Source organism: Cervus canadensis, chromosome 5 (genome assembly GCF_019320065.1).
Source record: "Cervus canadensis isolate Bull #8, Minnesota chromosome 5, ASM1932006v1, whole genome shotgun sequence".
Lineage (NCBI taxonomy): Eukaryota > Metazoa > Chordata > Mammalia > Artiodactyla > Cervidae > Cervus > Cervus canadensis.
Genome location: NC_057390.1, coordinates 93758970 through 93880607, shown reverse-complemented (window position 1 = coordinate 93880607; position 121638 = coordinate 93758970). Strand labels below are relative to the sequence as shown.

Below are 121638 nucleotides of genomic sequence, written 5' to 3'. Positions count from 1 at the left end.
CTGCAGATGGTTCTCCCAGGTGCTGAGAAGCTGGGAGTCCCGAAGACCAATGAGTTAAATGAGAGTCTTAGAAATGGCTTAGACCCTCTACTTTGAGCACTAATGAGGGAGAATTCTCTCTGGAGCCCTTGAAGCTGTAACCACCACCTGTTCTGGCAGATCAGCAGCAGGAACACTCATTGGGCATTTCTCCCTGGGCCAGATTACTGTGCTGAGAGAGTCAACCCTCAGGAGCGGGGAGGAGTTCCTATTAGTTCTCCTTGACAGATGAAGCAACTGAGGTGCAAAGAGGGATGTGGCTGAGGGCACAAAGCCAGAAAATGATGGCGTGAAGATGTGAATGGAGCTTGGTGAGACTTCGGGCTTCCATGTTTATATCCTATACTGCACCAGCTATTGTAATCTGCATACTTTTAATGCACATGAAATAAAATGCTAGCCCCTTCTGATAGGGTTTTTGTTGGGCATACAGCAGGTGCTCAATAAATGCTGATTGTGTTGAACTGCACAATGGCTTTATTATGCAGCACTTGAGCCAAGCCATTATATTTAGTCATGAAGTCTGCTCCGAGTCTGGCCCTGTGGATTCATTCATTCTTCTACAACTTTTTTTAAATGTTTACTTATGTGTTTGGCTGTGCCAGGTCGCAGTTGTGGCACATGGGGTCTTCAATCTCCGTCGCAGGTGTGATCTTTTTTGTTTTAGTTGCTGCATTCAGGATCTTTAGTTGTGGCATGTGGGGTCTAGTTCCCTGACCAGGGATCAAGCCTGGGCTCCTGAATTGGGAGCTTGGAGTCTTAGCCACTGACCACCAAGGAAGTCCCTCTTCAACAGGTATTGATCAGGTACTTGATGCCAGACCTCAAGCAAGACATAAGGGGATGAAGAGGTTAACAAGATGCAGGAGTTGAACCCTCCTAGAATTCGGATCACAGGGGAGAGAAAGACAAGAAAGTAGTACAGGTGGATGAAGAAGCCAAGACACGTAACTGTGTTGGGCAAGGTCACTGCTGAAGCCAGCTAGGCCAGGATGGGGGCCCACATAGTGCCCTTCTCTGTGTGACTGGGGGCTGGGCACCAAGATTTCCCAGGGGCTTTGGGGCACCAGTGGTCCAGGCATCTGTGCTTGCATTGCCCCATCTTACAATGAGGAGCTCTCCATAAGCCTGGAACAAGGCAGATACTCTTGTGTACTGAGGATCAAGGGCACAGTTCTGTTGCTAGACTGCCCAGTGTTCAAATCCCACCCCAACCACTGTCTAACCCAGTGACCTTGGACAAGTCATTTCACCTACCTGGCCCTCAGTTTCTGCATCTGCAAAAAGGGGATAAGACTATTAACTACCTCATAGGATTATATGAGGAGGATTCAATGATGTAATAATTCAGAGAAAATATGAGAACAGTGCCTGAAACAGTGAATAATTAGAGCCACGATTATTGTGATTATAACCATCATTACCACGGTACTGTCTGAAGAAACTTCAACCTCATGAAGGTAGCAAAGGATGTCACCTCTCTTTTTTAAAATTTATTTTATTCATTTAGCAGTGCCAGGCCTTAGTTGTGGTATGAGAGATCTTTAGTTGCAGCATATGAACTATAAGTTGCAGCATGTGGGATCTAGTTCCCCGAGAAGGGATCGAACCTGGACCCCCTGCATTGGGAATGCGGAGTCTTAGCCACTCAGCCAACAGGGAAGTTCTGGGCTGTCACCTCTTGGTGGGAAGGTTAAAGGATTGTAGACACACCAGGATTTGTCCAGGAGAGACAGAGCTAGGTCTGGAGGCATGGATTGAGGGCCAACTCTATCCCTGGATGGCTCAGCTTGTGAGAATCTCAGGCCCCAGTGAGCCCTAGATTGTCCAGTTATTCCCCATGTGGACAGAGAGCTTTAAGGGTGTACCTGACAATCAAGAAAGGCCTCTTGGGCTTCTCTGGTGGCTCAGTGGTAAAGAATCAGCCTGCCAGGGCAGGAGACATGGGTTCGATCCTGGAAGATCCCACATGCTGCAGAGCAACTAAGCCAGTGTGCTCAACTATTGAGCCTGTGCTCTAGAGCCCAGGAGCCACAACTCCTGAAGCCCACGAACCCTAGAATGTGTGTTCTACAGCGAGAGAAGTCACTGCAATGAGAAGCCCGAGGATCACAACTAGAGAGGAGCCCCTGCTTGCTGCAACTGCAGAAAAGCCTGCACAGAAACAAGGACTGAGAATAGCCAAAAATAAATAAATAAAAATTTTTAAAAGGAGTTAAAAAAAAGAAAGGCCTCCTGAGAAGGTAATGTTTGAATGGAGCGGCAAAGACTGGACAGGAATCAGCCTGGTGATGAGTGCGAGGAGAGGGGAGATTGTGAGGGAGATTTGGTTCCTCTGGGGACAGAAGGTCACCACTGTGGCTGAAGCTGGTAAGTAGGGGGTGGGGGCTGGGCGAGCCTGTTACACACTCAGTCCTGTCCGGCAGAGATGGCCACACTCAGATCCCACGTAGGCGGGGTCCTGCCCCAGGTCACTCTGAAGGGTAGGAGCAGCAACAAGGGCCTGCCCACCCTGCCACTCCTTACCTCTGCTCTCTGTTCCCCTCAGCTCACTTAGTAGCAGGTAAAGGCACAGGTGGATGACAGCTTCTTGCCTAGAGACTCCATGGACAGAGGAGCCTGGCAGGCTACAGTCCATGAGGTCACAAGAGTCAGACATGACTTAGCAACACCACCACCACCATAATAATCACACTATATGATATCATAATGAGAAGAGACAGATTCCTGGAGCAAATAGGTCTGGACATAGTGTCACCTGAGTATAAGTCTATTTCATGGTGAAGGTGCATCTCAACGTGGAGGCAAGAATGAGGCCTCCAGGTGATGCTACATCCTCAGACCTCATTTGGGATGCAGAGATGAGGCCTCTCTTCTCCCTCTGAACATACTTCACTGGGGGGCTTTGCTTGCAAGGGATTGATTTAAAGGAATTAACACGAGGGACTCCCCTGGCAGTACAGTGATTAAGAATCAGTGCTTCCACTGGAGCGGGTCTGGGAACTTAGATCCCATATGCCCTGATGTTCAGCGAAAAAAAAAAAAAAGCAATTAACATGAGTCTAGCCCCAAACAATGTCCTCAGAGCATTCTTCGATCTCCAGGGAGGCAGCACAAGGTCCCATACATTCCAAAAAATGTCCACATCCTCCTCATGAAAAAGTCATCCAAACGGATCATAGCAAATTATTTTTTTAAAAGGAAAGTGAATCTTCACCCCCATGAACCCACTATACACATTTATTCTTTCCAAAAACCGGGATCACAATGTGCATGCAGTTTTGTAACCTGCTGAGTTCATGTCATACCATATGTGTTTAAATATCTTTTGAAGACATAATTTCTGAAGGCTATGTGCTATTCCTTAAGAGGCAGACACTATGATTTATTTAGCTATTCTCTAAAGTTGATTATTTCCTGGACCACTATTATAGATGTTTCTATGCAACTGGTGGCTTTTAAAAAGACTTGTTTCTGATTATTTTCTTGGGCTAGATTCCTACAAGTGGGGTTACCAGGTCAAGGGGCTGAACACGTTCAAGAGTCTTGATAGATAATTTGCAGATTACTTTCCAGAAAGATGAACCAACACAAGAAGCCAGTGCTGGCATCCCTATTTTCACCAAAATGAGCATTAGTTTCAGGTTTATATATATATTTTTCAACTGTGGTGTTGGAGAAGACCCCTGAGAGTCCCTTGGATGGCAAGGAGATCCAAACAGCCCATCCTAAAGGAAATCAGCCCTAAATATTCATTGGAAGGACTGATGCTGAAGCTGAAACTCCAATCCTTTGGCTACCTGATGCGAAGAACTGACTCATTTGAAAAGACCCTGATGCTGGGAAAGATTGAAGGCAGGAGGAGAAGGGGACAACAGAGGATGAGATGGTTGGATGGCATCACCGACTCAATGGACACGAGTCTGAGTAAACTCTGGGGGTTGGTGATGGACAGGGAGGCCTGGCCATGCTGCAGTCCATGGAGTCCCAAAGAGTCAGACAGGACTGAGCAACTGAACTGAACTATATATATTTTTAATTTTGGCAATTTGCTAAGCTCGCCCTGTGAGAGATGCCAGTGCGAAACATTATGTAATAACACACACACATACACACCCGGGAGGGGGCACTCATTTTACAGAGGAAGAAACAGGCTTAGAGAGGACTCCCGCGTCTGCCAGGGTCGCTTAGCCAGGAGGCAGAGGAGCCCCAATTCAATGCTGGCCAGCGCCGAGATCTGCTTGGTTGGGAAAACGGGGGATCTCGATCCGTGTCCGAATCTGGGCAGATGTGATGCCGTCACACACTTCGCTGTTGCTTCCTGCCCTTCAGCTATAAAAAACCAGGCTCTGCTTCAAAGCCCGCAGCGCCCAGCCGCCCTTCCACCCGTAGGCGGGACATCCCCTTAGTCCCACCCACGTCCAGCCCAGTTGGCGCCTAAATCCAGGCCGAGTTTAGGCACCTGTGAGGCCGCCCCAGGGGCTGTAGTAGCGCGGGTCCCTAGCTAGCTTTAGGGCAGCGCTGGCCACGTGATTGCGATGACTGGTTGACCCTCGGGTCTCCGCTGGGCCGACCTCGGGCCCTTGCGCCACCGCGTGAGTTGCGCGGCACACCGTCGGCGCCGGATACAAAGCGAGCGCGTTGCCCTGGGCTGTTACAGCCGTGGTCCGCTTTGCGTTACGGAAAAGGGAAAAGGGATCGCTCCCGAGTAACCGCACACTGTTTGTGACCCAGTGTAGGGACCGAGGAGCGAGGCACCGGGACACCGGACAAAGGCAAAATTAAAGGGTCCTTGAAAGCAGGACGATGAGCGCCGTTTTTTAAATCTTTGAACTCTGCCCTCCTCCCCGGCTCCGCCGCCAAACCCGAGTAAATACGAAAAAACACTTTCAAACCGAGCCCCCACCCCCACCCCTCCCCGGCCCCACCACCTCTTCTAGGGCAAATTCTTGTGCCGGGGGCGTCCCCTCGCTGGGTCTCGGTCCCCGAATGTACAGCGGGCGGCTCCTCACCCCCTCCCACCCCCAGCCCCACGCGGGGCCCCCGGGATCGCGGGACAGTGGGGTCCTCGGGGAAGTCGGTTGGGGACGGTCCTCCTCAAAGCCCCCCGCCAAGTCCCTGCCAGACTACAGACCCCCTTCTGGGAGACAGACGGACCTGGGGCTCAGAGCCGCCCCTTCCTGATGCGGAGGATGCGGAGCGGAGGGTCTGCTAGGTGCCCGGCGCCCGCTAGCAGCCGGGAACCACTCCCGCCGCCGGCCGCGTTGCCGGGTGAGCAGTCTCCCCCCACCCCCACCCCCACCCCGCACCGCCGTCCCCGCAGCGTGACCTGGACCTCCCGTCCTCCAGGGGGCGCTGCCCGGTCCCGGCCCGCAGACCGACCTTCCGAGTGGACAGGCCGGGGCGGAGCCGCCGGGAGACTGGGACCCACGAAGCCGCGAGCCGGAGCGGCCCGGCCCGGCCCACCCCGCCCCGCCGGTGAGGGCTACGAGACGGCGGAGGGGGTGAGGGGAGGTGGCAGTGAGGTTACCCGGGCGGGGACGAAGTGCGCGGGTCGGGCACGGCTCGGGGGGACGGCCGAGGACCCAGGGGCCACTCGAATGGAGACTGCGGGCTTCGTGGGCAGGTGGGGACACCGCATTTGGATGTGATGCTGGATCTGTCCGTAGAGGAAGAGGCTGGTGGAATGTTGGCGGGGGGGCGGTTAGAGTGGAAGGAAGCCTTCCTCCTACTTTGTTCGCGGAAGACAGTCAAAGGTTGCAGCGGGGTGGGGGTGGGGGTGATGTTATTGACAGAACGCGCGCACCCGGGACGGGGTGGGAGCATCAGAGGGGTGTGAGTGGCCGGGGGTTTGGCTTGTTCGGCAGGTGATTGGCCTAAAGAAAGGCCGAAGGGCGGGGTGGGAGGTGTATCAGTGTTAGGCGCCGCTCCTGGAGGGACCGGAGCGGAGAGAATGGAGAGACGGAGGGCGGGATTGGGCGTTTGGAGGAGGAACTGTTGGGAAGATTTGGAGGCAGTTGGCGGGAGGGTGGTTAAACCTCGAGGCTGGTGGGATTGGAGGGATATTGAAGGGACGGAGCGCACGCGTGGCGCGCTCTGGGCCGGACCGGGAGAGTAGCCTTGAAGCTCAGTCGGCAGCGCGCGAGAGCCGCGGGCTGGGGCTGGGCGACCGGGATCCCTCCGGCCTGACTCCCTCCCTTCTCGCAGCCACCATGTTCAACCAGCAGCAGCCGTTCCAGCAGCTCCAGCAGCAGCCGTTGCTGCAGCTCCAGCAGCTGCTCCAGCAGTCCCCACCGCAGGCCCCACTGCCCATGACCGTCAGCAGGTGAGCTCCCCACTGGAGGGCAGGGTGACTCTGGCCCGTGCCTTGGAGTCGCCCCCTTCCAGCCCTTTCGCCCAGGGGCAGTCCTGTCTGAGCCCTGGAGGTCATCAGTTCCCACCCCAAGGGGATCCTCTGCAGTAGAGAGGGGAAGAGAAGGGAGGGGAGTGGGGTCAGAGAAGAGGGAGGGTCTGCCTCTCCCCATAACCCTTTGACCCCGCTCTCAACACACAGGGGGCTCCCCCCGCAGCAGCCACAGCAGCAGCTCCTGACTCTCCAGGGGACCAGCCCCACCTCCCTCCTCAACGGCTCTGTGCTGCAAAGAGCTTTGCTTCTGCAACAGTTACAAGGTATGGCTGCAGGCCCACTGAGTCTCACCCGAGTTGCACAGCGACTCTGAGAGGGGGCTACTGTCAATATCCCAGTTTATAGATGAGGACACTGAGGCTCGGGGGAGGTGGAAGTCCCTAGGTTGCTCAGCTGAATGCAGGTCTGTCTGATCACAGAGGTGGGCCCTTGGCTGTGGTGCTAGCTCTGTGGGCACTACTCAGCAGATATTTTGCTGACACTGAGAGATTTGATGATATGATGGATGGAAAGATCTATTTTGACCACCCTCCTTTGCATCCTGTTTGACAGATGAGGACACTGAGGTCCAGAGAAAGGAAGTCATTTGCCCTGGGTCACACAGCATCAGCAGTGGCTGAGCTAGATGGGGGCCTGGGCCTCCTGACCCCTGGATCTCTGAGTGGGTGTCTCTAGCCCTCTGCATTAAGCCTGTGCCCTCACCTGGGTTTCTCCACATGGAGAGCAGTCTTTCAGCTTTTCTTTCCATGATGCTGCTCCCAATACTTCAGCCACTCTGGGAGGAGGCAGGGGTCTAGAGACATGGAGCCAGCTCTTCTTCAGACCTAGCCCCTCCCACAGGGTAGCTGTGACATGCTGACTGGTCCTTCAGGGCTGAGCACTGTGCTGAGCCCCGTACAAATCCAGTTTCTTGACTCTGCTGACAACCCTAAGGGGAGAAACACTCATGGCCCCATTTTACAGATGAAGAAACTGAGGCCTAGGTGTTCATTAGAGGTCTTACTACAGAGCTTTGTTCTGAGACCCCAGGCTATCCTGACTCCCAGCAGGGTATGCAGCCAGGTCAGAAGATGTGATGTTGTCACTCTTCAGCCCTCGCATGGCCACATGGGTGTGGACGATCCTGGGAGCCGGCTTATAAATTATAGAGGGATGGATAGAGGGATAAGACCACATACAGGAACCCACAATGTTTACATACTTTTTTTCACTCTTTTCTTTCTCATTTTATAAGTCATGCTCTTCAAAGAAGAGCGAAAGAAATATTTTAAAAAGAGGACAAGAAAATCCAAACCATATGTAGACTCACTTCTAGAGAAAAAGAACACCCATTAAAGTGTTGGTATATTTCCTCCCTTTTTTTTTTTTTTTTTAGGCACAGACTTGGGGATTTATATATGATTGTGATTACTGATATATATGAAAGGCTGTATTTTGTTTCTTTTGCACTGAGCAGAATGGCATGTTCATTTACCATATGATTTGACAGTCTCGATAAAGATTATTTTCAACAGCTGTTTAATATTCCCCTGGAGGTGTGCGCCCTTATGTCCTTAAACTTTCTCAGCTGTTTCCTTCTATCTCTTTTCTTTTTTTTCCTTTTCTTTCTCCTTTTTGCTGCTTTAGATAATGGGATGAATATCATGTTTGAGAATATTTTCTTAGAATGGATTCCCCAAAGTAGAATGACTGGGTCAGGGAGGATGGGTGTTTTATGGTTCTTGATAAGTATTGCCAAATTGCTTTCCCAAAGGACTGGACCAGTTTGCAATGCCACCAGCCACGTATGACAGTGCCGGTCTCAACATGCCCACGGCAACACTGGGTATTATGCTCTTTTCTAATATATATGTATACATACATCTAGTCTAATTTGCTTGGCAAAAAGGCTATATCACTAATGCTTTAGTTTACATTTCTTGGAGTGCTTTTAGTTTACATTTCTTAGTGTGCTTGAACATTTTATATGTGTCTGCTGAATGTTCGTAATTCATTTTGTGACTTGTCCATGTCCTTTGTCCATTTCTCTTTTAGAGTGTGCCATCTTTTATCTCACTGTTTAAGAGCTGGCTGGCGTTCTCTCTGCACATATGTGTATATGTATTTAAGTTAATGTTCACAAAATGCTTAGTAAATACCAGGCACACTTGTATATTTCACTGAATCCTCATAAAACATTGTGAGTCAAGCACTATTACTATTCCCATTTTACAGATGAGGGAACTGAGGCTAAGACAGGGAAGCTTATTTGCTCAGGGTCACAGAACTTGTACTGTAGAGCCTGCATTTGAACCATTTCTCCCAGCACATCTGACCCATACATGCCTGTAACCCCTGTGTTTCCCATCTCAGCACTGGGGTAAGGATTTAAACTGTCCTTTATTGGATCAGATACTTCCCCAGTGCTCTGAGTCAGATGAAGTGCCTGCCCTTAAGGAGTTCCCAGGGTGGTTAAGTGGTGGACAATGGGAAGCAGACAAGGAATTGTGCAGCTGGCCTGGAAACAGGGAAGCTGGGTTTCTGGGGACAGAGAGAGGGTCTGAGAAGCCCTCTCAAAGGAGAATCACCTAAAGGGAGGAATGAAGGATGACTGGAATATGCAGATGCAGAACAGTCCAAGCAGAAGGAAGAGCATGTGCAAAGGCCCAGAGGCAGGCAGAGCCAGGCTTGTTTGAGGCAGACCCATGCATGGGAGCATGTGGCTGGAGTACAGTGTGTATGTGTGTGAGAGAGAGAACTGCAAGAGAGGGAGTCGAGGGGGCCAGGGCTGGACCTTGCAGAGTGAGGAATGGGCTTCCTTCCTGAGCATCAGGAAGCTATGGAAGGGTTCAGCAGGGGGAGGGGCAAAGTCAAAATGTGGTTTTTAGAAGGATCACAGTACAGAGACTGTGGCTGAAATTCACATGTGGGATGAAGCGGCTTTGGAAGGAAGAGGGGTGATAGGAGTGGAGATCTGAAGGGGAGTCAGGCTAGACTGCGAAGAAGGGTAAGAGTCAGGGTTAAGAGAAATGGTGTTGGCTCACATGGGGGAGGGTAAAGAGAGAGGGGAGTCAAGGGGACCCCCAGAATCCTACCCGGGAGCCAGCGAGTGGACAGCAGTGCCGCTCCCAGAGATCCTGGACAAGCCACCCCTTCACTTTGTGTCTGTTTTATCATCAGTAGAGAGGATAATAGTTACCCTGATGGTGGCTGGGTGGTGTGACTAAGGCTGTTTTTATAGCAAGTGCCCGGTCACCAAAAGACATTTCCTTTTTTTTTTTAGACATTTCCTTGTAAAAAAATATTTATTTATGTATTTGGCAGCACCAAGTCTTAGTTGTGGCCTGTGGGATCTAGTTCCCTGACCAGAGATCGAACACAGGCCCCCTGCATTGGGAACATGGAGTCTTAGCCCTTGGACTTCCAGGGAGGTCCCCTAGGAGAGTTTTGATGACAGGTAGCTGGTGTTGGTAGGAGAGTTATCTTGTTATTCCAGGGACCAATCATCTTGCTGGTTCTCCCTTTGGGTCCTGTGCTGAATCTTTTATATACCTGAAAGTGTACCCTAAAGCACGTCTAAGGGTGAGCAGAGTTTCTGGGGGTGCCCAAGCCACTGAGTAGGGAGGCATTTGAGGAGGGAAAAGGGCCCCTTCCCTCACAAGCTGGAGCAGAAAACCAGCCCGAAAGTCCCCTCCCACCAGTGCTTCAGGGGGGACTGGGCCTTTGGCTCTAATCTCTTCCCCTCCAGCTGCTCTTGGGTGGGAAGGATCCCCTTTGAAGTTATCCGTGATCCCCAAGCATCATGGGGGCACTGACCCCTGACCCTAACCTTTACCACCCTACCACAGTTGTAATCCCCCTTCTGCCCTCTTTTCACCCACAGGTAACCTCCGTGGCTACAACCTGGCAACCCCCAACCTGACACCCCCCAGCCTCACACCCCCACAGCTGGCCACCCCAAATCTCCAGCAATTCTTTCCTCAGGCCACTCGGCAGTCCCTGCTGGGCCCTCCTCCCGTCGGGGTCCCCATCAACCCCTCCCAGCTCAACCTTTCAGGGCGAACCCCTCAGAAACAGGCCCGGACCTCCTCTGTGACCCCCAATCGCAAGGTGAGTGGTGTCTGGGTGCAGAGCAGGTGTGGATTGGAGAGGACATATCTGGGGACCCACCAGTAGTACCCCCTCCAGCTCACATTGGCCTTGGGGCTGATCATCGCCCTCTCTGTCCCTCAATTTCCTTATCAATGAAATGATAGGGGGGGAGAGTTAGACTTGTCTAGTGTTTCTAAAGCTTTAAATATTTCTGAACCCCAAAGTGATTTTTGCTATATCTGAACACCACTCGAACTATTTATTCCCTTTTTATTTACAATTTCTATTATTTACTAATACTGTTTGCTAACAATTCTCTCTTTTTGAAAAGACTGAGGTGTAATTGACATATAATACTGTATTCACTGTAGGTATATTTTACCAACTTTCTTTAAATCAGCACTGCCCGGTGGAAATTAAATGTGAGCCACATATGTAATTTAAAGTTTTCTGGTAATCACAGTAACAAAGTAAAAAGAAATAGGAAAAATTAATTTTACTAACATATTGTATTTAACCTACTGTATTAAAAATTATCATTTCAACATGTAATCAATATAAAAAATGAACAAGGTATTTTATATTCTTTTGAGAGTTTTTTAAAAAAATACTAATTCTTTAAAATTGGTATATATTTTATGCTTACATCTTGACTCAGCTTGCCACAATTCCAGTGCTGGAAAGTCAGGCATATGTACCTACTAGCTACTGTTTGGGGTAGTATAGCTTTAAATGAACACTGCTTTTCTGTTACATTTATTTAAAAAAGAAACAATCACTATCTGAAATTTAAAAAAAAAAAAAAAAGCAACACAGTAACAGTAACTCTGAATTAATCCCCAAGCATAGAAGTAAAAGAAAAGTGATTGGGATAAAACAATGTTGTAAAATCCTAAACTCTACCCTGTTGCCAGCTCAGTTTCTGAGCCTTTAATGAGCGCTCCCTGATTTGAGCAGGAAGAACCAGAGAGGTTTTCAAAGGAAATAATATGCTTCCTATGTCTGTCCTGTCCCCGGATGTCCAGACAGCTCCTCACACACACCACACTCCTGAGAGCATCCCAGTTGGGAGAGGGGGCAGCATCCACCTTTTCTGGCTCTGACACCACCCACATCCAGAGGTGAGGCATTTCCCTCCAGAGAGGGGTCACAGCCTCTGACCTTCCAGTTGGGCCTGTCCTAACATGGTCCTGTCAACTGTTTCCCTCCTTGCTCCCATTTTACATATGGGAAGACTGAGGCTCAGAGAGAAGGGTGGAGATTGTCCTGGGCTGCACAGCTGTCCAGGCAGACCCAGAGTCTGGCCCTCCTGACTCTCAGACCAGTGCCTGTGTCATGCAGGGTGAGAGCTGGGTAGTTTGCGAAGGGCGTGGAGCGCTGATGTGGTGCATGTTTCCACTCACCGCTGGTCCCTTGGGCTTAGTAGGAGTGAGGGAAGCAGCAGGTGGACCCCTGGGGCTCCCTGGGGTACCCTGGAGCCATTTGGAACTGTGTTCACTTAGCGGATGTCTGTTAATGCCCGGCAGAGAACTCTCTGGGGCAGAGAAGGCATCTGGCCCGGCTCTCCTGGAGATCCTGGGCTGGGGAGGAGGGTGGTAGTGATGATGAGACCTTAATATACATAATTCTCCAGCTGATGAATGATGGCCGTGGGAAATGCTGCAAAAAGGAAGTCCAAGGCCCCGGGGAACCTGTACTATGGGTTAGGAGGGCTTCCTGCAAGAAGCGCCTCTGAGGCTCTGGGAGAAGACCCAGAGCTTTGGGGAGCCAAAGAGGCCAGCGTGGACACAGAGAGGAGAGGGAGAATGAGAGCTGAGGCTGGAGGGACAGGCCTGAGGTAGGGTCCAGACTGTGCAGGGGCGTGGGGAGGGGAGTTAGTTTCAGGCCTGGGGTAAGGAAGGAATAGTCCAGGGCTACGGGAAGTCATGGGAGGGTCTCAGCCTGAAAGAGACAAGAGACATGATCAGGTCTGCATTTGAGAAGGGTCCCTCTGGCTGCTTCGTGAAGAGGGTGAGGAATCAGGGGGCCGCATCATGGAGAAAGTATTGCATCGCCCAAACCTGCGTTTACTTAACAGGCTGGCAGCTAGATGGAACCCCTGGATGTGATTCCTGGGGTGTTTAGGGTCTTCCCTTGGCAGCTCTGGGGCCAGGCTCCTTCATCCCCTGGAGCCTACATGTTGGAGCTGCTCTTGGGCAAGGGCGTGATGGCAGATATCAGAAATGGTTTCTGAAAGGAAGTAGGATTCTTCTTCTCAGACAATGCCTGTGGAGGACAAGTCAGACCCCCCAGAGGGGTCTGAAGAAGCCGCAGAGCTCCGAACAGACACACCTGAAGGTGAGGGAGAGAGGGAAGCTGCTGGCCCTTTGGAGGGGCATGGGCTGGGGGGAGGTGGGTGTGGGGGGCAGTCATGGAGGCAGATCTGGGAGGCAGGGTTCTTGCAGGGGGCGGGGGGAGTTGTGAGCCCAGGCCCCACCTCCTGGAACTGGGAGCTCATACGTGCTCCACCTGGCGTGGCAGTCTCTCACCTGCCCTCCATCCCAGACCAAGAACCTCCCCAATGCCCAGATGACATCGCTAAGGAGAAACGCACTTCAGCACTTGAGCCTGAGTCTTGTGAAGCCTCTGAGCCACCAGCTAAAAAGTCAAAGAGGTAACTGAGGCTGAAAACCTGCCTGGTACCCAGGTGTTCTATACCCTCATTCCTGCAAAGGCAAAGGGTAGGGGGAGGTGGGGTGAGATCCTTCAAGGGAACAAGGCAAGGACCTTGGTTTCTGGCGTGGGGGGAGGTCAAACCTAATTTTGCATCTTACCTGGGAAGGCCCTTGGCCAAATGGACTCTGGCTTCTTCACTGTGGCTGGGCCACAGTGAGGTGAGGGGGCCAGTGTGGAGGGGTAAAAATGTGTGCCTGGAACCTCAGAGTGTGGCCAGAGGGTAGGCAGGCTTCCAGGGCCTTGAATACAAACTAGTAGGCTGTGGGAGGTGGGAGCAAGGGATCAGTTTGCTTAGGGGAAGCTGGGGCCCGGAGAGCCGAAGGGCTTGCCCAGACCCCAGCTTGTACATGGCAGAGCCAGGACTGGAGCCTAGGTCAGGGCCTTTGTTGGGATCCTGTGGGGCCAGTTGGCGGACATGAATGTGATCTTCTGACCCTTCCCAGCTCAGAGGAGCCCGCAGAGAAGGGGCCCCCAGGGCAGCTGCAGGCAGAGGTCCAGCTGCAGACCCGGATGATGGCACCCAAGCAGACACAGACACCCGAGCTGCTGCCTGAGCCCCTGGAAGCCCGAGTGCAGCCACGATTTCAGCCCCGGGTCCTGCAGATCGCAGCCCAGGTGCAGCCACAGACCCAGCCGCAGACGCTCCCCGTAAATGTCCAGGTGCAGCCAAAGCTGCAGAAGCAGGCACAAACGCAGACCTCTCCAGAGCACTTAGCCCCGCAGCAGGTGCAGCGGCAGCCGCAGAAGGAGGCAGAGCCACGGAGACAGGCGCAGCTGCAGGCACAGCCGCAGCCCCCCAGGCACGTGCAGCCACTGCTACAGAAGCAGGCACAGACGCAGACATACCCAGAGGTCCAGACGGAAGCACAGCCGAGGCTCCAGCCGCTGGAGCAGCCACCCAAGCAACCCCCGGTGCGGTTCCCGGTGCAGCCCCCGGAACCGACCCAGGGACGGCCTCAGACTCAGCCACAGGCGTCGGTGCCAGCGTCGGAGAAAGCCCCAGTTCTGGTTTCCTCCACAGCGCCGGAAACTTTGCCTGACACAGTAGAAGCTGGAGCAGGTAAGTGAGCACTGACTCCCAGCTGGCCCGGTGATGGGACTTGCTCTGCTGGGACCCTGCTCCTCCCCCAGCCCTGTCCAGCCCTGACTGGGTGCTGCCTGGGACCGAGGGCTGGGCCTGGATCCAGGATTCCAGTCTATGTGCACTGGACGCTTCAAGGTCCTGGCTGTGGGCGGAGAAAGTGACTCTCAGGCCTGCATCCCTCAGGGCCCAAGTGGGAGATGGGCCCTGGGAAATGGAGCACATCTGTCATTTCAGGCCCAGAGGAGGCCCCGCCAGAGCCAGTTGGCGCCCAGGTCAGCGTGGAGGAGAGCCAGGAGGAGTTGACTGGTGGCCTGGATGTGGCAGAATGTGAAAAAAGAGCGAGAGAGATGCTGGGGGTGGGTAGAGATGCTGATGAGGACCACACGGTGCGCCCAGTGGTGGGAGGGCCTCTTTCTGCCCCAGCCATGCCCCCCCTACCCGGGACCCCCTTGTGTTTCCCCTCCTATGAAATGTGACGGCAGCCCTCCTCCTGGGTTTGTGGGCAGACCAGATTGGGTTTGACAGCGTTCATCAGCTCTCATGTGGGCCTTTACGTGCCTTTGCTCTGACAATCTGGAGGCACTTTTGGTGATAAGGGTCCATTCCAGCTTGCTCACCCCAAAACTAGAGCTCTCAGAGCCCCACATGGCTTACATTGCTCCAGCGGAGACAGCGTGGTGTGGAAGCCTGCATCTGGGGCCTGGGGCCCAGTCCTGCCTTCTACTCTGTGTGCTAAGTTGCTTCAGTCCTGTCCAACTCTTTGTGACCCTATGGACTGTAGCCCACCAGGCTCCTTTGTCCATGGGATTCTCCAGATAAGAATGCTGGAGTGGGTAGCCATGTCTTCCTCCAGGGGATCTTCTCGATGCAGGGACTGAACCTGCGTCTCTTATGTCTCCTGCATTGGCAAGCGGGTTCTTTATCCCTGGCGCCACCTGGGGAGCCTTATGGTATAACTGTGGCCAAGCCCCCTTCCCTTCCTTGCATCTGTCACAGAAGGCAGTGGGAACTGAGGGGGACCTGGGTTTTTGAATACTGACTACAGTGCTGCCTGGTTGAGCAAGCCTGGGTGATCACCTAATGGCTCAGAGCCTCAGTTTTCCCGCCTGTAAAATGGGCTGTCAGGAGTGCTCCTAGAAGTTCAGCACAGGGCTGACCCACCATAAGTGCTCAGCTGGTGGTAGCTCTGTTCATGCTCCCCGTGCAGGTGTGGGGGGCTGGGGGCTCCCTGAAGGTCACCATCCTGCAGAGCAGCGACAGCCGGGCCTTTAGCACCGTACCCCTCACACCTGCGCCCCGGGCTGGCGACTCTACCTCTGCCACCCCTGCGGTGGCCAGCACACCCTCTAAGCAGGCCCTTCAGTTCTTCTGCTACATCTGCAAGGCCAGCTGCAGTAGCCAGCAGGTACGCGCCGGTGGGTGGGTGGGAGATCTCGTGGGTGGGTGGAGGGTTTGGGGTCTGTATGTGATACCCAGCCTGCCTTTCCTGCCTCTGTGTTCACTTGGGCCCCCAAGCCCCACCTCCGGCAGCTGTACCTTTGCTCACAAAACATCTCTGGACCAGCCAAGGGGGCAGGATTTCAGAGTCGGGTGGACCTGGTGCAAATCAGCCCTGACCGGCTATGTGGGTTTTGGAAGGTGAATTCTACCTTCCAAACTGAGGCATTGGTGCCTCAGTTTCTGCATGCATCAGAAGAAACATTTAGAACCCACCTCTAGAAAAAGAAAAACTACCTCCCAGGGAGGTTCTGGGGATTCAACAACTTGACATTGAAGTCATGAGTCCCTGGGCTGGCCCAGAGAGAGTGCAGCCTTAATAACAGCATCACACTGGTATGATTACTGTCTCTATTGTTAGCGCCACCCCTCTGTGCCTGGCCTGAGCAGAGCCACGGGGACCTGGAATTTGATCAGACTGCTCCTCACCTCCAAGGTGCTCATGGTCTCCAGCAGGAGCAGAGGCTCTGGCTGGCGTGTGCTCACTCTGGGCCTCAGTTTACCATCTTTCTCTGGCCCATACAGGGTTGTAAGAGAAAGGTCCTCCCAGAGGCGGTGGGGTGGCCAGGAAGCCCAGGTTGGAGGCCTCCTCTAGCCCCAGTGTTCAGGGGCTCACTGCTCACACCCCTTTCTCGCTCCCACCTGCTGCAGGACTTCCAGGAGCACATGTCGGGAGCCCAGCACCAGCAGCGGCTCGGCGAGATCCAGCACATGAGCCAAGCCTACCTGCTTTCCCTGCTGCCTGTGCCCCGGGATGTCCTGGAGAGAGAGGACGAGTGAGTGGGGGGTCCCAGAGGCTCTGGACGGGGCAGGGGAGGTGGTCTCACAAGCCAGCCTAGGCGGAGGGGGGCCCCTGATCTACCATCCACAAGGTCTTAAGGGATTATGATTGCCCTCTCCCAAATACTTCTTCACTGTGTGGCCTTGGCCCTCAGTTTTCCTTATCTGTAAAATGGCCTGGCGAGGGGTGTACGGCAGGAACTCATGAACTAGACAGCCTCTCTGTTTTTAAAAGAAAATTTTTATTTATTTATTTTTGGCTGTGCTAGGTCTTTGTTACTGAGTGCAGGCTTTCTCTAATTGTAGCAAGTGGGGCTACTCTCTAGTTGTGGAGTACAGGCTTCTCGTTGCGGTGGCTTCTCAAGCTTTGCAGAGCACAGATTTCCTAAAGCATGCCAGCTTCAGTAGTTGTGGCTCATGGACTTGGTTGCCCCATGGTATGTGGGATCTTAGTTCCTGGATCAGAGATTGAATCTGTGTCCCCTGCATTGGCAGGCAGATTCTTAACCCCTGGGCCAGCAGGGAAGCCCCTAGACGGTCTCTTAAGGCTCCATCCAGGCAGGAACAGTGTGACCCCCTATGTGGGAGGGAATTGGGTTGTGGCACAGACCCCCCACTCCCCTGGCATATGTGTTGCCTCCAACCACAGGGCCTGATGGTCAGGCAGGACATGCTCATCTAATGGCCTGAGATTAGAACTTCCCTGGGTTTCCTCCTTTCTTGGTCATGGGGGCTTGGTCCATTAGAAATGTCAGCCCTCCAGAGTCTGGGACTGGCTCTTGGGATGCTCAGTGGGCAACCACTGAGGCCTGCAGGAGCCGGGAGGCGTCAGCAATGAGAGAAACAGGACGACATTGGCTCAGTCCACTCTAGGGTACACGGGCTCTGTCTCACCAAACAGCTGCCACTCAGCTCCAGATTTCCTGGTTTCTCAGAAGCATCTAGAAACCGATTTGTATGTGATTCTCCCAATTTCATAATGTTAACAGCTAGTTCAGAATTAAAACCAGAACAGCAGACCTGGTGGTCCAGTGGGTAAGATTTCACCTCCCAATGCAGAGGGTGTGGGTTCGATCTCTGGTTGGGGAACTAAGATCCTATGTGCCTTGTGGCCAAAAAACCAAAACATAGAACAGAAGAAGTATTGTAACAAATTTAACCAAGACTTTAGAAATGATCCATATCCGCCCCCCCAAAAAAAGTCTTAAAAAAATAAGAAACGAGTCCTGTGGAGGCCAAATCAGATCCTTTCCCTGGTCAGATAGCTCTGAGTCAGTGGTCAGGGGCTCTGCCATGAGGATTTACAGAGAGTCACAGTTTGCAGCTCCCCTGGGTGGGGTGAGGGGACAGGAAGGGCCCTTGGGTGGCCTCTGCTTGCATTCCCTGAGTGACGGGGAGCTCTCTTCAAAGGCTGTGTCTCTGTTAGCTGGTTCTCAGTTCGAGAGGAATTTCCCTGTGGCTTTATAGGATGGTCTCCACCCTTAAGCCTCCCCTGGCTTGCTGACCTAGGAGTTACACTTGGGCCAAATTAGCATAAAGCCAGGAGAAAGGTGATTCACAGAGATGTTCCTTGCAGAGTTCATGCAGTGGTGAAAAAATTTACTTGGAAATGATATAAAATATCCCAAACTAGGGACTTAGATCCGTTCTTCCACTTGGTGGAAGAACTAATAATATATAGGGCAACGGCAGGGAATTGCTGACAGTGTGGAAACATATGCATGATGCAATGTCAGGACCAAACAGGATCCAAAATTGCATTTGCAGAATGAGTTTGACTATATAAAAATAGATCTTGCGACAGAATGCAGGGCTGTAGCCCAAGCTGTAAACAAGCTTCAGGTGGAGAAGATTCGCCACACTGCGTCCTGACACTGCTGGATCCTGACTCAGCCCCGCCCAGAATGCGGCAGTCCTTGTCTTTGGGCTGTCTGTCCTTCCCTCACAGTCAGGAGCTCTGGACTGATCCCCTGCCAAACCCCAGGGATGCTGGGGTGAGGTCCTGGCCTCCCAGAGCTCACAGTCCAGTGAGGGCAGAGAGGGAATCAGATCCTCCCAATCCATTGTGGACAATGCTATGGCAGTTGCACTTTGGGGGTCCCAGAGCGGGGCCTGACTTACTGGCATGGAGACAGGTCCTGGAATTGGGGAAGGGCTCAGACAAGCTCTGGGAAAGGCAGGGCGTCCAAACTGGAGGGTAAAGAGGAGTTCTCAAGGCCAGGTATTTTCCGCTCTGTCACCTGTCCTGGTGGCCTCCTGGTGTCCCCAGTGCTTCTAAATCTCATCCCTCCCCCCAAGTTTTCTCTCTTATACTTAAGCATTCTTCTAGACGAACCCTAGAATCCGTTTGTTAAGTTTCCAAAAAAACCGATTCTGTTGGACTCGCATCCACTTGTGGAGCGTCCGGAAGAGCGGCTGTCTCTCCAACAAGAATGGGGTGTCACGCTGTGCTTGTTTTGATTGTCATCAGGGAGCCTCCCCCCAGGCGCTGGTGCCACACCTGCCAGCTCTACTACGTGGGGGACCTGATCCAGCACCGCAGGACGCAGGACCACAAGGTATGGGCCCAGCGCTGGCTGCAAAGGCACCCCAGGTGTGGTCTCCAAGTCCGGGGCTGGGGAGGAGGGAGCCCAGGTTGGAAGCAGAAAGTGAACGTCAGTCTTTGTCCCTGCATGGCTGTAGCTTGTGATGAATCAGTCATGTTTCCTCTCTGGGCTTCAGGTTCCCCATCTGTCCAGTGTGGGCGAGGCACCATCTCACCCTGCATTCAGCCTCGGGGCTCATGGGGTCCTCTGGCACCTGCCCTCTCTGTCTTCTGACTGTCCTGTCTCTCTGTTACCATCCACCATCCCATCTTGTGTTTGCCTGTGTTCTGTGGAGCACAGTCTGCTGATTGCAGAGTGGCTTAACTCTAGCCCTAACCCTGACATTGGAGGTAGCACACCTGAGGCCTGCAGGTGGGAGGTGGCGTCTCGCTGGGCCCTGCCCAGCTGCACCTGGGGACGCTGCCCCCCCCACTGCCCATTGGGCCCGCCTTCCATTCCTCAGCTCGCCAAACAATCCCTGCGACCTTTCTGCACCATTTGCAACCGCTACTTCAAGACCCCCCGCAAGTTTGTGGAGCATGTGAAGTCCCAAGGCCATAAGGACAAAGCCAAGGAGGTAACCCCAGCTCCCTCAGAGGACAGGGGCCCAGAGCACTACGGAGCCTTGGCCAAGGCCACACAGCAAGTTGAGGTGTATTCCCGTCCAAATTCACAGCAGGGCCAGAGGGACTGGAGTTCTCTGGGGTGTGAGGTGGTTGGGGTGTCACATTGTGGCTGCCCAGAGCTGACCTGAGCCCTTACCCACCCCGGGAAGCTGAAGACGCTGGAGAAGGATATAGCCGGCCAAGACGAGGACCATTTCATCACGGTGGACGCTGTGGGCTGCTTTGAGGGCGATGAAGAAGAGGAGGAGGATGACGAGGAGGAAGAAGAGATCGAGGCTGAGGAGGAATTCTGCAAGCAGGTGCTTAGGGAGAGGGGGCGTGGAAAGGAGGCTGGAGGCTGGACTCCCAGACCAGGAGAGACCTTCCCCCACCTCCCAGGGGCCAGGAGACACTGTGCTGGCATTTGCAAGCACAAAGACATGCCACAATCTAGTATTATTAGGAACTATCTTTAATATGACAACGTGTAAATATGCATCATGATGACGGTAGGGTGGCAGGTGAAATATGCAAGGTCTTGAAAGCCTGCCTGAAATTTTTTCTTGTGTTGTGGAAGAGAAAGGCATCCTAGGCCAAGAGAATAGCATCACAGAGACATGGAGAGGGGAGCTACGTGGTCCATACAGGAAAGTCGGTGAAAGGTGATGATGGTGATGATGATGGTGGCGAGAGCAGTCAACTTTTTTTTAAAAAAGTACTTATTATCAAGCTCTTTACAGAGAAAGCTTGCCAGATTGCCTGATTTTTAAAATAATCTTATTTATTTATTAATTTTTGCCTGTTCTGGGTCTGCATTCCCTCACAGGCTTTGTCTAGTTGTGGCGAGCGGGGGCTACTTTCTAGTTGGGTGCGCAGGCGTCTCATTGCAGTGGCCTCTCTTGTTGCAGAGCACGGGCTCTAGAGCACTAGGGCTTCAGTAGTTGTGGCTCACAGGCTTAGCTGCTCCTTGGCATGTGGGATCTTCCTGGACCAGGGATCAAAGCCATGTCTCCTGCATTGGCAGGTGGATTCTTTATTGCTGAGCCACTAGGGAAGCTCTCAACACTTTTTTTCCTTTTTCTGCCATGCCACATGGCTTGTGGGATCTCAGTTCCCTGACCAAGGATTGAACCTGAGCCATGGCAGTGAATGCCTGGAATTCCAACCACTAGGGTACCAGGGAACTCCCGAAGTCAACATTTGTTGAGCACTTACTATATGCTAGGCATGTAACCAGGCACTTTCCTGGCAGAGTCTCACCCATTTGGATGCGAGGAAGCGAGACTCCACAGCCTGTGCTTAGAATAAATCAGCTCTGCTGTCTCCCATGAGTGAGGAGCTGGAGGAGCTTTTCAGTTTAACAGGTGTTTCCAGAGCACCTGTTCTGGGCCAGGCCCTGGTCCTGGATACCAGGAATACTGGGGACCAAGGCCTGGCCCCTGTCCTTATATAGCTTGCCAGTCACAGTCCAGGGTGGTGAGGGGGCAGCCAAAGAGGGCATGCACAGAGGGGCTGTGGATGGATGGTTGCATGCGTGGCCTCCAGCCCTAAACAAATTGGGGGTGATGCCAGCTTTGCTGCTCAGAAGTCAATAGTGGCATGACCCTATTGTTGGTTTCTCTAAGCCTCTGTTTTCTCTGCTTAGAAGTAATAGTCCCAGCTCAGACTGTAAGGAAGGGCCACAGCCTTGGGGGTGGTCATCATTTTTAGAGGCCGCATTTGTTTGCCTGGTAAGTGGTCGAGGGCACTGCCAAGCATGGCCTTGTCCAGAAGGGGCTCATGTCGAGCAGGTGATCACTTGAAACCCACCCCCCCAAGACTGTGGTCTCTGCAGCCTCTGGGAGCTGGCAGAGGCTCATGGTAAAGGCTAACCAGGGCTTGGGGTTCACCAGGGTTCACTACCCTACTCCTGCATCAACCAGCTGGGTGACCCTGGGCAAGTGAGTTAATGAGCCTGGGCCTTAGTTTCCTCACATGTGAGATGGGTGAACCATAGAAAGTTGTTAGGAGGATTCAGTGAAATGCCACGTGTGATGTGTTGGGCATGGATTATGGCCACTGTGGGAACAGGAGGGCTTCCCGGAGGAGGGGACGGACTGAGCCGCACCTGGAAAGTATAGATTGGGAAGGCCACTCTGGGGCACAGGACCAGCATGGGCAAAGGCTTAGCGGATGCCACCTGCAACGTCCTCCTGGAAATCCAGGGGCTGGCATTGAAGAGCATGGGTGGGTTCCAGGCCCTGCCTGTGTTTAGGAGGCGACTAAGGGAAGCCAGAACCAACCAGGGCCCACATTGGTGTGTTTCCAGAAGAGATCCAGAGACATATCCGTAGAGGAGTGGAAAGGCTCGGAGACCTACAGCCCGAACACCGCATACGGTAAGACCCCAGCCCTGACCCCACCTGCAGGAGCTATGGGCCTCAGGTCCCGGTCACAGTGTCCTGGCCAGGCAGCCTGTCCTGGTCTCTTTCCCCACCTGGAGGCTATTAGGGGAGGATAGGCCCATAGGTGGGGCGGGGAGGCACCAGGCTGGCGTGGGGATGTAAGCGCTTAGACCCTGCTGTCCTTCAGGGGTGGACTTCCTGGTGCCCGTGATGGGCTACGTCTGCCGCATCTGCCACAAGTTCTACCACAGCAACTCAGGGGCGCAGCTCTCCCACTGCAAGTCCTTGGCCCACTTCGAGAACCTGCAGGTGAGTCCGGCCTCCTGCCCCGCTCCGCCCTGCCCCCGGGGGTCAGACTCCGCCCAAGCTGACGGGAACAGCAGGTGGCCACCTCCTTCCTAGGCTTGGCCTCAGCCCCTGGGCACAGCCCCCAACAAGAGGCTCTACCCACAAAGGGAATCCAAGCCAGGTTGGGCCAAGGTCTTTTTGCAATTGTTCTGGAGTGGGTGGTGTTGAGGGCCGGAGGATTAGCACTAGAGGTCCAGCCCAGAGAGGTGAGCACGTCACACAGGGTCACATAGCATGTCCAACAGTCTCAGCGGGGCCGGGGAAGCAGCCTGTGGCCAGGGGCACACCAGGTGTGGAGGAAGCCTGGACCTCACCCGCACTCTCTGTGTCCAGAAGTACAAGAAGGCCAAGAAACCCAGCCCCACCACCAGGCCCATGAGCCGCCGGTGTGCCATCAACGCCCGGAATGCCCTGACCGCTCTGTTCACCTCCGGCGGCCGTGCGCCCAGCCAGCCCAGCACCCAGGACACAGCCAAAACCCCCAGCAAGGTGACGTCCACACCCCCTCGGCCCCCACTGCCCCGGCGCTCCAGACGCCTCAGAACCTGATGGAGGGAGCACCCCATGCCTGCCCCATCTCCATCCCGCTCGGCTATGCTTTTTAGGAGTCTGTGTGGAGACTTTGATATGGTTGGTATTTTTACTGAAAATCCAATAAAGGAAGGTAGTTTGGCCTGTATAGTCTCCACCAGCACTTCTGTCTGCATGGAAAGGGGAAGGGGGGCCCCCAGCCAGCTCTCAGCTGGCGCCCAGCCTCTGCAGATAGTGAGAAGACACAAGTGGAAAGCTGAAGACAGGGTCCCTCACCAAGGACTCTGGGATTATGAGGTGTTTCACCTTCTGAGCCTCAGTATTCCTCTTAAGCATGTACCCAGGCTAGGAAAATACTACCTTCAAGTAAGATCTCATTTAATCTTCACAGTATCCCCAGGAGGTAAGTCTTGTTGTTATACCCACTTTACAGACGAAGAAACTGAGGCCTAGCAAAGTCCAGTGCCTGCGGAAGGTCATACATCTGGTGACAGGCCAGGATTTGACCCCAAGCCTGAGCTCTGGACGCCCATCCTGGCCTCTGTCTAGCTGGACCTTACCAAAGTTGGTGCAGGAGCTGGGGGGTCCTCACTGCTCAGGCCCTCTGGCTCCAAGTTCATATTCATTAGCAGAGGCCCCACCCTTCTTGTCAGGAGACCTTATGATGAATCATCAGTGAGTGGAGCCCTGGCTGAGCAAGCTTTTTAGTTCTACTTCCCCATCTGGAAGGACCCTTAGAGACAGACAACCAGACCAGCCCTGTGATTGGCCAGATGGGGAGACTGAGGACCAAGACTGAGGATCAAGAGCTGGAGGGCAGAACCCAAGGCTATACAGCGTATCTTGGTCTTGGTTGTCTTGCAGAAAGGCCCTAGAGCCCAGAGAAGCTGAGCACATCACCCAGGGTCACACAGCATGGCTGATGCTGTCTCAGCTGGTCTGGGGGAGCAACCTCTGGCCAGGAGCATATCCAGTGGGGAGGAAGCCCTGACCTCACCTGCACCTCTGTGCCCAGAAATACAAGAAGGCCAAGAACCCCAGCCCCACCACCAGGCTTGTGAACCACCAGCGTGTGATCAATGCCTCCACTGCCCTGTTCACCTCTGGCGGCCACTGGGGTCCTCATCCCAGGATACAGAAGAGAGAGAAGGCACAGTGGTGTTGGAGACCCGTTTAATGTGGACATTCAAGGCCTGGGCAGAGTGGGGATCGTCCAGGAGTTGGGCAGGCAGGCATGCTGGGTGAGCCGCTGGCCTACACCTGGCTCCAGGAGGGGATGCTGGGAGGTGGGGGCTGGCCCAGGCACACCAAGGGAAGTACCAGAAAGGTGGCCTAGGCAGGCAGAACCCCCAGGAGATCTGTCGGCCAGCCCTTAAGAAGGTATCTAAGCCAGGTGGTTAGTGTTCAGGCCAGAGCCTGGCCCAGCAAGTCAGGGTTGGGGCCTGGCTGGGGGCCCCCAGAGCCTAGGGGTTGGCATCACTAGGGGTCTCCCCAAGCTGCTGCTGGAACTCAAGGCGAGTCTGCCGGTTGGATTCAAGCAGTTCCTGGAGGCGGGCATGGAGGTGGTCATTCTTCTCCTCCAGGTGGTCCAGACAGGAGTTGATCTGGTCCAACATGGAGTTGATGGCAGCGTATTCTGGAAGGAAGGGGAAAGACAGTCAAGGTCCCATATCTCCTCAGGGCTCACAGGAGCCCTCCCCACCACCACCATTGTCTGCCAGCCTATTTCAAAAAGGGCTTCGGGCAAGTCCCTACTCCTCACTGTCATGATCTGGAAAATGGGTGTATATCAAAAGAAGAAAGGCATTGGAGAAATAGCTTAGTATGCCATCTTTTTCTAGGGTTAGGGTGGTCATAGGGAGGTCAGGCAGACAGTGTCCAGCCTGGGAAGTCCTGCCAGGTGCCGAGTCTCTCTACTTCCTGCATCAACTGCCTAGAGGCCAGAGCCCATGCGCCTGAGTCAGGCAATCCAGGCCTCTGTCCCCAGGCAGACCCTACTCTCTAGCCCTGCCTGGCTCCCCCGCCCTCAGAATAAGGTTCCTGGCAGACTCCCAGGCCCTGCTCCCTCCTCTTACCCCTCTCCCCTGCCTCCTCCCTTCTTCTCTCACACCTGCCTTTGCCCACCTCAGGCCCCTTGAACCTGCTGTGGTCTCTGCCTGGAGTGTGCCGTGTCCTCCTCTGTCTTGCTTCCCTCCTCTTCTCCTGGAGGAGCCCCACCCATCCTTCAAGTGTAGCGCGGATGGCGCCCCAGCCTGGGTCAGGCCTCTATTCCTGACCCCCTTGCTCTCACAGCTCCATGGCCTTCATCTCCGGCTCGATTGCTGTGATTGTGTGCCGGTCTGTCTCTCCCACCAGACTGTGGCGAGTGCTCTGCGAGAGGGGTCCTGTGTCCACTGCTGTTTCCCCAGTACCCTCACTGTCACACAGTGAGCATTTGTTGAATGAATGGATGAATGAATGGAGCCTGACTTTCCAGCCTTCTGCCTTTTCTCAACTGACCGTGCCACCCTGAATGCTTCAACCACAACAGCTATTCAAGGACCAGTTCCAAATGCCTCTTCTTCCAAGAAGCCTTCCCTGGTCTCCATCAGAAACCATCACTCTCTCCTCCACTGACACTTCTGACCTGCCTCTCTCAGCAACACAGTGTCTCTTAGGACCCAAGGTCTGGGCCTGTGCCCACGGCGGGACCCAGTTCTGAGCCAGCCCATGACTCAGATACACTCAGCTGCCAGCTTGGGACAAAGGGGAAGTGGCTGGCGGTGTGTGGGAATGGCCAGCGTCAAAAAAGTGTGTCTAGGATAAGGGTGCAAAGGTTTCTGCCTTCTGGGGGAAGGGTACTCATTGCTCAGAGTTGTCCTAACTCACAGAGAACAGAGTCCTGGAAAGCGTCTGTTGGATCTTAGAGTCCAACTCCCTTGTGGTATAAATGGGGAAACTGAGGTCCAAGAAGGAAGAGACCTGCCAAGGGTCATGCAGCTGGTTGGTGGTGCTAGGGGGGCAGGGGCACTTGGGTTTCAGTCCCAGTTCCGCTCCATCCCAGCAAGTTACTGCACTTTTCTGGGAAAAGGGGACAAAAAGTAGGTTATTGTGAGGCATCAAATACATATATCAAGAATTCAGGGTCTGGCTACAGCAAGCACTTAGTAGATGGTCACTATTAGCAACATTTCATATTCTGGTCAAGAAACCCAAGTGGGGAGGAGGCTGGGGGAGGCGGGTGTCTCCACTCCTGGGGCTGGGCTTTGTCTGAGTCAAGTGTCAAGGGTACCTCTCAGTCCCAAGTCTTTGCCTTCCGTTGAGGACACCCTCTTCCTTTATGTCCTAAGTCCTGTCAATCTACCAACTTCCACTCAACATGACTCCTGGGAGGTCCTTCCAAATGCCCCCATCACAGCTCCCAGCACCTCACCTGGCTGCTCTTCACCAGCAGTGCCCAGGGGGAACTGGGCAGCCCACCGCTTACCCATTCACTGTACCTCTTTGTTAATAAAAATGCAGATCTTGAGTGAGGAAGTGTTCTAAAACTATTGTGGTCTTGATGGATGGGTGCACAACTCTGTGAATATCCTAAAACCCACTGAATTGTACAATTTAAATAAGTTAATTGTATAGTTTGTGAATTATTGCTCAATAAAGCTGTTACCCAAAACAGCCAAAAGCAGAGTCTATACTTAGCCCGCATTTACTAAGTCCTGACCTCCAGGTTAATACACTAATCTTTATTACACTAAAGGGACTAACCATTTACAGAACACTTGCATGCTTGGAGCCTGCTATCCATTCGTTTTCTCATTTAATCCTTATACATCTCAGTGTGGGTGGACACTAAGCCATTATTCTTATTTTACAGATGGGGAAACTGAGTCTCCAGAAGGTGATAAGGGAGCTGATCTTTCTCGCTCCTTATCCAGCCTCCTACCTCCCCCACCCGTTCCCCCTCGCAGTGCTGTGCAGGCAACAGGATGCTGGGTAAGCAAGTCACACTCGCCAGGACTCCAGACCACTACCAGCAAAGGTGGCTGCGGATGCTGACTCAGCAGGGTGGCATGCCCACCAAGATAGCCCCTTGTGCTAACCCCGGAGGGTCCACACCCAGCCTTGCCCCCTTAGGAGTCCCCATCTCCACAGGGGCTGAAAGAGGTGGCTGAAGCAGGTCCTAATCCACCGCCCCCCTCCCCCCAAAAGCGAGTGATCCCTGAAGCGGCCTCAGTTTCCTCATCTGTAAAACAGGCTCGACTGACCACAGTTCTCCAGGGCTGCGGTTTCCAGGGGCCAGCTCGCAGGTGCTCGCCCCAAATTTCAGGAAAGCGCCTGCAGCTCCGGACCCTCCCTGGGGCGGGGGATGGGAGGGCTCTGCAGTTTCTTTCCGGCCCCTATTCCTCCTCCCAGGAGGGCACCCCCGAGAAAGCAAACGTCGCTTCAGCAGCTCCCCCCACCCCACCCCACCCCACCCCGAGTCACCTGCTTCCCCGAAGCCCTCTTCCTCGCCTTCCGCGCCCGCCTCCACCGGCGTGCCCAGGTCCCCGTTGGGGCCCGACATTGCGGGCTCGGGCGCCGCAAGGGCCGCGGGATGATGGAACGCGGCGACGGTCTCGCCGACTGCCGGCGCGGGGCGGAAGGTGGAGGCGGTGAATGAAACTCCGAGCCGGAAGGGTGGAACACCGCGGTGGAAAGCGCCCGGGCGGCCGGGACCCGCCCCTAAGGCGGAGCCCGGAGGCTGGAGCTCCGCCTCCACTGTGCCCTGCCTCCAAAACCCCGCCCCCAGCCGACCGCAAGGCTCCGCCCCACAGAGCCCCTCCCACACCCTGCCTCACAGTCGAGCTCCGCCCACTTGGGCCGGTTTCCCCAGGCCCGCCCCTCTCCTGGCGGCCAAGTTGGACCATCCAGGGCGACCCCCAGGAGAAACTTAGGCAGTGGAGGCTCGGCCTTCACCTCGGGCGAGCGACCTGGCACGAGGGCAGGGCAACTGGAACCCTACTCTTCCCTAGCTAGCCGGCGCCTCCCCGTGGGCGAAATCTGAGACGCGTTTCTAAGGCCCCAATGTGTAGAGCCTACAATTTTTGCAGTAGTCATGTATGGATGTGAGAGTTGGACCATAAAGAAGGCTGAGCGCCGAAGAAGATGCTTTAGAACTGTGGTGTTGGAGAAGACTTGAGAGTCCCTTGGACAGCAAGGAGATCAAACCAGTCACTCCTAAAGGAAATCAACCTTGAATATTCATTGGAAGGACTGTTGCTGAAGCCGAAACTCCAATACTTGGGCCACCTGATGCCAAGAGCCGGCTCGTTGGAAAAGACCCTGATGCTGGGAAAGACTGAAAGCAGGAGGAGAAGGGGAAGACAGAAGACGAGATGGTTGAATGGTATCACCGACTTGATTAATATGAGTTTGAGCAAGCTCCGGGAAATGGTGAAGGACAGGGAAGCCTGGCACGCTGCAGTCTATGGGGTTGCAAAGAGTTGGACACGACTGAGCGCCTGAACAAAAACAACAATGTATAGGGACAGTATCCATTCACAGCCTCCTTGAGAGTCATAGTCAGTAGAGTGCAGCTTGTGGCTGTCAGTCAAGAAAGGCGTCGAGAAAGGGTCTGCCCAGCTGCCATGATACTTTACCCTTTTTATCAGCTTGGAAAGGGAGCCCTGCCACAAGTCATCCAGCCAGAAATTCTCTCTCCTGAGCTGGCCCCACAGGTGTGATCCTGGCCAGGGACACAGCTGAGTCAGGCTTATGTCCAGGGGAGAGGGGCTTACTTACTGGGACTCCTGTCACTGTAACTGCTCCGAGGCCTGGTTCTGGTCTCACACTGGTAGTTCCTGCCAGAAGGCCATCCTTCAGGTGGGGGTCAGGCCCAGGTGTGTTCCCTGATGATGACAACGAGGAGGGATCCTCTCTGTCCCAGAAGCTGTCTTGCTGTTTCTCCTGAGGAACGTGGAGGATGCAGTTGCGTCCCCCAGTCAGCACCACCGCTGCATTGCATGATGGCAGCCCCACCTTCTGCCTGAACCAGGTGGAGTGGAGGCGAGGCCCATGCTGAACCAGATGGGAAGGATTGTAGTGAACAATCCCTCACCCGGGTCAGCTCACCCTCCTTGACTATAAGGGGTGGGTACCTCTCCTCCCATTCCCCTACCTGCCAGGCCTCCACTTACTCCCCACCACCTGAGGCACACTCCCCAGCCCTCTCTGAAGATACTGTGCCCATGGATGGAGCAGGTGGCAGGTAGCACCTGGGCCACTCCTGGAGAGGGAAGAGTCTTGGCTTCGGAAGGGTGCTGGGAGTGTGCCTGGGGAACTGGGCACTCAGATGGGTGGACATGTGCCATCAGGGGTCCCCGAGCAAGCTCCATGCATGAGCGTTCCCAACCACCTGCTGCGTCTGTGTGGTGTGTACCCTACATGCGTTGGCATGTTTCTGGGAACCTGTATGTCTCTCTGAAGGTCTGCTGCTCCTTGTGCCAGGGTGTCCTCACCCCTTGTCTGTGGACTCACACACAGAGTGGGCCCCTGTGATCCCAGGTATGATTTCACATCTGGGAGAAAACATGTGCCTGTGTTTTTCTTTGGGTGTCCTGTGCTTGTAAGGATATGTGTGTGTGGATTGCGTCAGCATGTCCACATATGTCATCTGTGTTTCTGCCGTGTCTCTGCACACTTGTGTGCTATACACAGACGCAGGTGTTTCTGTGCCCATCAGAAGACACAGGGCTCTTCTGTCTTAGTGAAATACCGTGGTCACTGGGAGGGCCTCTCACCAGTCAGCCAAAGACAGGTGCCCAGCCCTCCTTTCTCAGCCTTGCTCACTCCTCTGCCAGGCATTCAACCCCCTCTTTCCTGGGAGACAACCCAGCCCCAGACAGTACCACCTCCCCAACCCCAGGACTCCCATCCCATCATGGGAACCAGGCAGGGGAAGCCCTCAACTTGTCCTCTTAGAAGTCAGACTCCATGGAGAACTGGGCACGACCCCCACCACGGTATTCAAGGAGTGGCCTTTCTTCTGGACCTGAGCGTGTGCCTGGGGCCTGGAGCCTGGGGCTAGAGATCTGGGCAGAGGGAGGCAGGTGGGAGGAAAGGAGAGGAGAACCCAGCCAAAGCCTCATCCCCAGGCAGTGAGTGAGGGTGGGAGGATGGGGAGCTGGATCATGCAGGTGATGAAGCCCGCTACCTGGCTGGCCCCTTCTCTACTCCCAGAAGCCAAAGCGAACCTGGACCCTGCCCACGCCACTCCTGTGGTCAAGGTTCACACACCAGACCACAGGACAATGCAGCTGCTACACCAGCTGCCATCTTCCAGCACCCACAGGGGTCCTGAGGAAGTTGAGTGTGATAGCACCTCAGCCCTCGCAGCCCCCCTCCAGCTCCCCGGCCCTGGCTGAGCCTCTGCGGTGGTGCCTGTTGCAGGTGGCCGAACGTGGAAACGAGGTGTGGCCCCTTCAGTGTTTCTGCTGGGCCAGTCACTCCTTGAAGTCAGGGTCATGTGAGGCCTGCTGCTGGCCTGGGGTGGGGGGCTAGGAAGGGTCCAGCCAAAGCTGGCTACGGGCCCTGGGGCTGCCGTCTCTTGCTGAGGACCTGAGGGGCTCCGGGAGCCATGCTGATGTGAGCCCAGCCGTTGCCTGTCCTCCGCCCAGTGGCCCAGGAGTCCAGGAGCACAGTCAAGCAGCACAGACTGGGGGCGGGGCATGTGTTTATTTAGCAGGCAAGGCGGGGCTGCATCTTCAGGGCTGCAGCCCAAGGAGCTGCTGCGGGGCAGACCCGGAGAAGGGTCTCTGGGCTCTCTCCTGTCACTGGTGTCCAGGCTGGTGGGGGCGCTAACTGGGTGCTGGGCCAGGCAAAGGCTGGCATGAGGCGGGCGGGAGCAAAGAGAGACTGGAGGCACCTGAGAGGGAGATGGGGAAGTAGAGACAGCAACTGTCCTGGGTGGGGGGGTGCATAGGTAGTTTGAGACCCCAGGCCCACTGCACCCCCCTGGCTCCCATCTGCCCCCGCTCCCCAGCCGTACTCACTGCAGGCTTACTGGTCATCGATGCACCGGTCTGTGGGGGAGAGAGTCTGTCAGAATGGGCAGGGCTGTGTCTGTGTGTGTGTGCGTGACTTCTGCCCACTGGGATGCCTGCCCTGCCCCTGGGCACCCCAGGCTCCAGCCTGGCCCAGCAACTACAGATCTGGGGGTTCCATTCAGGGCTGGGAGCAGGGGTTTGGGAGGAAGGCCTCAGGATGAGCAGCTCGGGGGCACCCCGTTCTCCAGAGCAGGCCAGCGAGGCCCTGCCACACATCCACTCGGGCACCAGGCTGCCCACCTGTTTACCTGCTGGGCCCTGGCAGTCCCCCAGCTATGGGGGGCTGCTGGCTCCCTGGGCAGCCCGGCTGGAGCCCCATGCCCAGTCCAGGCTGCCTGAAGACAAGGCCGCCTTTCAAGTCAGTGGTGAGCAGGCCTTAAAGCGAGGAGGATAGGGGCCCCAGACAAGGGGGAGGGAGGAGGAAGTGGTCCCAGATAGTGAGGGCCTGGGTCGTAGGGGGAAGGGGACCCCAGGGCCGAGAGACTGGGAGAATTTCGACCTGGGTCTGAAATCCTCATCTGTCAAGGAGGAACACTTGGGGCCCAGATCCCTGGGTGCCCCTCAGATCCCTGGGTTGGGGCAGGGTCTTCCTGAACCCAGAGTGGCTCCCAGGGAGGGGCTTCAGTGACAGAGCAGAGGGCCGAGCCCCTCTTCCGCCCCCCTCTCCCTGGGAGGCAGTGGGGAACAGCAGTGGGCCTGGATAGTCCACACTGGCCATTACCAATTGGGACGGTGAAGACGATGTGGTCATCGGTGAGGCGCAGGGACTTGGCGAAGTTGATGAAGTTCTCCTTCACTTCAGGGGTCAGCTCCTTGGTCCTCCCTGTGGTCAAGGTGGCCGGCGAGTGGCCAGCAAACACTCTATAAACATTGCTGGATGTATGAACAAGGCCTCCGACCCCTTCCTCATGGAGGGTCTGCAGAAGGGCCTCCCTCCCTCGACCCCCACAGGGGCTCGGAGCTGAACTGGCGAGGACCTGGGGGGCTGGGTGGGGGTGGGTACCCGAGGTCGCGAGGGAAGGACCCACCGTAAAGGATGGTCTTGAAGTACCCCTGTTTCTTTTGAACCTTCTTGAAGAACACTATGGCAAACTGGTTGTAGTCGGTGTTCACCACCCGCACGGTGTAGCTCCTTATCCCGGGGTAGCCTGCGGGGAAGATGGGAAGGACAGGGAGGGGTCAGCCACCCCGGCTGGGAGGAGGGAGCGGCTTTGTTCCCCACCTGTCTACACGGGCTCTCCCTGCAGAACAGCATCCGTGTGGAGGGGCGGGGAGGACTGTGCCCCTTCTAGGAGGATCCTGCCTGCCCCCACCTCCTGGAAGCCCAACCCCAGGCCCACCTCCCTCAGGACTCACTCTTAATATTGCCAAGGGTGAACTGGCCAGGACGGGAGCTTGGGACAAAAGTTCTGATCCAGTAGTCACAGCCCTCGTCCCTGTGGGCGAGAGATGGGTGAGTAAGGGCAGAGGGGACAGGGGCTTGCGCTCCTGGGGCTGGACATGTTCGGGGCCAGGGCTGCAGCTGGAGGGGCTGGGATTCTGACGCTCCTGGTCTGGCCCAGCCCAAGACAGCCCATCCCCCACCACAGCAGGAGGTCCCCTCCCCACCCAGCCCTCAGATGGGCCTCTGAGCCGACCCCTGGGTGTCCCTGCCTGGTCCTCCCTGGGCCACCTGACCCTGCTCAGATCCTCCCTCTAGCACCCACTGTCGTTTCCTCTTCAGGGCTGTCTCCCCTTGGTGGTCTTCCCTACACACTGTCCCCCACCCCATTCCTCAGGCATTTATCCCCTACTCCTATCGTCCCTCTGCTGCTTCCCCGTCTGGAAACTCTCCTGGGGGACTCACCCTCCAAGGTTCCAGTCTGCTCCATGCCAAGGACTCCTCTAGCTCCTGGGTCAACCCTGACCTGAGTTCCACCCTCTCCCCTGGTATTCTGGAGCTTATCTCCCCAAACCCATCCTCCCTCTGCTTCTTATTGCACACATGCTCCAGCCTCAGTCTCCCTGGGTGCCAGAGGGGCTGGGTGATCCTTGGCAGCCACCGTTTCTCTCTCCACCACACCCAGAGGTTCCCTGCTCAGACCCACTCCTCACCAGATCACTTCTGCACTGGTGTCTGAGGACCCTGACAGTGTGTGGCTGCCCCTCCTGCCAAGCTACTCATCAGCTCTTGCTGGGTAGCTGGATGATGACTTGCTGCTTCCTGAAGGAGTGCTTCCCTCTGACTCAGAGTCCACCAGTCCCTGCCATGGATGCTCTATGCCTCCTTCCGAGGCAGAGTGGCTCCTTCAAGGCCCAGTTCTGGAGGCTACCTCCCTGTAAACCCTCAATGAAGACCTGGGTGGGGTTCCAGGCTGGATTCGGGGACCCTCTTCCCCATCCAGGAGACCCCTGCTCTCTCTCTGTGTCTTGTTTCCTGATGCCTGTGTCCATGCCCAGCACTGTCTATCTGCACTGAAATGACCAATAAATGTTGATCTGATGAAGGAAGAGGGCTTCCCTGGTGGCTCAGTGGTAAAGAATCCACCTGCCAATGCAGGAGATGCGGGTTTGATCCCTGGACCGGGAAGATCCCCTGAAGAAGGAAATGGCAACCCACTCCAGTATTCTTGTCTCGATAATCTCATGGACAGAGGAGCCTGGAGGGCTACAGTTCAAGGGGTCGCAAAGAGCCGGGCACGACTTAGCGACTAAACAATGCAGGAAGAAATGAACAAATATTAATATCTGAATCCACTGCTGAGCAGAAGGATGAGTGACTGCCTCTCCTCTGGTCAGCCCTTGACTGTGACATGAAATCTGCCTCTAGATACTCAGGCAGCCCCTCGGGTCTCCCCCACTTTCCCCAAGGAGGTGGCAACTCTCACCTTAATAGGGTGGAGGTGACGTTGTAGCTGCCGTCTTCCTTTAGCTCGTAGTTGGAAGTGTACATCTTAAACTGGTCTTGCTCTTCCTTCTTAATTGCATTCCCCGCCACGCCTACGACGTACCACTTCCCCTGGAACTACAGGGGGGACTGTAATAGGCAGAACCCACAAACCACCCTAGGGCCCCCCTACAGCACTGTCCCTGTAGGCATCGCTGGCAGCTTGCCCCCGAGCCAGGAGCCCCTCTCACTGAGCACCAGGCCTGGGACTGGGCATTCAGTTCCTGGACTAGGAACTGAAGTAGTGGGAGCCAGTGGGAGCTGGGGGAGGCCAGGCAAGGAGGCAGCCCGGAGGATGGTAGGGATGGGGTGTCCTCCCTGGACCTCAGTTTCCTTCTCATGCAGAGGACTGAAGGTGTTCCCGTCATCCACTCACTACAGAGATGATGGGAGAGAGTGTGGACCTGGAGAAGATCTGTCCAGGTGATTCTCTTGCCAGTAAGGTCAGGGTCAATGCGGGGCCGTGGAGCCTGGCTTCCATCAGGGGGCCGGAGGGCAGGCTGAGCTGAATGAAGCCTGGGCATCCTGCCCTTGCAGGTTCGCTGAGACCCTTCACCTCCCGTCCCCTCTGCTCACACGCTTCCCTGGCCGCTCCCTGCCACTGTCCCTCCGGGGCCCTTACCTGGTCAGCCTGGAAGTTGGGCTGCAGCGGGATCTTGGACAGAGGTGGGGCCCGCAGCAGTCTGGGGGTGGAACTCCGGGCCTGGGTGTGCAGGGCCCCCAGGAGGGTGAAGCCCAGCCACAGGAGAGTTACGGACATGGTTTTGGGGCAGAAGAGGCCGGCAGTCCAGGCAGCAGCTAAAGGAGGAAGCGAGCGAGCAGGCTTTCTGGGGAGACCATATTTATGGTCCACCTGACCCGTGGCCCACCCCAGGGTGGAGTGATTCAAATTTTGCCAAATCCCGGAAGGGTGAGGCAACTGCCAACACTCCTGCTGAAATACCTGGCAAGATTCTGCCCCTTTCCTCGCTGGTCAGGATTGTGCAAGACCAGGGGCCAGGGGGTGGGGAGGGGATCTTCCCCGGAGCTCCGCAACCTCTGGCAGGGACAAGGACTCCCTCCACACCCGCTCTGTGCCCCTTCCCTTCACTCGGCTTGGCTCTGTATGTGGTTTGTGGTCCCCGATCCAGACGAGCTGTCATCTCTGGCTTCCAGGAGCCCCAGCTCAGCCCTAGCCCCAGGTGGGGTTCCAACCCCCCAGTGAAAATAGAGAATTACTCACCCTCGCAGCCCATATAGTCAAATAGGCCTGGTTCTCAGAAGGGACAAGGAAGTGTGGGGCAGCTGAGAGAATTCTGACCAGGAAGGACAGTGTGTGGTGTGAGCCCTGAGCTCTTGGAGCCCAGATCCTGCCCCCTGCCCCCCCACCCAGGGAGCCCCACACCAGGCCAGAGGCTGAAGGACACACGCCTTCCTCGAGTTGGCCTCTCCTCTCCTCCAGCCCCTAAAGGACTTGGCCCCTGCTGTGGGTCCAGTAGATGAGACCCCCAAGCTGGACACCAGAGCCCCATGTGTGGATGCTCAGCAAAACAGAGCGTAGATGCTACAGTCCAGGTGCCATGTTGGTGGGGTTGGGGGACAACACAGGGTGAGCTTCTACATTGAGTAGGGGGGCGGGGGCTGGGGCCTGAGGTCAGGCTATCCACTGGGCTGCTCCGGACACCAAGTGCTTTGAGTCACAGGGAGTCTTTTTATTTTTTTTTAAGATTTTTTTTTTTTTTAAGGTGGACCATTTTTAAAGTCTTTAAAGTCTGTACTGTAACAAACAGTCATTTGTTACAATACTGCTTCTGTTTTATGTTTTGACTTTTTGGCTGAGAGACACATGCGGCAGGTGGGATTCTAGCTCTCCAACCAGGGATTGAACCCCGCCCCACCTCTGCATTAGAAGGTGAAGATTTTTTTCTTTTTCATTTATTTCATTTTGGCCACACTGGGCCTTCTTGCTGCTCAGGGGCTTTCTCTAGTTGCGGTTAGTGGGGGCTTCTCTTTAGCTTTTTTGTCTCAGTGGCTTTCCTTGGTGCAGAGTGTGGGTTCACGGGCTTCAGAGTACAGGCTCGGTAGTTGAGGCACTTCAGCTGGGTTTAGTTGCCCTGGGGCATGTGGGATCTTCCCAGACCAGGGATGGGACCCATGTTGTCCCCTGCCTTAGCAGGCAGATTCTTAACCATGGGACCACCAGGTGAAGAAGATGAAGTCTTAACCATCGGACCACCAGGGAAGTCCCCTTGGCCTTCTCTCTGAGAGGTCATTAGGCCATGTGCAGACTCTGGCCACAGCCCAGTGGCCTGGGCCTGGAACCCCAGAAATATCTCTGCCATGGCTGATCCCAGCTTTGTCCTTGGAGGGAGGCAGTTTCCTCCCTGGTGTCCTGGCCATCCTTGGGAGGCAGTGGCGAGTCCCAGTCCCTGGGCAGAGTCACCCAAATTGCTCACCGAGAGATAAGGTCATCTGGAGGCCTGATCTGTGGCTGAAACTGAGGGTCCACTGGCCCCAAATAAGACTGACAGGGGCCTCGTTGACTCTTCCCACCTGCTGCTTGGGAACCAGCTTCCCTGGCCTTGGCTCTGGGGTGCCAGGCCCTGAGGGAAGAGGCTTTGGAGGGGTCCTGAGCTGGTGGGTGGGTTGTATCCTCCTGAGGCAGAGAGGTCCCCACAGGACCCCTGCCCCCTCAGGCCCTGCCCTCTCCAGTGGTGAAAGCACAGGAAGCAGAGATGAGCAAAGCTTCTTCAGGATATTACCACCGAAGCCCGCCCGCGCCCTCCGGAGGCACCAGAGGCCATCCCACCCCTTTCATCCTTGCTCGAGGCCCCAGGGCCTGCACCACTGCTGCTCTCTTTGACCTTAAAAGGAATCCTCGAGTCCGTTGTTGGTCAGTTGCTAAGTCTTGTCCAATTCTTTGCAATCCCAGGGACTGCAACATGTCAGGTTCCTCTGTCCTCCCTGTCTCCTAGAGTGTCCTCAAATTCATGTCCATTGAGTCTGTGGTGACTGCTAGATGTCGGGGAGGCTGATGGATGGCGCTCCAAAGAATTTAAGTCGGAGAGGGGCAATGCCTTGGATCACCAAGGAACCACTGCAAGGAATATTCTAGATTCTAAAAGTCAGGTTACTCTTAAAAAAAAAAAGGAGTGGGTCCTAAAATTAAAAAAAAAAACTAACAAATGAGACGGAGGGAGGGGTGACCTGTTCTCTTCAGTGTTTTAAGATTTCCCATTGACGTCGATAACCAATAAATGTGAAGACCTGATCTGATTGAGCAATCTCAAAAAAAAAAAAGTCAGGGTGAGAGAATTCCCTGCTGGTCCAGTGGTTAAGCTGGGCGCTTTCACTGCTGCGGGTCTGGGTTCAACCCCTAATCTGGGAACTAAGATCCCGCAAGCCAGGCAGTGTGGCAAAAAATGAAAAATAAATAAAAGTGAAGGTGGCCAATGCTCCCTGGGTATAAATTGGGGAGGGGGGTTTGGGCTGGGTCTGCACCAAGTGAAAACCAGGACCAGGAACAGGAGTGGGGACGGGCCAGTTGCCCAGCTCAGGGGCCCCTGTTTGAGTCCTGACTCCTCCAGGTGCTTGTAAATCTCTGTCCACTTATCCCGACCCCGTCAGTTTCCCCCTCTGTAAAGAGAGCTTCCCAGCAGATCCTGTGAAGCCACGTGGCCGGTGCACATACATGGGGTCACCTCTTAGTTTCTGACCAAACCCTCACGGGGCCCATCTCTCTGTGCTGGCTGTAGGCCTTTTTCAGACCTGCTGGCCTTCTCTGTCTCCCTGTCCTTATTTCTGTGTGGTCTTGGCCTTTGCTGACACCTGGTGATGGCCGTCTCATTACCCTTCATGACCTGGCTGCCACTGCCTTCTCCCCTGGCCCAGCCCTGAAGGTTGGCCCGGTCCAGGAGCCAGGGGAAAGGTGAAGTGGGTGAGGCTTGTACAGAGTCTCAGCGGTGTGCCACGGTGCCAGCCATACCTCATGGGGGCCTGAGGATGGTCGTGGCCTTGGCCAGAGCAGAGGTCAGGCCAATCCCAGTCAACAGGAGGTGGGTTTGGGGCTGTATGGAGCTGTAGGGGCGCAGGGGATCAGCCAGGGTGCTTGCTGCAGTCTGCCTCAGGAAGGGAAGGGTCCTGTGGGCTGGGGTGGGGATAAAGGTCCTGCCCACCCTCTTCGGAGTCCAGCTGGGCTTCGGGGACGGGTCAGCTCAGCACGCACACCGCCTTGCACAAGCTGCAGACCCAGGTGCTAGGAGGGTTGGGTGAGGATCGTGGTGTAGGCCTCCTGTTTAGACTTGGACCCTGGAGGCCTCATTCCTCACCCAGTCCCCTCCCTCTCAACCTGGGCCCTGGCCAAGGAGGGCATTCGCATGTCCACCTTGCCCAGAGCCGGGAGCAGTTCTTGAACTCCAGGGCTTCAGAAAGTTCTGAACTGCACGTCTGGCCCCGTGTGGGCGCCCCAGGTGCCTGCCTGACTCCCCTTGGCCTCTGTCTTGGTTTCCACTGTGGCTCTTGGGCTGGTCCTACAGGGCCACCCTCGCTGGCTTTCCCTACTGTCTCTCTAGGAGCTGCAGATGCCCTGAGTGAGGCCATGACCAGCACATAGGAGTCTCAGGGCCAAGCCCCTCCTAGGAGAAGCCAGGGCTGGACCTGCTCTGGGTCTCTTCAGCAAAGGCAGGAACTTAAAAACCATCCACACCTGCCTCTCAGTGGCAAGAGGCCAGGAGAAGCATGGCTGCTCTGAATTTGTTCTGGCAGGCAGCTCTCTCCTCTACATGCCCCTGGGAGAAGCTCCCGGGGGCTGCTGGTGTGGTCTAATCCAATCAGGAAGTCAGTCAAATGCTCTCTGACAGGTTTTGCATCTCAGGAATCCAGTCTAACCTCCTGGACTCGTTTCTGGAAGCTTGGGAGCCATGTTCCATCCAATCTGGGATGTTTGGGGCAAAAACAGCCCTCTCTCCCCGACTTGAAGGGCTGAGTGGGAGGACCCCAGGCAGGGGCCACGAGGTTCCCCAGAGCGGGGCCACACCTGGGAGCAGCTTGCAGGGAAGATGCCCCCAGGAGGCCAGTCGTAGGGACAGGAACTCTTGGGGTCCACGGATGGACCCTCCTTGGCCACTGCGGGTCTAAGGAGGAAGGACTGTTCAATGTGAGGGGCCTGCTCTTCCCGGGACTTGACTGGAGTCTCGAGATTCCAGAAGCAGCTTTCCAACCCCCATCACTCATCTCTCAGCCAGGGCTCACTGGAAGATCTCCTGGTTCCTGCCCTCTCCACGTACCAGAGACCCTAGCTGCGGCAAAGCTCAGAAAGGCAGCCCGTACTGACACCCCCCACCATATGCCCCCAGATTCCTCACTCTGGGGAAGTCCGTGGGGTCTACCAGGCAGCAGCGGCAGCAGCAGCGTGAGGTCTGGGCCCAGGTCCTTCTGCTTCCCGTCCTCGGGCGCCTGTCCCACGCATGTACCTTAGATGGGTGGTCTTGCCATTCAGTGCAGGGCCTGGACTCTCATGCGGGCGAGAGGGCCTCGATGACCACTAGAGGGCCAGCAGACTGGAGGCCACTGCTCTGAGCTTCCCTGGTGGATCAGAGGTAAAGAACCTGTCTGCAATGCAGGAGATGCAGGTTTGATCCCTGGGTCGGGAAGATGCCCTGGACGAGGGCATGGCAACCCACTCCAGTATTCTTGCCTGGGGAATCTCCATGGACAGAGAAGCCTGTTGGGCTACAGTCCATGGGGTTGCAAAGAGTCAGACAAGACTGAAGTGACTGAGCATATAGACATATTCACAGGGGACTGGGGGACTGACAGTCACTGCTCCGAGCAGTATCTGCAGGAGGCAGCAAGCATCCCACAGGTGGTGGGTGGATTCTGGGCTCCCATGGAGCTGGGCAGGGGCACCTCTGTTCATAGGCCTTGCTTGATCCTGACAGTGGACAAGATCTGCTGTTCCCAGCTCAGGACCCCTCCTGCTCATGACTCTCAGAATCATCTCAGGGGTGGGAACCCTCTGTAGAGGCATACTGGGCAGGCAGAGGATGCAGGGCACAGGTGTGGGTGCTCCCTCTGGGCACAGAGTCCCTCACGCTTCAGATGGATACTAGCCTCCCCAGGGTCAGTGCAGCCTAACTGCCCTCCTAGGAGCCAGCCTGGGTCTGTCAGAGTTGAGTGACCTATGACTCCTTGACCTCTATCCACACCCCTGGGGACCCCTGTCCTGGGACACTGTTATGAACTGAATGTTCATGTTCCCCCTGAGGTTCATGTTGAAATCCTAATACCCAGTACAATGGCATTAGGAGGGGACACCACTGGGAGGTGATTAGGTCATGAGGGTGGGGCCCTCATGAAAGGGGTTAGTGCCCTTATAAGAGACCCCAGAGAACTCCATCGCCCCTTCCACCACATGCAGACCCAGGGAGAAGACGACCATCTGCGAACCAGGAAATGGGTGGAAATGGGCCCCATCAGATACCAAATATGCTAGTGCCTTGATCTTGGACTTGCCAGACTCCAGAACCATAAGAATTAAATTTCTATTATTTTTAAGCCACATAGTCTATGGTATTATGTTACAGGCTGATTCAGCCACCTGTCCACACTGCTGGGTCTCCCTGTCCTGGGCCCCTTCTCCTTGACATCAGGGGTTTCCCAGGGAAGAGTACTGGTTCAATTCAGTCGCTCAGTCATGTCTGGCTCTTTGCAACCCCATGGATAGCAGCACGCCAGGCCTCCCTGTCTATCACCAACTCCTGGAGTTTACCCAAACTCATCTCCATTAAGTCAGTGATGCCATCCAACTATCTCATCCTCTGTCGTCCCCTTCTCCTCCCGCCTTCAATCTTTCCCAGCATCAGGGTCTTTTCCAGTGAGTCAGCTCTTCACATCAAGTGGCCAAAGTATTGGAGTTTCAGCTTCAACATCAGTCCTTCCAATGAACACCCAGGACTGATCTCCTTTAGGATGGACTGGTTGGATCTCCTTGCAGTCCAAGGGACTCTCAGGAGTCTTCTCCAACACCACAGTTCAAAAGCATCAATTCTTCCACACTCAGCTTTCCTTATAGTCCAAATCTCACATCCATACATGACTACTAGAAAAACCATAGCCTTCACTAGACAGACCTTTGTTGGCAAAGTAATGTCTCAGCTTTTTAATACGCTATCTAGGTTGGTCATAGCTTTTCTTCCAAGGAGCAAGCATCTTTTAATTTCATGACTGCAGTCCCCATCTGCAGTGATTTTGGAGCCCCCCAAAACAAAGTCTGCCACTGTTTCCACTATTTCTCCATCTATTTGCCATGAAGTGATGGAACCAGATGCCATGATCTTAGTTTTCTGAATGCTGAGCTTTAAGCCAACTTTTTCACTCTTCTCTTTCACCTTCATCAAGAGGCTCTTTAGTTCTTCTTCACTTTCTGCCATAAGGGTGTTTTCATCTGCATATCTGAGGTTATTGATATTTCTCCCGGCAATCTTGATTCCAGCTTGTGCTTCATCCAGCCCAGCATTTCTCATGATGTACTCTGCATATAAGTTAAATAAGCAGGGTGACAATATACAGCCTTGACGTACTTCTTTTCCTATTTGGACCCAGTCTGTTGTTCCATGTCCAGTTCTAACTGTTGCTTCCTGACCTGCATATGGGTTTCTCAAGAGGCAGGTCAAGAGTACTGGAGTGGTTGCCATTTCCTTCTCCAGGGGATCTTCCTGACCCAGGGATCAAACCCAGGTCTCCTGCATTGGCAGGAGGATTTACAGTCTCAGCCACCAGAGAAGCCCCTAGATAGGCTGAGAATTTCTCAAATCATTAAGTCACTACAACAAACAACCATTTATTGGCTTAAAACAACACATTCTGAAGGCCAGAAGCCCCAAATCAGAGGTTCACTGTGCTGACTTTAAGGTGTGGGCAGCCACACGCCCTCAGGAGTCTCCAGGGGACCATTCCTTGCCTCTCCAGCCCTCCTGCATGGGTGGCCTCACTACTCCCATTATCTGCTTGTCTTCTCATCGCCTTCTCCTTTGTGCATAATCTCCCTCTGTTTTTTTTTTTTTTTTTTTTAACAAAACACTTTATTGCTAAAAAAGAATACTACTATCCAAGTCTTCAGTGAGTCATAATGTTTTTGCTGTTGAAGGATTTGAAATATTTCAAAAATTACCAAAACGTGATGGAGACATGACGTAAGCAAATGCTGTTGGAAAAACGCCTACAGGCTCGCTTGATGTAGGGTTGCCAGAAGCCTTTAATTTGTAAAAAATATAAAGATAAATGCACTATGCCTGTTATTACTTTTTAAGCGAGGCCTTCTCTCCGGCAACCTATTTAAATTGCAACCACACGTTTCCCACTCAGCAAGCACTTTTTCTTCGTAGCCCTTTTATTGTTTACCATCTATTTTTGCCCAGAAGAAGGTAAACTCCAGGAGGGCAGGGATTTTTGTCTATTTGGATTTTCATTGCTCTATCCAGAGCCCTTTAACAGTGCCTAAATGTAATGTTGGCACTCAAAAATGGCTGTTGCCCCCAGTGGTCCAGTGGCTAAGACTCTGTGCTCCTGGTGTAGGGGGGCCGGGTTCTATCCCTGATCATGGAACTAGATCCCACATGCCGCAACTAACAGTTCAAATGCCACAACTGTTAATAAGAGATCCCTCATGCTGTAATGAAGGTTGAAGACCTCATGAACCACAACTAAAGGCCCGGTGCAGCCAATAAATAAATAATTTGATTTACTTTTTGGTTACACTAGGTCTTCATTGCTATGTGAAGGGGCTAATCTCTGGTTGTGGTGCTATGCTTAGCTGCCCCGGGGCATGTGGAATCTTCCCGGTCCAGGGATGGAACCAATGTCCCCTGCATTGACACGTGGATACTTAACCACTGGACCACCCAGGAAGTCCAATAAATATTTCTTTTTAATGGCCGTTGAATGAATGGAGATGCATATACCTAGGACCCTCTGGATGCTGAGAGACAGATGGTACTGCCTCTCAGTCATATTCTATATTTTAAAACCCTTGAACCTGCAACAGATATTGCAGTCACTGTCTTATTATTTGTTTGTTTGTTCAGTCACCAAGTCGTGTCTGACTCTTTGAGACTCCGTGGACTGAAGCAGTCCAGGCCTCCATGTTCCTCACCATCTCCCGGAGTTTGCCCAAGTTTGTGTCCTGCCTATAGGAGGACCTTTGGGAGATGCTAGTCCTGTGCTACCCGGGCCATGACATCCTGTGACATAACCATCCTTTACTTACCTTAAAAACAGTTATGGGACTTCCCCAGTGGTCCACTGGTCAGGACTCTGTGTTTCCACTGCAGCGGGCACAGGGTCAATTCACAGTCTGGGAACTAAGATCCCACATGCCATGGGGCACAGCCAAAAAAACCCAAAATAAAACACTGCCCTCATTCACTAAAGGGATCAAATCAGAATGTATCTGTTGAGCGGAAGACGGGACTGCTCACACAGTTGCCAAATAAAATATGAGATGCACCGAATGCCTAATTAAATTTTGATTCTGGATAAACAACAAATAATCTCTTAGCATAAGTACAACCCATGCAGTTATTAAGTGGGTGTCTTGTGTTTTTATTTGCTAAACGTGGCAATGCTATACTGGTGACCATCTTATCTGAAAATTTTTAAATTGTCTTCGCATGGCCTTTCTACAAGTTATTATCCTCCTAGAAATTGGGCAGGGAAAGAGAAGGAGGAGATAGATAAGAGAAATTAGCAAGAATGCGACTCATTCTCATGGCCTCTGCTCATCTTATGAGAACACTCATGTTGACATTTGGGCTTCCCTTATAGCTCAGTTGGTAAAGAATCTGCCTGCAGTGCAGGAGAGCTGGGTTTGACTCCTGGGTCAGGAAGATCCCCTGGAGAAGGAAATGGCAACCACTCCAGTGCTCTTGCCTGGGAAATCCCATGGACAGAGGAGCCTGGCAGGCTACAGTCCATGGGGTCACAAGAGTTGGACATGACTTAATGACTAAACCACCACCATCGCCATGATGACATTTAGGGTCACTTGGATAATCTGAAAAACTTTCATGTCAAATCCCATTTAACTAAAAATTTTGAACTGCAATATTCACTTTATTGAGGTGGTCTGGGAAAACTCCAATTTATTTAAAAAGCAAAGAAGGAAAGAAAGATGGAAAGAAGGAAGAGGCGGATCACCAGCTTAGGACACCTGTCTTCTACTATTCAAATATTGGTGAATTGTGAAAATAATTTTATTCTTTTAGAAATCTGAAAACAGAATGCAAAAGGTCATATTATGAATCAGGAATTAGGATATTGTCAATCTGCACGAAAGCAAAAAAAAGAAAAAAACAATAAAAACAAAACTGGGCCATCCCAAGCAAAAAATTGCTTGTTTGTTTGTTTCTGAAGAGTGTAACACATTTTATTTATAAACTGTAACAATCAGGCATTAGTAAGACATTAACTACTATATAGAATTTTTTAAGTAGTAATAAAGAAAAAAATATTTAACTTAGTCACATCTGCAAAGACTTTTTTCCAAATAAAGTTACATTTACATTTGCAGGAATTTAGACAAAAATACCTTTGGGGGGAGCACTTTTCAGCCTATCAGAGTCCCATGATCCATATAGACCTCTTTGCCCCACAACCCAGTCCCCACCCGTCCTGAGCCATCCACACCCCAAACTTGCTCACAAAGAAACTTGGGTTCATCTCAGTCCCTGGCAGCCTAGTCTCTGCAGCTGCAGCTGGACTGCTGAGGAGCTCCAGGACTCGGGCAGGGTTCCTGGATGCCCCGGCACGTGCTGCGGACCTGTGGCTGGAGCTTGGAAGCCCTGCCCTTCTGCCACTGTCTGTGCCTCCTGCTGCCTCCCCATGTTCCCTTTCCTGCATGGCTGAGGGTTCTCACAGGCCCCCAGGGCACACCAAGGGTTTCCTCCCAGGTGTGCTGTGTTAGGAGAGGTAGGATAGGCCCCTCTGCAGACGACCTTAAGGTCCTCCCTTCCCGATCAGAGCCCTCCCCTTTTTAATCTATGAATTATCCCTCCCAGGGGCAGGGAGGGGAAGGGGCTGTTTCCACCAGCTCCTGCCCAGTGAGGGCTATTTTGGAGAATTATTGGAGAAGGGGCAGGGCCGACTTCTGATTTTGGAGCTTGTGGACTGGAGTCGGACTACTGCCAAGAAAAGTCAAAAGGCAAGGATGGACAGGATCAGATGCTGCTGGAGAGCAGAGAAGGGGAGGCTATTGAGATGAGGCTACTGCTCCAAAGGGCAGGCAGGGAGGGGTGTCTGGTTCTCCTGTGGCCCGAGTGGACGTTGGGGAGTGCACCTTGGGGGAGGGTCCATTTGAAAAGCAAACCTGGCAAACAGCAGTCTGGATACCCTGACGGGCCCTCACTGCCAGACAACCAGATCTAGCATGAAATAGACTCTTAATGCCCTGCTGGGCTCACAATAAGTAAGGAACATTCATGGCTTTAAGGATGTGTTTTAGGATAATTAGAAAGGCTCCAACATCATGAGCAAATTGTCCAAAATAAAAATGTATGAAAGAAAGCACAGAATAAATCCAAAGAAAACAGAAGGAAGGAGAAAATAAAGTTAAGAGAAGAAGTTAATAAAATAGAAAGATACAATAGGAATATCAAAGCCAAAAAGTTGATTCTTGGAAAAGACGAATAAGGGACTTCCCTGGTGGTCCAGTGGTTAAGACTCTGCACTTCTACTGCAGGAAGCGTGGGTTCAATCCCTGACTGGGGAGCTAAGAGTCCACATGCCCCACGGCATGGCCAAAAAACCGGAAAAAGACTAATAACACAGAAATTTAGAAAAATTTCTCAAGACAGAAAGATATAAGGCACAAATAAATAGAAATAAAAGAAAGATAGAACTATAGATTCCATACAAATTATACAAGAACAGGCAAATGCTCCAGAAAATGAAATGGGAAATTTCCCAGTAAATTGTAACTTACCAAAATGGATTCAAGAAGCCGTCACAGAAATCAAATCAATTATTAACAGATCTTCCCACAAATATCAGACAAGCAATATAAACTATGCATGTTCAAAGTGCACAATTTGACAAGTTTTTAAAAACAAATTTTTTAAATAGTTTGATTTATATAAAAATTGTAAAGGGTTCTCATATACCCTGCACCTAGTTTCCCATATTATTGACCTCTTATATTGATATGATACATTTGTTACAGTTAACAAATCACCAATTCTACATTATTAACTGAAGTCCATGCTTTATTCAGACCTCCCTTGGTTTGTCTATAATGCCCTTTTTCCTGTTTCAGGATCCCACAGTACATTTAGTTGTTATGACTCCTTAGGTTTCTTTCTTCTCTGACACTCTCTCAGATTTTCCTTGGTCTTGATGACCTTGACAGGTTGGAGGAGCACTGCTCAGGTAGTGTAGAATGTCCCTCTACTGGGATTTCTCATGTGTTATCCTCATGGATAGACCAAGTTTAGGAGAGGAAGAGTACAGAGGTCAAATGCCATTTTTGCATCACATTCTGTCAAGGGTACATACTATCAACATGATTGATCACTGTTGATGCTGACCTTGGTCACCTGGCTGGGGGGTGAGTGTTGGGCTTCTCCGCTGCAGTTAGGCTTCATCCCCCTTCCCACACTGTCCTCATGGGAAGGAGTCAACCTGCCCAGCCTGCACCTAAGAAGGGCAGAGTTTTTCTCCACCTTCTTGAGGGCAGGATGTCTACACAAATTATTTGGAATTCTGCACAAGAGATTTTTCTCTTCTCCTCTATTTATTAATTCAATCATTTATATCAGAATGAGTTCATGGAATATTCATTTTATACCTTGGGTTATAATCCAATACTACTTAATTTTGTTGATCAAATTATTCCAACTTTGGCCATTGGGAGCTCTGAAGTCCTCTTGCCATACCCCACTCATTGTGGTTTTTGAGCAGTTTGTTAAGTTATGATATATATATAAATACCCCATGGAACCACTGAGGAGGGCATGGCAACCCTCTCCAGTATTCTTGCCTAGAGAATCCCATGGACAGAGGAGCCTGGTGGGCTACAGCCCATGGGGTCACAAAGAGTTGGATACAACTAAAGCGACTGAGCATGCATGGAACCACTACCACAATTAACAGTGAACGCATTCATCACCCCCCTACCACCAAAGATTCCTCATGCTCTTTCCCTCCTGCTCTTCATCACACACTCCATACTCCACCCCCAGGCACCCCTCAATCTACTTTCTGTCACCAGAGATTAGCTGGCATTTTCTAGTTGTATATAAAAGAAAGTGAAAGTGAAGTCGCTCAGTCGTGTCTGCCTCTTTGCCACCCCATGGACTGTAGCCTACCAGGCCCTTCCGTTCATGGGATTTCCCAGGCAAGGGTACTGGAGTGGGTTGCCATTTCCTTCTCCAAGGGATCTTCCCGACCCAGGAATCGAACCTGGGTCTCCCGCATTGCGGGCAGGTGCTTTGCCCTCTAAGCCACCAGGGAAGTCTAGTTGTATATAAAAGTGGAATCAAATAGCATATATACCCTATTGCCTGGCCTGTTTCATTAAGCACAATTATTTTGAAATTCATCTCTTTCCTAGGTTTTGGGTGAGATGAAGGGGCAGTGGGACACATGGGTAGAACCTACTGGGGTGGCAGAGAGGGGTAACTGGCAGTTTCAGAGCAGGTGGCAGAGCAGGGGCTTGGCAGTCATGGCGGGTAAAGAGGCTGGCAGGACTCTTGGGTTCTCCCTTAATGATGGAGGCAGGAACAGAAGAGGAGAAAATGGTTAGGTGGGAGAGATAGCAAGTTGGGTGCTTGTACCAGGATGAAGGTGGGGTTCCTGGGGGACATCCTGGCTGTCCCAGAAGCAGGGACAGGATAGGACTGCCCTGAAACTCCAGGCTGGGCATTCACGACACAGATGGTAACAGAAACCAGGGGAGCAAAGAAGTGGCCGAGGTCATATGCCTGGAACCTAGAGAAGCCAGCACAGAACCCTGAAGAACCAAACTCTTGGGGGTGGGGGTAGCTACAGAAGAGAGGGTGAAGGAAAACAAAAAGGGGTGGGGGTTTCAGACCCACAGAGGGGCATGTGTCTGTCCAGGAGACTGATCACTAGGGTCAGATACCAATGGGAGGTCACAGAGGCTGGATCCTGGAATGGGGCTCCTGGACTGGTAGGATCTGGGCTCTGCCTGAACAGAGGCTCTGTCTTCTCTGCGCGAGAGGCCTGGGTCTCAGCTACCCGTCCCCAGATGTTCCACAGCAACAAGGAAGAGTATGGCCATCCCTGGGACTTGCTCAGACTTGGGCTTAGGGATCCACCCAGGTAAGTGACAGAGAGGAAGCCTTCGGCTGGAATGAGGTAAGGAAGAGGCAGTATAGGGACCCAGGGCAGACAGCACTGGAAGACAGGCCAACACATGAGTCTGCCCTTACGTCCTGCCCAATCTTGGCCAGGAGGACAAAGAGAGAATTTGCCAAGTATTTTGGTGGAGGATTGGGTTATTGGGTTTTCTTCTTATATTTGGCAAGGGTGGAACAAGCTGCCAGTTGGGCAAAAAATAGGGGTCTCTAAAACACTGGCCTCTCAAGCTTCCAGCCTCTTCCCATTCATTTCCCCATTGAATCCTGATACATCTCAATGCAGCAGACACTAATCATTATCCTTCTTTTACAGATGGGGAAACTGAGGCTCCAGAGGTGAGAAGGGAGCCGAGTTCTCTCTTCTGACCCTCCCTCCTTCCCTTCCCCTGCAGTGCTGTGCAGGCAACAGGATGCTTTGAAAGTAGGTCACATTCACCAGGGCTCCAGACCACCACCAGCAAAGGTGGCTAGCAATGCTGCCGCCCACCCAGAGAGACGCTCTGGCTGAGCCAAGAGGGTCCAGCTCAGCCCTGCCCCCTTAGGAGCCTCTGTCTCCACCGGGGCTGAAAAAAGTGGCTGGAGCAAATCCCAATCCCAAAGGGCGAGTGACCCTGTAGCGGCCTCAGTATCTCCAGCTGTAAAACGGGGCCGGTTGACCACAGTTCTCCAATGTGCGGTTTCCAGGGACCTACTCGCAGGTGCCCGCCCCGGAAACTCCAGAAGAGAGCCGGCAGCCCTAGACCCACCCTGGGGCGGGGGATGGGAGGGCTCTGGGGTTCCTTCCCAGCCTCGATTCCCCTTCCCAGGAGGGCATCCCTGAGAAAGCAAACGACGCTTCAGCAGCGCCCCTACCCTCCGAGTCACCGGCTTCTACGAAGCCGTCGTCCTCGCCTCGCGCGCTCGCGTCCACCGGCGTGCCCAGGTCCCGACACCGTAGACACGGGCGCCACAAGGGCCCCGAGAAGATGCGACACGGCGACTGTCGCACAGAAAGGCTGGCACGGGGCGGAAGGTGGAGGCTGTGGACCGAACGCTGGACCGGAGGAGCGGGATGCCGCAGAGGGGGCCCCCGGCCCCGCCCCCACACGCTGGCAGACGCTGCCCCGGGCCCCCACCCCGTTCAAGAGCCGCGTCGCTGTCCCTCCAGCGCTTCACCCAGTGAGCAGAGCTCTGTGTGCGGGCCCGACCTTCAACTCCGCCTTGTCCCGCCCACAAGCTGTCCAAGCCCCGCCCCTTTCCCGGTCCCCGGGTGGGGCCATCCCCGGGCTGCCCTCTGAGAAGCCTAGGCTGTGGAGGCTCCAGCCCTCAGCTTGGGCGAAAGAGCCCGACAGAGGGGCGGGACAGCTTGGAACCCCACATTCCACCCCATCTTTCCCCTGGGGACCTGGGCTAATCGGCGACTCTGCACCTCCGACTGGGCGAAATCCGAGACGCAGGGTTTCTATCTAAGGCCCCACAAGTGTATGGAAACTTTTATGGTTCTGGTCACAGAAGAAACAGTGCATCGGTGCGGGAGGGCAGAAAAAAAAATCCTGGGGTTGGTGGGGTTGGGGTGCGCGGAAATCCCGAGTCAAGGACGTTCACCTGCTACGTGTTGGGCTGGGCAGTTTCTGCGGCTGTCATGGACCGGATGCCATGACGCTTTCCCTGACACTGTGAGGGGTTCAGTCTCTTTCGATTGGGTGCCTGTTATGGGTGACACTGAGGGCCACATATTAAAAAGCAGAGACATTACTTTGCCAACAAAAGTCCGTCTAGTCAAAGCTATGGTTTTTCCAGTACTCATGTATGGCTGTGAGAGTTGGACTATAAAGAAAGCTGAGCGCCGAAAAATTGATGCTTTTGAACTGGGATGTTGGAGAGGACTCTGGAGAGTCCCTTGGACAGCAAGGAGATCCAACCAGTCCATCCTAAAGGAAATCAGTCCTGAATATTCATTGGAAGGACTGATGTTGAAACTGAAGCTCCAATACTTTGCCCACCGAATGCGAAGAGCTGACTCATTTGAAAAGACTCTGATGGTGGGAAAGATTGAAGGCGAGGGGAGAAGGGGACGACAGAGGATGAGATAGTTGGATGGCATCACCGACTCAATGGAGATGAGTTTGAGTAAACTCAGGGAGTTGGCGATGGACAGGGAGGCCTGGTGTGCTGCAGTCCATGGGGTCGCAAAGAGTCGGACACGACTGAGTGACTGAACTGAGGGCCACATGGCGAGCTGCACGCCTGAGTTCCTGCATTCGGCTCCGGGTCACCACCGAGACCAGTTACGTCTACACTCTAGAAGCCGAGGGGCAGTTAGCAGACATCCTCAGGTGTTTCTGACAGATGTTTTAAAAGTTTTAAATAGATGTTTTAAAAGTTGGGCGCCGGGGACGCACGCTCGGTCCCACGAGGGCTGCCCCGCCCTGCTCGGCGTCACCGTCACCCCTGGCAACCGGCTGGCCCCCGCCCTTTAAGGGGAGCCAGAGCCAAGGCAGTCTTTGTTTCTCGCGCCCTTCCGCGGCGCCGGCGGAGCAAACATGGCCCACGCTGTACGGGCGCTGTGGCCCCACGGGCGAGCTGTGGCCTGGAGGCTGGGCGATCGGCCGGCGCTGGGACTCCACGCGCACAGCCGGGCCGGCTTCACCAGGGCAGCGGGAGGCTCAGGCCCCGCCGCTACGGCCCGCAAGGGGGGTCCACGGCTTCTGGGGGCGGCGGCGCTGGCCCTGGGTGGCGCCCTGGGACTATACCACACGGCGCGGTGGCACCTGCGTGCCCAGGACCTCCGCGCAGAGCGCTCGGCCGCACAGGTAAGCCCGAGGTAAGGGCTTGGGTAGCAAGCCGCACAGGTAAAGACCAACCCTTGGGTAGGGGCCCTGGGGTGAGCGCGGAACCCCGGGACTTCTGGGAACCGGCGGCGTCAGGAATCACCTCCTCTGTCGCCTCTTGACCTTGAGCGAGTGACTTGGTTTTAAGCCCTCCAGTCCTCAAAGTCCTCACCTGTGAAATGGGGCCTTACTGATGCTGCTAACTGGAACAGCCTCTGTTTTAAAGTCGTTTTACAAACGTGTTTTAAGACTTTTTAATGGGAAGATTTGGAAATCACTGAAAAGGGAAAGTCTCTTGCACGGTTTATCATTTTCCAAACATTTTTCGCCTCCCTCCCCCTCCCCCTGTCTCCAAATCCTGAGGTTGTGTATTTTAGTGTATTATTAGTGTGTATTATTAGTGTTGTTAGTATTTTTACGAAACTGATGACCATTAGATTCCAGGCCCTGAGGCAAGGAACAAGGGTATGTCCCCCCAGGCGAGGGGATGGCCCAGCTGCCCTTTGCTATGCTCTGTACACAGCGCCAGCCCGCACCCCCACCACGCCCCCACAGACGCCCATTTCCTGAACCCCTGGGAACAGGAGTGGATGGGGAGTGGAGTCATCCAGTGTCTCCCTGCCCACCCACCTCCATGGCCCAGCCTCAGTCTCCCATCTTGGAACAGTGGGGGAGGGGGACCGCAGCTGTGACTTTCAAACGTGAGTATGCGGCAAGCTCACCTGGGGCTCTCCTGCTCTGTGAAGGCCAGGGGCCCAGATTCCACCCTCTCCTGTTGGGGCTTTGTACATGAGTTTGTGCAAACTCTGGGAGATAGTGTAGGACAGGGAAGCCTGGCATGCTGCAATCCATGGGGTCGCGAAGAGTCTGACACGACTGAGCAACCGAACCACCACCAGCGAAACGCTGGGCTCTGCCCCCTCACCCAGACGTGCTAGGGAGTAGGGGTGGGCACTCCCAAGTTGAAGCAGTTGCATCCGGGGGACACACACCTGCTGGTGTCTGACATTTCCTTGGGACCGGAAAGAGCGGAGAGATGTCTGTCTAGCATTGGACAGAGATGAGAAGATCCCTCCTACACAGAACAGACTTTCTGATGGGCGCTTGAGCCTCAACTGTCCGCTGCAAGAGCCCTTCCCCACCTCCTCGCCACCCATCCCCCATTCTCCCCGAAATTCTCAGAGACACCCTGGAAAACCCCTGGGAAAGGTTTGCTTGGGGCTGGGGCCTGGGCCCCCGGCTTCAGAAGCTCCTCCTCTGCTCCTCGTCCAGCTCTCCCTGTCCAGCCGCCTGCAGCTGACGCTGTACCAGTACAAAACGTGTCCCTTCTGCAGCAAGGTCCGCGCCTTCCTCGACTTCCACGCCCTGCCCTACCAGGTGGTGGAGGTGAACCCCGTGCGCCGGGCCGAGATCAAGTTCTCCTCCTACAGGAAGGTGCCCATCGTTATGGCCCAGGAAGGAGAGAGCTTGGTGAGCCTTGGGGAGCTGCCCCCTGCCCCAGTGTCCCAGGTTGTCCTGGAACACCCCTGAGTTAGACCCTGCTCTGCAGCCCCAGGAGGAACGTGGGCTCTTTGGGCCTCCGCTGAGGATTATAAACCAGTGAGTCTAAGGGAGGCAGAGCGCCACAGAGCTTAACAACGTGGGTGGCCTGGGTTCAAGGAGGGGCTCTGCCACTCCCTGGCTGTGTGACTTAGGACCAGTCACTTAGCCTCTCTGACTTGGCTTCATTGATCGACAGAGAACCGTACCTTGTGGGGTGTAGGGCTTGGCTCCTAGTCTGTAGCTTCTGAGTCCACCCAGCCCTTCAGTGCCCAGGAGGCCAGGTGGGAGAGGGGGCAGGGCTCAGATCCTGGGTCCTTCCCACCTCCTCCTCTCCATTAGCCACACTTGCATAGGACAGGCTTCCCTGATAGTGGGGACTGTGACCTGGGGGAAGGTAGAACTCAATGAGCATCAGTTTTCGGGGTGAACCCCCAGGGACAGGGACACAACACCCAGGATCCCCCTGACCAGTTCCTGCAGAATGCCTGGGTGTCAGGATTGTAGAAGAGCCCCTGGTGATCCAGCCAGTGGCCAGTCAGCCAGTCCCCACCACCCCTCCCAGCCTTGATCTAAACCATCCTCTTCTCCAGCAACAACTGAACGACTCCTCTGTCATCATCAGCGCCCTCAAGACCTATCTGGTGTCGGGGTAAGGAGCCCCTGCGGCCCAGGCTGGCACCACATCTCACGCCCTCTCCTGTCTCAGGGAGGCCTCCCCTGGGCTCCTCCACGGGCGTGGGGGTGGGGCTGCAGCTTAGATGTCCAGAATGTGCTGTGGGTGTCTCTGAGATTTGCCCCTTCCTCTCCTCCGTGAATCTCCCTCTGTCGGGGAGGTGCTTCCAGAGTCTGCCCAAAATCCCTCTTGCTGCAGGACCTCCTGTGTCAGTCACAAGAGGGTGGGAAGCTTCTGTGGGTCGACTCAGGTCGGAGAAGTATTATTCATCCCAAGGAGGTGAGGGCTTAGTCTCAGGGAGGAAGAGGGAGTCGGGGTAAACTCTAGATGTCTCCCAAAGGCAACCCCTGGCGGACATCATCACCTACTATCCGCCCATGAAGGCGGTGAACGACCAGGGCAAGGAGGTGACCGAGTTCTGCAACAAGTATTGGCTCATGTTGGATGAGAAGGAGGCCCAGCGGATGTATGGGGGCAAGGAGGCCAGAACGTGAGTGGGGCCGGGGCTGGCCCTGGGGTGTGGGGCGGGGGTGGTCTCCCCCCGAGGGGACTGGGCTGTGCGAGATGCTATAAGCCTTGAGGGCTGGGGCTGGGCCACGGGCGGGACTGAGTCTCCTTGTTCCTCTCCCCGCCCCGGGTGCTGGCACAGGAAGCACACCAAGCCGGCCATCCGCCCCCCTTGCCCGCAGGGAGGAGAGGAGATGCTGGCTCATGAAGCCCACCTGGCCTGCCCTCTGTCCCCCTCGCCCGCAGGGAGGAGATGAAGTGGCGGCAGTGGGCGGACGACTGGTTGGTACACATCATCTCCCCCAACGTGTACCGCACGCCGGCCGAGGCCTTGGCCTCCTTTGACTACATTGTCAAGGAGGGCAATTTCGGGACCGTGGAGGGCGCCATGGCCAAGTACGTGGGTGCAGCTGCCATGTACTTCATCAGCAAGCGGCTCAAGCGCAGGTGATGGTGCACACGTGGATGCGTGGGTGGGTACGCATGCGTGCACCTGGGGGCTTCCCCACCCCCAGCATTAACCCATCTGAGACTCAAACCCCCAAACTCCTGATTGCCTCTGCCACCCCAGGGGAAGCAGGGCTGGCCTTGGAGTCCAGTTCTGGGTCCCCGTCTTGTACCTTACTCTGTTCCCCTCCCCTGCCCCAAGAGCCGTGTTGGTCCCGGGCCTTCCCGCGCTCCCCACCTGTGCCAGGGTTCAGAGTCCCCTGATGGACTTCTTCTCCATCCCTGCCCAGGCACCACCTCCGGGATGACGTGCGGGAGGATCTCTACGAGGCTGCCAACAAGTGGGTGGCAGCTGTGGGCAAAGACCGGCCCTTCATGGGGGGCCAGAAGCCGAACCTGGCTGATCTGGTGAGTGTGGTGGCGGCAGGGGGTGCACATATCGGAGGGTCTCTCCTTGGGGTGTGGGGAAGGCCCAGGCTGGGAAAACCCAGGTGTGATCAATACCTGCATCTCACAGCTCCTCCATCCCAGGGGCACCTGGCTCCACTGATTGTCAAGGGCTTAAGGAAAACAAGTGCTCCAGGCTTCTACCTAGCAAAAAGTACTGTGACAGGGTTGTTAGCCTGACCCCAGTACCAATCCTTGAAGTAGTTCTGCCAGGGTAGAATATGTGGCTTGCAAGGTTCAGGTCTTGGAGCAGGTAATGGGGTCCCCTCTTCTAAAATCTCAGGACCTGAGGGTTGGGGAGGGCATTTTCTCAGAGGAAACTCTGAGTTTGGGGGGGGGGAGATGCGCTTTGTTGCCCAGAAAAGGGGATGTGGGTGCAGGGTAGGCAAAACCTGCAACCAGCCCACACACTTCATTCAAAGCCCCATGTGCAAAACTGGCCCATTAGCGGGTGTCTCACTAATCCTGCCGACTATGCCAATTGTATCGCTGATCCTGTTCGTGACGCCAGTTGTCTTGCTGTTCACACTGCACTGTTTGCTGAACCCAGGGGAGACAAGGCCCGAGCTGCGAGGCTGGAAAAAAGCTCAGGGAGCCGTAGGAACTGCAGATGCGTTTATTCTCTCCTGGCTGGCACCGCAGCTGTAGCAGTAGACGTAACATAAGCGCACACAACACAACACAGCCTCTGGGGCATTCCAGGTGGAGCTTATATGTGCTTATAGAACCAAAGTAGCCCGTGGCCAAGCGAGTACCTCGTGAGGTTCACACGCAGTGCTATAAGTGATCTCAGCCATTACATATTCATTATTCACAAAACATGGGGCAAAAGCGCCTGACCACCCATCTTGGCTAATTTGCTGTTTCCCTAGAGTGGGTCATGGGGCTCTCAGAGAGGGGAGGTGATGGGCCGGTGTGGACACCCCTCTGTACCCATCCCCAGGCAGTCTACGGCGTGCTGCGTGTGATGGAGGGTCTGGAGGCCTTCGACGACCTCATGCGTCACACTCACATCCAGCCCTGGTACCTGCGGGTGGAGAAGGCCATCGCCGAGGCCCCCCAGTGAGCTGAGCCTCGTGGTCGCTGCCGGGGGAGGGCGGAAACAGCAGAAGATGCCGGCTGCGAAGGACCAGGGCCGCTGGGCCAGCAGTTGGCGACGCTGAGATACTGTGTAGCAGGGGACAGGATCATTCGGCCTCTTGCGCACCCCACCCTGGCAGCCCCCTCGCTTCTAACACTGGATGTCTGCTGGGGCCCTGGGAGACAAAGCCCAGGCTCGGTTTGCATCCACGGGGCACGGAAGGCTACCCCACTCCACACTGGCCCCGGGGGGCTGACCCTCCCCGACTCCCTGCTGGGCCTCCCTGCTCTCAGCCTTCTCTGGGGCTCTTGAGGCTGCCCTATCTGTGCTGCATGGTGGGAGTCAGGTCAGGCTCCTGCCCTGAGCAAGGGAAGCAGGGACCCTTTGGTTTTGGGAGACCCCATCCTTGGCTCCCTCTGGTTCCTGCTGTTCCCAGGTGCCCCCCCTCCCCCCGGGACTGTGTATCACGTTTGCAATAAAGAAAAGGTTTGCGGCTCCCCACGTGGTGGCGCTGTAGTGGAGGTCAGTGCAGGTTAGGGAAGGCCACCCTGGCGATTAATACTGTTTGTCCAGGGCTTAGCGAGGGTCAGGCCTGGGTGAAAGGCTCAGCGGGCTTTGTGTCCCGGAATCCCTGGGTTCATGGCCACGGGATGCTCATCAGGGAGGTGCAGAGATGGCCTGGGGCGCGGATCTGGTTTTGCTCCCCACTGGCTGTGGGACTCTGGGCAGGGCAGCAGCACCCCTCTCTGAGCCCGAGTCTCCTCCTCTGTCAAGTGGGCACAAGGATGGTCCCCACCTCCAGGGGCAGTTGAGAGGGCTCAACTGCAAGACTCAGGTCAGTGTGTGGAAGGATGTCCGGCTCAGCGGGGGCTGGAGTTGTTCCAGTCCTGCTCTGCCCACCAGGAGACCAGGGGTCAGAGGATATGGGGCCCTCCAAGGCCCTCCGGCCGTGGATGGCCACCCAGGACTTCAGTCCCAGGCCTGGGACTTCAGGGGATGGATGGGGACAGGGGTCTATAAAGAGAAGCAGTTCTCCCACCCTATAAAAAAAAAAAGAGAAGCAGTTCTGGGACAAGGAGGGGCTGTGGGGTCCCTGCTTTCCTGGTTTCAGCAGATGACGGGCATGCTGGTCTGCTGAGGTCGCCCTCCAGAGGCTGGACAGCCAGCCAGTGAGCTGATCACTACCTGCTGGGGCCTCCCTGTTGGGGAGTGATAGGCCAACTCCCTCAGACCCCCTCAGGAGAGTTTAACTTTTCTCTTTAATTTTTTTTAAAACATAGAAATAATTCATGGTCTTTGTATTAGCACACGTTCAAATAAGGTTGGTGATGGAGTTGGTGAAGGACAGGGAGGCCTGGCATGCTGCAGTCCATGGGGTCGCAAAGAGCAGGCCACGACTGAGCGACTGAACTGAACAGATAAGGTAGCACCGACCTGAAGCCCTCTGGAGGCAGACAGCGCCGTGTGGGGAGGCAGCAGCCTCAGCTTCTGCAGGGCTGTCCGCCACCTGCTTGTTTTGGTTCCTGCTGTGAGCATCTGCCCTTGTCACCCTGTCACACTGGCGGGGTCTTCGCGTCTGCAGAGTGCTCCTGTGGGAGGAAGGAGGGAAGCTGAGGTCACACCACACGTCTGAGGGATGAGGAGCCATGGAAGCCGCCTCTGAGGGGCCAACAGGTGTTCAGGTCTCCAGAGTCACCGCTGTCTGGGATGCTGTTCCCCCTTCACTGATGGGCCTTTAAGTCCCCAAGGGGCCTATGATGGCCCTAGAGCCTCCCTCACCAGGGCAGGAACTAGGCCAGGAGTGCCATGACGTGCTGGGGGAGGCCTTCCTATATCCCTTCCCCTCCCCGCTTGCTTTCTCTTCACAGGAGACCTTTTCCACGTCACCCGCCCGGAATTACTTGGTACTTTTCCAGCTGTTCAAGGAGGCTGGCTGGCCTTTCTCTGTCTCAATCCCAGAATCCCCAAAGGGAGCATTTGATGTGACCTGCTTGGGATAAGGCATCCCCCTTCAGTCCGTGATACCGTGGCCTGGGGAGGGTCTCATGTCTCACAGCCCCACCCTGTGCTCCCTACCTTTTCTGCTCCTCCTGCTGAATCTGGTGACTGGGTCTCCCAGCCTTGGCTTCCTTGGGAGGCCTGGTCCAGCTAAGGAGACCCCGTGGTGCAGGCCAGACCCCAGCTGCTCATTGCCACCCCTCTCCTCGTGTTCGCAGAGATGTTTTCTTCTGACTTTGCATTTCTCAGAGAAAGATACGGTTAACAACAGAGCAGCCATCCTGGGGATAGGGGCCTGACTCCTCACTGCGGCTTCAATCCCTGAGGTTGCTGCAGGTGGAGAGGAGCCTGTCCATACCCTCCTACCCTCACCCACCTCCACTAAACAGTCACCTTGAAAAGTCCAAGTTCCTTGGGCTTCCCTGTGACCGGGACTTCCCTGTGACGGGGGCTGGATAATGGCCAGTCAACGCAAGGCCACCAATGCAAGGGGCCCCAAGTCCTGCTTCTGTCAGAATATTCCCCCCAGAGGTGACAACCTTGCCTCAGTCACCTTTTCTCATAATCGCCAGAGGGCGGTAAGAGGATGCAAAGCCCAGAGGAGGCGGTCACAAGGCCTGGTGCTGCCACCGTGTGGCCAGTTCTGGGATTGCATCTTTGGGCCATTTTCATTCTCCAAGGACTCTTACTTGCCCATCTGTAAAATGGGCTTCCTGGGTAGCTCAAATGGTAAAGAATCTGCCTACAATGCAGGAAACCTGGGTTTGACCCCGGGGTCGGGAAGATTCCCTGGAGGAGGGCATGGCAACTCACTCCAGTATTCTTGCCAGGAGAATTCCATGGACAGAGGAGCCTGGTGGGCTGCAGTCCACGGGGTCACAAAGAGTTGGACAGGACTGAGTGACTAACACAACACAACAAAAGTGGGTTTAACATGCAAGGGTCTGAAGATGAGTGGGTAGGGAGAGTCATGCGTCTCAGGGGAAAGAACTGCAGGCCAGGAACCCTTGCCCCATTTTGGTCAAGCTCCGGTCATGGCATATGCCCTGTGGCGGTGGTGGCAGCAGGTTTGAGGTGGGAACTCTGTGCGCTGTGACCTTGGGCAAGCCCTTGGAGGTCAATTACCCTTCATGAGGTTGTAATCGGGGATGGGAATGTTGCACAAAGTTGATGTGCACTGTTGATGGGTGAGGGGTGTTTTTCTGCAGCCGGCTGGCTGTTTCTTCTCAGAATACACTCCCGCTCTGTTTCCATCTGGGCTCCTGGAGTTCACAGCTGAGAGCTACTGTTTCCAGACAAGAGCTCCAGGAAGTAAGAAGGGGAGATTGTGAGACTGTGCAGATTGGGAGTGTTCCCCGGGGCAGAGCGAGCCATAGCAGAAGCTTTAAGGATTAGGATTCTGGGTTGCTTTTTTTGGTTAGATTCTTAAATTTTAAAATTTCATTTTTATTATACAAATAATTGTGTATTGTGTATAAACAGATCTTGCAGAGAAACAAAAAGATGATACCAATTATTTATAGACCCATCACTGAGATTAAAAAATTTTAAAAACAATTAAAAAATTCAGGGGGCTTCCTTGGTGGTCCAGTGGCTAAGACTCCTTACTCCCAATTAAGGAGGCCCAGGTTCAATCCCTGGTCAGGGAACGAGATCCCACATGCTGCAACTAAGAGTTCAAAGATCCTGCATGCCACAGTGAAGATCCTGTATGCTAAGACACAGCAAAGCCAAATAAATAAATATTTAAAAAATCAATAAGAAAAACTTAAAGACATTTGTTTTTGGAGAATAGCCTTCTAGTTATCTTTTTGTAGGCTGCATTTAGTATGTGTGTATATATAGAGACATATAAATATCTTACATTTTTACATATAATTTATATTTTACATATAAGTATTTATATGTATCCAGCATATAAATGTTGGAGAAGATTCTTGAGAATCCCTTTGACTGCAAGGAGATCAAGCCAGTTAATCCTAAAGGAAATCAAGCCTGAATATTCATTGGAAGGACTGATGCTGAAGCTGAAGCTCCAATACTTTGACCACCTGATGTGAAGAGTCAACTCATTAGAAAATACCCTGATGCTGGGAAAGATTGAAGTCAGGAAGAGAAGGGGATGACAGAGGATGAGATGGTTGGATGGCATCATCGACTCAATGGACATGAGTTTGCATACGCTCCGGGAAATGGTGAAGGACAGGAAAGCCTGGCATGTTGCAGTCAATAGGGTCGCAGAGTTGGACAAAACTGAGCAACTGAACAACAACAAATGTATCCTATAGTTGGTGGTGGTTTAGTTGCTCAGTCTTGTCTGACTCTTGTGACGCCATGGACTATAGCCCACCAGGCTCCTCTGTCCATGGGATTCTCCAGGCAAGAATACTGCAGTGGGTTGCCATTTCCTTCTCCAGGGGATCTTCCCAACCCAGGAATCAAACCTGAGTCTCCTGCCTTGTAGGCAATTTCTTTACTGACTGAGCTACAAGGGAAAACCCTCCAACAGTTAAGTGGGGCATATTTTGTGGCAAGCACTGTTTTAAGCACTTTATACAGACTTTCAATATCCCTCTGAGGTAAGTACAAGTATTCCCATTTTACAGATGAAGAAACTGAGGCATCAGGTTAAGTGAATTGCTTGGTGTCACACAGTAAATAGCACAGGAAGGACTTGAACCTAGATTTCCTGGACCCAGAAACACTGATCTTAATCAGAATATTATAATATTCCTCTCTCTAGAAATATATTTTTTAAAATAAAAATCCAGATCACATTGTAGTCCAGATCAGCAACCATTCTCCCTCACTGTTTCTAATGACTGCTCCACTGTATGCCACTGCTGCCTAATTTATTTAACCAGTTGGATGGGAAGGATTTGGACGGGCAGAAGTGTCTAACAGAGAACAGGGCTGTTAGTGGGGGTGGGTGGGGAGGTGGGCTAAATAATGACCCCCAAATATATCCAGGACCTAGTCAGACTCTGCTGATGTGATTAAATTAATGATTTGGGGATGGAGAGATTTTCCTGGATTACCTAACTAGGCCCTAAATGTAATCACAGTCTGCTTGTAAGAGGGAGGTGGAGGGAGCTTTGACTAAAGAGATGTGAGAACAGAAGTGAGGCTGGAATGACGCCAGGAAGAGGTCACAAGCCAAGGAGAGCAGCCGGTCTCCAGAGGCCGGAAGAGGCAAGAAATGAATTCTCCTTGAGAGCCTCCGGAAAGAAGCAGCCCTGTGGGATACCTAGATTTCAGTCCATTGAGATTGATTTTGGACTTCCGGCCTCTAGAACTACTGGGAATAAATATGTGCTGTTTTAAGATGCCACGTTTATGGCGATTTGTAACAGCAGTCTTTTGTTGTTGTTCAGTTGCTGTGTCCAATACTCTGCACCCCCACAGACTGCAGCATGCCAACCTCCTCTGTCCTTCAGCATCTTCCAGAGTTTGCTTAAACTCATGTCCATTGAGTTGGTGATGCCATCGGTTAGACGAGTGTATGTTCCTCGGTTCTGTCTCATCACGACAAAGACTTGGAGTGACAGACATTAAAGCCCTCGGCGCGTCACAGCTCTCGGGTCTTGGACAGACCGTGTTATAGCTCTTAGACAAATCAGTGTTACAGCTCTGTGTTACAGCTCTGTTTTATTTAGATATTAGCAGGAAAATCCATCCTCAAGGCTTGAGGGCATGCTGACCCAAAGACGCGAAGAGAAGAGAGTGGGAGAGCGTGCCAGCGAGCAGGGCAGGGAGAGAGAGACCCCCGGCCCTTTGGCTCCTCTTTTTATATGTTTTTTTTCTCCCCCTAGGCCTGCCCTATGAAAATTGGGCTAGCCAGGAGTATTGTTTGTTCTACCTAAGGTCCTCACTCCGGTCCTTGGACCTTCCTTTGTTCTAGTTTCGAGGGCTTTTCCCTTCCTTATCTTTTAGTCACCACCATTCTGGACTCCTGTTTCCTATTCTAACTACCTAACACATCTGACCATCTCATCCTCTGCTGCCCCCTTCTCCTTTTGCCTTCAATCTTTCCCAGCATCAGGGTCTTTTCCAATGAGTTGGCTCTTTGCATCAGGTGGCCCAAATATTGGAGCTTTAGCATCAGTCCTTCCAATGAATATTCAGAGTTGATTCCCTCTAGGATTGAGTGGTTTGATCTCCTTGCAGTCCAGGGGACTCTCAAGAGTCTTCTCCAGCACCACAATTGCAAAGCATTTATTTTTTGACACTCAGCCTTCTTTAAGTTCTAACTCTCACATCTGTACATGACTACTAGAAAAACCATAGTATTGACTATATGGACCTTTGTCAGCAAAGTGGTGTCTCTGCTTTTGAATACACTGTCTAGATTTGTCATAGCTTTTCTTCCAAGGAGGAAGTGTCCTATTAATTTCCTGGCTGCACTCACCGTTTGCAGTGATTTTGGAGCCGAGGAAAATAAAATCTGTCATTAGGACACTAATACAAATGGTACAGACCAGTATAGTCAGGGAAGAGAACCGGCTACGGGGAGCCAAGTACCAGAGGTAAGTCCCTGGCTCTGTGTCAGTTTCCTTCTCCATAAAATGCGGGGCAGGGGTTGGGCTCTTTGGTGCAGTCAGGGGCCTCCACCAACCTGGTGGGTGTGGGTGGAGCCAGCTCAGTGCCTTCACAGCTGCTGTGGAGAGATAGTCGTTCCTCCTGGGCCACAGGGACCATGCTGAGTGGTGATAGCAAAAGGCCCAGAGAGACCACTCCTTTGTACTCCCCATGCCCCTCCTCCGGCGCCAACCTCTGTGTTATGGAAACTGAGCTGGGGAGGCCTGGGGGCCTGGGGCAGCCCTCTGGCCCGCCTCTGGCCTCAGTTTCCTCATTCCTGGTTGCTCCCTGCCCTCCTGCATCGCTGCCCTCCCACCGCCTTCTTCCCATCCAGCTCTGGCAGCCTCTCCAGCTCCTCTGACCGGGCTCCTGCTTCCTCGCTGGCCCTGGGCGGCAGAAACCAAGGTCCACGCCTGGGCAGTGGGGCCCGGCATGCAGCCTGCTCCTCCTCTCACCCTTCCCCTACATTCCAGTCTGCTCGGACTGGTGAGATGGGGCCTGGGGGCAGCCTGGCCGCGAACCAAGGTGGAGAACAGGGCCTGGGGCTTCAGAGTCAGCAAAGCTGGTTTGAATCTTGGTTCAACCTATGCCCTTTAAAAGGGAAAAAGAATATATGTATGTTTTGGCCGAGTCGTGGCTTGCAGGATCTTTGTTTCCTGACTAGGGATTGAACCCTGGGCCCTCCACATTGAGAGTGCAGAGCCATAACCCCTGGACTACCACGGAATTCCCAACATTTGCCCTTTGGATGAATCTGGCATTCCTCCTGGCCCTGAGCTGTAAGGCAAATACCGTGCCCATCTTCCTCATGAGGAAACTGAGGCTCAGAGAGGCATGAAACTTGCCTAAGATCACACTGCCAGGTGCCAGGATTCAGGCACAGCCCTGCCTCACTTTCCCCCAGCTCTCTGGGGCCTCCTGGCCAGGACAGCAGCCAGGGACCAGGTGTGTCACCTACCTGAGGCCAGGCAAGGAGCCCCTGCCCCTCAGTGAAGTTCCCCACAGGTGGGTCGTGGCATGGTCCAGGCTGCCAGGTCTGGTGTGGGGGCAGGGGCCAACCTTATCTTCACCCCCAGGCACACAGCCAGAGTGGGTCGCTCTGATCTGCTTCAGGGTCTTGTCACCTGTTCCCAGTGAGGCCCTGGGCAAGCCCCTGCCCCTTCCGGGGTCTTAGTTTCCACCTCTGTAAAATGGGGACATAGCGGCAGCAGCCTTTGTCCCCTGTGTGCCCTTTGGGGACTGAGATGAAAGGGTCTCGCTCCAGGAAGGAAGCGCACAGAACATGGGCCAGGTCCCCCCACCCTCTCACCCCCCAGAGCCAGAGATCCCAAGCTTCCTCAGCGGCAGAGAGTGAGGGGAAGCGGGGGAGGAGTGGAATGAAAAAGCACTTAGGGGAAATTACTCGGTGTTTGGAATCCAGGATGGTGCCGGGGCACTGCAAGTGTTTAAGGACCGACCATTTCCGTTTCCTGTCTCGTTTCAACTTCCCAACAGCCCTCCCAAGGCACGTCTGGAGGTCAGAGGTCTGGAGTGTGTCTCACTGGGCTAAAGTCAAGGTCGTCCTCGGGGCAGCGTTTCTTCTGGAGGTTTTCTGAGAAACTCGACCTTGCCTTTTCCAGTTTCTAGAGGCCACAGGAGTCTGACACGGGGCTCCTTCCTCCATCTTCAAAGCAAGCGGCCCCGTCCATTCTCCCTGGCTTTCTCCCTGCCTTCCTCTCCCACAAGGAAGCATCTTGTGATCTTGGGTTCACTTGGATAATCCAGGCTACTCTCTCTCCCTGTTTGAAGGTCAGCTGATTGGCAAACTTAATTCCATCTGTTACCTTAATGAGCCTTTGTTTGCCTTGCCACCTAATGCACTGGTTCTGGGGATTAGGACTGAATGTCTTTGGGAGGAGATGTAATTCTGCCTCCCACACATGGGGTTTATCCAATGACTTAACTACTCGTTAGGCCTGTAGTGGGTGCCGGGCACCTACTGGGAACAGCATATGAGAAAGTCGATCCTCTAGTTGATGGCGAGAAATACGAGGAAGAAAAACAAATGGGGTAATGAGCTGTGGAGGGAACAGGGCTGCCCCCGTAAGCAAGGTGGCCAGGGAAAGCCTCCGTGAGAAGGTGACATGTGATTGAAGACTGGATGGAGGGGACTCCCCGGGGGGTCAGGTGGCTGAGACTCTGTGGCTCTTAAAGCAAGGGCGCTGGGTTTGATTTCTGGTCAGGGAACTAGCTCTCGCATGCTGCAACTAAAAGATCCTGTGTGCTGCAACTAAGACCCGAGGCAGCCAACTAAATAATTAATAAGATTGGAAGGAGGGAGGAGGGAACAAAGGAGGCAACCATAGGAAAGTTGGCTTGGTGACCAACACTGTCAACTGCCTCCCAAAACTAACTTCTGTGCTGGAGAAGCCGTTCTCCCAGCGAGTGGAACAGAGCACCTGGGAACCTGGGACCCAGCCACCAGCCCAAGGGGAAGCCTGGATGGGGTGGCTGGGGGGACCCAGTGGTTGGGAAACGGTTTATGCCCGTTGCCCTGGTAATAAGCTGACGCAAGTGGCGTGTTACTTTCCTAGCTGTAACAAATCACCCTGAACTTGGATGGAAAACAATAGAATTGAACTCTCTCACAGTGCGAGGCCAGAAGCCAGAAATCCCAGTGCCAGCAGGTTTGGTTCCTCCCGGAGGGTCCAAGGGAGAAAGCGTGGCCGCCTCTCCCCTCGCCTCAGGCGGCTGCCTGCAACCCTTGGTGTCTGATGTGTGGGTTCATCACGTCAACCTCTGCCTCTGTCGCCACGTGGCCTGCTCCCTACGTGGTGCTCTCTTCCGTGTCCAGATTTCCCTCTTCTATAAGGACACCAGTCCTTGAACTTGGGGCCCACCCTCGCCCAGGACGACCCCATCTTGATCACTTCTCCAAAAACCCTGTCTCCAAATTAAGCGGCATCTGAAGTTCCCAAAGGACATGGATTTGGGGGGTGTGGAGTGGTCCCTGTTGAACCCAGCAGAAGTGGCATATGTATTTCACACACGGGGCACACTCTTGTGCCCCCTTACGGCCTCTGAAAGCCAGAGCCCCCTGGCATGTTCCCAAAGCTGCTTCATAGTACGCCCCCCCACCCCACCCCTACCAGTGGCACCCAGGGCGTTGGGGGACTGGGGTGTGGAGTTATTTAATGAACACTTCTTGGCACTGGGCATGGTTTTAGGTGTTGAAGGTACGGCTGCAAACATTCCGTTTCCACAAAGCAAAATAGAGAGTGTTGGGGGGCCCTCCAGAGGGACGGGGAGGAACCAACTCCGTGGCTGGAGAGGGGCAGCCAAGCAAGGTTGAGAGGAAGAGTCGGGAGGGGCTTCCGGCTGCACTGAGGGACCAGCTCTGCCCTAGACAGGCTGAGGCAGGAGAGAGCCGAGGAAGGACCTCCAGATGCAGCAGCCCCCGGGGCACTGGCGGCCTGTCAGAGCACCCCAAAGCCAACAAGCATCCATTCTAAGGATGGAGTGCCTTGAGAAGCCTTGGGAGCTGCTCTGAGTCGGGGAGGGGAAGTTTTCTCATGTCCTCTGATGAGACAAATGGATTTGTACTCTAACACATGGGCTTCCCTGGTGGTTCAGTGGTAAAAATCCGCCTGCCAGGGCAGGAGACGCAGGTTCGATCCCTGGTCCAGGAAGATCCCCTGATGGAAATGCCAACCTATTCCAGTATTCTTGCCTGAAGAATCCCATGGACAAAGGAGCCTGGCGGGCTACAGTCCATGGGGTCGCAGACAGTCGGACACGACTGAAGGGACCTGAGTGACACAACATTCTAATGTGGAAACAGCCCCGTGCCACCCAGGCCCAGGTTAGAAAAACCATGACTCCGTCATCAGCTCTGAAACTTTATTAGAAGGCTGTTTTAAATGACAATTCTTTCTTAATTTGCTTTGTCACCAATTCCAGTTACAACTCTATTTGTATATAACAGTAATTTTTGCATTGATCTTTGCATCCTGTTTGAATTGTCCTCATCAGGCCATTCTGGTGAATAGAAGTGTGACCGTGCACGTGCACGGTGACCAGCATAAGTGAGCGGGGGAGCAGGTGGTGGGGTGGTGGCCAGGACAGAGGGAGCCCGCTTCACACGGGGTGGCGGGGGGAGCTGGTGGCCTTCTGCTCTGGCCCTCACCCCCAAACTCACAGTGATGGGTACCTCATTGCCCTATCCTTCAAAAAGCGGGGAATAAAGAAATCCCTCCCCAGTCCGAGAAATGATTTGGACTTCATCTTCAACGGGGTGGGAGTTTCCCTCCCTCTTCCCACCCTTTGATCAAACCCTCAGCTCCTAAGGCTTCCTAGGTGCTGCCCCCCGCCCCCGCCTCCTGACCTGCCAACGGCCCGTCTCTCTCTGGTCAGGGCCTTTCTGCCTTCTTTGCCTTTCTTCTGTCACCAGTTCTGAGAGGAATTTCTTTGGACAGGCACAAGGGTCACGCCCACGGCCCCCTGCTTCCTCTCCCCACCCCACCTCACAGGGGCTGGGAAGGTACAGTCTACCAGGAACATAAATATGAATAAAAAATGAACTTGAAAATGACAGGCTATTAATTAAACAAATCTATAAAAATAGTTAGGACGTAACTCTGTTCAAATAAATACAAAATAAATAGGCTCCAAGCAGTGTGACACATTGCATCTGCGGAATGTGAAGTGGTCCCACTTGGCCCCCGGGGGGATCGGATGCGAGTCCCCAGGGGCGTCAGAAACAGACTTTAATGCGGTCAGCCAAGCCATCGGCTCGGTCTTCCTTCTGGAAGACTAGAACCTGCACGTTTGTTCAGCTTCTTTCTGAACAAAACCCTTCTTCCAACAATACGTAATTATTAAGGCCTTGAACACCTTTTCCTTCTCTCGCCAGGGCGTGCAGACGCGGGGCAGACAACGGCCCTTCCCACTTTGACATGATGCCCGCTGCCCTCATGCCAGCGGGGCAGAGGGACTTGGTTCTGAGCTGGTGCCAGTCCTGACAGAGCCTGGGCCCAGCTCAGAGCCTCATGAGCCCCCGCCAGCGGCAGGGAACAGAGGCCCTCTGGGTTCCAGGACCTGTGAAGCCATGCGCCAGGATGCCAGGCAGCCTGGCCCCCTGTCATGCACACGTGCATCCAGGTGCCCGCCTGCTGGGCAGCTCGGGAGCCAGACTCCTCCCTCTTCCCTGCACCAGCCAGCCAGCGGCAGGGTGGCCGGTCGGGAAGCCGGGCTTAGGTTTCAGGTACAACTATCCTTCCCCACGGACTGAGGGGAGAGGAGCAGAGTGGGGAGAGGGCCGGGGGCCTCCTCCTACCATTGAAAACAGCAGCGAGGAAGGAAGTGAGGGGGGCCCCCCGGGGAAGACGCTCAGCAGGCCAGAAGACGGCCGGCGCCCATGGTCCGGCTGCGAGGATGCGACGGGAGGATGAAGCCGGCCTCCCAGCCCTGCTCTTCGGCAGGTGCCCCTGGGCAGCGCTCACCCCCATGCACTCGAGCCCATGTCCTGCTGAGCCCTGGGCCCTGAGGAACACTCACAGGTCCTCCCTGGAATGGACATGCGGGTCAGCCAGGGTCAGCGGGACGCACCCGGTGGGCCTGCCAGCTCTGTCCCCCCCATTTGCAGGCACACCCCAGGGTTTTCACAGCTTGGCTTCAGTCAGCGTAGTGTTGGTACATTCACAGAATGAGATGGCTACACATCCCAGGGCTGGGAGCCCAGGATCAGCGAGTCCACGCAGGCGGCTGGCCCCCTCTCCCGTCACCGCGACTGCACGCCCAGGGTGATCTTCAGGTTCTCGTACACCACATAGCTGATGCTCACGGCTGGGATCACCTTCATGAAGTTGGGGGCCAGCCCCCGGTACAGGCCAAAGGCCCCCTCGGTCCGCAGAATCTGTTTGAAGAGGCTGCTCATGGTCACCTCGGGAGCACCCTCCATGGAGGCTGCAGTGAGAGAGACCACCTGTCAGGGGCCTTTCGCCGGCTCCTCCCTGCGTCCCAACCTGCCCCCGGGGGAGACAGGGCCCTGGGGGCCGCCCGGCCTTACCTTGGGCCTGCATCCGGGTCCTGACCAGGGCCAGTGGGTAGCTGGCCAGCTGGCCACAGGTGCTGGACATGGTGCCACAGGCCAGGAGCACAAACACTCCAGGGTCTGCACTGTTCACTGCATAGCGCTGCAGCCAGGCATTCTTTAGCGTCTGCAAGGGTACAGGGGGCGGGGATGAAGTGCCTGCAGGCCCCAGGAGGGAAAAGCCTGAGAGACAGTTAGGGACTGAGGGGTGGGGGGGCTTGGGGGTTGGGGGTAGATATCGGATCCACACAGGAGGTGCTGCCCGGTCACACGGATGGGATCCGCAAGGCCACAGTAACCCAACTCGCTTGGCCTGGGCTGGCCCCGGGGGCTGGCTGTGCTCCTGCCTGGCCTGCCCTTTGTTTCTGCTGTCACTGGGGATTCCCAGATAGGGTGGGGAGCGGGGTGGGGTGAGGGAGGAGGAAGGGGCAGCAACCCCTTCCTCTCTTCAGAGAGCCGGACCCCTGTGCTCTGGAGCCTGCAAGGGCCTGGGGAGCCCCCAGGGCATCGCGCTCTCTAGATCTGTCGGCCAAGCCCCTGGGGTACAGAACCTGGGGGCTGCCAGGGGCAGGCAGTGTGACAGGAGACCCCTTGCAAGGGACAGAGGAATCTGGAAGGAGACAATGGGGGGGAGGGGGCTGGGGAGGGATGATACTTGGCCAGGAGGGAGTTTCTGAATCTCTCCTGCTGCTCAAGGGGCCTGAGTCCTCCAGGGCGCCTCACCTCATAGACAGCCAGGTCTATGCCAGCGTAGGGGATGATGCCCAGCATGTTGGGGACGTAGCCTTTGTAGAAGGCAGCCATGCCCTCTCGGGCCAGGATCTTCCTGGCACAGTCCAGCATGCCCGAGTACTGGCCTGTCTTGCGCAGGGCCATCCGGGTCTTCAGGACCTGCAAAGCCCAGGGAGGTGATGGAAGCGTGAGCAGGGCCCACTCTGCCTGCCCACCCCCACACGGGCTGCCCGCCCCGGCACCGACGTGGCCCTCACCTCCATCGGGTAGATGCTGCTCTGGGCGATGGCCCCTGCCAAGGACCCTGCCACAAGCCTCTCGTGAATCCTCAGTGTCTCCTGGTCACTCCCAATGAGACGTTTGATCTGGAATAAGGAGCCAACAAACTGAAACCCCCCTGCCGGAGACCAGCACACCTGCTGCTGCCCGGCCCGTCCGCCTGGGGCCGATCAGGTTTAACTGAGACCTGGTGTCCCTGGGACTTTTGATGCTGCCCAGAGAAGGCAGACACTGGCCCCCGGTTGGAAGGGGCTAGTGGGGCAGTGCGGGGGTCAGACCCAGGCCTCTCCAACCCCTGCCTGGCCCGGCTGTCCCTCAGGTACAAGGCCTGGCTCTGGGTTCCAGGGAATCAGCAGGGCAGGGACCTTGTCGCAGGGGGCGCTCAGGGTGCAGCTGCCAAGGGACAACTCTCCCTGGAGAGCCGGGTCCTCACCTGCTCGTAGGCCATGAATTTGATGGCCGACTCGGGGGCGATTTTGAGGACATTGATGCCGTTGCCCCGCCATAGTGATCTGGCTCCTCCTTCTCGAATCATCTGGGTGAACCCACCCACGATGCACATGTTGTTGCTGCGGGAGGCGTGGACCTGGGGAGGGAAGGACAAGAGGTCGGGAGGAGCCACAGGGAGCCACCGTCATCTGACCAAGATCCAAGATGGGAGGTAGGCAGGCAAGGCTCTGCCCTCTCGTGCCTGAGACCGACTCAGCGCCCTGAGAGTCAAATGTGGCTGTGGGTCCAACCAGACTTTTTACTGTGCACCCAACGTTTATATGCCAACACCATGCTAAACACCTCTTACACCTCCATGAGGACTACTTAAAAAAATTGAACTTTTTACTATGGAAAAATTTTCAAGCATATATAAAAGTACAGAGTAGCTTCCATGAACCCATAATAAGGTTCAACCAGCATCAGACCAGCCAATCTATGTGCCCCCTACCCATGACCCCTCCTCTCCTACTCCCACTAATTGAATGCATTCCCAGTCTTAGTCATTTCGTCCAAGGACAGCCTTTCATCTCTATAGCATTCCTGGGGATTTGGGGAAGAAAAACAAACTGACGAGGCAATTGGTTCGAGCCTCTTAGTTTCCAGAGGAATAGAAGACCTGGGAGTGAAGGGAAGCGCTCCCGGTCACCCAGATGGGAGGGTGGGGGGTGGGGCCCCGGATTGGGTCCCAGGCCCAGAGCTCCTCTGCCCAAACCACTCCATCTCCCTGGTCTGGCACCTTCTTCTGTCCATAGGCCTTGAACTGGGGCAGGGAAAGGCTGACGCCTTTTCTGAGCAGGGTCCTTGGCATTGAAAAATGCCAGAACACCAGCCAGGGAACAAGGGGGTGACTGGCCACTGTTCAGATGACACTGAAGTCCCATGGTGTGTCCTCAGGCAGGTCGATTTCACAACCCTGCCCCTGACGTGGGTTCAGCTTATCTCTGCCCTGTGGACTCGGAATCGGGCACTCGGCCAGGGGACTAGTGTCTGGGCCAGGTGAGGATCAGCTTGCACAGCCCCCCATGCAGTGGTCTACATAAGATGTACATAAGGCGATAGGTTCCTGCCATACCCCAGTTCTCACTGGGGTCAGCTGCCCATATTACGGCCCTGTAATGTGACTCCCAGCTTAAGAGCCTCGGATAAAATTAGATCAGCAATGTGCAAAAGGTCACCTGGGCCAGGATCTAATGTCGCCCTGGTCTAAGCAATAACTCCAATCTGATTTACTGAGTTAGAAAGGTATGAGCCCAGAGCAGGGCCCCAGGCAAGGGTAGGGAAGCCAACCGACCAAAGAACCGCAAGGAGGAAACGGGTGGCTCAGGGCCCGTCTTGCTTGTACATACCTGCATGAGCACCTTGAGTCTGTCCAGGGGGGCTGTGCAGGTTCTCGAAACGGCTCCCGCCCCACCGCCGGCCACCAGGTGCCTCCACCACATCCCTGTCTGCCTCTCCTCTACCGTGAACTCATCGGGGACTGTCAGATTCTCACCCACATCAAAGATCTGTGAGGAAAGCCAGCACCAATAAATCAAGCAGGCTCCCAAAGCTTGTGGCTGAACTACCGGCCGACAGCTAGGTCCACTGCCTTCCACTGTCTAAAATGGAACTACCACCATTCTGCACCCCCCCGCCCAACTCTGTGGAGGTGGCAAAGCTCTGAGCCATCTGTGGCCTTGAAGAGAGAGGCCGAGGTTAGGGTCCTGAAAGCAGAGCTGGAAAAATGCAGGTACAAAACCAGGAGGACGGCCTGTCCAGATGCCACCAGGGGCTCCTGCAAGAACAGCTTACAAAGGCATTTCAGCTGAGGATTGCCAGGCTGGCTGTGCTCAAAGGATCAAGTCAGGGGTAAAAATTCTTCTGAAACACGATGTGTAACCAGGGTAAAAATCCTTCTGAAACCCGAAGAGTAACCGGATCGCGCCGGCAGAGCATTATGCAAGGCTTCTGCAAACACGAGAGGGCTGTGCTGCCTGAGAGGCGCCTTCTCCCCTAGGGCAGCGGGCAGAGCCAGCTCTGCTCCGAGCCCGGGGGATGCAGGCCCAACCTGAGGAGCAGTCGGCTCCTACCCAGGGGGTGTCCACTTAATTTCACCCCACAAAGATGCCAGGCGTCCCCTGAAGGCACCGAGGGAGACGGAGGAGGGGTGCCTGTGGCCTCCCCTCTTAGAGCTGGTGGCCTGGGATGGTGATAGGACTGCGACCAGGGGGCACTCAGCAAGGAGCAGCAGAAAGGGATGCTTGTGCATGGAGGGAGCACGCGGGCAGGGGGGTCAAGGGGCCACCACCAGGGAGGGTGCCCTGTGTTTCTGATCAGAGGTGAAAGAGCTATGTGTGTGTGGCAGTGGGGAGGTATTCTTTTGCCATAGGGGGAAATGACACAAAAACTGCGGTGGCAGACGGGGAAGACACTTAACAGCTCGGCTATTTGATCTTTACCAGGCAGCTCCCACTGCCTCCCAGGAGGCTTTGCGAAAACCAGAGGGCTCAGTGAGAGGGGTGAACCCTGAAGATCGGGGAGCAATGGGGGCGACAGGAGGGCACCCTTTCTGGCAGAGAGAACCCCGTGTTTGGGGAATGGGTGGGGCCATTCAGGCTGGCTGGCACGTGGGAGATGGAGGGAGCACCTGGAGGGCTGGCAGAGGAGTAAATAGCCCTGCTGCTGAGGAGGGGGCAGGCCAAGAATCCCCAGCAGGATGGGGGCTGATGCTGGGCAGACGGGACCCTCTGGGCGGGGGGAAGGAGAGACCGCCTTCCGGCCCTGGGAGGCGGGACTCACCGTGGAGTGCTTCCAGTAGAGGATGATCTCAGGGATGTTCTCCACGGGGTGCAGGAGGTGATAGTCTCGCCACTCATGCCAGTCGATGGTCATCGTGCCGTTTTTGTCCATGCTGCAAGACACATGCATGGTCACCCACGTGGACGCAGGCCCCATCTGTCAGCCGCAACTCCCCCCCGACCCCGAACCTCCAGGGGAGCCAAGGGCAGGCGCGTGGCCACCAGGAAACCACAGAAGGCACCCCTGTCCCGGAGGAGAAGGGGCCAGGTGGCTCCACACCCCACTTGGCACAGACACAGGGATGTAATGGCCCACGAGCACCCCGATTTGATCAGGCACAGCAGTCAAGGAGGCAGGAGGAGGTCCCCAGAGTGACACGGATACTTACTAGGTGACAGGGCCCCAGAAGTGGCCCGTTCGTATTCTGACAGACAGACATAAGGAGGATGCAGAGGAGAGAGGAGAAACAACACAAATAAGTGCTCTGAGCGGAGGTTAGTGAGGCAAGCACACAGCACAGCATGGCGTGAGGATGCGCTCTGCAGGTGAGGGGAGCGAGGGCCAGGGGCTGCCATCCCTGCCAGCCTGCCAGCCGGCTTTGGGCCCCCCGGGACTTAAGGAGGCTGGGGAGGACAGGAAGCGGCTGCAGGGCTGCTCTGGTGGGAGCTCCCAGCCCCTAGGACCACCATTTGCCTGGGGCTGACTTTCGGGGCAGTGCATCTGAGGGTGAAGTTAAGAGGAAGTTCCCCTCACTGGAGGGTGGCCCCGTGAGCCCTGCTGCTCCCTGCAGGACCAGGCAAAGAAGGGTGTTCCTTGCTCGCCTTTCACCTACTGAAATCTCCCCACTAGTCTTTTCTCTTCGAGGGTGGCTGGCGTCGGGCACCCTGCCAGGGGATTTGCGATTCTTCCACTGGGAGCTGACCTGGACCCTGGGGAGTGGCTGGCCTCTGGGAGGGGTTACTTATTCATCCCTTTCAACCACCAGGAGCCAAAGTTCATGGAAACAGGGTTAATACAATGAATGGCACCGCGGAGCGAGTCCAAGAATCTTTCTTTCGTCACACTTTTGTTAAAGCAAACTCAGGGGCTGGTTACGCATGCACTCACCTCTTGAGGATTTTCTCTGCCTGCTGCTCAGATATCTTGACCCCCAGGTCCCGCAAGGACTGCATGATCTCCTGGGCGTCGATCCGCCCTGGAACAACAAAGGCCGTGAACCTGTGGCCAGCCTGGCACAGAGGCCCAGGACTGCCGGGCAGCTGCTGGCCCCGGGGACAATGCTCACCATCATTCTTTTTGTCCAAACTCTTGAACACCAGCCTCAGTTTCTTCTCGTGATCTTGGAGATAATGGACGAACTCTTCGAAGTCTAGCTGCCCATCGAGGTCTTTGTCGCCAGCTTGTACAATTTTCTAGAAAAGAAAAGAAAGGTTTCGTCCCTGGGCTCAAACACCAGCTTCTCCTGTGCGGTGCCCCGTCCTCAGGGAAACAACTGCTCATCCATGAGGTGGCCCGGTGACCTGAGACACTTCCCCTCCTCCACTCCCAGGGTCACTGCCTGGATGCCCGAGGGCCGGCCAGAAGCCAGCCGAGAGCCCGCCATGCTTCCCTCACGATCAACAAAAGAAAAAAATCAGTCCCCGAGAGAAGCCCTTTATACAGAGTCTTTCTGGTTTCACTAGGTTAGTTGCCCGGCTCCCTGTCACTGGAGCCAGGCCTCAGCCCCACATGCCCTCTGCCCACATGCAGGGTGGCCCTGGAGCTCTAGATTTCAGCAGAAACGCTGCAGCTTGCGCTTTTACCTTAAAAGTGGCACTGGCCCAAGAACAGTTGGGGGCGACCTGGGTAAAGGTACAGGGCAGAGCTGGCCCCTGCCAATGCCTGCTTGGTGGAGACACCGTCAGAGAGAACTCTGGAGGATGGGGAAGTGCTACGACCCACAGGAACTATTTTTGGGCCTGTGCTCGAAGGCGCTGTCTCAGATCTCGGGGGAGCCAGATGCTGTAACCAACCTCAGCTTCCTAACCAGGCGCTGGAAAGCAAGGCAGCTTGACTCAGGAATAGTTCGGTAACCCAGGGGTCTTTAAGAGACCCTCTCCTTGGCAATGAGGGTCCAGAAATCTGCACCTGCGCTTAGAGACGAGCTTGGTTCAAGCAGCTGCAGTCCGTTTTGGATGCTCAGCAACTGGAAGTTCTCCACAAAAGCACAAGAACTTGGCTTGTGCCCCAGGTCCTGCTAAACGCTTTACCTTGAGTAACCTGATGAATCCTTGCAAATAGCTCTAAGAGGTGGGGGGGCTAGCATTTCCCTCACTTTTCAGAAAAGGAAACAGAAGTTCTGGGAGGCTAAGTAATTTATCCAAGGTCATGCAGCTACGGAAGTGGTAGGTGGCATTCAAGCCAGGCCTGTTGGATTCCAGTCACCTCCCTATTGAGAGTCTGCTGCCATTGTAAAGGTTAATCTCAAGAAGGTGGGGAACATACATGAGTCACTCCAAGCCCAGCAACACCCCAAAACTAGGACTGAAAAATCTCCTAAGGAAAATAGGTATAGTCTTCTTGTGTTGCCCAATTCTCTCAGCGAGAAACACATCCTCTATCTACAAACCAATGTGGGTTTCAAAGTCTCCTGAGCCAGTGGGTTTGGAAACTGACGGGTCATTGGCTAGCTGGTCCTCTCCAGATACTGTCACTTAACATGATCCAAAGACCAGCTCGGGGGTGTGACTGGAATGTGAGACAGATGCTGGTACATGTTCCATCAGCTCTCTGGACTCGGGTTAACTTCCTGCAGACATGTCTGCTCTCCATCAAGAATGACACAGATTACGTACAGGTAGTCATCCTAGCTTTATGAGAGGAGTGGAAGTAGAACCTGCATGTCATTCAGGGAGGAGGCGAACGCAAGGAACAAAGCTCGCTGGAATCTGCGCTGCTCTGGCACCAATGTGATCCATGTGCTTTGTTGGGGTGGGTGCCGGGGTACAGACAACCCAAGGACATGCTCACGCGGCTGGTTTCAAAACAGTCTAAACCCTTGCTTCTACCCTAGTCCGGTCTCCTTCCTAGGATAAGCACGTCATCAACCCCTGCACACCCTCTGACCTCCACTGCCACCATGAGAACCTGGGGACAGCGAGGGGTCCAATGACCGGCGAAGCTGGGGTGTCCCTGTAGGAGGAGGCCACCCTCTCAGACGCTGTAGCTGTTTCCCTGTATTTAAAATGGTAATGATCTCCGCTGCCTCCAGCTCCAAACAGACCTCCTAGGAAGGTCCCCTCACCCCTGCCCATTGGTCTGTTTCACCCAGAGCACAGCCCTGTCACCTCCAGCCTCCTCAGCCACAGTTCCAACTCCTGTGCCTCCAACGAGGGGCCTCTCCCCTCCCCTTCTCTGCCCCCCAGCTCAGAGAAAGACCCCTGCAGCAGCCAGACCGTGCCCCCACTTTCTGGTTCTGCACTGCCCCGCACCCACTCTCCGCAAGAAAATTCCTTTCCCTCTTCCACAAGTGCCTCCCCTATGATTCCAGCCTCCCCTGGAAGTCACATGAGAGCCAGTCTCTCCCGTGACGCAGCCCTGTAGCCGGCTATAGCCACGTGCTCGCTGGGGAAAAACTGGCACGGCTGGAAATCGAGGGAGCCGGAGGCATGGGACCCTCTACTAGCTCCGGCCTTCACTGAGTCAATGCTGATGAAATGCCTGGCCGGCCTGCCTCCTGCGTCCCGGTACAGACCTGCTTCCACTGGCGGTAGGTGGAGAACTCCTGGGAGGGGATAAAGACGCTGAGTTTGAAGATGGACTTCAGCTCGGCAGGAAGCCCCTTGGACTCGAAGTACTGGAACTCGGTCTGGGCCTCCCCGATGAGGGGCACATAGAGGCATAGGCAGAGCATGCTGGCGGGAGCTGCTTCTGGCGGCGTGGACGCCGGGAATGCTGCCTGGCCCCGGCGACTTGCACTAGATATGCAGGGGCGCAGCCGTCATTGGCTGCCTCAGCCCTGCCCTTTGGCTTAATTGAAAAAAAAAAAAAAAAGCCTGCTCACTGTACTTCCAGCCAACAGCCAATGAGCACACAGCCCCGTGAGGAGGCGGGCACTGTCTGGGTGCCAAGGGATAAAGATCAGGACTGACGTCACCCACTCCCCGGTTAACCCTTTCGAGACAGGCACCGGCGCATTCGGCCCTGCCCCCCCAAACAAACCTTCACCCACCGGCTGCCAACCCCTCCAAACAAACAGCCTTTGGCCTGTTTTTTTTTCCACAAGGTCCCCAAACGCGTCACACAATACAGTAGTTTCTCCCCTTAGTAAATCATTCCCAGCAGAAAAATTCGTGGAGGCAGAGATTGAATCAGGGCTCACTGAATGGGTCCAGTTTAGCTGTGAGAGTAGAAAGTCAGGGGCGGCGGGGAGATTCTGGGAGGGGTCCCGTGGGATTGTAGGGGGGCTCATTCATCTGTCCTGGAGCTGCTCCTGAGCTGGCTGACTCTAGGGACCTTTCTTTCCCAGGCCACCTTGCACACGATCACCCCTTCTCCTGTAGGTTTTGCCTGGAGACCCCGCCAAGTGTGGAAAGGCTGATGTGGCGGGGCGGGGGGCAGAAGAGGACACCCTAGGCCAAGGTCATTGTGCTGGGGGGATGTCTCAGCAGCACCAATCTAGGGTCAGCCTGAGCCTCACTCAGGACCCATGGAAGTAGTTTTCAGAGTCCACGTTCACTGAGAACACTCCAAAGTTTAGTGGATTGGAGCTTTTCAGCTTAGAACCGTGCTACTCAATACAGAAGTTTTTCAATTTTATTTTCATTAATTTATTTCTGGCTGCACCACAACATGTGGGATCTTAAGTTCCCCAATCAGGGATGGAACCCTTGTCTCCAATGCAGGGGGTCTTAACCACTGGACCACCAAGGAAGTCCTCAATTTTAAATAAATCAAAATGAAACTAAAAATTCATTTCCTGGGTCGCATGGCTTGACAGTCATATGTATTCACTGAGCATTTCCATCATCACAGAAAGTTCTACTGAACAACACTGTCCTAGAACATCCCTTTTAGGTAAGGATGAGGAAAAAAAAATCTCAGGTCCTGGAGAGTCAAGATCTGATCTTTATTTAAGAGCCACCCTGCCACCTCCACCTTGTCCCTTCGCACGGAAGGTGTCAGATTCGTGCTGCAGAGGAAGAGCCCACGTCACAGAGATGAAAAAGGAATCCGTCTCGCCTTGTTCCATCTACAGTGCGCCACTTCCTAATATAGACAAAACCTCACTACCAGGATGGGTTAAAAACGGATTTTTATCATTTGCTGACCCACAAAAGTGAAAGGAACTTCTTAAATTCACTAAAAAGCTTTTTGTTAAGATCTTGAAAAAGGTTCTGAAAAGAAGATGCCGATGCTTATGTACATCATTATAAAACAGATTTTAGTAACTTATATGATGGGGTTGGCTAAAAAGTTCATTTGGTTTTCCTGTGAGAGGCTACAGAAAAACCCCAGAGAACTTTTTGGCTGACCCTTCTAAAAGAGATCTGAGGGTAAGTCTGTAAAAACAGGTCTTGGGCTGTTTTATCCATCCACTTGGGTGGATCCAATGAGGTACTCAGAGGCAGCTCAGGATTATTTGGGCAAGAGCCTGCTCAGCCTCCACCTAAATCCAAGTCACTCAGCTGTCTGTTAAGCCACCCAATGCAGAATGTTCTACTTTAGGGCTATTTTACCATACATCTTATCTCTACTGTTGGGGTCCCCGAAGGCAGGGCCATTGTACCTCCTTGTCTGGAATGAGCCTTTGCCTTGATCACAGAAGGTGCCTGATAGAAGTAGTTTCTGAATGAATGAATCATACTTGGCAGGGCTCTAAGACCCAAGGAACAAACATGACCAATCTCAATGAAGACCTTAGGTTTGGTTTCCCAAGCATCTGCAAATAAAGAGTTTTCAGGGCATTCTGTCTACCTCAACAAGATACTCTATCATTACTTTTATTTTAAAGGAAGTTCACATTTATAAACAAAAGAGCTGAACTTTAACTGCTGATCTTCCTTTTTTAAAATTATTCATGTGTGCTTCTGAAATGAAAACAAATTACACAGAACTGTTGAAGTGTCTCATTTCAATGACTGTAATCCTTCCAATACAAAATGGCAAATATTTTGACTGAATGAATAAGTTGTTCAATTGGAGATGTTCATTTTCTACGAAACTATGTTTTTCAAATAATGGTGGTAAACATAACTGTACCATTGAGGGCTTTTTTTTTTTGAACCACTGAGTTTTACGACATATTTACAAACCTGAAAAGAGATTTGAAAACAAAGCCAAATGAAAGTGAAATCAATATTCAACATATAAGGAATGATCTATATGTAACCTTATTGTATATTTTCCAAATCTCCTGTAAATGTATATTTTCATAATTTAAAAAATAAATTAAAACAGCATTATCAAACAAGGGCAACTATCTTCTACAACAAACAGAATGGAATCTTTCTGATCATAACAGAGCTCATCATTCTACAGACCAATGGTACCACCAGGGTCAGAAATGTTCTCTGAAAAGTTCTACATGTGCTTGTCAAGATGTGATCTTAACAACGCTTATATTAATTCTATTCCAATGTTATTCTTAAAAAAGAGCTCCAACGTATTTCTGTTTTGCAATTGTGTTTGCGTCCAACACAATGTCTTCACTGGACAAACGTACAATGGCGTTTGCTTATTTATTTAAACCATCCACCCCCCTGAGTTGCACAGGTCATGCAGAGTTCTTCTGTCACACAGAAATGGCAACTTTCCAGTTGAGACCTTCAGGCACCTGGAGTTCCAGGGCAAACATTCTCTCCCTGGGATGACAGACACTGGGACCCAGAGGGGCCCTGGGGTGACCTCTTAATCTCTGAGATGAAGAATCAGACCAGGAGAGGCCACCTGGTTTGCTCAGGCCCCAGAGCCAGCTGGCGGCGGGGCTGAGGCTCACCTGGGGCCCAGCTCTTGTTACAATGGCCACGTAAATCAGTACCCAAACCTGACACTGCCATAAAGAGATTTTAGAATTCAGTTTCCAAACAACACTTCCTCCTCCTGACCCTGAGAATTACAATGAGCAGGACCACATGGGAGGTGGCAGGTGTGGGAGAGCCTTTTAGCCTTAGTTAAAAAAAAAAAGTCACAAGAAACTCTGTTAAAGCACTGAACAATACCTGAGAAATACAAATAAGGAAGAATAAAGCAGGGCTCGGAACCTGCCTGGCAGTTTGGTGGTTAGGACTCTGCTTCCACTGCGGGGGGCACGGGTTCGATCCCTGGTTGGGGCACTAAGATCCCACATGTCACATGAGAGTGAGTGTAGTCGTTCAGTTGTGTCTGATTCTTTGTAACCCCATGGACTGCAGCCTGCAGTTTTGTCCTTTGTCCATGGGATTCTCCAGGCAAGAACACAGGAGTGGGTTGCCATTCCCTTCTCCAGGGGATCTTCCCAGCCCAGGGATTGAACCAGGTCTCCTGCATTTCAGGTAGATTCTTTACCATCTGAGCCACCATGGCAACCCACATGTCACATGCCATGGCCAAAAAAACAGGTTCATAAAGCAGGATGTTTGATACCTGGTATTTGACACCAGTTCAGTTCCTGATGTTTGACACCAGCCCCAGACGTTTCTGGATCCTTTAATATAATGCGCTCTTCCCCCTCCTGCCATCTATACGTCTTCTCTGCTCTCTTTACCTGTTCTAATTTTGTGACCCAGATCCACTTTTGTCTCCTTTCTTCCAAAGTCCATAACAACTAGTTCTGGGAAATGATGACAGTCACTCCCGATCCCTGAGAATTCAGTGGTATTCCATTTCCCTTAATCTGCAGTTCCTCTCACGAGCATCTTCTCACCTTCAGGCCTGCCAATGCTCCGACCCCACAGGCTTTCCTTGTTCTACTACTGTTTCATACCGGAGAGACAGGTGCTTCCAACAAGAGCTGGAATACCATGAGTAAGAACAGGGCAAGTAGAGTACCTTTGGGAGTGTGGCATTAGCTCATAAAGCATTTCTGCCGCCCCCCTCCGATGACTCAGACCAAGCCCCAAATATTAATATGTGAAGGAGCCTTGCCAGCATCCGGCTACTCTAGTCCCGCCCACCCGTAAGGCTCTCAGAGCGTCATTTGCTGCTGCAGTCGCAGTGTCATTTGATGATCGGGTTGCCATGACAGCCCAGTGGAGCTGGTTCCCAATGAAACCTGCCTGCAGTTGGCAATTAGACACACAATGAGCAAAAATTCTCAGCTTCTGAGGAGACGGCCCCTCAGGATTTGAAAGCTTGAATGCAGCTCGGGGTACCTCCCACTCCAGACTAATGGCTTTCTTCTCCAACTGCAGATCAACTGGAAGACAAAGATAAAGGGTAGAAACTGGAACAGTTCCTAGAATAAAAACTTGCAGGAACCTGACTCACCAGCAGACATATTTAAAAGAAGGAAGTGAGAATTAAACAGAGTAGCAATGCTGGGAAACTGAGAAGCCTGAGAACCAAAGTGAATGTCTCCACCAGGTTTCCACGCGGTCGCGGCAGCCTCTGCCTGAGAGAAATGGCAGAGAAACAGCGAGCCAGGCCCCACCGGCCAATGATCACAACCCTCAACCCTCCACCTTCAAGAGCAGCTGCGCGGAAAAGGACGCACTGCTGAACCGCTATTCCAGCTCTTAGTTATCTGCCTTTAAAGGGTCCACACTGCCCAGGTGCGCTCTCCTGCTTGCTTCAAACCAAACCAGCTGATCCACCTCCCTCTTGGGGCTCCCCCCACCCCCAGCCAGCTGATTCATGTTCCTTTGGGGAGAAGTGCCAGTGAGGTGTGAGTCTTAGGTTCCAGCCCGCCTTGCTCCCAATTCTGTAGGTCAGGAAAGAAGCTGTTTAGAACAGAGAGTTCTAATGCCAGCCAGCCCAGGTGGCAGGGGCAGGACTGGCAAGGGGTGCCAGTCAGTATGAGTCTGGGAAATGGAGCAGTTAATTATTAAAGTCAAAAGTGGGTGAATTTAAAAGGGAGCCGGCCAATCCCATAATCCCTTGACTGTAGGCAAGCAGGTCTGGAGATAAAAGTTCCTTCCAACAGATAACCCTGCAGCCATTTCCAAGCTCCTCTAAAATGATCCAAAGGTAGAGAGCGACACCTGTCAGCCTCAGGCACAGTACAGATGCTCAGAACCCTGCCGCCAGTGGTTGAGCACAGACTAAGGATTTGTTTTCTCATTGTAACCACGGCAAAAGTTGTGGCATCAGAAGTCCCTCCTGGGACTTCCCTAGTGGCCCAGTGGCTAAGACTTCATGCTCCCAATGTAGGAGGCCTGGGTTCGATCCCTGGTCAGGGAAATAGATCCCACATACCTCAACTGAAGATCCTTCATGCCACAACTAAGCCCCAGGGCAGGCAAAGAAATAAATTAAAAAAAAAGGTCCCTTTCACTGAGCAAAGGAACAGTGAACATCTGTTTCATAAGTGCAGCAGTCCAACCCAGCAGAACCTTTTCTGGGCTCTACAGTCTGCCACACATAGGGCAGACTCTCCTTCCTTTTCCCAGTAGATTTTTACCTTGAGAAATGAGAAAAGATTCAGACTAACCAAGGCTTGGGAGGTGAACGAGGCATTGCTACCTCGGGTGGGAGAAATCACAGCCAAGCAGCCTTGTTGGTTCTAATCCTGAACCGAACCAGACCAGTCCTGGCGGCTTTCTTAAGCGAAGGTGAGGCAGGAGAGGGCAAAGTTCCAGGTAGACCAGAGTGAAATCTCACCTCTGCCCTTCCTTTATTGTTTAATCCTGGGCAAATTACTTAACCTTCCTCCACCTCAGTTTCCTCATCTGTGAAATGGGGATGCCACCACTTACCCTGGCTCTTGAGGGGATCAGATGACATAACCCACACTCAGGGCGTGAGATGGATGGAAGACCCCCGCACTCAGCAGACCTGAGGACCCCAGAGGACCACCGGCCTCTGCTCTCTGAGCCTCCAGCCTCAACTCTGCCCCACTGCTCCCCTCCTCCCCAACGGAAAGGTAAAACGGGTCTCCTCTGCCCACCAAGGCAGAAGGTCTGACCTTCGGGATGAAGGACAGGCTGGTCCTCCCTAGTTCCTGGCACCTGGGTTCACCTTTGAAGGTTCGCTCTGTGGCCCCCTTGAGATCCGTCTTCCCTGAGCTGTTTAAAATGCTAATACCTAAGACACACTGCAACTGTCCCTTCCTTTCAAATGACTTTCTGGGGCCACAGTGACACATCCTAGGGTGTATCTCCCATTGCATTCCACCTTTCTTCTTCAAATGGCCACTGAAGTGGTCACATAAGGTAATCAAGCTGGTGCAGCAGCCACAGGAAGACTGGACTAAAGCTGGGCTTCTTTATTGTCTAACACTTCTCCCCAGGCCCCTGGTACCACACGGATTCACCCGTAAGTTTTCTCTTCCTGCCGCACGCTCCAGCTTTCTCCAGGCCAGCCCCTCACCTAGGAGGTCCTCGACAGTGCCGTTACCTTAGGAAATTGCTCTGCAGGTCCAACCACCAGCAAGATGGTGGGTCTCTTTTCCGTGGCCTCAGTCCTTCCGTCCTGCTTCCCCAAAAAGCTTGGCATCTGGTCTCTCCGAGCCGGGGCCGGGGTGCCTCTGACTTCATTCCCGCTGCCCTCTCTGGAGCCTTGGCACCCGGCCCTGGGGAAAAAGCTCGACAGAAAATGCCACAGCATCTGAAACATCCCAGCTTGCTCCCCACGTCGCCTCCAGTGACCGCTCACTTTCGAGGGCTGTGGCCACCACACTGAAGGTCTCTGGCTACACAGCTGCTTGGATGACTAGCCTGGGGAGCTGGGAGGGCTGGCAACTCTGCCCGCCGTGGCTGCTTCCTGCCTTCTCACTGCTGTCGTGCCTGGCCTGCGAAGCAGCTCACTCTGAGAGCCCCGTCGGGGGGTTGCTGGCCACGAGAGAGCCGCTGGAGCTTCTTCCAATAAAAACTCACTTTTGCAGGTGGATTGTGATCAAAGGTTTGGCTTCTTGGAAAAAAAAAAAAAAAAGAGAAAGAAAGATAAGGCGGATGGCCCGACAGACCTCTCCCGAGGCAGAAGCCAACTTCTAGCTCCCGACCATTCAGCTCGTCCTCTCTGAACTAAGGAGCAGCATCACGCCGGCGAGCACCCGAGCATCTAAGCCTGCATTCTCACTGCAGCAGGGCGCGGCCAATCACCTCTGCCGACACTACCGGGTTCATTATCCCCCCAGCAACGTCCCTCCAATCACAGCCCGCTGATTCCCCGCATGCGGCCGGCAGTTCTGCAGGGAGGTGCCCGCAGCAACCTCCAGAGGGGCTTCCAGTGGCCCGGAATCCACAAGGAGAAGCTCGGCTTCCTCCTCTCCAACTGGCGGCTTCCGGGATGACACTCCCCCTCAAGTTTAACACGATCAAGAGATCCTGGCAACGCTTCCTAAGACATCCGGCAACCCTTCCCCTTGTTCAGTTATCCCATTCTCTGCGCCCTATCACGGTCGTTTCTCCTCTGCGGCGCCCTCTACACGGTGAGCTGCCTGGGGACAGGGATCAAGTCACAGATCTTTCTAGCCCTCGAACCCAGGACCAGGCATAGGTGAAGGCTGTGGACTCAACTGAGCAATCATGAATAGAAGCGAATTAATCCTTGGTCATTTGTTTCTTCATTTACTAGCAGACAAACTGCAGTGTCATGTCATCTCTTGAAAAGGCAACTCTCTGATAGGGTGTTCATAACCATTATTTTTAAAACAAACACAGCATGGAAAAAGTTTAATAGACTGTATTGGGGAAACATATATCCTGATGCACTGTTACAAGAGTGAACCAGCGCAGTCTTGCTGGAGGGCAATTTAGTCACTGCTACCAGCATATCAAAAGCACAGACCCTCTGACAGCAATTCCACTTTCAGTGAATTAACCTGCAGATATGTTTGCACATGTGGGATATCACATGTACATATGTTGACATATATGGGATGCATACATGTGATAAAATGTAAGGATATTTTTTGCAGCCTGATTTACAATAGCACAGGTTACATACAGGAGAATGCAGGTTCAATCCCTGGGTCGAGAAGGTCCCCTGGAGAAGGAAATGGCAACCCACTCCAGTATTCTTGCCTGGATAACGCCATGGACAGCGGAGCCTGGCGGCCTATGGTCCATGGGGTTGCAAAGAGTCCGACACAACTGAGTGACTGAACACAAATGGAAACAATTTAAAGTTCTTTAAAAGGGGAGCAGGTCTAAATTAATGCACATCCACAAAATGGAGCCCTAGGCAGCTGTCAAAAAGAGTACGGCAGGGACTTCCCTGAGGGTCCAGTGGTTAAGACTTCACCTTCCAGCGCAGGGGGTGTGGGTTCGATCCCTGGTTGGGGAGCTAGGATCCCACATGCCTCACAGCCAAAAAACCAAACATAAAACAGAAGCAATATTATAACAGATTCAATAAAGACTTTAAAAATGGTCTACATCAACCCCCCTCCCCCCCCCAAAAATAGTAAGGCAGCACTATATCTACAATTATGGAACGACTTGAAAATATCTTGTTAGATGAAAAGAGCAACATGCAGAAGGAAGGGGATAGTATGCCGCTGTTTATTTCTACGCTTGCATATATGAAGAATCTCCCTGGAAGGACATACTAAAATTGAAGAGATGGTCTGGGGTGGGGATGGCGGGGACTTGGGAGTTTGAGGGGAGAAAGGTAGATGGGAGATTTATTTTTACTGAGTATCCTCTTATACCTTGTGAAACCAGATCATGAGCATGTATGACCAGGCACGCATGTGTGCATATATACAGCTGTTATTTAAAAAGAAAACACAAAAAGGGAAAGCAAGACTGCCATGCTTGTTTGAGAGCGAAGGAGCCCACGGCAGTTGCCCTCTTACTGGATACACACAACAACTTTACCTAGAAGGAGTTCTGTGTGTTGATTAAATGTCTGGTATTTGGAGCCAGACCCCAGGTTCAAATCCTGGCTATCACTTCCTGGCTGTGTGATCTGGGTCAAGCTACTTTACCTCTGAGGCTTTAACAGCCTCATGTGCAAAATGGGGACAGTAACAGGACTGTACTGTTACTTCATAGAGTTGGTTGAAGACTTAGTTAAATAATGCATGAAAGCTCTTAGAACAGTACATAATTAGCTATTTTTATCTAGAAAATGACTGTGAGTTCATAGAACTACATAGTTTTACTACAAAAGAAGGGCCAGTCTAGGGTAAAAATCCCTAAATAAAGAATCCACTACTAAAAATTAATCCTTTTTTTTTTAAGGCAGTGAAAATCTGGTGAATTGGGGCAGCTGGTGATCTTTTCGGCCCTCATCTACAAATAAAAGAGAAATCCCATATTGAGTAAGTAACTGGTTTTTCCTTTAATGGACTCCTCTGTACCACAGAACTAAGCTATGAACTCACGGTGGGTTCCAGCCAAGATGGAGTAACAGGAACCAATTCATGTTCCTCACTATAACAACTAAATGTACAGACAAAACGTGAGACGATGGTTTTCAAGACATTGGGCAATGAAGGACAGGACGCCTTCGATTTCTAAACAAATGAGACCTTCAATTGCCCAGGTTTCCTGCCTAGAGTTGCCGGCTATCGCGCAGAGAGTGGACACCCAGCAGCAGTCTCCCCACATGGAAGCGCAGGAGCTGGGAGGCCAGGACAGCTGGAGTTTGCAGGGCAGAGAACCAGAGAAGACAGAACTGTGCAGAGAGAGAGGTCTGGAGCTCTGCTGAGGGCCCCTGAGAGTCAGAGCATGTGAGCAGGAGGAAACTGCCTGTGGGTGGGGAAAGAACTGGCCAAAGGCGTCACAGGGCTAAGAATAGTTCCTGTTCCCACTGGCTGGAGTGGAAAACCTCATAACATAGGAAAGTTCAGGAAGGGTACTCAGAAGGTTTTGCCTCCATAGCAGGGGCAAAACTGGCCCTAGACTAAATGCTGCTCTTGTTGAACTAACAAAGCTATAAAAAGCTGGCCCAAGAGAGTCAAACGGTTTCTAAGTAACTGCATACCGGAATAAAGCTCAAGAATATTCATAGGAATACAAAAATATCCAAGATAAAAATCCCATAATAATATTAACAGCAATGCAAAGAAGCAGGAGAAGATGACCCACAATGAGAAATCAATCCACTGAAACTGACCTGGAAAGGACATGTGTGATTGAATTAGGACACAAGGGTATTACAAGTCATAACTGTATTCCACATGCCCAAGAAAGATACAGCACGTTAAACAGAGACACTACAGATGCTCTAGATGAAAATTACAGTGTCTGAGATGAAACACACACCTGGGTGGTTTTAACAGCAGATGAGGAAATGCAGAAGAAAAGATTCAGGAACTTGAAGACAGAGCAATAGAAACTTTCCAAAAGGAAACACACATGGAAAAATAAAGCCATAAAAAAAAAGAGAGAGAGAAAGAGAGAGAGAGAAATGAATTAGTGACCTGTGGGAGAACTGCTAATAGACTAATATCCACCCATCTGAAATTCATGGAGGTGGGAACAGAAAAGATATTTAATGGCCAGGTTTTATCCAAATTTATTAAAACCTACAGACCCAAGAGCTCAACAAACCCCAAGCATAAGGAACATCAGAACAAAACAAAATTACAGTCAGGCACATCACTATTATTTCTGAAAACCAGTGATAAAGAAGAAAATCTAAAAAGCACCTTGAGAAAAACACCCATTACTTACAGAAGAACAAAACCAAGAATGACAGGGGATTTCCATCAGAAACTGTTAACCCAGAATTTTATACCTAGAAAAATACCATCCAAAAGGAAGGCAAAATACTTTCCAGATGTACTAAAACTTAAAGAATTTATTGACAGCAGAACTGTATTACAAGAAATGTTAAGAAATCCTTCAGACAGAAGGAAAACAATACCAGATGAAGAATGGAATGAAAAGAATGAAAGGCACTAGAAATGGTAATTGTGTGGGTAGAAAGAAAGAAATTTTTCTTATTGTTTAAATCTCTTTCAAATATAAGTGACAATTTAAAGCAAAAATAAAACAATGTATTGTGGGTTTATACATGCATCCTTTGCTTTAGTCGTGTCCAACTATTTGCGACTCTTTGGACGGCAGCCTGCCAGGCTCCTCTGGCCATGGGATTCTCCAGGCACGAATACTGGCGTGGGTTGCCACGCCCTCCTTCAGGGGATCTTTCAGACCCAGGGATCAAATCCACATCCCTGTGTCTCCTGCACTGGTAGGCAGGTTCTTTACCACTAGCGTCACCTGGGAAGCCCATAAAAAGACAAGCCATAGAGGCAGCCTGCGTGGTTTATAACATACGTAGAAGTAAAAATGTATGAGAACCATTGCACAAAGGCTGGGAAGAAAGAAATGAAAGCATAATGTTTAATATTCTTAAACTAGGACTTCCCTGGGGGTGGTACAGTGGATAAGAATCCTCCTGCCAATGCAGGGGACACAAGTTTGATCCCTGGTCTGGGAAGATTCCACAGGCTGAAAGGAAGATAGTGCTAAGTCATGTCTGACTCTTGCGACCTATGGACTGTAGCCCGCCAGGCTCCTCTGTCTATGGGATTTTCCAAGTAAGAATAGTGGAGTGGGTTGCCATTTCCTTCTCCAGGGAATCTTCCTGACCCAGGAATTGAACCCAGGTCTCCAGCATTGCAGGCAGATTCTTTACCGACTGAGCTACATGGAAAGCCCCACATGCAGAGCAATTAAGCCCTAAGCCCAGTGTGCTCCTGCAACTACTGAGCCTGTGCTCTAGAGCCTGAGAGCCACGACGACTGAGCCCACACAGCGACTACTGAAGCGCGGCCACCCAGAGCCTGTGCTCTGCAACAAGAGAAGCCACGGCAGTGAGAAGCCTGTGCACAACTAGAGAGGAGCCCCCAGCTTACCTCGACTAGAGAAAGCCCACGCGCAGTAACAAAGATCCAACACAGCCAAATAAACAGATAAAATTTAAAAAAGAATCTTAAACTACTTATGAAGTGGTATAATATCAGTTGAGGTAGGTTGTGATAAGTTAAAAATGTATACTATAATTCCAAAAGCTACCACTGAAGAGAGAGAGGTGGGGGGGACGGGGAGAGAGACAGAAAATTGTAACTAGTAAGCTAACAAATGAGATAAAGTGAAATTATAAATACTCTTCGACCCAAAAGAAGGCAGAAAGAGAAAGGAACATAGAACAGGTGGTGCAAATAGAAAACAAACAGTGAGATGGCAGATTTATACTCAACCGTATCAGTAACAATAGTAGATGTAAATGGTTTAAACATCTCAGTGCAGAAGTAGAGATTGTCAGGCTGATCAAAAAAGCAAGATCTAGCTAGATGTTGCCTACAAGAAACACACTTTAAATATAAAGACACGGGCTTCCCTGGTGGTCTAGTGATTACGAATCTGCCTCGCAATGCAGCAGACACCAGTTTGATCCCTGGTCCAGGAAGATTCCACCTGCCGCAGGGCAACTAAGCCCATGTGCAACAACTACTAAAGCCTGAACTCTAGAGCTGCCCGCACGCTCTAGAGCTTGTGCTTGGTAACAAGAGAAGCCACCGCCTGAGAAATCTGCACGCGTGCTGCAGCTGGAGAGTAGCCCCCACTCGCTGCAACCAGAGAAGGGCCTTCAGACAGCAACAAAGACCCAGCACAGCCAAAAATAAATATGTATATTATAAAAAAATATATATATATATAAAGACACATAGGTTAAAAGTAAAAGAATAGACATAACAATCCTATATGTTTTAGGACCACATTACAGAGTTTCAAAAGACAGAAAGTAAAAACCCAACAGAACTGCAAGGAGAAGAGAGACAAATCCACCATTATAGTCAGGTCTTAACACCCTCGTCTCAGTAAATGGTGGAGCAAGTAGACAGAAAATCAGTGAGCACACAGACTTGAACAACACTACAGCTTATCTACCGACCTGACCTAACCGGCCTTTATAAAACACTCCACTGCACAAGACCAGAATGCACATTCTTCTCAAGTACACACAGAACATATTCTGGCTCATAAAACAAGACTCATTAAATTAAATATAAGTGGATTCAACTTGTACAAAATGTTCTTTTGACCACAGTGGAATTAAGTTAGAAATCAATGATACCTGGGAAATATTTAAATATTTATAAATGAAATTTGTTGTTTAGTCTCTATGTCTGACTCTTTTGTGACCCCATGGACTGTAGCCCACCAGGCTCCTCTGTCCATGGGATTTCCCAGGCAAGAATACTAGAGTGTGTTGCCATTTCCTTCTCCAGGGGATCTTCCTGACCCAGGGATTGAGCCCATGTTTCCTGCATTGGCAGGTGGATTCTTTACCACAGAGCCACCAGGGAAGCAGAAATGAAATACAACTGTAAATAATCTATGTGTCAAAGAAGAAACCAAAGGAAAAATGAAAAAGTATTTTGAATGGTATGAAACCACAACACAGCAAAACTTGTGGAATGTAGCCAGAGTAGGACTTAGAAGGGAATGCCTACATCCCAAAAAGAGAGGTCTTAAATCCATGACCTGTTTCTACTTACCAGAAAAGAATAAATTACACCCAAAGTCAGCAGAAGAAAAGAAATAATAACTAGGTAAGGAAGAGACCAGGCCTATTTATCCTAAAATCTCCTTTGACCAGCACCCAAGACAGCAATCAATGAAAACATATTCAATTTGCATACTTTGCCAATATTTTGATTTTAAAGCAACCTTTCTAGTACCTTTGATTTCCTTGTGGGTTAATGTAGTACCTCTCTTTCCTTATATGACAGCATCACCAGTATCTGGTCGATCATTAGTTTCTTTCGCAGTCTCTATAACACAATTACACCTCACTTAACTTTCTTGAGGGACCCCTGATAACCAGAGATAGGACTGGAGAAGATAACCCTCCTGCAACTGTAGATTTATAAACATCAACAGAGCCTGGTTAAGCTGAGGGTAATCACCTGCAGAAGGAACCCACTCTTCCAAGAATCTAGAAAACAGACTTGGGGATAAAAAAGTGTGTCTCAGGATCTCCTATACTTTTCAGAGAAAACAACAAATTCTAACGGAATGGATTCCCAATGGGAACCCATTCTAAAGTATCCTAATGAATTGCCCTGGGTATAGAAGCCCCTGGGACATCACACAGAAGGACAACTGGAGGTTCCCGAGGGAGCCTTATAACAGGGCAGAGAGCTCTCCCATGACTGACTCCAGGGTAATGCCCCTTGTCTGCTGTTTACCAGTTTCACTACCTACAAACCATCTATCTTAGAATTATAATTACCATTAGGAAGAGATGTAGTCAAAGGGACGACTACTAACACTTTTAACCAAAAAAATGAAGCCAGATTTTATTTGACTGAAAGCCAAAATGATTTGATTTGAAAACGAGGACTGCCTTGGCTAATGGGTTATGTGGAGGGTAACACAAACTGAATGGGTCGAATCTGAAAAAAAACTATAAGGTTTTGACCAAAACTGAAACCCACAAACTAAAACACTTAAATCAGATATACAGTACGCCAGAAATTATATCCTCTGCAGCTACCAAACTTAGGGACAAAAATTTTTAGATGCCAACTTAATATGCAATGGGGTACATATTTTTTTATATATCCTCTTGAATGGTGCAGGAGCAAAAGACCGAAGGATCTCTTTATATACTGGTAATAACGATTTGCTGGAGAAGGAAATGGCAACCCACTCCAGTGTTCTTGCCCGGAAAATCCCATGGATGGAGGAGCCTGGTAGGCTGCAGTCCGTGGGGTCGCGAAGAGTTGGACACGACTGAGTGACTTCACTTTCACTTTTCACTTTCATGCATTGGAGAAGGAAATGGCAACCCACTCCAGTGTTCTTGCCTGGAGAATCCCAGGGATGGTGGAGCCTGATGGGCTGCCGTCTATGGGGTCGCACAGAGTCGGACAAGACTGAAGTGACTTAGCAGCAGCAGCAGCAGTAACGATTTGCAGTTTCAAAGGCACCACTGTGGCAGGTGACATATCCTTCTCCGAAATGAGTCAACTGGAGAATTTAAATGCTTAGATCGCGGGTGTTGTCCCGTGCCGTCCCATGGCAGGAGGGGTCTTAGGACGTCAGGCAGGACTGTTAAACAGCTTCCTGCCCTCGACTCAGCCCCCAGCTAGATGACGAAGAGGAGCCAGGCACTGGCCTCCTTTGGCACTGAAGATGACAAAACTACAGTAATGAAAAAGGTGAAATCCCCTAATCTATTTCCATTTTAGGAAGTAAAACCAGAAAATTTAGCTTTGGCCAAAACTCCCTGAAGGGGACTCCTGTGACTGTGGGAAAGAGAAGTGCCCCACAGAGGAAATAGTTTTTTGGATGCTTATTTACTCCTGGTGAAAAGCCAGTCTCCATTGAGGTCCCAAGTTCAAGGTCAATGCCTGTGAACAAAGATGTCTTTTTCTTTTCTCTAAAAGAAAGTCATGGGTGTACAAAACTAACCTGATTTTAAGTATAGGGTTTTGAGATGTAGAATGTAAATTAAAGACCTGGAGAAACAAGAGACAGAATAGAAACACAGCATAATTTTTCTTCTTTTTCTGCTCTTATAGGAGCCTGATTCTCCTTTCAGATTACATAGATGTCAAATATAAAGCGGGGGAGAGATGGGGTGGTGGTGGTGGGGATAATATGGTATTGAGGCTGGCCATATAAACACTCTAAGTCACCTAAAGTGATCAAAAATTTTTCAACCAACCCAAATTGACCAGTGGGAGCCAAACCATAGGCACATGTTCAGCTTACTCGTGGAAGCCACACTTTCCTAGTCCTTCTTCACTCCCACGTGAAATGGCAAGCCAGCAGATTATTAAAGCAACACTAGATGTTTGCAGTTTCTTAAAGCTGATTTCAGGATCGCCCTCTAAAACCAATCTGAATGAGTGTGAATGCATGTGTGTTTGTGCTAAATCGCTTCAGTTGTGTCCAACTCTTTGCAACCCTTTGGAATCTTTGGAGCCGGCCAGGCTCCTCTGTCTGTGGGATTCTCCAGGCAAGAATACTGGAGTGGGTTGCCATGCCCTCCTCCAGGGGATCTTCCCGACACAGGGATTGAACCTGCATCTCTTACATCTCCTGCATTAGTAGGCAGGTTCTTTACCACTAGCGCCACCTAGGAAGCCTTGAGTTTGAACGTAGCTGTCACCAGCCTCTTTCTCTGTCCTGGGGGAGGACCTCAGAGAGAAGAAGCTCCACACACAGGTGTGAAACCCACCAGGTGGACGGCTGCTTTCTTCAGCAAATACACATCAGAGCTGCTCAGGGTGTGAAGGGCAGATGGGAGACCTCCATGTAAGAATGACTGGTTTATATCAAGTCAGCACTTTAGAAACAATTCAGAAAAGGAAGTTTTTAGCTACAGAACCATTTACCAGATCCTATTTTATATTGCTTATATAGGCTTAAAGAAAAGCCTCTAGCCAAAAAACACACCCAAGATGTAAAGGAAGAAAGGAAAAAAGTTAACCATGTCCATAAATGTTATCACTAAAGGCTTCTTCTATGGGGATGTAATCTCTCCCATAGAAGAGACCCTACATGACCGCCTAAGGTATTTCAGTAAGACCCTGGACAAGTTATTTAACATCTCTGAACTGGACAAACCTCAAAGGCCTTTCCATTTCTAACATCCCAGGGGTTCAAACTCAAACCAAGGCCATCAACTAGAAGCAACAGGAGGGATGGTAAAAAGGCCAAGTGAGGATGGTGAAGGCAGGCATGGTAGTGGGCTGGTTTTAACCAACAGGACTCTTCAACTGCAACGGACCAAAGACAAGGAGGCAACACTCTGCTTATTCTGGGTGATCCAAGCCATCCCCTCCTCTTTATTTTACCACTGGCATTTCAAAATTTTTTTCTTATCTTTTTTTTTTTTCAAGTTTTCTCACACAATGGAGGTGGTTTTCCTTGTGTCTGGTAAGAAGACTCCAGCTCAGGAGGAGGGAGGGCTGCAAGAAAGGAGGCAGGAGGCCAGGGGTGGCTGGAATGTGGGAAGCTTCACAGAGCAGCGGCAGGAACAGGGAGAGCCACGGGGCACCCCCCCACCCCGACTCTGGGAACATAAGCCATGAGTCACCTTCTTTTCAAGCTTCCCGGCCAGGAGTTTAAAGCAGATAAGAAGCGCCTTCCTTCCGTCCTACCTTTGTTATTCATTTACTTTAAAGGAAGGTGCATCTTTAAGTGAACGGCTTCTTTTTTCAGATGCTGTGTTGAGTCTTTTAGAGTCTAGAATGGACCTAACATTTCCGGCATTGCTTCCTGAATATCATGGGGGGAAGTCTTAAAACACTCAGCTGGTGTCAGGGCACAGATAGGCGCCTGTCACAAAGTGTGAAAATAAAGGCTGCAAAGTGTTAAGGGCTACTTAGGTACCGCCAGCCACGGAAGGACAGAGGCCGTGTAAGCTGAGCTAAATTGGGCCGAGAACAAATATCCTGGGTTCTGCCACTGACTCTGCCTTCAACCAGCCCAACCTTGGAACCTCAGTCCCACTTCTACAAACTAACGAGGTTAGTGAGACCATCTCCAAAGGTGTTAAGCTCTACTTGAAGCTTCCAGATCATCCATGGCTCATGAAACCACAACAGGCTGACAAGAGTGGTGCCCACGGGGGCACATGTCCACCCTGGGAAACATCTGGGCCAAAGACATCATATTGTGTACAGTAACACGACTGCTTTTTGGAAATCTGCCAACAGGGTTTCTTTCTCTCTCTTTTTTCTGTTTTAATTTTCCTAAAGGCTGTAGGTTTCCTAAAGGCTGCCCAGGTTTTCCGCAGCCCCATCAGCTGACAGGAGACTGCCGCACACACTTTATTACCGACACACCCTTTACAACCACATCCCCTAGGCTTTCTCCTTCTTTCAAGTCCACTTTTCACCTCAGTAACCTAAGAAAAAAATGCAGATGATTACCCCCAACTCTGGGCATCTTATTTTCAATGGCTCCCTGGAAAAGGTCATTTTGGGTTGAACCCTGCTGCAGGTTCTTCATGAACTTCTTTTAATTCAATCCCACAACAAGCCCACTGAAGTAGGTATTCCTCCCACCAGGATAAGGAGACTAAACCTCCTACTCAGCCTGGAGAGGTCGAGTAACTTGCTCAAGGTCACAGAGCTCACAAGCAGCTGGGACAATACCCGAACCCACGTTTATACTGCAAAACCTGTGTTGGGTTATTCAAAAGTTTGATTGAGATATAACTTGCATACCAAGGAAATCACCCATTTGACTGTATAATTCAGGGGCTTTTAGTATATTCAGGGATATTTGCAATCATCATCAGTTTTAGGCCACTTTCATCACTCACAAAGAACCCTCGCTACCCCACCCTCCAAAAGAAACTCCGGACTTATTATTAGTTATCACCGTCCTAGCTTTCCACTGCCCTCCACTCCCCGGCCCAGGCAACCACTAGTCTATTTTCTATCTCCACTGCTTTCCCTGTTTTAGACTTCCAAGGAAAATCTGTAGTTTTAACTCCAGGGCACACTGCCCCAGAGAAGGGTGCAGGGAAGTGTGGACATGTGAGAAGGGCATGGTGAAAACTACTGAGCAGCAGCAGATTACAGGAAGACAGCTGTCTTCCAATAAGACAGGTGTTTTCAGATAAGACGGCTGTTTCCAAGGACCCTTAGATCCCGATTCTAGGTTGTTCCTGAAGGTACACCTGGGGCAAATGGGTAATAGACGCAAGGAGACAGACTTCAGTCTGATCTGAGAAAGAACTCAGATGGACCCCAATTCAGTCCACAAAGGAAAGGGCTGGATGGTCCTCTGCAAAGGAGGATGTCACAGGAGGAATGCTGGGTGGGAGGCTGGCCTAGGATGGCCAGTGACCATCCAAGACTAAATTCTTTGGTTCTGCCAAGTTCACATTAGTGAAAGAAGAAACGGTTAAAAATGAACTCAGCTCAGATTTAATGAGACTAGTCCCCTCGGAGTGCAGTTTTATTCACTAAATTCATCCTGCGGCTATGTACTCAGCTGGACTAGAAATGAATACCAGCAAAATATTTGTTTCCCTCATTCCCCTGTGGTTTCTGTGAGGCTTCAACAATTGATGGCTCTTTGAACATCAAAGGAATTCACCCACTGAAGCTCCAAGTCAGGCCCACTCTGTTATGTTCTTATTTAATACCTGGTCTAAGGATCAGGGTACCAGGTTCCACCTTTCCAGATATTAAAAACAAATATCTTCTAGCTGAATTGATGATGATAATTCCTCCAACCCAGGAACCAATTTTACAATATAACATAATCAGTTAAATATGTAAAGTCAATCTAGTCCACGAATGGCATTTTTCTGTTTCTAATGTGTCATTCTATCATACCAAGTTATGTCTCCACCCTTTCCAGGGAAAAAGGTCTTTGTTCTGTAGACTCTCTTACCTAAGTGTGACTATTTAGGCAAATACCTGCCCCACAAATGGCCAGACACTGAAAAGGTATAGAGTCCAACATAGCGTGTGATCAAGCAATGCCAACTTGACATTATTCCAGGTCAACAGAGATTGCTTCCTGTACACTGTTCAGGTCAAGGAGAGAATTAGGGGAGGGCAGGTTCTCATGTTTGATAGGATAATCTCTGAATAATCCTGAAACCTATTTTGGGAATAAAAGATGTGGTTCTAAAAAGTTGGGGACTTCCCTGGTGATCCAGTGGTTAAGAATCTGCCCTGCAATGCAGGGGATGAAGGTTTGATTCCTGGTTGGGGAGCTAAGATCCCACATGCCAAATAAAGATCCCATAAGCCAAATAAAAGGATTATTCTTCAAGTTCTCCCCAAAGCCCAGCTTGTCAGGCTCAAACTAGATGGAGCACATGCGAGCCTCTTGAGTCAGCAAACTTGATCATACCATCATCTAGAATCCTCACTTGTATCAAACACCAGCCGCTGAGGAGAGTCCCTCAAGCCTCAGCTAGAGGAATAGCAGCTGACACGTCACCAGCTTGGGTTCTTTCCCTAATTGGCTGCCCGAGTTCCAGCCTATGTTTTAAATTTGTTTTCAGACAGAGATTTTGTTTGGTCACATGAAAATGCCTTAAATAGGCAATGCTATAATTAGCTCTCGCTGGAGTCTCATCTCCCAAAGCTGCTACTGTGGTCGTCATCTTCTTTCTGTCTTTAATAAACTCTTCCCTTCTTTTGTCCCAGGACAGGCTTCCTGCTCACATGCCCTTTACAAAGAAAATTTCTCTGGCTGGCTGTCATTGGTGTCTCTGGCCCACTGCCATTTTAAGTAAATTTTCCTCGACTGTTCCAATTTCTTCTGAAACCAAGGCAGATGCCCAAAACTGTTGGCTCATTTCTAAAGAAAGCTTGATCCAGCAGTGGCAAGCTAGTGGAAGGCTCTGTGTAGTTGCAAGGCCTGGGTTCACCGGCCGCCCACTGATAAACCCTCACAGCTGATTCCTATGCAAACCCAAGCACCTCAGACTGGTCCTGTGGGTTACATGGAGCAGCTGCCAGAGTTGGATGTTGTGTCTTTCAATGCCTGTCACCGCGGCAGATAACCCATTTTGAAGGGCAGCCCCCCCCCCAATTCTCTGTTGCCTTTGATACTTCTGCAAAACCGCAGCACTACTTTTTCTGGGTGTAGCTAATACCGATAACTATTGCAGCAGGAAGTGGTAAGGGGGTTCATGAGGTAGGGTGTCTTCCTGCGGCCCAGATATTCACAAGAAGGCAGGTTCTCTCTCTCATGCTTAAACCATTCGCTTGCAGGACTAGCCTGTGCGCCTCCACAGGTAATAAACGAATAAAATGAATCATTCCCAATCTCGCAAAGCTGTATAATTTCACATTCATCAGCTGAAAGAGTTGGTAGAAGTAGTCAGAATCCAAATGAAAAGCCATACACTGAAAGGAAACTTACTCCCTGAGTTAGAGATTGTAGAGCCAGTGTGACTCCAATGGGCTAGGCTCCTTTTGGTTAATCAAAAAAGTTTCAACACTGGAAAGAAAATGATCACTTTCTCCTTGTCTGCCCTTAAAATTTACATTTACTACCAAAAAAAACAAAAAATAGATTTGGATCCATGTCTGATGTGTCATAAGTCATAAAAACACTGACTCCAGTTGAAGCACAAAGCATGGTGTAAACACTGAATACACTCCTGCAGCCCAATGCCCTCCATGTAACCTGGTGGCTAGGTTCACAGGAGCAGAAAGGCTAACCTCCCTGAGCCCATAAGTCACAGACTCTCTGAGTTCAGCCATCTCATCTTTCCAAATGATTTATTCATCAGTTATGGATTAGAAAATACTCAGCTCAGTTCTGTGTAACACTCACTTGAAAAGACTTTTTAAAAAAAATCTTAAAAAAAAAAAAAAAATCTTGCTTCTAAGCCTGTTGGACTTAACCCAATGATTCTACCTTGCATAGTGTTACCCTTGGTCTCCCTAGGCTGATCCTAAGTAGGTGAAATAGCTTGGATGTTGAGCCAAGATACTCTGGACATAAAGTTTAAAACTTTATGTACACCTACTCGAAAAACAAATTGCTTAAATTCACTGCCGTTTTACCAAAACTTTTTTCACACTTAGCTATGAGATTCTCTAATTGGGGTATGTACAAAAGAACCGAAGGAACTAACTTACAAGAGAAACAGGTTGCTAGGTAAAGTAGTCTTCCTCCATGTTATAAATCAGGCTAAGCCACAATAAACAAAATACTTGGAAAAGGGCATCTACAGCTACAAATTCAGATAGGAAAACATACCATGAGCGACAGAAGAGGAAGAAACAGCCTCTGCTTGAGGGTTTCATACAGAAAGGACAGCACATCTCTGTCCCTCCTTCTCCTTTGGCCAGGAGGCCACTCCAGAACAAAAGTAACAAAGTCTCTTCCTAGGTGGGCCAGGCTTTCACTTTCAGGAAAAATTTTCCTCTGGATTCTTTCACTCTAATCTGCAAGGTTGTAAGAGATCTTGATCCCATTTTCTGGATAAGCATGTCAACGGGGATTGAGCCTCACCCAGAACTGTCAGTTCTTACCACCCACATGGCTCGATCTGCCTGAAACCCCAGTTCCCATTTTTTCCAACTCCCACATGTTTCTGAGAGGAACCCGATCAGGGCCCACCGCTGGCATGGAAACGTGGGGCCACTGGGAAGAGGATGGATGAAACCATTAATGATGGGTAGAGGGGAGCATCAAAGCTTAGTCTTGAGGTCAGAAGGTGACATACAGCAGACTCTGGAGACTTGGCCTTCTACTTTGGGGAAAGCCCCGGCAGAAAGGGGCTTTTCGGCCATCAGAATATCCAAAGGGTACCCGCCTGTACCCAGGGAGAGCCTATCCCCGCACCCCTCTGCCTAGCCCAAGCGCCCACAGAGGCCAAGAAGGAGCTCTACTCCCACTAGAGCATAAATGGGGGTGTCCAAGTCTGTCATCCACGGGGTCTCAGCCAGCCCGAGAGGCTTCCACCAAGCCTGCCAAGCTCCAAAGGGCGGCCGGTCGCACAGACCAGACCTGTCACCTGGACCTCCCAGAGGTGCTGGGGCGCGAAGGAGGGGGTCCCTTGCCCGCCCGCGCGGAGGGGTGCGCGTTGCCTACCCGGAGCTCGCCCTCGGTGCGGTGTAGTCCCAGGCGCCGAAGTCCCACGGCCAGGTCGTTGACACACAGCCCGCCGTCGCGGTTGACGTCGAGAGTCTGGAAGAGGCTCCAGAGGCGCAGCCGGTGGTCCGGGCCCCCGCAGACGGCGCCGCCGCACGGGTCCACGGACGCCGGCGATGAGGCGGACGACGAGGCGGAGGCGGCGGGGTCTGGCGGCGGGGAAGCCACGCAGCGGCACAACACACTGCTCACCATCGGGCGCGAGGCTAGGGCGACGGGCCGACGGGGAGAGCGCGGACGACACACCGGGGTCCTTGGTCGACTAGCGCGGGCTCTGCGATGCCGGCAAGCAGGCGGGATGGGCAGCTTCCGGGAGCCCCGCCCCGCGGCGCGCCGGCTGGATGGCCACGCCCCCGGGGAGACGTCGACTAATCACAGGCCAGAACGGCCACTGGAGGGGCGGAGCCACGCCGAGGACTGCCCACGCAGCCCTAGACTACCCAGATTAATAGAGAGGGAGGGGCAATCCCGGCTAAACCTGGGGCCGATTCAAACGGAGGGAGGCGGTGATTGGCTGAGTCGGGCCGGCGAGAAGAAATCACGCTGCGATAGGCAGGAGTCCTGTGATTGGCAGGCGGAAAGCCCCGTGTCCTACTTCCATTCAGCAACGCTGTTTATCCAGCGGAATCCTAGAAACGCGAGGAGCCGTCGTGTACGGAGAGATCGTCATCTCCAATGGGAAATAGGATTTGCTTGAGGAGCGATTGTGATCTGCGGTTGCCAAGGCAAAGTTTGCGCCCTGGGTACAATTAAAAAAAAATTAACTGGTCAACGGCTCAAGGCCGAAAGCACTAGGGATCCTCAAGGAAGCCGGGTTTTGGTAATCTAACTCCTTAAACCACCAATAAAATAGCTGAATTTAACGGCGTAAAAGTCGTAATCATGATGATTGAACGACAGGACGACTTTCCAATAGGGGTGAGCAAAGACTAGGTTGGGTGGGGCGCTCTGTAGCGACAGACACACCTTGAGACCAATGATCAGGCGACTTCCAGTAAGTAGGCGTGCCCTCTAGCTGAGCGACAGGTCGAAAGAACCAGTGATCGATGTGATATCTGAACCGCGACCAACCGGGAGGGCGGGTCTCCCTAGAGAAGCTCTGGGAGGCGGGAAGAGGGGAAGTGGGCGGATCTCCGCACACCCCGGCGGAAGAGGCAGATTCAGGAAGCCATTACGCAGCTGGCTGGCAGCGGCTGGGCAGGTCGGGGCTGGGCCCTACGCACTTTGCGTAGCGAGGGGGGTTACCAAAGGCCTGGTACTTGGCCTTGGACCAGCCCAGCCTATCCCCTGTAGGGGGGTGGGTGAGTAGCGAGGCTAAGGAAGACAGAAGGGGAATTGGGGCAGTTAGGGGATTATAGTTTCTTTAAAAAGCCGGGTGGGGAGAGGCCATGGCCGTCCCCGCCAAGAAAAGGAAGATGAACTTCTCTGAGCGAGAGGTGGAGATCATCGTGGAGGAGCTGGAACTGAAGAAGCACCTGCTGGTGAACCACTTCAACGCCGGCGTCCCTCTGGCTGCCAAGAGTGCGGCGTGGCACGGCATTCTGAGAAGGGTCAACGCCGTGGCCACCTGCCGCCGGGAGCTGCCCGAGGTCAAGAAGAAGTGGTCCGACCTCAAGACCGAGGTCCGTCGCAAGGTTGCCCAGGTCCGGGCGGCCGTGGAGGGTGGCGAGGCCCCAGGGCCCACTGAGGAAGATGGAGCAGGTGGGCCTGGGACAGGCGGTGGCAGTGGCGCCAGTGGCCCCGCTGTAGCCCCTGTACTGCTCACCCCCATGCAACAGCGCATCTGCAACCTGCTGGGCGAGGCCACCATTATCAGCTTGCCCAGTACCGCAGAGATCCACCCCGTGGCCCTTGGACCCACGGCCACTGCAGCCGCCGCCACGGTCACCCTGACACAGAGTGAGTGACCTCTCCCACCCAGTCCAGCGTTCCTAAATGGGAAGGGCCAGAAAGAGCTGGGGCAGCCCAGGGAAGGTTGGCTGCCAAGGGTCAAAGGTCAGATGGGAGTCTTGGACGACCAGGAGGCCTTCCAAGGGCTCCCCAGACAGAAGTGATCTTGTTTTCTCTCTCAGACTTCCTCAGCACGCAGTCTGGACTTCTGAGGGACTGGCTTGCCCTCCACTGTTTTGCCACCATTTGCGTCCGTGACTGAACTGTTTGGTCCTTGAAGACAGAGACCATGTTTATACCCCTACAGGACTTTTTCCAGAGCCTGGTGCCTAGTAAGCAGTCAGGAGGTATTTACTGAATGAATAGGCAGATGGACATTGACTCTGGACAAAGACATTCTGGTTTTCAGTGTGAACATTCATCAGACACTGCTGAGGAACCTCCCGGTTCCTGGTGTTAAATCTACCCCTCCATTCACTCATCAACCATTAGTGCAATTCTGTGCCAAACCCTGGGCTCGGTGCTGGGATTCCCAAGGTGTCTAAGAGATAGGTCGGTTATATTCTAGGAGGACAGATAAGAGGGACACATATATGAATAACTGCACTATCAGTCAGGATCACCTAAGGACTCAGAAGAGAAAGGGGACTTCCTGGAGGTGGGGGTGGGACACACAATTGATTTCGGCATTAAAGGGAGGGAAGAACTGATCTTTCCGACATGCTTGGAGGCCCAAACAGCCAGCTAGAGTGCCTTCAAAGGTTCTCAAGCTAGGAATGACAATGAAACTAGTTGGTTGGACTTTTTAGTTCAGATAAGTTTTGCACCAATGACTGTTAAGTGGTCTTTGTGATGGGCTGGGAACTGAATCTATCAGTGGTTTCTCAATGGGGCTTGGGAGAATTGGGTGTGTGTGTGTGAGTGCCATACCCCAGCAGTGTCATATTTCTCAAGGATATGGAGGTGGGAAAGGGGATCAAACACTGGTCTAAATCAGCTGCTGTTCTGTAAGAGGAAGGACCTTTAGGCATTCCATTGACTAAGGTGATCAAGGAGACAGGAGGCACTTATTGGGCACTTTAACTGCCGCCTTCCCATTCCCACTTCCTTTTCTGCTTGGCCATAAAAGACATGGAAGTCAAGAAAGCACTGAAGGAGCCGGGACCAGTGGGGTTGCAAACCCTCACCCAGGATGCCTGCTGTGTGCTGGTACTTCTGGGAGCATTTGGCCCTGCTTTTATCAGCCAGAAGCAGCCCAGTGGGGTGACTGTGAACACCTTGGTCACTAGTATTGAGGGAGACCTGGGTTTCTTCCTATACCTGCTGAATAAGCTGTATGACCTTAGGCCAGTCGTACCGTGGTGTCTGAGTCTGTCTTATCATCTCTGAAAATGAATGTGACAGTATCTGCCTCTTGGTGTCATTATGAGGGTTCATGAAGCTAAGGAGTACAAAGGGTTAGCACCGTGCCTAGCACATAGTAGGTGCTGGTCTTAACTATTAGCATCTTTGCTTTTGCCAGATCAGGGGCTGACCCTTTGGTTATTAAGTAGATTAAGATTCTGAATCCTTTGGAGTCTAGATTTATACATGCGTGCTGAGTCACTTCAGTTGTGTCCAACTCTGTGTGACCCATAGACTGTAGCCCGCCAGGCTTCTCTGTCCATGGGATTCTCCAGGCAAGAATACTGCAGTGGGTTGCCATGCCCTTCTCCAGGGGCTCTTCCTGACCCAGGGATTGAACCCGCATCTCTTACACCTCCTTCATTGGCGGGCAGGTTCTTTACCGCTAGTGCCACCCAGGAAGCCCCAGATGTATAAATAAAAGGCTATAAAGCCAGGAGAGGCTGAATTCTCCAGAACAAGGCTTAATGGCCGACCCCCTACGCCATATGGCCAGCCTCACTCTTTCTAGAAAGTGACCTGCCACCAATTTGCTCTTTCTTCCCCACAGTCCCCACAGAGACCACCTATCACACGCTGGAGGAGGGAGTGGTAGAGTACTGCACAGCTGAGGCCCCTCCACCCCTGCCGGCCGAGGCCCCTGTGGAGATGATGGCCCAGCATGCTGACACCTCGGTCAAGCCACAGGCACTCAAGAGCCGCATAGCCCTCAACTCAGCCAAGCTGATCCAGGAGCAGCGGGTCACCAACCTGCACGTGAAGGAGATCGCCCAGCACCTGGAGCAGCAGAACGACCTGCTACAGATGATCCGTCGCTCCCAGGAGGTGCAAGCCTGTGCCCAGGAGCGACAGGCTCAGGCCATGGAGGGCACCCAGGCGGCCCTGAGCGTCCTCATCCAGGTCCTACGGCCCATGATCAAAGATTTCCGCCGCTACCTTCAGAGTAACATGCCCAACCCCGCCACCGCCTCTGACCCTGGACAGGTGGCCCAGAATGGGCAGCCAGACAGCATCATCCAATGAGAGCAGGGGTCAGGCCAGCCTTTTGCTGTGAATGGATGATACCACGGAGGTCTTGTAAGTGGCTTGTGTGGTTGGCTTTAGGCTAGGCCTGGCCACCTGAACGGCTCCCAGTTTGACAGACTTTTAGGGGTCCGCTGTTTCTGGAAGGTGAAGGAGACTGGGAAGAAGAATTTGTTGGGTTCCTGGGACCCAAAACTCTTGTTACCCACCCCACCCCTTGAGCTGTCCTGCTAAGAACCTGAAGACTGGATGGGCGGGGGTCAGGCGCTGGTGATGGGACCCATGTTGTCATGAGCAAGGGCTTGTGACGTCACCCAGACTCGGACTAGGACCACCATAAGGAGGGCTCTCACTGCAGGGGGGCGTTTCACAGCTGGGGGCCTGCGCTGAAATCCTGCCCCCCACCCAGGTGCCATCCTTTGGAGTAAAATAACGTCAGTGGTGCTGGCAGTAGCACAATAATATCTTCTTCCTCCCTTGGGAGGCAGAGTGACCCGGTGGGCTTGAGGAGGAAACCCCCGCCCTTTTCTCCTTCTCACTGTGTCTCAGTTCTCAGGGGACTCGGGTTGGGGCTGTTCTCTCCCCCCTCCACCCCCACCGCACCCAGGCACACCCTGTTAGTGCTCTAGACTGCCCCTGCAGTATACCCAGGCTGCAGCCGGCCAGGCTCAGGAATGCTGTGTGTGGTGGGGACCAGCCTGACCTCCATCTGGTCTTCCACTGCGTTCCCCGGGCAGCCCTTTTGTGGTTTGTCCCGACAGCTTTTGACTCAGGTCAAGCATCAGGCTTTGGGTGCTGTAAATGTTATTCGTTGCCCCCACTTGCAGTGGCTCTAAGGCCACGGCTTCTTCCAGACGGCTTTGCTGCAAGCCAGTGGTATTTATTATACATGAACCCCTCTGGGAAGGCCTCCGGGGCCTCCGAGGGCAGCTCTGGCCACGCCCTTCCTTCTTTCCCCTCTACTGATCGCGCAGTTCCAAAACTCGGTGCAGAAAACAGCCTCCATCGCATCACGCCCTGGACTGCCTTCTCACAGTTCTCGGCGCCTCGTGTTCTCGCGAGAGCCTCACTGACTGGTTGAGTGAATCCGAAGGCCTCACTGGCCATGAGTGTCTGCGGTGGGAGAACTGAAACTGACCCAAGAAGTGGGACCTCGGACGTCTGTGCTCGAAGGAGAGCCAACCGACCTCGGTCGGAGTGCCGGAGGAGGTGGTATTCCCTCTTCTGTCTTGACGCTTTCTCCCCATTTGTAAGGACTTTACCCAGCTGGCATCTGTCTTGTTTCATTTACAGAATCGCCATCAGTTACTGAGACCCTTGCACCTTCCCCGGTCCTCTCCCAAGTTTGCCATTTTGCTGCCGAGGAGTCCTTGGCCACACGTTGACCGCTGGTTGCAACTCAAGGCTCCAGATCTCAGCTAAACAAAGAAGGTGCTGCCCTTCTGGTGTACGTCTAGAATCGCCCAGCTCCACTGTGGCAGTTATGGGAAGATGCCCCCGAGGAGGGTTGAGAGGTGACTCTTTTAGCATCATCCTCACTATGGGGGATGAGGGTGGTGCCAGCTACAGAGCGAAGGAAAACTTCTCAGTGACTGGAAAGCAACAGCCTCCGGCCACCTGGGGCCCTCCCTTCATGGAGCCTGATGGCCCCTGAACTTAGGAAGTTTGGGGAATTCCTGAGGGGTTTGCAGCTTGGTTTGGTTTTTCTCTGGGGTTGGCAATCTGAGCCAATATTGTGTCTGTTCCAATTGGGTATAAAGAGGAAGCTTGGAGTGACTGGGTCTTTCCAGGTCATAATTTTAAATTAAAGAAATATCACTTTTCAAAAAAAATTACACAAATCTGTTTCTTCATTGGTTATATGTAGAGGAGATAGGGGCTGGCAGAGAGCAGGGGCTCATGGGTCAAATCTGGCCCCCCACATGCCTTTGTAAATCAAGTTTTACTGGAACACAGCCACATCCCATCATTTCCTTAATGTCTGGCTGTTTTGCGGCTACAACAGCAGAGTTGAGTGGTTGTGACAGATATCTGACCCAAAAGCCAAAGATATTTACTCTCTGGCTCTTTCCAGAAAAGCCTGCCTGCCTATCCCTGGTTTAGGGCAGTGTCTCAGACTCTGGATGAAAATTCCTTGGGAGTGTTTGTTAAATATAACCAATCCCTGGCCCCACGTCAAACCTAGACGAGACTCCTGGAGGGAGAGCTCTAAGAATATGCATTATAAACAAGTTCTTTGGGTATTCTCATCGTTTGTGAAGAACTGTGGCTCATACACAGACTGGAAGAATTCAGTCTATGATTTCCAAATTCAACTGGAATCAAGATAGGAAGGACTGGTTCTCAGGAGTTTCTGTGGAACAGTTAAGAAGTCCTGCTAAGCAGTAATTCTCACTTGAGAGTGGCCCTTATTCTGGAGGGAGCCCAGCCTTTCTGGGCACAGTTAACACTCCAGTATTTAGTGAGAATAAAAACTGATAAGTTATCGAGCCCAGGTCTTGTAAGCATTACTTTATAGACTTCTTGGAACAGCCCCATGAACTAGGTAGTAATGCTGTTTTCAGTTTACAGATGAGGCCACTGAGTATGAGAGAGGTTAAACAATTTGCCTAAAGCCCCACGGCTGCCTTATACCCGGGGTAGCCTATAAGCTTTAACTGCTCTTATTTAACTTTTACTACTCTGATCTGGCTGCCAGTGAGATGTGAAATCACTTAGAGATGACTTGAGCCTGATCTTGAGTTTTTAGGTCAGGTGAGAGGCCCAGGAGGCAACTTGTGTTGTTCTTCCTGGCACTTGAAAGGGAACACAGTGACTTCTATTCTTTGTAGGCTTTGGACTTATTCTTGTAATAGGAAAAAGGGTGGTTTTAACAGAATTAAATCCACTGTACCTTGGGACTCCCCTGGTGGTCCAGTGGTTTAAGACTCCACGCTCCCAGTGCAGGGGGCCCGGGTTTGCTCCCTGGCAGGGGAACTGAGATCCTGCATGTTACTTGGCATGGCCTAAAAATGAAATAAAAAAAATAAACCCACTGCACTTTGATGGTGCTGGTGAAGAATGGTCACATATATGAGGGTGATTCATTTGGAATCCTTCCCTGAAATGTGGAGTTTTGTGTAAGTGACATCTTCCAAGCCCCTGAAGCTTACTACTTCAAGTATTGAAACTTTTAACTTTTTTTCTTTTTTTGACTCTGCCACATGCCAGATCTTAGTTCCCCATCCAGGGATTGAACCCACGCTCCCTGCCATGCAAGCTGGAAGTTTTTTTTTTTTTTTTCAAGCTGGAAGTCTTAACCACTGAAGCACAAGGAAGTCCCAAAACCTTTTACATTTTAAATCATTCTGATAGAAGTCTCTCATAAAGATTCCCTTTGTGAGCTATATCTTACCCAGATGTTTCCTGTTCAATAGAAATTGCACAGCAGATCAGAGAGGCAGTGCTTCCATGTCGAAAGTCCCTGGAACTCGGCAGGTTTGGGCTTGAGATCAACTCCACCTCTTATTCACTGGGTCTCTGAAGTTTTCTGAGCCTCAGTCTTCTCAGTTCTAAAATGATTATGATGAATAATAATCCCTACTTGACCGGGGTGTTACCAGGTGTTGTACACTTATTGAGCACTGACCATATCTAGACTCTGTTCTAAGCACTGTGTGTATTAACTCATTTCATGAGATCGTGTATGTGAAACACCTGGCATGTGCCTGGGATGGACATAGCATGTGCCAGTAAATACTGGCTGCTGCCATTATTAGTAGTACAAGTCTGATATTCCAGAAGGCTAACTCGTGCATCTTTTTTTGCGATCACAATGGGAGCTTGATGGCTTGATGGATTTCCAGGGCTTCCCAGGTGGCTCAGTGGTAAAGAGTCTACCTGCCAATGCAGGAGATGTGGGTTCCATCTCTGGGTCAGGAAGATCCCCCCCAGAGGAGGACACGGCAACCCACTCCAGTATTCTTGCCTGTAAAATCCCATGGACAGAAGAGCCTGGTAAGCTACAGTCCATAGGGTCACAAAGAGTCAGACACGACTGACTGACTGAGCACAACTCAAGGACTTCCAGACAGTCCAGTGGTCAAGACTGCGCCTTCAAAAGACCCTGATGCTGGGAAAGATTGAAGGTAGGAGGAGAAGGGGGTGACAGAGGATGAGATGGTTGAATGGCATCTCATCAACTCAATGGACATGAGTTTGAGCAAGCTCCGGGTGATGGTGAAGGACAGGGAAGCCTGGCGTACTGCAGTCCATGGGATGGCAAAGAGTCTGACATGACTGAGCTACTGAATTGAGGTTTATCCTAGTTGGGGAGCTAAGATTCCATGTGCCTCACAGCTAAAACATAAAACAGAAGCAATACTGTAACATATTCAGTAAACATTTAAAAAAATTATCTACATCAAAAAAGTAAAAAAAAAAAAGGTGGCTTGAGTCAGATCAGAAAAGATGTACAAGGAGGGAAAAGTAGGAAGGATTGAAGGGAGAGTGGGGGATGGGAACCAAGGCCAGGATGGGGAAGAGCTGCACATAATGGTTCTGGAAAAGGAGGGTTGATCGAGTTGGCAAGTGCTGAGATGTGGGAATCCCCTGGCGGTCCAGTGGTTAGGACTCTGTGCTTTCACAGTCGAGGACCCAGGTTCAGTCCCTGGTTGGAGAACTAAGATCCGACAAGCCATACAGTGCAGCCAAAAAAAAAACAACCCAAAACACACACAAAAAAGGGCTGAGAGGCCGTGAGTCACAGTAGACAACCAGCCCAAATGAGAGGAACAGACAAGGCTCTGATCACTGGCTGTGATGACATAAGCAAGAAGGGAAAGCAGCAGCTCTTTCAGGGTCACATTTTTCCCACAGCACAGGGCCGGGCAGGGTCAGATGAGCTGCAGGTGGGAATCATTTCACTGTTAGGAGGAGCCCCTGCTTCATGGACTTGGGTGTGTGTTAGGGGAACAAGAGCAGGAAAGCCAGGAGTTCGAAAGCGCTGAGTCAGAGCAAAAGGTCTCCCCACTACTCCTGATAAGAAGGAGACACTTGGCAGAAGCATCTGAGGCCTCTAGGCTAGGAATGCAACTTTGCCGAAGAGCATGTAAGGCCTGCCATATAAAGCTTTCCAAATGGCCTATAGTTGTGCCTGGAAGATCACACATTGGTTTGTGGCCAGGAGCTGGACTCCTCATAAGTTTGTCTCAGGTCTTTGGAGTCAGCCTGCCTCTTACTGGCTGTGTGCCCTGGCATGAGGTCATTTACTTTCTCCAAGCCTTGGCTTCCTCATCTAAAAATCCTCGGGACTTCCCTGGTGATACAGTGGTTAGGACTCCATGCTTCCAATGCAGGGGCTCAGGGTTCCATTCCTGGGTGGGGAACTAAGATCCCACACACTGGGGGTGGGAGGCAGGTTCAAGAGGGACGGGATATGTGTATACATGTAGCTGATTCACTTTGTTATATGGCAGAAACTAACACAACATTGTAAAGCAATTATACTCCAGTAAAAAAGTTAATTTAAAAAGCTCCCAGGTAAAAGAAAAAAAACCTGAGTTTCCAAAAACTTAGAAAAAAGTTCTCATTCTTGTGTATTTGAATCTGTGGAATGAAATTTTGTATCAATGGCAATTATATAAAGGTATGTGAATATTTGGGTATTAATCATGTTATATATATTGTAATATATCAAATTAATAAACATAAGCTATCAAATTAAAAGAAAAGATCCCACATGCCTCATGGTGCAGCCAAAAAAAAATCCTCTCTAATAAGATTGGTATCAAAAGTTAACAAGCTAATGCTCATATTTAACTTCTATGCAGAGTACATCATGCAAAATGCCGGGCTGGATGAAGCACAAGCTGGAATCAAGATTGCTGGGAGAAATATCAATAACCTCAGATATGCAGATGACACGACCCTTATGGCAGAAAGCGAAGAACTAAAGAGTTTCTTGATGAAAGTGAAAGAAGAGAATGAAAAAGTTGGCTTAAAATTCAATGTTCAGAAAACTAAGATCATGACATCCGGTCCCATCACTTCATGGCAAATAGATGGGGAAACAATGGAAACAGTGACAGACTTTATTTTCTTGGGCTCCAAAATCCCTGCAGATGGTGACTACAGCCATGAAATTAAAAGACACTTGCTCACTGGAAGAAAAACTATGACCAGCCTAGACAACATATTAAAAAGCAGAGACATTACTTTGCTGACAAAGATCCATCTAGTCAAGGCTATGGTTTTTCTAGTAGTCATGTATGGATGTGAGAGTTGGACTATCAAGAAAGCTGAGCACCAAAGAATTGATGCTTTTGAACTGTGGCGTTGGAGAAGACTCTTGAGAGTCCCTTGGACTGCAAGGAGATCCAACTAGTCCATCTTAAAGGAAATCAACCCTGAATATTCATTGGAAGGACTGATGCTGAAGCTGAAACTCCAATACTTTGGCCACCTGATGCGAAGAACTGACTCCTTAGAAAAGACCCTGCTGCTGGGAAAGATTGAAGCAGGAGGAGAAGAGGATGACAGAGGAAGATGGCATCACCGACTCGATGGACATGAGTTTGAGCAAGCTCCAGGAGTTGGTGACGGACAGGGAAGCCTGGCATGCTGCGGTCCATGTGGTTGCAAAGAGTCGGACACGACTGAGCAAATGAACAGCAACATCTCTCTCTACTGTAAACCAACCCCACTTTCTCTCTCACCTGGATTACCCAAAGCAGCCTCTTCACTGGCCTCCCTGCCTCCAGACCCTTCAGGGGATGGTATTTCGCAGTAAATATAGCCAGGTTCCTCCCTCTTCCACCCCTTCAGTGACTTTCCATAACCTTCAAAGTGAAGTATAAGCTCCTGAATGTAACCTACAGACCTGCTGCTTCCCACCCTCTACTCCATTCCAGCCACGCTGAAAATTTACTTCCTGGTCATTTATATCTCAATAAAGCCGGGGGTCAGGGAGAGAAAGTTTACTTCCTTAAACATGCCAGGCTCTTTCAGCCCTCCAAACCTTTACCTTTGCTATTCCTTTTGCTCAGAACAACTTCTTGCTCATCCCTTTCCCAATTCCTACTCATCCTTCACATTCAGCTTGGGTGTCACGTCCTCCAGGGAGCCGCCTTTGGTCACACCCTGTGTTTCCTCCCTTGCACTGTAAGTGCTATAATTGCACTTTTTAAAACTTTATTTTTAAAATGAATTTTTATTGTGGTATAGTTGATTTGCAATGTTATGTTAGTTTCTGTGGTACAGCAAAATGGATCAGTTATACATATACATATAACCATTCTTTAGATTCTTTCTCCATGTAGGTCATTGCTGGTAGCGCAGTTGATGAAGAATCTGCCTATAGTGCAGAAGACCTGGGTTCGATCCCTGGGTCGGGAAGATCCCCTGGAGAAGGAAATGGCAACCCACTCCGGTGTTCTTGCCTGGAGAATTCCATGGACAGAGGAGCCTGGCAGGCTACAGTCCATTGGGTTGCAGGAGTCAGACACAATTTAGAAACTAAACCACCACCACCCTTCTTTAGATTCTTTCTCCATGTAGGTCATTACGGAGTACTGAGTAGACTTCCCTGTGCTATACAATAGGCTCTTATTAGGAAACTCTCTTATACATAGCAGTATCTGTATGTCAGTCCCAATCTCCCAGTCCATTCCTCCCCTCTTTTGAAAAAAAATTTTCAATTTTTCATTTGAAAGTTTCATATGAAAATTTCATTTCTCATAGTTTGGGTCCTGCTAGTTGGGATTGACATATATACATTGTGTGCTCAGTCTTTGTGACCCCATGGACTATAGCCCTCAAGGCTCCTCTCTCCATGGAATTTTCCAGGCAAGAATACTGGAGCAGCCGCCATTTCCTCCTCCAAGGAAATCTTCCCAACCCAGTGATCAAGCCCACACCTCTTTCGTCTCCTGCATTGGTAGGCGAATTCTTTACCGATGAGTCACCTGGGAAGCCCATATATACTCTGCTATGTGTGAAATAGACAACTTGGACTTCCCTGGTGTTCCAGTAGTTAAGGCTCTGCACTCCCAATGCAGGGGGCCTGGGTTAGTTCCCTGGTCAGGGAACTGGATCCCAGATGCCACAACTAAGACCCGTTGCAGCCAAATAAATAAATAAAAAAAGACAACTAAGGAGAAACTACTGTATAGTTCAGGGACCTCTATTCACTGCTCTGTGGTGACCGACATGGGAAGGAAATCTAGAGGGTGTGTGTGTGTGTGTGAGTCACTTAGTCGTGTCCGACTCTGCGACCCCATGGACTATAGCCCACCAGGCTCCTCTGTCCAAGGGATTCTCCAGGGAAGAGTACTGGAGTGGGTTGCCATTTCCTTCTCCAAAGGGGATATATATATATATATATATATGTGATTCACTTCGATGTACAGCAGAAACTTACACAACATTGTAAAGCAATTGTACTCTGCTAAAAATGAATAAAATAAATAAATGTTTGGGCCCAGCTGTAGAAGGGTTTCTCAACCTCAACACAGTTGTCATTTTAGACTGGATCTTTCCGTGTTGTGGAGGGCTGTCCCATGTGCTGTGGGGTGTTCAGCAGCATCTTCATCTCTGAACACTGGATACCAGCAGCATATCCCCCTCCAGTTGTGACAATCAGAAATGTATCCAGATATCACCAATGTCCCTGGGATGGGAGGTGTTCTTAAAACCTCTAGTTAAGGACCACTATCCTGGGAATTCCCTGGTGGTGTTGTGATCGCATTAGGGGAAGCACACTGACTGAAACCACCCAACCTGACCACGCACCATGGTAACCATTTGTGTGAGTTGTTTTATGACATGAGGTCCTAAGAAGGAACATGGAACTAATGAGCCACCACCAACCGGAAGAGTTTGGGAAAGGTCAAAAGGAGACACCGCGTGTCTGACCCCCTCCCAGAATCCTTCTCGCTGGCGTCCGTCTTGGCTGAGCAATGCGTGCACCTTTAGGAAGGACTCTGAGTTAGAATGATGGGCCAAAGACAGCCCAGAAGCTAATCCCATCACCATGAAACCCGAGGCTGTGAGCCACGTGGCAGAGCGGTTCTCCTGGTTCCCTTACCCTCCTGCTCTCCGCCCAGGTGCTGTTTCCCAACAGAGTCTCCTGCTTTGTCAGCATGTGTGTCTCCTCAGATAATTCATTTCCGAGTGTTAGACAAGAGCCCCATCCTGGGCCCTTTCTTAAGGGGTTCCCCTTTCTGCAACAGTCAGGACTTGACACTTTCACTGCTGTGGCCCGAGTTCACTCCCTGTTCTGGGAACTAAGATCCCTCAAGCCACTGGGCGTGGCCAAAGAATAAAAATAAAAAAGAACAACGGTCCTCCAGCAATGCCATCTGTCTTATACTTCCTTGTCTAGAGCATAGCACAATCCCTGGATGTCTATTTAATCCACTTTTCATTGCAGTCTTGGTCGCCTGACCGTAAACAGCATTCCTGTGAGATGTTGTGCGTTTCCCCCACTCAGTAGATGAAGGCATTAACGTCAGGACCCTCCTGGTGGCACATTGTTCGTAAGTGGCGGAGCTGGGAGTCCATCCCAGGCATGTCTGGCTCCACAGCCTCCTCCTTATGAGTCAGCTTCGCATGAGAGGCTGAGCGTGAATCACCTTCTGGACCTGTGGCCTGGACCCTGGACCTGTGACAGGTGTGACAGGAATCCCACCTGGAGCGGCCCCGCCCCACCTGAGTGCTGTGACCTTGGGGCAGGTCACACCTCCCCACTGGGCTGTGGGATTTCCCCTGCTATGCCGCCCCTCTCGCTGAGAGCTGATGAGAGATACACAGAGTAGGTGAGTGATGGGAGGGCTGCCTGGGCATGGGGGCTCTGCACAGGACCTGGCCTGAGGAAGGTAAGGGGTATGAAGAGAGGAAGGGGCCCACCTGAGGCCCCCACCCCCGTCCCCCTGACAGCACATTCTCCAAGGATTCTGCTGATGCCAAGGTCTACAGCCACTCAGTTAAGAAGCCCTTGGGTCAGATAACAAGTTCCTGCCTGCATCTGCAGGAGGTCAGATAGAGGCTGAACTGTAGGCTTCAGGCAATCCTGACAGGCAGGAATGTGGGCCCACCTGCCCAATAGTCCTTTTTTTCACAGAAACAGCCAGAAATCTGGGGCTTTTATGAAAAATTTCCCAGTTGAAATATTTCGAGTACTAAATATTTGTAAACTCTGTGCAAGGCGAACCCAACACACCCATTGCCTAGAGTCATGGAAGTCAGCTTGCAAGCTGTATGTCACCCTCTGGGGGCCAGTCTGTACCCCTCGGGAGGAGCCAGAGGAAGGCAGAGGTTGGTAGATAGGAGGCCTGGGCCCCAGATCCCTCATTCTCTTGTGCCTCAGTCTCGCCATCCATATGATGGATGTTGGCCGGCCTAACTGGAGTGGTTCCTAGGAAGGGGCCCCTCCTGGACACCCTTCCTTTGCCCAGTCTAGGCCTGACTCACTGGGAGGATCTGGGCTGGGCTGTTCGTTTGACTCCAAGATGAGTCACTCTGGACATATGTGGGAATGGTACTCACGTGCCCCCTGCCTGTTAGGAACCTAGCACAAACAGGGACTGGCCACTGCAGGGGACGCCCACTGAGGTTGAGGCTGGCAGCACCACGGTTTCCAGGCAACCCTCCAGCACGGTCCTGTCCAGGGGGGAGGTTGGGCCAAAAGACCTCCATGATCTCCTCTGGATGGTTTTTTATTTATTTACTTGGCTGCGTTGGGTCACAGTTGCAGCACGTGGGACCTTTTGTTGCGGGGCATGGACTCTCCAGTTGTGGCGTGTGGGCTATCTAGCTGTGGGCTATCATTAGTTCCTGCACACAGACTTAGTTGCTCCATGGCATGTGGGATCTTAGTTCCCCAACGAGGGACCGAACTTGCATCCCCCATATTGCAGGGTGGATTCTTAACCTCTGGATCACCAGGGAAGTCCCTCCTCTGGCTGTTTTTAGGGTCTGCTCAGCACCCAGGGCTCCTCCTGGCTGTGGCACTCTGGTTTTCCTTTGAGGAACCATTCCTCCTCCACTCTCGGTCCATGCAGTTTGAGGCAGGATCCTAATTCTGGCTGTAGTGGTAAGGATGTGGCCCAGGGCTGGTCCATGAAAGGTACAACATTCCTCTCTCCACAGTGACTGGTTAAGGGTGAGCATGTGACTCAGCGGGATCAATGAGAGCCTGCCCTAGGACTTTTGCTCTTGCCATTGATATTTCAAAGCTGGCAGGATGAAAACTTACCTGAGGCTCTGAGAAGTTCAGTTAAGTCTGCCTAATAATGAAACCAACACAGGAATGTCTAAGCAGAGGGTGGAGAAAGATTTCAGCTGAGGTCTGGGCTTCCCTGGTGGCTCAGACAGTAAAGAATCTGCCTGCAGTGGAAGAGACCCAGGTTCGATCCCTGGGTTGGGAAGATCCCCTGGAGAAGAGAATGGCTACCCACTCCAGTTTTCTTGCCTGGAGAATCCCATGGACAGAGGAGCCCGGCAGGCTACAATCCATGGGGTCCCAAAGAGTTGGACACAACTGAGCGACTAACACTTTGAGTACTTGAATCCAGAAATTTCCTTCTTTTTAATGGTTTTTTAAAAATTATTTGTTTATTTGGCCACATCAGGTCTTAGTTGCGGTAGGTGGGCTGACCAGGGATTGAATGAACTGCATCCCCTGCTTTACAGAGCAGGTTCTTAACCGCTGAACCAACAGGGAAGTCCTAAATCCAGCAATTTCTGAAGCTAGATCTACCCTCCTGGATGCACCAGCTGCAACACTTGCAAATCTGCAGTTTTGCATCTGTCATTTTGAGCAGGTGTTTGCCATTAGTGTGACTTTCCTGGTGGCTCAGTTGGTAAAGAATCTGCCTGCAAGTTGGGAGACCCAGGTTCGATCCCAGGGTCGGGAAGGTCCCCTGGAGTAGGGACTGGCAACCCACTCCAGCATTCTTGCCTGGAGAATCCCATGGACAGAGGAGCCTGGCAAGCTACAGTCTGTGGACAGAGGAGACTGGCGGGCTACAGTCCATGGGGTCGCAAAGAGTCGGACATGACTGAGCAATTAATACTTCCACTTTCACTTTGCCATTAGCATCCGGAAGAGTCCAAATACTGTTTCCAACCAACCCTAAGGGTCTACTGTCCAGATTCCAGGTCAAAGTATCTTCAGTGCTGGCCTAGACTAGCTGTTTCTCACGCTGTACTCTGAGAAGATTTAACTTTAGCAGTTAATGTACATTTTTGAGCCCCGCCTCAGAGCAACTGAAACAGATACTGGCGATGTTGGGTTGTGGCTGTGGGTTTTCTACAAGCTCCCACGTGATTCTGACTAAACCTCAAGGCGGAAAACACTGGTGGCCTCTGCCCCTCCCCTTTCCACCCTCCTCCCTGTATGTTTCAACCACGTGAGTCTGCCCATCTGGCCACAGCTAATTGGACCAGGAGGGGAAACCTGGCCCAAACTGAGTCATTGGTTCTCTTGCCCTGAAATATGGAATTGGGATCCAGGGACCTGCTCTGTTTGTGGTTGTGTGAAACTTCTTCCACCTCACACTCCAAGAAGTAGAAAAGTTTGTTCAGAGACTTCCCTGACGGGCCAGGGGTTAGGGCTCTGAGCTTCTGTTGCAGGGGCCATGGGTATAATCCCTGGTCAGGGAGGGAAGTAAGATCCAGCATGCTGCGTGGTGCAGCCAAAAAATTAAAGGAAAAAACAAACAAACAAACGAAAAAAGATTGCTCAAAAGAGGAAGGAGGGATCACGGGAGAGAAGGCAGGGCTGAGATAGTCCAGTGGAAATGACCATGTTTCCATAAGGTTCCCTGCCCGACCACTCAGCACAGGTCCCCCTTCCCCACTACCTGTAGAACCCTGTATTTGTGGAGTCCTTTCCACTTTCTGACATAACTAACTTGGGTGATTTCTGCTGCTTGTAACCATGAGACCTTTATCTAAGATGTTATTCATTTCTCAAGGTCTCAGTCTCCTTATCTGTAAAATGGCCAGTGTGGTGATTCATGATGCCCTCCCCAGTATGCCACAAGTCCTCACATAGGAGCCCCTGCCTAAACCACTCCTTCCATCAGGAGAGGTCTTGGTGACATGGGATACAGGGAGCTGAAGGATTTTACTACAACAGTGCTTCTCAAGTCTGATGTGCATTGAAATTGCCCGTGCTGTGCTCAGTCGATCAGTTGTGTTCGACTCTTTGTGACCCTGTGGACTGTAGCCCGCCAGGCTCCTCTGTCTACGGGGATTCTCCAGGCAAGAATACTGGAGTTGGTTGCCATGCCCTCCTCCAAGGGATCTTCCCAACCCAGGGATTGAACTCAGATCTTCTGCATTGCAGGTGCATTCTTTACCATTTGAGCCACTAGGGAAGCCCAAGAATACTGGAGTGGGTAGCCTATCCTTTCTCCAGGGAAACTTCCAGATCTGGAAATTGAACCGCGGTCTCCTGCATTGCAGGCGGATTCTTTGCAGCTGAGGTACCCAGGAAGACCTGAAATTGCCTGAGATCTGTTTAAAGTACAGGTTCCTGGACCCTACACGGGGAAGCTATGATAATTAGGTGGGTGTAGGGGGGCCCAATTGTCTATATAGCTACCTATGTGACAGCTTTATTGATGTATAATCAACTATAATCACTCCATATATTTAACAATTTGATGAGTACGCACATATATTTGTGAAACCATCACCACAATTAAGATGAGTAAGATTGTCTCGAAAATCTTCACTTAGTTTCTTGGTGACTCTTTATAATCATCCCTCCCTCCCTCTCCCCAGGCAACCACAGGTCTCTCTTTTCTCACTGTATATGAGTTTGCATTTTCCATAATTTTATCTGAATGAAATCATACAGCATGTACGATTCCTTGGTCTGGCTTTTTTTTTTTTTCACTCAGCCCAATTACTTTGAGATGCACCCATGTTGATGTGTTTATCAATGGTTCACTTTTTATTGCTAAGTAGGATACATTATAATTTGTTTATCTATTCACTCTCTTTTGGCCATGCCATGCAGCATGCAGGATCTTAGGTCCTCGATCAGGGATCGAGTCCGAGCCCCCTGCACTGGAGGTGCAGAATCTTAACCACTGGACCACCAGGGAAGTCCCTGTTTATTTAATCACAAGTTGGTGGATACTTCCGCTGTTTCAATATTTAGCTTTGACAGATCTAGCTGCTGTGAACCTTGTGTTGTCCTGGTGTACCAGTCTTGATGGTTGTCAAAGCTTGTGCTGCGCTTTGTTGCTCAGTCGTGTCTGACTCTTTGCGACCTCGTGGACTGTAGCCCGCCAGGCACCTCTGTCCATGGGGATTCTCCAGGCAAGAATACTGGAGTGGACTGCCATGCCCTACTCCAGGGAATCTTCCCAAACCAGGGATCGAACCCAGGTCTCCCTCATTGAGGGTGGATTCTTTACCATCTGAGCTACAGGGGAAACCCAAGAATACTGGAGTGGGTAGCCAATCCCTTCTCCAGGGGATCTTCCTGACCCAGGAATCAAACTGGGGTCTCCTGCATTGCAGGTGTATACCAGGGAAGCTTACATTCAATAAATACCTAGGAGTGGATGGCTGGATTATATGGCTGGTGTATGCTCAACATTTTAAGAAACTGCCAAACTGTTTTTCAAAGTGATTGCACCATTTTAGATTATCACAAACGGTGCATGAGATCTCTGGTGGCTCTGCAGTCTTGTCAATATTTGGTGGGGTTTTCATTTTAACCATTCTAATAGGTGGGAAGTAGGACCTCACTGTGGTTTTAATTTGCATTTCCCTAAGACTAATGGTGTGGTTATTTGTCATCTATAGATTTCCTTTGATGAGGTGTCTATTCTATTTAAATTGTCTTCTTTTCAATAAACTCTACATATATCTAAATACAAGTCCTTTGTCAGCTATGTTTTTAAAGAATAAACTTATTCACTTATTTTTGGCTGTGCTGGGTGGGTTTATCTCTAGTTGTGGCAAGGATGGGCTGCTCTCTAGTTGCGGTGCGTGGGCTTCTCATTGCAATGGCTTCTCTTGTTGCAGAGCACAGTTCTCTAGGGTGCACAGGCTTCAGTAGTTATGGTTCCCATAGTTGCTTTGAGGCATGTGGGATCTTCCTGGACCAGGGATCAAACCTGTGTTTCCTGCATTGGCAGGCGGATTCTTTACCACTGAGCCATCAGGGAAGCCCTCAGCTGTATTTTTGTAAATATTTTCTCCGAGTCTGTGCATGCCTTTTCATTTTTGTAACAAATGCCTTAGATGACTTTCATACACTTGGAGTCTGAGAACCTCTCTTTAATGACCAACAGTGCAAATTAAAACAGCAGCAGGCAATGCTGGCCCATCTGACTGACAAAAACAAAAAAGAGGGTCCTTGGGTGTCATTGGTGATGCGGAGTCAGGGGGACACTCCTGATACTCTTAGAAGGAGGGGAAATTGGGGCAAAATCCTAGGAGGACGATTTTGCTGATTATTCATCAAAATTTTTAAAGGTGGATTCCTTTGACTCAGCAAGTCCTAGGATTTTTTTTCCTGAAAAAGGAATAAGCAATAGCAGTAAGTTGTCTGTCCTGGGATCTTTGGTCCCGGGGTTGTGCTGATAGGAGGGAGTTGCAGAAATGCCTGGCTGGCTGACCTGGGATCTTGGTACTCTGCTGTGGGCTCAGAGCCCCAAGTGAAAGGCTCAGAGGGACCGGCAGGTCAGTGAGGCTGAGATTTGACTGGCCCCCAGCAGGGAGGCTGGAGGAAAGTCCTATGCAGGTCTCACCCGACTGCGTCGGGAGTCTGGGTCCACCCTGAGCCTGGCCTGGCCAGGTTCTAACAATCCACCACCAGTTCAGACTGGGAACAAGGGACATTTGGCTGACACAGCTACCTGGGACCTAGGAAAGGACAACCCTTTGCCCCAAATACCGGTAGTTTCCCCGGGGCACAGGGAGGTGGGGCCTTGGCCAGGGCCAGCCAGGACCTGCTGGAGCCGGGCAGAAGAAGGGAGTTGGGAGCCCGGAGACCTGGGCTGTAGATCAGCCCCTGTCCTTCTGCGTCGCTTGGCCCAAGCCTGTTCCCCTACTGAGGCCCCAGTCTCCTGAGTTGGGCAGTGAACACATGGATCAGGTACTCAGTCCCTTTCTGGCCCCAACAGAGAGGACTGAAAGCATGGGTATTGGAATCTTCCAAACTTGAGTTCCATTTCTGTCTCCGTCACTTTCTATGACTTGGAATGTTATTTAGCCTCTCTATACCTCAATTTCGTTTAAAAAATTTTTATTGACATATAGTTGATTTACAGTGTTGTATTTCAGGTGTATAGCAAAGTGATTCATATATATATATATTCTTTTCCCATATAGGTCATTACAAGATATTGAGTAGAGTTCCCTGTGCTATATAGTAGGTCTTTGTTGGATATATGTTTTGTATATAGTAGTGTGTATATTTTAATTCCAAACTCCTAATTTATCCCTTTCCCCTCTTCTCCTTTGGTTCCATAAGTTTATTTTCTACATCTGTGCGTCTCCTTCTATTTGGAAATAAGTTCATTTGTCACATTTCTTAAGATTCCACATATAAGCACTATCATATGGTGTTTGTCTTTGTCTGGCTTACTTCATTTAGTAAGATCATCTCTAGGCCCATCTATGCTGCTGCATTGCTCATTCATATACCTCCGTTTCTGCTTCCAAGTAGAACCCTGCAATGGCTCCTCAATTTGCTTTGGAAAAGGGCCGTCATGATCTGCCCCTTCCCTCTTCTCCAGCTCCAGGCCCTGCCTCTCCCCCCTCATTCATCACACTGCAGCTACCCTGTAGCCCCTACACTCCTACCCTCCACCCCAGGGCCTTTAAAATATGCTCCTACCGCTGCCTTCTAAGTCTGTGCCTGTCTCCCTGGCTCAGTCCTACTCATTCATCAGGGCTCAGATGCCATTTTTTCAGGGTCAGACTGCCCTGAATCCAGACACAGCCACTCCTGCTACTGACCCCTGTCGTCACACAGCCGTGGTCATTAAACAATGCTACCTGTGATTATTTGTTTGGTGTCTCTCCGAGAGCAGGGACAAGACAGTCTTGTTGGGGACTGTGTCTCCTGCCGTTTACACCGGCTTGGCAGAGAGTAGGCACCCCAGCAGATTTGTTGAACAAGTAGTGTTAACACCCTACGCCATCCATTCTAAGACGTGTTTTCACCTCACATTTTAACATCTCTGAAGTCAGGACGTATATTATAACTGCAGTAACTGGATAGCAGCTGTGACATATTCTCAGTGCCTGCCAGTTTGCATTAAAACTTACAGCTTGGAAGGACACCCCCAAGACAAGTGGCATTGTTGTTGTTTAGTCACTATGCGGTGTCCGGCTCTCTGCAACCTAATGGACTGCAGCCCGCCAGGTTCCTGTGTCCATGGAATTTCCCAGGCAAGAATATTGGAGTGGGATGCCCTTTCCTTCTCCAGGAGATCTGCCTGACCCAGGGACTGAACCCACGTCTTTTGCATTGACAGGCGGATTCTTTACCACTGAGCCAGCAGAAAAGCCTCAAGAGTGGCATACTCTGAAGAAAAGCTACTTTACCCAAGCTCTTGATGATATAGGACAATATTACCTGGGACAGCACAGACTTCAGTGACTCCCAATGAAAAAGTGACATAGAAAAGTCAGATTCTAGGACTTCCCTAGGGATCCAGGGGTTAAAACTTTGCACTCCTGATGCAGGGCACCTGGCTTCTATCTCTGGTCAAGGAACTAGATTCCACATACTGCAACTAAAGATCCCACGTGCTGCGACTAAGACCCAGCAGAGCCAAATATATTAATAACAAAACAAAAAACCAAGAATCAG

The 121638-nt window shown here is 52.0% G+C and overlaps 6 protein-coding genes and 1 non-coding gene across 19 annotated transcripts; 4 read left to right on the top strand and 3 right to left on the bottom strand.

The window, feature by feature from the left end:
- The first annotated feature begins 5427 nt into the window (after nucleotides 1–5427).
- Nucleotides 5428–23191, top strand: CIZ1 (CDKN1A interacting zinc finger protein 1). Of its 5 annotated transcripts, none has more exons than XM_043469685.1 (17): nucleotides 5428–5517; nucleotides 6247–6364; nucleotides 6593–6708; nucleotides 8199–8270; nucleotides 10308–10534; nucleotides 12775–12853; nucleotides 13061–13169; nucleotides 13675–14291; nucleotides 14550–14671; nucleotides 15523–15720; nucleotides 16464–16588; nucleotides 19063–19150; nucleotides 19641–19754; nucleotides 19953–20102; nucleotides 22091–22160; nucleotides 22354–22475; nucleotides 22848–23191. In XM_043469685.1, exons 2-17 carry the CDS (start codon nucleotides 6252–6254, stop codon nucleotides 23061–23063), a joined length of 2538 nt encoding a protein of 845 aa, XP_043325620.1. In that variant the 5' UTR covers nucleotides 5428–5517; nucleotides 6247–6251; the 3' UTR covers nucleotides 23064–23191. The 5 variants fall into 5 exon arrangements, with proteins under 5 accessions (XP_043325620.1, XP_043325618.1, XP_043325619.1 ...); XM_043469683.1 differs by having other exon boundaries at nucleotides 5429–5517; nucleotides 13037–13169; XM_043469684.1 differs by having other exon boundaries at nucleotides 5429–5517; nucleotides 12760–12853.
- Nucleotides 23192–24201: 1010 nt separating this feature from the next.
- On the bottom strand, nucleotides 24202–27730 carry BBLN (bublin coiled coil protein). Its single transcript, XM_043469687.1, has 2 exons — nucleotides 27510–27730; nucleotides 24202–24681 (listed from the first exon to the last, which is right to left on the bottom strand). The coding sequence occupies exons 1-2, from the start codon at nucleotides 27586–27588 to the stop codon at nucleotides 24509–24511; spliced, it is 252 nt and encodes an 83-aa protein (XP_043325622.1). The 5' UTR covers nucleotides 27589–27730; the 3' UTR covers nucleotides 24202–24508.
- A 2988-nt stretch (nucleotides 27731–30718) lies between these two features.
- On the bottom strand, nucleotides 30719–49470 carry LCN2 (lipocalin 2). Of its 4 annotated transcripts, none has more exons than XM_043469679.1 (8): nucleotides 49238–49470; nucleotides 34657–34832; nucleotides 33976–34112; nucleotides 32465–32544; nucleotides 32137–32256; nucleotides 31830–31931; nucleotides 31055–31084; nucleotides 30719–30927 (listed from the first exon to the last, which is right to left on the bottom strand). In XM_043469679.1, the coding sequence occupies exons 2-7, from the start codon at nucleotides 34792–34794 to the stop codon at nucleotides 31062–31064; spliced, it is 600 nt and encodes a 199-aa protein (XP_043325614.1). In that variant the 5' UTR covers nucleotides 34795–34832; nucleotides 49238–49470; the 3' UTR covers nucleotides 30719–30927; nucleotides 31055–31061. The 4 variants fall into 4 exon arrangements, with proteins under 4 accessions (XP_043325614.1, XP_043325612.1, XP_043325616.1 ...); XM_043469677.1 differs by lacking the exon at nucleotides 49238–49470 and adding an exon at nucleotides 35257–35462; XM_043469681.1 differs by lacking the exon at nucleotides 49238–49470 and adding an exon at nucleotides 34978–34994.
- A 1404-nt stretch (nucleotides 49471–50874) lies between these two features.
- On the top strand, nucleotides 50875–56389 carry PTGES2 (prostaglandin E synthase 2). The gene is made up of 7 exons (XM_043469676.1): nucleotides 50875–51177; nucleotides 52468–52665; nucleotides 53328–53386; nucleotides 53751–53900; nucleotides 54164–54364; nucleotides 54655–54772; nucleotides 55755–56389. The coding sequence occupies exons 1-7, from the start codon at nucleotides 50908–50910 to the stop codon at nucleotides 55875–55877; spliced, it is 1119 nt and encodes a 372-aa protein (XP_043325611.1). The 5' UTR covers nucleotides 50875–50907; the 3' UTR covers nucleotides 55878–56389.
- A 3077-nt stretch (nucleotides 56390–59466) lies between these two features.
- TRNAG-CCC lies at nucleotides 59467–59539 on the top strand. The gene has a single exon. It is a non-coding gene; the product is annotated as a tRNA-Gly (tRNA).
- Nucleotides 59540–66333: 6794 nt separating this feature from the next.
- On the bottom strand, nucleotides 66334–100267 carry SLC25A25 (solute carrier family 25 member 25). Of its 3 annotated transcripts, none has more exons than XM_043469672.1 (10): nucleotides 99435–100267; nucleotides 74105–74231; nucleotides 73927–74014; nucleotides 72820–72931; nucleotides 71388–71546; nucleotides 69983–70135; nucleotides 69528–69635; nucleotides 69262–69429; nucleotides 68515–68665; nucleotides 66334–68411 (listed from the first exon to the last, which is right to left on the bottom strand). In XM_043469672.1, exons 1-10 carry the CDS (start codon nucleotides 99687–99689, stop codon nucleotides 68227–68229), a joined length of 1506 nt encoding a protein of 501 aa, XP_043325607.1. In that variant the 5' UTR covers nucleotides 99690–100267; the 3' UTR covers nucleotides 66334–68226. The 3 variants fall into 3 exon arrangements, with proteins under 3 accessions (XP_043325607.1, XP_043325608.1, XP_043325609.1); XM_043469673.1 differs by lacking the exon at nucleotides 99435–100267 and adding an exon at nucleotides 83332–83841; XM_043469674.1 differs by lacking the exon at nucleotides 99435–100267 and adding an exon at nucleotides 76553–76818.
- Nucleotides 100268–100638: 371 nt separating this feature from the next.
- Nucleotides 100639–105643, top strand: NAIF1 (nuclear apoptosis inducing factor 1). 4 transcript variants are annotated; one of them, XR_006269570.1, is made up of 3 exons: nucleotides 100639–101393; nucleotides 103339–103865; nucleotides 105105–105643. XR_006269570.1 is itself a non-coding variant. In XM_043469675.1 (2 exons), the coding sequence occupies exons 1-2, from the start codon at nucleotides 100883–100885 to the stop codon at nucleotides 103809–103811; spliced, it is 984 nt and encodes a 327-aa protein (XP_043325610.1). In that variant the 5' UTR covers nucleotides 100639–100882; the 3' UTR covers nucleotides 103812–105643. The 4 variants fall into 4 exon arrangements, 1 of the variants encoding a protein (XP_043325610.1); XR_006269568.1 differs by having other exon boundaries at nucleotides 104786–105643; XR_006269569.1 differs by having other exon boundaries at nucleotides 103339–105020.
- Nucleotides 105644–121638: the final 15995 nt, after the last annotated feature.

What these genes read in the sequence shown, in the direction of transcription:
- CIZ1 (XM_043469682.1), top strand. Translation starts at nt 6,252, where the DNA reads ATGTTCAACCAGCAGCAGCCGTTCCAGCAGCTCCAGCAGCAGCCGTTG. An exon ending in CCGAACAGACACACCTGAAG is followed by an intron (nt 12,854 to 13,036) that starts GTGAGGGAGAGA and finishes CTGGCGTGGCAG; the next exon opens with TCTCTCACCTGCCCTCCATC. An exon ending in CCAGCTAAAAAGTCAAAGAG is followed by an intron (nt 13,170 to 13,674) that starts GTAACTGAGGCT and finishes GACCCTTCCCAG; the next exon opens with CTCAGAGGAGCCCGCAGAGA.
- BBLN (XM_043469687.1), bottom strand. Translation starts at nt 27,588, where the DNA reads ATGTCGGGCCCCAACGGGGACCTGGGCACGCCGGTGGAGGCGGGCGCG. An exon ending in AGAGGGCTTCGGGGAAGCAG is followed by an intron (nt 24,682 to 27,509) that starts GTGACTCGGGGT and finishes CCTTCCTTCCAG; the next exon opens with AATACGCTGCCATCAACTCC.
- LCN2 (XM_043469678.1), bottom strand. An exon ending in CTTCAAGACCATCCTTTACG is followed by an intron (nt 31,932 to 32,136) that starts GTGGGTCCTTCC and finishes CCTTGACCACAG; the next exon opens with GGAGGACCAAGGAGCTGACC. An exon ending in CGTCTTCACCGTCCCAATTG is followed by an intron (nt 31,085 to 31,829) that starts GTAATGGCCAGT and finishes TCTCCCCCACAG; the next exon opens with ACCGGTGCATCGATGACCAG.
- PTGES2 (XM_043469676.1), top strand. Translation starts at nt 50,908, where the DNA reads ATGGCCCACGCTGTACGGGCGCTGTGGCCCCACGGGCGAGCTGTGGCC. An exon ending in CAGAGCGCTCGGCCGCACAG is followed by an intron (nt 51,178 to 52,467) that starts GTAAGCCCGAGG and finishes CTCCTCGTCCAG; the next exon opens with CTCTCCCTGTCCAGCCGCCT. An exon ending in CCCAGGAAGGAGAGAGCTTG is followed by an intron (nt 52,666 to 53,327) that starts GTGAGCCTTGGG and finishes CCTCTTCTCCAG; the next exon opens with CAACAACTGAACGACTCCTC.
- SLC25A25 (XM_043469672.1), bottom strand. Translation starts at nt 99,689, where the DNA reads ATGGTGAGCAGTGTGTTGTGCCGCTGCGTGGCTTCCCCGCCGCCAGAC. An exon ending in TTTGGACAAAAAGAATGATG is followed by an intron (nt 74,015 to 74,104) that starts GTGAGCATTGTC and finishes TTGTTGTTCCAG; the next exon opens with GGCGGATCGACGCCCAGGAG. An exon ending in GACTCAAGGTGCTCATGCAG is followed by an intron (nt 70,136 to 71,387) that starts GTATGTACAAGC and finishes TTCCCTCCCCAG; the next exon opens with GTCCACGCCTCCCGCAGCAA.
- NAIF1 (XM_043469675.1), top strand. Translation starts at nt 100,883, where the DNA reads ATGGCCGTCCCCGCCAAGAAAAGGAAGATGAACTTCTCTGAGCGAGAG. An exon ending in CACGGTCACCCTGACACAGA is followed by an intron (nt 101,394 to 103,338) that starts GTGAGTGACCTC and finishes TCTTCCCCACAG; the next exon opens with TCCCCACAGAGACCACCTAT.